The following is a 141,886-nucleotide window of genomic DNA, read 5'->3' as shown; positions in this document are numbered from 1 at the left end:
AAGGAATTGAGTCCTCTTGCTGACAGCCGTGTGAGTGGGCCATCTTGCAAGCAGATTCTGGCCTCAGATGATTACAATCCCAGCCCACATCTAGACTGCAACCACATGAGGTTTTAAGCCACTAAGCTTTGGGGAAATTTGTTACATAGCACTAGATAACTAGTATAGGTTTTCAGTTGGTTGATTGAATAAATGGCTGTGGAGTTTATTCTTACCATGTTAACAAGAGACTTCGTGTAAAGAGTAACACAGTGGACCCTCTTGGCTGCCTAGTAGTAACTGTTGCCCTTTCTTCTTTCTCAATAGAACCTTAATTTTGTTTTGGTGCCTAGGACCCATGCCACTGCTGTAACTGGGGAAAAGCTGAGCCCCTCCCTAGATATAGTAACTGGGAGAGTCCCTCAGTAACCTACCTAAGCCAGTTGTGGTAATCCTATTTCCCTTGCCAGAAGTTGGTTCAGTTTAGCCCACCAGCTCATAGCAATCACTGGGCAACTATTTCTGTTTCAGTGATGGGCATGTGACATAAATTAACATAGTCAGTCCTAAGCAAAGGGGGACTCGGGTTCCATGGTTGGAGGAGAGGTTTTCTCCTTCTCCCCTTGGAGAGGAACAAGAACGCCTGCTGCTGCTGGCAGCATCTTATGATGTGAGGGATGCCAGCTTGAGAACAAAGCCAACGCATGAAGCAGGGCAGCGCCGAGAGACTTGCAGCTAAAATGGAACCAGAGCCTCTATCGCAGCAGGACTGAAGCCTTCCCTCTCTCTGGATTTCTGGTTATTTCAGAAAATAAGTTTCTTTTTCTCATTTAAATCTTCTTGTTCAGAGTTTCTATTTCCATGTAGGTTGCTAAACTGTTTATTTCCTTCACTTAGCAAAGGTTTTTTGAGCAACTCCTCTGTGCCAGGCACCATGGTAAGCCCTGGGGCTGTGTCACTGAAGAAGACAAACTTAGGGCCTGACCTCAAGGACTTACAATCTGTTCTAATGTAATAAAGAATGAGAGACCAAACACCTGTGAAGATATCCCAAGACCAGGAACATTCACTAATTCATCCAGTAAGCATATGCAGTGTTGGGTTTGAAGGCACAAATTTAGATCAGGCCCCTGATAGCCCCAAAGGGGAAACCCACAGCTAAACAAGCAAGAGAGAGATGTACAGTGGGACTGCCGAGGCCCTGATCCTGATGTTTAGCACCAGCTTTGGAGGCAGACAGCCCTAGGTCCATTGCCAGCCCCCACCACCTACCAGTATGTAATCCCAAACAGACAACCTCATCTCACTGAGCATTGCTGAGCTGAAGCTAAGATTAGGATCTACCCCCTAGCCATGTCATGGGGAATAAATAACCACAATTTAGTTGCAAAGGAGGCTGGGAAAATGAGTATCTGATCTATAGGGATTGAATGTGGAAACTCTACCTCCCACCAAGATTTATAATGTAGGGGATTCTCCAAACGTCAGGGAAAAGCTCAGACTCTGGGCAGCCAAAAAATGACACACATCCCCAACACTGTGTGAGGACTCAGGGGTCTGGGACAAGAAGCTTGCACATTTGAAAAATACACGGAGCGCACCCACCCATGGCTAAAATTAGAAAGACAGACGATACCAAGAGTTGACTAGAAAGCAGAGTAACTGGAACAGTCACATAAGGGTGGGAATTAAAATGGCATGACCACTTTGGGGAACTGCTTGGCAGGATCTGCTGAAGTGAAACATATGCCTGCCAACAATTCCACTCCCAGGAGCGTACCCACGAGAAATGCACACAGAGGCACTCAGAGATACATACGAGGGTGCTCGCAGCAGCACTATTTGTAATTGCTAGAAACAACCCAAATGTCTGTCAACGACAGGTGGGATAAATAAATTGTAGTTTATCCCGACAATGAGATACTGTAGAGTAGGGCTTCATGACCTCGGCACTGCGGATGTTCAGGGATGGAGAATTCTTTTCTGGGAGGGCTGGGCAGTATAAGATGTTTAGCAGCATCCCTGGCCTCTACCCACTACCTGCCAGGAGCAACCCCTTCCCAGTTATGACAACCAAACATGTCTCCAGGCATTGTAAGGTGTCCCCAGAGGGCAGAATCCTCCCAGTGAGAACCACTGCTGTAGAGCAATAAGAGGAGCAAAAGAAGGAAAAAAAAAAAAGGAGGAAGGACAGGAAGGAAGGAGAGAAGGAAGAGGGAAGGAAGAAGTGAAGGAAGGGCTGGGCGCAGTGGCTCACACCTGTAATCCCGGCACTTTGGGAGGCCAAGGAGGGTGGATCAACTGAGGTCAGCAGTTTGAGACCAGCCTGGCCAACACGGTGACACCCCATCTCTACTGAAAATACTAAAAATTAGCCGGGTGTGGTGGCACACACCTGTAATCCCAGCTACTCAGGAGGCTGAGGCTGGAGAATTGCTTGAACCTGGGAGGTGGAAGTCGCAGTGAGCCGAGATCACACCACTGCACTCACCCTGGGTGACAGAGTGAAAGAAGGGAAGGAAAGAAGGAAGAAGGAAGGAAGGAAGGAGGAAAGGGATGAAGGGAGGAAGGCAGGAAGGGAGGGAGGGAAGAAGGAAGGAAAGAAGGAGGGAGGGAGGAGGGAGGGAGGCAGGAAGGAGGGAGGGAGGGAGGAAGGAAGGAAAGAGGGATGGAGGGAGGGAAAGGAGCAAGCACAGGCAGTGCTGCCATGACATGGATGAATCTCAAAAACATGACATTGAACAAAAAAAGCTAAAAACAAAAGAGTGCCCAGAGCATGGTTCCGTTTGTATGAGATTCAAGAACAGGCTAAACTCACTGATAGTGATGGGTGATTGCAGTCAGAATGGTGGTTTTCTTGGGAGGGGTCATTGCCAGGGAATGGTGGTGCAGGAGTCTCCCGGGGTTCTAGGAGATGGTTACACAGGTGTACACATATGGAAAAATTCATCAAGCTGTACAAATACGATTAATTAATTTTACTCTAGACCTCAATTAAAAAGTACTTTAAAAATAGATGCGGCAGCTCAAGCCATCTGGCTCCTGGGGCCTCCTCTTCATTCCTGAGCCCGCCCTCTGGCAAAGAGCCCTGGTATTTACCACCCGAGAACTGCTCTCTCCTGCTCCTCCTCTCCTTCACCCCCACTCTCACCTCTCAAGGCACAGCCCCCCGCAGCAGCTGAGGGCTCCCACACTGCCTGAGAGCAGCACAGAGGGAGGGGACACACCAATTCTCTCTCAGGCAGCCCCAAGCTCTGTTGAGCCCAAGTGGGCCCCCAGCTCCAGTCCACCCTCCTAGGAGCGAGGAGGAAATTTTCCCTCTTGTTCTCAACAGTGCCCAGACTGAATCACAATTGACCCAGGTGGGGCTCAGCAGTGTTGGCAGAGCTCTGGGCTGTGGCTTGGGCATCAGCAAGCAAAGCAGGCTTCTAGCTCAATCATAGAGTCGGGATAATAGGGAACAAGGCAGAGGTAAGACTCACCTGGCCTGGAATGTCAAAGGGGTCTCACTGCCTCACGAGACAGGTATGTCCACAAGGAGCCCAGCGTGGACCAGGGCAGGGGAACACAACTTGTTTATTCTCCTGTTCTTTACTCAGCAGAGCCGTCTGGAGCACTGGGTCCGTACCAGGCCCTGCAGGAGGCACCAGGAATGCAAAATCAATACGCTCTCCAAAGTCGATACACAGATAGCCAACAAGCACAGGAAGAGATGCTCAGCATCATTAGCCATTAGGGAAATGCAAATCAAAACCACCATGAGATACCACCTCACACCCGCTAGGACAGCTAGGATCTTTTTTTAGAGGACAATACCAAGTATTGGTGAGGAAATGGAGAAATTGGAATTCGCTACATTGCTGGTGGAAATAGAAAATGGTTCGGCCACTGTGGAAAACAGTTTAGTGATTCCTCAAAAAGTTAAATATAGAATCACTATATGATCTAGCAATTCCACTCCTGGGTATAGGCTCAAAAGAATGAAGGCAAGTACTCAAATATGTGCATATAAATGTTCATAGCAGCATTATTCACAGTAACCAAAAGGTGAAGGCAACCCAAACGTTCATCAGCGAATGAATAAACAAACTATGGTATATCCATATAATTAAATATTATTCACAGCCACAAAAGGAAATGTAGTATTAGCTGGACACAGTGGCTCATGCCTGTAAATCCCAGCACTTTGGGAGGCACTCTGATGTGGGTGGATCATTTGAGCCCAGAAGTTTGAGACCAGCCTGAGCAACATGGTAAAACCCCATCTCTACAAAAAACACAAAAATTAGCAGGGCATGGTGGCAAGCACCTGTGGTCCCAGCTACTCCAGAAGCTGAGGTGGGAGGATCATTTGAGCCCAGGAGGTCGGGGCTATAGGGAGCCGTGATCAGGTCACTGCACCCCAGCCTGGGTGACAGAGTGAGACCCCGTCTCAAAAAAAAAAAAAAAAAAAAAGAAGTATTAATAGATGTTACAATATGGACGAACCTCCAAACACTGTGCCAAGAGGCTGGGGGCGGTGGCTCATGCTTGTAATCCCAGCACTTTGGGAGGCCGAGGCGGGCGGATCACGAGGTCAGGAGATCGAGACCACAGTGAAACCCCGTCTCTACTAAAAATACAAAAAAAAAAAAAAAAAAAATTAGCCGGGTGTGGTGGTGGGTGCCTGTAGTCCCAGCTACTCGGAGAGGCTGAGGCAGGAGAATGGCGGGAACCCAGGAGGCGGAGCTTGCAGTGAGCTGAGATCGCGCCACTGCACTCCAACCTGGGCGACAGAACGATACTCCATCTCAAAAAAAAAAAAACAAACAAACAAACAAACAAAAAAAACATTGTGCCAAGTGAAAGAAGCCAGGCACAAAAAACCACACAATGCACGATCCCATTGATACAAAGTGTTCCTAACAGGCAAAATGGTAGAGACAGAAAGTCAATTTGCCGTTGCCAGGGGCTGGCGCAGGGGACAATGGGGAGCAACTGCTTCGTGACTACGGTTTCCTTTTAGGGGGATGCAGTGCTTTGGAACTAGATAGAGGTGGTGGTTGCACAACATTGTAAATGCACTAAATGCTACTGAGTAGCTCACTTTAAAGTGGCTAATTTTGTTATGTGAATTTCACCTCAATTTTAAAAAAATCAATAGATAATCCCTACTCTAAAGAATCACAGACAAGGCAGGCCAGTTAGTAAAGTGGACAAGGACACACTAAAGCCCGTTGATCTGATCATGCACTGCTGGGTAACAAAGTACCCAAAGCTCAGCTGCTTCAGACACTCATTTTATTTCGCTAGCAATTTTATGCATAGGAAACTCAGACAGAACACAAGCTTGTCTCTGTTTCACAGTGTTCAGGCTCTCAGCTGAGATGATTCAAACAGCCAAAGACTCTTCTGGAGGCCTCTTCACGCACACGTCTGGCGCCTGGGCTCGGGGAACCTGGTAGGCTGGCCCCCGCCAGTACTGAGGAACAGAGCACCTCCACAGAAATCCTCTGTGTGGCTTGGGCTTCCTTACAGCATGGTGAGCTCAGAGTGGCCCAGCAGACAAGGCAGAAGCTCTCTGGCCATTTGCCACCTACCAGGGAACCAGATGGACTCAGTTCCACCATGCTGTGTTAGCTGAAGCAGTCACAAGCCCACCCACACTCGAGGGAGAGAATATAGACCTTACGTTTCCAGGGGAGGAATGTCAAAGGATGTGGTGATGTGCTTGGAAATCCCCACACCCAGCACTAGGCTGTTAAATAACTTATGGCCCAACTGTACAAAGGAATACTAGGCAGCCATCAAAAAGTAGGCTGCTGTGCTTTGTATTGATGAGGAATGATCTCCCAAGATGCAGAGTTAAGTGAAAATAAGCTAGGAGCTGGGCAGCATAGATAGTATGTGCTGCTACTAACGTGCACAGAGAAAGGGGGGGTGGAGACACAACACGTGCCTGTATGTGCACAGACCAGCTCCAGGAGGATGCATGAGAAATCGGCAGCAGGCTTGCTTCTGGGGAAGAGAAATGGCAGCATTGTCAAGACACTTCATTTTCACTTTTTATCCTTTTGCACAGTTTTTTTTTTTTTTTACTGTATGTCTATACCATAGGTTTGAGGAAAATCTTTATAAAAATTAAAAATAAAACAATAAGTTATATAAGCACCAACATGAAGTGATATCAAGACATTATTTTGAAGCTCACTTGGTTTGCCTAATATGTATAGTACAATCACATGTATGCACAAAATAAAATGGCATATAAGGAGTCGTTACATATCAAACTGTTGAGAGGGGTGTAGAATGAGGGATAAGACCTCTTCATTTTATTCCTCAGGCTTCTGAAATTTTTAATTTTTTATAGTGAGAATGTGTTGGCACAATACTTGTGAAAATGTCTTAAGTAAGAAAACACACAACTTTAAATAAGAGAGAGACACTGTCCTACAGTACGATGTATGGTAAGGGGAGAGGAGGGAGCCACTGCACGGAGCTGGCTGTCAGGGAATGCTTCCTGGAGGAGAAGGCTTCTGAGCTCTCAGAGAATGTTGTATCTCTTTCAGTCAATGGAGGATCAGCCCCAGAGAAGGAACCCTCTTGGTCTCACCTGCTTCTTCTCCAAGAAGATTAAGTCCTGATAGGGCTGCCTCCCCTTCCCACGTGCAATGCCGCTGGGATTTGCTGGGCTAAGACAGAGAGGGGTAACCATTGTCTCTAAACACCATAGGGTCCTTGCCTCTGTTTTTCCTCTGTTCCCTGCTGCAGACATAAATTTGGGTGACTTCATAATCCCTGCTTTGTGCCAGATGCTGCTGAAGCCCTTTGTCTTAAGTTAAAGAGGGGCACCATTATGATAAACATGCCCATTTCACAGATAAGCAAATGGGCACACAGAGAGGTTAAGTGCCGTGACCAAGGTTACACAACTGGAAAATTCAGAGCCGGGATTTTGAACCCATTCAGGCTGGTTCCTTCAACCAGGCACTCCCCCTCTCTTCAGGCACATTTCCTTCCAGCTGCTCACTCTCTTCTGCTGTTACAGGAAAGCGGTCCCCATCCAGACCCCAAGTGAGGGTTCTTGGATCGCAATTGCGCAAGAAAGGGCGAGTCCACAGTGCAAAGTAAAAGCAAATTTACTAAGAAAGTCAAGTGGTGAAAGGACAGCTACTCCACAGACAGAGGAGGACATTCCCGAAAGTAAGAGGCGGAACGCGTCCACCCTAGGTACAATGCTTGTATATATGGGCAGATGTGCTCTGCGGCGAGGCTTTGTGATAAAGGATTAGTTTTCTTAATTACTGTATTTTACAAGAATCGATATTATTATCTTTAAAGCAAAATTAGGAATGCCTTTGTTCTCCAGATATCAGGATATCTGGACACTCCCAAGTCTGGGTCTGTTTAGTAAACATTATTAATTTGTTCCTTAACCATAAACATCTAGAGGCTCAGAATGCCTGACTTTCTGGGAACGCAGCCCAGCAGGTCTCGGCCTCATTTTCCAGCCCTCACTCAAGATGGAGTCGCTCTGGTTCCAACGCCTCTGACACTGAGACACTCCAGTACCCCCAGACCCTCCTCCTCCTCCCATCTCTCTCCCTTCACCCCTCCCTCCCTCCTCTCCTCTCTCCCTGCCTTCCTGCCCTTGCACTGCCAGGCTGGCATTGAGGAAGGTCGGCTTCCTTCCGCAGACAGCACATTTCAGCCAGCTCAGCTTCCTGAAGGCAACCCTCCTCCAAACCCTTTACAATTTATTTATCTAATTAAAAATCTCTCAGCAGCTCAACATGCTTGAAGAGTTCATATTTAACCAACACTCACGGCCACCCCAACCCATCCAGGCAGGGCAGGCCCTCCCAGGAGCCTTGCCCTCTCAGGCCCTGGGAGCTGGGCTGGGCAGAGCCTCCACTCAGCTCCCCAAGTCCACCTAGAGCAGGGGGGCCGGGCACCCCAGGCTCGCCCTGGCCCCCGCCAGCTGCGTTTCCGGCCAATGAACCTGCCGCTCAAAGCCTCCTTTTTAATTAACTCCATATCTCAGGCGGCCGGAGCACGTGGGCAAACTTCTGTCTGACTTCCCTGCGAAGCCCAAGCACACCCCAGTTTGCTTTCTAAGAATAGAAGCGGGAGATGGCGGGGAGGGAGGAGGCCGGAATCTAAAAATGAATGCGCAGCCCAGAGCGAAACAACCCAGGCCAGCAGAGGGGAAAGAACACGGCGCACGCGTGCACACACACGCGCGCGCGCACACACACACGCACACACACGCAGAGCCCAGCCCAGTGGAGCTGTCTGCTGCCATCCTGGGTGTGAGCCGCGGACCTGGCAGCCTGCCCAGCTGTCTGGCAGGGATGGGGGTGGCGGTGGCGCTGCTCATCCCGGCAGCAGGCAGCTGGGGACGCCCATGGGAGTCTGGATTTTTTTTTCTGGGCCGCTTGGTTTTCCCCAGTAGACAGAGGTGACTCACAGGCTGGCAGGCTAGGTGGCTCAGGGGATCATGAGAGCCCCGATGCTGCGGTGCAAAGTTCCAGGAATTCAGAAACCAAAATGCCTGGGGCAGGAGAAAGGGCAAGACTTAGCCCCCACCAGGAAGACCAGGGAGAAAAGGTAACTCCAGCTCCACTGTTGAGGGGACACTTTGGAAGAAATCGGGATGTCTACTTAGCTGCTAGTAATAATAACAATAAAAACAACACCACCACCAGCTGCCATTCATTGAGATTTTGCTCTGTCACGCTCCGTTCTAACTCTATACTTGGAATATCTCGTGAGCCTCACAACAGCCATGCGTGGTACCACTACTCCTGCCCCCATTTCCCTGATGAGGAAACTGAGGCCGGGGAGTTTGCTGTGTGCCCAAGCTCACATACTCAGGAAGGGCTACGCCAGGATCTGAACCCAGGCGGGCCTCCTGCACCAGCAGCAGCACGTCCCTGAAAGCCAGTCCTGCCCGTGGGTGCCTATGCTTGCAGCTGTGGCACCCAGGAGTGGCCGGCACCCCGGGCAGACGTGCCGGTAGGAGTGAGGTTATGGTTCAGTATCAGGTAACAACGAACCAAACAGAGAGAAAGTTTTCCCCTCCCAATTGTCTTTCACCCTTCCTAATTATCTGTGAAGGAGAAAGTCTCAGTTGGGTGCCAACTTGTCCTCAACACTCCCTGAGCACTTGGATTCCTTTTTTGAACCAAGAGAGCAGGCTCACGCTCACGTAGACATGGATAACACTATTTTACTTTCTCGGTGTTTATTTTTCCATCTAGTTTTGGAAAGTTACCCAGATTTCCTCTTAGGGTAGTGATACAGAGTTCACTTTTAAGACAAATTAAGTTTTGTAAGTTAGTTGAACATTTCAGAGGGAGAGAGATACTGAAATATTTGTGGATGCAAAGACATGATTTCTGGGGTATGCCTCAGAGTAATCTGCAGTGGAGGAGCGAGTGAAGACATGGAAGAAACAAGATCAGCCACGAGTGGACACTTTTTGAAGCGAAGTGATGGGTATATTACATATCATTTCAAATATTGTATCTTATATTGCAACATTTAATATGACATGTTATATATCATACATACATTATATATTATGAGTATATTGTATTAGATTAGATTACATTATATTATTCAGGCCACTTTTGTATGTATTTAAAATTTTCCATAATGAAAACATTTTTAATGCTATATAAAAACTTTTTTAACTTATCTTAAAGAAAAAAGCGAAGAAATAGTATGAGTGGCAGCCAGACATGGCAGAAAGTATGACGGTGAAGTGCAGACGACTGAGGTGTGCAGAAGGTTAACAGAGGACATGCTTCCAACATTTCCAAGTTCATGATTTCCTTTTTGGGAAGCAGGGGAAGGGGCAGGCCCTCTCTCCGGCCTCCCTCAAAGCTCTGCCCCTCTGGTCCCCGCCAACCCCTGGTGAGGAAGCCCCCTGGTGAGGTTGGGGGTCTGATGTCATCCTGACAGACCTTGAGGGGAAGGGCAGAAAGGGAAGCATTGCCATTTTCCCTTTTCCTTTCAAGGATATAAAAGTGCACGATTGCCCAAATGATTCCCATCTGGAAATCTAATGCATTAGGAGTAAACAGTCCTGGCTGGGGTGGGGGTGGGGGAGAGGTCATTCACAGGCCACTCTGCTGGCCCCTCTGGGAGTACATAGGCCTTCTGGTCCACCCAGAGCCCAGTACCAGGGAGGGTGAAACCCCTTGGTAGAACTAGAGCAGATCCCGAGGGGCTCTGGGCTTTAAGAGTTGGCCTGAGTGGTCTCGCCCAGCAGATCATGAGCCCATCAGGCAAAGGTAGGAGGAGCCCCCGAGTCCCCACCCAGCTTCAAATCTCTGCCCTTCCCAAAGGACAAGACAGCAGAATGGCTCCTTTCACATAGGTATTCATTTATTCGTACATTCATTCATTCAGTTATTTAATGATTATTAAGTGCCTACTGCATACCAGGGACAGTTCTAGGAGCTATAAATATGAAGAGATAATGATACTTCCCAGAGTCTTAGCACTGAGAGGTCAGGATGGACAGTCACTGCCTCCATGTTCAAGTGGGAGATCCAAGACATCCCCAGAGGGGGCAGGCATTACAGAGCGAAAGCAAAGCCCTGTGAACACCAGCAGCTGACTTGTGCGTATGCGATGCCCTGTCCTTTGCCCGCACGACACCCTCCCCCTGCCCGTATCTCCTTTGGTCCCCGCAGCAGCCTGTGAGGTGGTGGTTGGCAGGTGCATTCCACATCCTGAGCTGGGGAGGGGGAACGTGCCCAGGTTCACCCGGCTGGCATGCACAGGGCAGCGATTCCAATCTGGCGACAGTGATGGACTTGCCAATTACCATGCATCAAGCACGCTGTCTCAGGGAGTCTGGAATGGCCCTGCCAGACCCACCTAATGATGCGCCCTTGGCAACTAAGGAAACTGAGGCGCAGAAAGAAATGAGTTCCAAACACAGTGGTGCAATCTATCCGGATCTGTGCTGTCTGACATGGCAACAGCAAGACACGAGTAGCTATTGAGCACCCAGAATCCAGCTATTCCAAAATGACCTGTGCTGTCATTATAAAATATATGCTGGGTTTCACAAGTTTGGTATTTTTTTAAAAAGTAAAATATTTCATTGATAATTTCCTATTTGATTACATGTTGGAACTATAATATTTTGGATATATTATGTTAAACATAATTTTAAAGTTTAAATATATTATTAAGATGAATTTCGCCTGTCGCTTTTTACTTCTTTTTTTTTTTTTTTTTTGGAGACAGGCTGGAGTGCAGTGGCGCAATCTCAGCTCACTGTGCAGCCTCTGCCTCCCAGGCTCAAGCCATCCTCCTACCTCAGCATCCTGCATAGCTGGGACTACAAGCACACACCTGTACACTTGGCTAATTTTTTAATTTTTTGTAGAGACGAGGTCTCACTATATTGCCCAGACTGGTCTCGAACCCTTGGGCTCAAGTGATGCTCCCACCTTGGCCTTCCAAAATGCTGAGATTATAGGCATAAGCCACCATGCCTGGTCTCTTTTTACTTTTTTAAATGTGACTACTAAAAAATTTTAAGTTATATATGTGTCTAACTCCATTTTATAGAAGGGGAAACAGGACACAGAGAGGGATCGGCTTCGTGGGTGCAATCCATACAGTCATGCAGGGCCCCAGGCTCAGAAGGGCTCCACAATTGGTTGAAGGCTCTACTGTTATTACCTTGAAATTTTCAGTAACTTTTCAACAAAGGGCTGCACAGTTGCCTTTTGCACTGGTGCAGTGCACAGAGGGAGGCAAACTGACCACACTGACTAGGCGAAAGTGGGGTAGAGTCAGGTCTACACGCAGCAGCCAAGACGCTAAGCCTCGGTGCCATCACTGCAGTCTGGATTTTGCCACTGCGAGCAGTCACAGGTGGAGCTGTCGGGCACCAGAGCCCCTGCCCCCACCCCCTTCACCACATTCTTGGTGCCTGGATGACCATGGTCCTCTTTCTGGAAAGCCTGAAATGGGCTGTCCTTCAGAATGCACATGAACATTTCCTGGCCTTTCCATTTGACTTTCCCAAACTGGGTACAGCTCCTCCTCTGTTCCAGAAGGCTCCATCCAGCCTTCCAGTGGATTCCTGACTCATTCCTGGGGCAAAGAAAAGTAAAGAGGCCTAACTGGGAGCAGTTTATGATAGGTGGGGATATTATTAAGGTACTTAAGCGGTTATTAACACCTTTTATGAACCTCATTGTTTAAAAGCCTGCCATGCTTAATCATTTTAGCACCATTAAATCAGTATTAACAACAACTCCACGACTTGTGCTCCAAAATGTCACCATTTAATAACACTCATAAAATGCAATGTCTTGGAAAATCTCGGCAGAATAGGTGAGCTCTCAGCTCCCATGCGAATGTGTGTCCTGAGCTTGGCAGGCCTCAAATTAAAAGAGGGTGCCTGTCCTACCCCAGGGCTCAGAATCTGCCCCCACCCAGCCTCTCACCTATTATCTAGAGCAGTTCTTGCCCTGTGACCTCTCTGGCAAATCACAATGAGCCCCAACTTGGAAGAATGCCCCTAAGAGATAGGAGGGGGGTGTTGAGAGGGCTTTTGATCCGAATTATGCTAAGCAAGTCACATTTGATGTTTTTCATGCTTATCAAACAATAAAGACAAAAACAAATACGTGTTTGCCTTTCTCCCTCATAGTCTGGGATCGAAGAGGTCTGGGTTCAAATCCCAGCTTTGCTACTCAAAAGCTGTGTGACCTTGGGCAAGTGACTTTGCCTCTCTGTGCCTTCATTTTCTCACTTGTGAAAAGGGGATCAGTCCTGTAAAATTGAGAGAATCTGTGCCTTCAGCATAGTGTCTGGAATCTAGTTCATGCTCAATAAGGTATATTACCTATTAAATTCCAGAGGTAGCATGATTAGCAGATTGGGGTGTATCCTTTCAGACATTTGTTCACCTACAAGATACATCTGTGTGCATGTTTCTATTATTTTGTTGCCTTCCATTGTTGTTTACAAAACTGAAGCCACCCTATTGGCATTCCTGTCCCTCCCCTCTCCCCTTCTGGTCTTTTTCCACATAGCAGTCGGTCAAGGGGAAGCTTCCACCTTGGTGTTTATTGATGCTGTCCAAGAGTCAGCAAAACTTTTCTGAAAAGGGTCAAAAGTAAATATTTTCGGCTTTGTGGGCAATATGGTCTCTATCGCAGTTATTCATCGCTGTCATTGTACCTTGAAAGCAGACTTAGACAATGTGTAAACACATGGGTGTGACTGGGTGCCAATAAAACTTTATGTATGAACTCAGGCTGTGGGCCGGACTTGGCCTGAGGACCGTCATTAGTCAGCCCTGCTCTAGCCCTGCCCTCATGGATAGCTCCTGGGTATCCACTGTGACTTGTGTTGTCAACTACTCAGTCCGCACTAAGTGGGCATTTAGGTTTTTTCCAAAGTTTGACATTTCAAACAATGGTTGTCAATCTCTGATATGGTTTGGCTGTGTCCCCACCCAAATCTCATCTTGAATTGTAGCTTTTACAAGTCCCATGTGTTGTGGGAGGAACCTGGTGGGAGGTAATTGAATCATGGGGGTAGGTCTTTCCTATGCTATTCTCGTGATAGTGAATAAGTCTCATGAGGTCTGATGGTTTTATAAAGGGGAGTTTCCCTGCACAATCTCTCTTATCTTGTCTGCCACCGTGTGAGACCTGCCTTTCACCTTCCACCGTGATTGTGAGGCCTCCCCAGCCACGTGAAACTGGGAGTCCATTTAACCTCTTTCTTTCATAAATTTCCCAGTCTCAGGTATGTGTTTATCAGCAGTGTGAAAACGGACTAATACTATCTCTTACTCAGATCTCTGGGCATTTGTGCCAGGGAGACACATTTCTCCCATGAGGCTTGCTAGGTAATGGAGGAGGTGCCCCTGAGAGTTTTCTAGTCGGGTTTTAAACACACAAATCATAAGCTTCTGCAAAGCAGCAGCTGGGAGGGACATCAAGGGATCAATTGCTGCTACTCTGTCATTTTTGGGACAAAGGCAGAAGCCATTCTAGAAACATGAACTCGCCTAGGCTATTGCCAGAGATGGTGGGGAGTGAGGAAATAGGAACCATGTTTCATGAGTGGAACCTCAGCCTTGGGCTGACAGACACAGGCCCCCTCCTGGAGCTCTCGCTCACATAACTCTTAACAGGCTCTGGCAATCCTACAAGGTAGGGACTGGCATCGTGTGCATTGTTAGATAAAGGCACAGAGGTTGTTAGATAAAGGGACAGAGAGGTGACATCAGAACACACTAGGTCATGGCCCTTGGGTCGTATCTCCACAGGATTTATTTTACTTTATGTTTTAAGTGGTTACCAAAATTTAAACATGAGGACATTTCACACAAAAATCAGCATTTCAGCTTCTCTTGAATATTCAGAAGGCCAGTGAGCATGACTCACATGCCTCATGAAGGGCCCAGGCTCAGGCATCTGACCACCTGCGTCAAAAGCACTACTCTGTGCTTACCAGCCCCATGGACTTGGCAAACCACTTATCTCTCTGTGCCTCAGTTTCTCCTGCAATCAAGTGGGTTGCCAAGAGAACAACTTTCCTCCTTCCTCCAGTGGCCGCAGAACGGGTCTCCTTCCAGTTTCTCAAACTCACCAAGGTCTCGCCCACCCCCAGGGCCCTTGCACATGCCAGAATATTCCCCACACCCAGCTCCTCTCCAGAGGTAAGTCCTCATTTTGTCTTCCTCATCTTAGCTCAGCAGTCAGGTTCTCAGGGAGGATCGTGCAGACCTGCCAATCCTTCCTGTTACTCTCTTGTCCAAATCCTTCCCAGTAGCAGCAGGGTCTGCAGTTATCACACACGTGTTTGCTGTTTATTGCCTATCTCCTCCCCCACCTCCCCTTTCCTTCACAGAATGCTCACTCAGTCACTCAACATCTCATCCTTCTGTGAGGAGGCAGAGCCGGAATTTGAATCCCGTCTCTCTGACCCCAGCGATTCTTTCCTCTCCATCATTGTCCCCCAGCATCGTGGTAGGGATGAAGGCTCTAGAGCTTCACCACTAGGCTTGGGTCCCAGCTCCACCTCCTCCAAGCCGTGACACTGACCTCTCTGTGTTTCATCTTCTTCGTCTGTAAATGAGATGACAGTGCCTAACTCAGGGGCTTATATAAGGATGAGGTGAGTTAGCAAAGGGTTCTGAACAGTGCCTTGTGCAGGAAAAACACACAATTAGCCAACATTACATTATCCGTATTCTCCGCTTTCCAGCAGGTACCAAGGTCCCCAAGGCACCTTCCCAACTGGCTCTCTGGCTTCACCCAGGAGCCGGCTGGTGCCAGTCCTGAGCCCTGATCACTTTCCATCTCATTGGCTCCTCCCAGCAGCTCCAGGAACGACATCCAATTGTTATTCCCATTTTAGAGAGGAAGAGACTGAGGCACCAGGAGGTTAAGGAACATGCCCCAGATAAAAACAGTTGTGAAAACAGAGGGGCAGGGCCCAGACTCACCTCCAAGCCCTTGGCTCCAGAACCCACCCTTAGAATCGTTGTGAAGACAGCCACCTGTGCACAACCTTTGAAGCAGCGATTCCACACTCAAGAATTGATCCCAAGGCAAGGATCAGGCAAGTACCCAGCAGGTAAGGTACAATGGAGCATTGTCCTCAGTAGCACTGTTTACACAGTCATGAAAATCCAGAAACAGCCTAAATGTCCATCCACAGGGGATTGCTCAAATAACGTGGGCTGTATTCAAACTCAAATGCTCTGTTGCCATGAAAGATGATGATAAATCTATATTCATTAGCATGGAAAGCTGTGATAGTTAAGTGGAAAAAAAGCAATCTACTAAACAGCATTCGTAGTGTGATTCTATTTTTGCTTCAATATAAATTTAAATATATATATATATACATATACATATATATATATATATACACCCATGTGTGCAAATATGCATAGAAATGAGACTGGAAGAAAATGCATCAAAACGTTAAAAGTAGTGTTTCTGGGCAGTAACATTCTGGATTCTTTCCACTTTCTTTCTCCTTATACTTTTCTGTTTTCTCTATTTTTTGCCATGAGCATGTATTGCTTTTATAATTGGGGGCGGGTGGAGATGTAAAAAACAATTTAGCTATTTTCATTTTGAAAAATGTGCAACTTGCTTTCTGTACTTCAAGATAAATCATGGGTGCCTCTCTAGATCCACAGATAGAAACCAAACCCTTTTTTATTACTGCTGCACTATTTTCTGGAGCTTGGAGGTATTGATATTTACTCGACCATCTCCCCAGTAATGGAGCATCAAGTTGGCCAAGGTTAGATCAGAAAGGTTTCAGGGATGGTTCCCCCATTTATTGAGACAAGGGGGTGCTTTAGAGGTGAGTAGGGAGTGAGCAGGGAGAGAGAAGATAGGTGGGCAGTAAACCTGACCCAGTAGGAAGCTACTTAATGAGCGGCAGTCCTCACCCCAGGAATCTGGTGGGTTTTTTGTTGTTTTTGTTTGAGATGGAGTCTCGCTCGGTCGCCCAGGCTGGAGTGCCGTGGTGCAATCTCGGCTCACTGAAACCTCCACCTCCGAGGTTCAAGTGATTCTCCTGCCTCAGCCTCCCGAGTAGCTGGGGCTACAGGCACACACCACCATGCCCAGCTAATTTTTTATATTTTTAGTAGAGACGGGGTTCCACCATATTGGCCAGGCTGGTCTTGAACTCCTGAGCTCGTAATCTGCCTGCCTCGGCCTCCCAAAGTGCTGGGATTACAGGCGTGAGCCACCGCGCCCAGTGGGAGTCTGTGTTTTAACAAGCCCTCCAGCTGATTCCAAGGCACACTCAGGCTTAAGAACCACTGACTTCAATAACTGCTTGACTACTGTCTGTCTCTTCCATTACAACAGTTCTCTTACCCAGCTGCACATTCAGATCACTTGGTGTATTAGTTATACCCAAGACTTAGCAGCTTAAACCAATGAGCATTTGTTATCTCACAGCATCTGTGGGTCAGGAAATCAAAAGTGGCTCAGTTTGATGGAGCTGGCTCAGAGTCTCCCCTGACATTGCAGTCAAGATGGCAGCCAGGGCTGTGGCCATTGAAGACTTGACCACATGGAGGATCTGCTTCCCAGAGGACCCACTGTGTGGCTGTTGGCTGAAGGCCTCAGCTCCTCACTGGATGCTGGCAGCAGGCCTTAGGTCCTGCCATGGGCACGTTCCAAGCCTTCATTCCTTGTCTGTCCGTACGCAACTTGAGCACTCTTGCAAGATGTCATCTGGTGCCCCCAGAGCAAGTGATCCAAGAGAGAGCAAGATAGAAGCCTCAGTGCCTTTTAGGACTTAAGTCTCAGAAGAGACACACCGTCACTTCCACCATATTCTACTCTTCAGAAGTGAGCATGAAGTCCACCTCACACTCCAAGGGGTGGCAGCGGGGGGAGTCAGCTTTACCTCTTAAAGGGAGGAGTATCAAAGAACCTATGGATTTATTTCAAGACCATCACTGTTGGGGTAGCCTGATAAATATCAACGCCTCCAATTCCACTGTAACTCCCGTGGACCAATAGCACCAGGGAGTTGCTCCGAGACGCAGGACCTCAGGCCCCACCCTAGACCTGCTGAATCCGCCTGTGATTTTGCGAAAGATGCCCCTGGTGGTTCACAAGCTTGCCAAAGTTGGAAAATGGCTGCTCCAGACCAATGAAGGGCATCTATGAGGCAGGGCCTGGACCTTAGAACATCTCAGAGTTCCACAGGCCAATTCCATGGAGCAGCCACACCAGACTTAGCCCTCGACACCCAGTGTTTACTGCTGTGTCCTTGTGCTGAGGGAGGGCCTGGCACACAGGAAGCGCTTGGCATGAAGTTACTTTGACTGCCCACCTTCACCAACACCAAAAATAAAACCAAGTTCGAAATGTGTTTATTTCTGTTGTTAAGAAAAATCACCCAGCACATCATCCACCAGTGTTTCCACTTTGCATTGGTTTTGCCTGCCGCTGGGGTCTAATGACAGCCATGAAACTCACTAATGGCGTGACCCTGGGCAGTTCCTGGGCACTGCCTGGGGCAGAGCTCGTGGGGCTCTTGTGTCTACTGAGTGCTCCCTGTCCCTGAGCTGAGCATTCTTCCTGAATAGCCGCAATCAACGAACCATCTTAGGAGATGGACACTGTTACTCTCCAGCTTCCAGATGGGACAACAGAGATGCAGAGAGGCAAAACCTGCCCAAGTGAGGCAGAGAAGTCTGGCTCAGAAGCCCAAACTCTTAAGGCGGCCTTGAAGGCTAACATCTGGTGTCCACTCAGAAAAGGAAATTCTATCCCTGCCATGAGTAACTGCGTGGGCAAAAGTGAAGTGCTGGGAAACAAAACTGTGTAGGACAGACTTTGAGGTGTCCCTAGGATCCCTAGCTCCTGGTGGCCATACTCATATAATCCCCACCCCTGGATTGTGGGTGGGATTTGTGGCTTGCTGCAAACCTCCACAACACGGCAAAGCTGATGGGTGTCACTCCCATGATGACGTCATGTCATGAGACACTCCCCCCCAACCACCAGCACTCACTCTGGAATCTTACTCTCTTTATTAGCTTTGAAAAAGCAAACTACCATGAGTCCTCCAGACATAATAAATTCTGGCAACAGCCTGCAAGAGCTTAGAAGCTGATTCCTTTCCAATCCCACACCTTGATTTCAGATAAGACCACAGCCCCAGTCAATACCTTGATTTCAGTCTGGGGAGGGCCTGAAGCAGAGAGCTCAGCCACGCTGTGCCCAGATTCCTGGCCCACAGAGGCTGCAGAATAATCCACGTGTGTTGTTTTAAGCTGCTGAGTTTATGGTAATCTGTTACAGGGCAGTAGATAACTAATACAAACTCATTAGTTTGTTCATCCAACTCAGCTCCACGTGATAGAAATGCACCAGATTTAGCAAATAAAAATACAGGATGCCCAGTTAAGTTTGTTTGTTAGTTAAACAGTGAATCATCAATCAACAGTATAAGTATGTCCCATGCAATATTTGGCACATATTTATGCTAATAAATTATTCATTGTTTATTAGAAATTCAAATTTAACTTGGTGTCCTGTATTTTATCTGGCCACCCTATGTTAGACCTTATGGAAAAAATGTTCTCTGAGGTCAGAAGCCTGAGCATATCCCAACTTTCTGCTGAAAAGATCTTGGGCAGCAAACCCAGGGGGCTCCCTGGAAACAACTTTCCAGGGTCAAGTTGGTAAAGACAAAGCCAATTTCCAAGTACTTCTTTTGCAACCCCTAAGGTTCAGCACCATATCCCTGTCTCTAAATCTAAGCTTTCCTACATCTCAGGTCTCCTGGGCCAGAACGTACCCCAAATCCTCCAGGACTCCCAGCAGAGAACAGTGGAGGGCTGGACCCACTTCTCCTTGATGCTCTCCCATCGAATGGGAATAAGCCCACTCCTTTGGAAGAGCTTAGTCAAGGGCCTATGACTCTGCAGTTCTTGGCACCCCATTATAAAGGTAAGTAAGATACAGTCTTATCCCTTAAGGGGATTGTGGCCCAGTAGGGGACAAGGAGGCAGAAGATAGGCAAAAAGGAAGGAAAAGAAGGAAGGAAGAAAGCACGGAGGGAGGAAAGGAAGGAAGAAGGGAGGGAAGAAGAAAAGTGATTAGACAGAAATCATGCCATCTGCTCAGCACCACGTTAAGGTGAAGTATAAGGGTTTGCGGGAGGAGCACACACACCTAGCCTGGAAGATGGGCAGAAGCTTCCTGGAAGAAGCGGTGGGTAAACTGAGGCCTGCAGGATGAGAATGACTTAGCTAGGTTAGTTATGAGGCAATATTCCATGCAGCAGGGCAACACTAATAAAAGCTTAGAGAAGAGAAAGGGAGAAACAAGAGACAAAGGGACATTCCAGATGTCGTTCAGACATCTGTGCCAGACACCTGCTAAGTGCTGCCCACGTGGGTCAGTGTGGCCAGAGGGCTGAGAGCAAGGGCGTTTCGGCAGGATCCGAAATCACCCGGATGCCAGGACTCAGAGCCCATAGCCTGTGTGAAATTTGCTGGACAGGTCTTTGTTCCAAGAGCAGCAGGAAAACATTTTGTTGCACGCTTTGGCGCAGGTGAGAGGTGACCTGTGGTTCTGAACAGTTTAAGATGTAGAATGAATGGGAATGGACAACTAAAAATATTCCCTGGGAGTAGGGGAGAGGGGATCAGTGCAGGCGCTCAGGTTTCTGCCGCGAGCAAGCAACACCAGAGAGGGAGCTGCTGTGGGGAGGAAGACACGGCGTTCCAGGTGCCCACAGGACTTTCAAACAAATGTGGCCAGGAGGGAGTTGGAACTGTGGGTCCGGGACTCAAGGGTGGGTTTGGGCTGGAGAACAGTTTGGGGGAGTCATCAACCCACAGACATGTCAAGGCTACTGGACCTCTTGCCTACCATCATCCCTTTCCCTTCCAGTAGGAGCACCTGGATTTTCTTCTCACCCCACCCCCATCAGCATGCTCAGTCCGTGTGGTCCAGGTGGGTTTGACGGTTTATCTTGCTTTGGGGGTGCAGTGTGACCTAAGCTTGGCTCCATCCCCACAGCCACAGTGATTGGTTCAGGGATGAGCATGTGACACAAGCCAGGCCAATGAGCACCAGCTGTGGTATTTTTGCTGTAATTATTACAAAGAAAAAGGCTTTGTGTGTGTGTCCCTAAGGAGAGGGTGTAGTGGGTGTGTGTGTGTGTCCCTAAGGAGAGGGTGTAGTGAGTGTGTGTGTGTGTGTCAATAAGATGGGCTTATTTGTTTACTGCAGGAGGACAGAGCCTCACATGGCCTTGGCTAACACAGCTCTCCCACCTCCTCTCATGGTGTTCTCAGAACCTGACCTGCGGTTCCGAACAGTTTCAGAAGTAGAATGAATGAGAATAGACAACCAAAAATATTCCCTGGGAGGAGGGGAGAGGGGATGAGTGCTGGTGCCCGGGTTCACTGTAGAATATGCCACAAATCCAATGTCCTGAGATTAGAAGGAGCTGTCCAGAACAGCCCAGGCTGTATATATCCTCATTCCTCATAGATCAGGGTGTCCCTCGATGCTGGAACTCAGCAATCGCAGTGTCACCCAGGGTGTGAAACCTGAGGCAGGGTGCTTTCAGGGTCCCTAGGCTGTAGTCCAAGGTGGAGCATGCACAGATGAAACGCCTTCCGCCTTGGGCAGCTTTCCTGAGCCATGAGCAGCTGGCTTGCTAGGTCCTAGGTTTCTGCCTGTTCTTGCTGCCTATCTGTGAGTGATGTCTGCTCTGCCTGATTTCTTGTGTGAGTGTTCCGTCTCACTAGGCTCAACCTTGTGGTAAAGAACCTTTGCATTTATTTTCTGCTGCTCAAGAATACCAGCTCTTTGAAGAAAAGGACTTTGGTTGTTTCATTCCATGCCTATCGCCAGCTTCCAAAACACTGCTCAGCACACAGTAGGTACTCACCATTTGTTGGATACATAAATAAACAATGAGATCAGGCTGTGAAGCCAGGGGAATCTAGGCTGGGATTCTGCCCCCCACCCTCCTTCCAGCCACGTGACCTTGGATGACCAAGTGATATGGTTTGCTGTGTGCCCACCCAAATCTCATCTAGAATTGTAGCTCTCATAATTCCCACGTGTTGTGGGAAGGACCCGGCAGGAGATAATTGGATCATGTGGATGGTGTCCCCCATACTGTTCTCGTGGTAGTGAAGAAGTCTTACGAGATCTGATGGTTTTGTAAGGGGAAACCCCTTTTGCTTGGCTCATTTTCTCTCTTGACACCACCACGTAAGGAGTGCCTTTCACCTTCCACCATGATTGTGAGGCCTCCCCAGCCACATGGCCCTGTGAGTCCATTAAACCTCCTTTTCTTTATAAATTACCCAGTCTCGGGAATGTCTTTATCGGCAGTGTGAAAACGGACTCGTCCACCAAGTTAATGGTACTTCAACTTCGTGTTTGCATCTGACTATGGGGCAATAGGGAGACCCACCCACAGGCTATTCAGGTAACACAGGAGCCTGAGAGGGAGGGGAGGAGATCTGGTGTTCGGTTGAGTGGGAGGGGGTTGGAGGATGTGGGAGGGAGTTGAGTGGGCTGGGGAGGGGGCCCCCAGCCCAGAGCAGGCCTCCTTGTCTGATGAAAAGCTACCTTCCTGCAGGACTGCCGGGGAGGAGGAGAAGCACACCGGGCTTTAGCTGGGACCTTGAAAAGTCCATTTTAGGAGTGTCGGGTGGCTCCTTAAGAGGCCCGGGCTCACCATGGGGCAGACCCAGGGGGACTTCCCTCAGAGGAGCTTTCATTATGCGTAAGTCAAGCACAGACCCTGTTCTGGAGTGGACACATCCCAAAGGCATGACTGTCTGGGCTCAAAGGGATGAGGTTGCCTTTGCTGTGAACAGAAGAACAGCTACAAGGAGACAAAGCCCTGCCCACAAGGCGGCCCAAGACCCTCGAGCCCTCTGGAGCCCACCTGCTTGGGCATGAATCCTGGTTTTGCCACTTAAAAGCTGTGTGACCTCAAACAAGTCACTTCACCTGTTTATGCTGTGGTTTCTTCACCTGCAAATTCATGCCTGTTACTGGCACTCACAGCAGAGGGTTGCTGTTAGAGTTGACCCAGGAAGCATGAGTAGAGTGCTCGGCACTGCGGAAAGCCCTAGGCAGGCAACAAATGTGGACCTTCCATGAGTCACGAAACGCCTAGGGGCCAGAGCCACAGCGGGGAACCAAACAGCCAAGGCCTCTGCTCCAGGGACCGACGGCGGCAGGGAGGAGTAGGATGGGGATGCAGAAATGTTCGAACAGGTAACTGAACAAGGTCATGCTGGATAATGCAGTGGCAGACAAGTGACAATGCACTGGCAGACAAGTGGAAAACATGAACAGAGGGAGACCAGGTGTGCAAAAGCCAGGGCCATCTGCCAAAGCTGAAGGGGAAGAAGGCTTGTTCCTTGAGATGGGGCAGCGGGGAGGCCAGTGTATCCAGAGAAGGATGAGAGGGTGGTGGGCAGAGAGGCAGTGGCTCCCCCATGTCCACGTCCTAATCTGCAGAACCTGTGAATATGCAACTTTACAAGGCAAAGGGACCAGGCAGATGTAATGAAGTGAAGGACCTGGAGGTAGGAAATTATCCTGGACTAGCCAGGGCCCCAGTGCAAGCACAGGGGTCCTTATAAGGGAGCTGAAGGAGAGCCACAGTGAGAGAGGAGATTGGAGGATGGAAGCCACAGAGGAAGGGGCCTGCAGCTGAGGAATGCAGGTGACCTCTAGAGCCTGAAAAAGGGCAAGGACACAGATTATCTCCTAGAGCCCCTCAAAGGGATGGGTTCTGCTGCCTGTTGTAGACATCTGAGCTCCTGAACTTAGGATAATATGTGCTGCTTTAAGCCATGGAGTTCATGGCAATCTGTCACAGCAGCCAGTAGAAACTCATGCGGGCAGTCAGGGGTGGGACGAGGCAGGGCATGATGGGCTTCAGGCCCATGAGAAGACAGGGCAATGACATAACCCAAATTACCATTTTGAACGCTCATTCTGGCTTCCATGTGGAGAGTGGATTGGGGACGGGTAAACAGGGACCTGTTCAAAGGCTGTTGAAGTCACCCGGGTGCAAATGGCAGCTTCTGGGGCTAGGATGGTGGTGGACAGCTGGAGAGCGAATGGTCTTACAAGGAATTTAAGAGGAAGAATATCTAGTAAAGCTGACCCTATGCACACCCTAGGACCCAGCACCTCCTCTCCTGGGCACAGCCCAACAGAAATGAAAACACAGGCACAAAAGCTATGGCAGCAATGTCCACAGGTGCATTATCTGCAATGGACAACTACTGGAAACAGCCCAAATGTCCCGCAACAGGGGACCGGAGAAACAAACTGTGGTGTATTCACACGGTGGAATATTACTCGGCTGTAAAAAGGAACACACTACAGGTATACATAACACGGAGAATGAATCTCACAGTCATAACGTAGAGTGGAGGAAGCCAGGCACAAAAGAATAATGTATTGTGTGATCCATTCAGATGAAGTTCAAGAACCCTCAGTGTGATCTATGTGTCAGAACACAGAGGGGAACGGAAGGCAGGGACAAGGAGGGGCTCAGGGGGGATTCTGGGGTCTGGCCATGTCTTGTTTCTTAATCTGGGTGCTATAGTTACACGGATGAGGGTGTGTACTTCATGAAAATGCACTCATCTGGTCACATATCATTTTTTTCAGTACATATAATTTAATACATTTGTATCATTAGTCAAGATTAAATCAGTCTGCTTACAATATCCATCACCTTAAATATTTGTCTTTTTTTATGCTAGAAACATTCAAATTATTCTCTTCTAGCTATTTTGAAATATACAATAGAGTATTGTGAACTCCAGTCCCCTTCTGATCCATCAAACACTAGATCTTATTTTTCTGTCAAACTATCATGAATGTTTTATGCACTTTGCTGTATGCATGTTATACTCCAATGCATAATTGCATTGTAAAAAAGAGGTAGTTTATCAATAAGTGAATGGATAAACAAACCGGGGTATATCCATGCCACAGACTACTACTCAGAAATAAAAAGCTATGAACTGCTGATACACTCAACAACGTGCACACATCTCAAAATAATTATGTGAAGGAAAGAAGCCAGACCCAAAAAAGTACATACTGTATGATTCCATTTATATATAAAACTCGAGGAAATACAAAGTCATTTATAGTGACTGAGAAGATCAGTGGTTGCTTGGGGGAGAGGGGGCGGGAGAGAGAGCTCACCAGGAGTGACAGAGATATTCAGCATGTGGATGGTGTTGAGGGTTCACAGTGCATACATAGATCAAAAGTTACCAAATGGTACAGTTGATTGTACGCCAAAGATGCCTCAATAGAGCTATTTTTAAAACAGAAGTAGAGCTCCAGGATTTGCCAATGGATGAGATGTGGGGGGTGCGGGGAAGGAGGGAGGCATCAGAGGGACCAAGGAACCAGGGAGCTCGTGGAAGGCAGGGCCTGGATCTGTGTTTTAGCACCACTGTTCCCAGTTCTAAGCACAGAACTAGGCACAAGGAATTCTGTGCAGTAGATGCTGGTTCCCTGATATGGTTTGGCTCTGTGTCCCCACCCAAATCCCATGTTGACTTGTGATCCAGTGTTGGAGTGAGTGTTGGAGGCAGGACCTGGTGGGAGGTGACTGGATCATGGGGATGCCTTTCCCCTTTGCTGTTCTCATGATAGTGAGTTCTCACAAGATCTGGTTGTTTGAAAGGCTGTGGCACTGCCCCCTTCACACCCATGCTCTCTCTCCTGCTGCCATGTGAAAAAGGTGCCTGCTTCCCCTTCGCCCTTCCACCGTGATTGTAAGTTTCCTGAGGCCTCCCCAACTATGCATCCTGTACAGCCTGCAGAACTGTAAGCCAATTAAATCTCTTTTCTTCATAAATTACCCAGTCTCAGGTAGTTCTTTATAGCAATGCAAGAACGGACTAATACACTCCCCATGAGAAATGGTTTCTTTCTAAACTTGTACTTGGATTGCAGGGCCTGTCCTCTGCTGCCCATTCTTAGGGTGGTGTCTGTGTTTCCTTGGTCAAGTCACCCATGGGAGATCCAGGACAAAGAGCAGAAGAAAGTAGGGAGAAGAACAGGGAGGCTGAAAGAGGCCCAGGTGCATCACTGAGGCCCCAACAGCATGTCCTGGCCTTCGCTGAGCATGTCACATGCCTCCCATCCTGTCTCAGCTGTGTTAGAGCCTGGACACGCTGACAAGGTCGGAACTGATATCATACCCATTGTACAGGTGAGGAAACTGAGGCATTGTGGTGAAGAACCCAGGCTCTAGCCCAGTGGTTCCCAACTGGGAACAATGTTGTCCCCTAGTTAGGATTGGCAGATTTAGCAAATAAAATACAGGACATCCAGTTAAACTTGAATTTAAATAAACAATGAATTTTTTTTTAGTATAAGTATGTCCCAAATATTGCATAGGACATTCTTATGCTATACTTATGTGTATATCTGGGACATACTTATACTAAAAAATAATTCCCTGCTTATCTGAAATTCAGATTTAACTGGGTGTCCTGTATTTTATCAGGCAACTCAAACCCCAGCAGACACGTGGTGATGCCTGGAGACATTTTTGATTGTCGCAACAGGGGGTGAGGGGTAAGGTATGGGGGATGGGGGGGACAGCCACTAGGACCTAGGAGGTAGAGGCCAGAGACACTGCTGCAGGTCTGATTTTGGACAGCCCCATGGGACAGTGTTCCCTGGCTCCAAATGCCAATAGTGCCAACGTTGAGAAGCCATGACCCAGAGCTAGACCTCAGGGCTTGACATTTGGGATGTGCCACTGAAGGGTGAGAAAGAGGCAGGAGGGGGAGGCCTGGGCAGATCCTGCCTCACCCGCAAGCCCCGGGAGGCTCACCAAGGAGAGGAACAGTGAGCGCGTGCACGCAGGAACAGGCACATGGTCCAATGCCCTGCACGCGTGTGCCTGACGCTTGCATTTGTCAAGCAAGTGTGTAAAATGATACACAGGCATCTAAAAATAATTAAATAAATAACTAGAGAGGCCCAAATTAGCCGTCTGATGGTTTTAGCATGGAGATTTGGTACAGCTTGCTCCAAGCATCCTGGTTTCCTAGGATACGTTGGCCACGCATTAGCTGTCTCAGGCCAAAAATAAAAGATTTGTGAGAAAGAAGCCACAGGACGGTGCCGCCGCCACTGCTGCGGTGCTCATCACTTAAGAAACCAGACGCCCCAGCCTCCCAGGAGAGAGACAGCTTAGCTCTCTCTTCCTCCCGTTGGCAGGAGCGCACAGGGACTCAGAGAGTGGCCTCTGGAGCCTGACGGGTCTGACTTCAAACCCTGGCCTGGCAGTAACTAGGCAGCTGTGGGAATGTGATTTGCCCTCCTCAAGCCTCAGAAAAGTTCTTCAGCAAAAGGAAAGACACTCCCCCCATCGTAGGGTGGCACAGAGTTGTTGGGCACAGAGGAAGCATTCAATACCTGGGAGCTGCTTCTAACACGACCAGAATAGATGGGCATGACAGCCAGTGCTCAGCACATGGTACCAGGTGCCATGAAACATGTAGAGATGCTGCTGGCCCATAGAGGAGACGCAGCCCTGCATCTACACCCTCCTGAGCCCACCTGCCAGGAGCAAAGGGAGACAGAGAACCTGAGACAGGCCGCGCTCAGTTACCTGCCCGCTCCCCCATGTTTGTTCCTGACTGGCCCCACAAGCCTGAGAGTCTGCAAGTTTGGGCTCAGGGATCTCTGGAAGGAGCCTGGCGCTGCTCTCCCCGTGGTGCTCTGATGCCCTGTTCATGCTTGGGAGGTACTAACAACCAAAAAGAGGAGTCCTGATTAACAGCCAGCACTTAGGGAGTGTTCTCAGCCTGGGCTGCCCATTAGAATCTTCTGTCCCAACTGCACTCTTGACCAGTTAAGTCAGAATCTCTGAGGCTGAGGCCTGTGCATCGGGATTTTTAAAGCTCTCAGGTGATTCCAACGCACTGCCAAAGTTGAGACCAATTGGTCTAGATCAGGGGTTGGCAAACCTTTTCCTTTTTTATCGAGACAGGGACTTGCTCTGTTGCCCAGGCTGGAGTGCCGTGGTATAACCATAGCTCATTGCAGCCTCAAACTCTGAACTTAAGCAGTCTCCCACCTTAGCCTCCCAAGTAGTTGGGACTACAGGTGTGTACCACCACACCTGGCTAATTTATTTTATTTTATTTTTTGTAAAGATGGACTCTGGCTTTGTTGCCCAGGCTGGTCTTGAACTTCTGGCTTCAAGCGATCCTCCCATCTCGGCTTGCCAAAGCATTGAGATGACAGGTGTGAGCCACTGTGCCCAGCCACAAACTTTTTCTTAAAGGGCTAGAGAGAAAGTATCTTAGGCTGGGTGGGCTGAAAAGTCTCTGTCACAACTAGTCACCTTTACCCTTGTAGCTCAAAAGCCACTATAGACAATATGTGAACAAATGAGGCTGTTTGCATTCCCCAAAATAATTTATTTATAGGCACAGAACTTTGAATTGCATACAGTTTTCATGTACCACAGAATATTATTCTTTTGCCTTTTTCCAACCATTTAAAAATGTAAAGGCCACTCGTAACTGGCAGGTAGTACAAAGACAGGCACCAGGCTGGATGTGGCCCACAGGCTGTACTTTGCCACCCTTGAGGAGCATATTCAATTTTTGACTCAAGTTATGTTAATTAAGCATCTGCTATGCACCAGGCATAGTGCATAGTGCTGTGTATCCTGGGGATACAGCTGGAAGCATATCAAAATCTCTTGACTTACAAAGCATGTGCGTGCACTGTTGGGACTGTATTATTTCACCTCTCAACACCAGCAATTCTGTTATTTGCCTTTCCCGGAAGTGCCTGGCAGCTGCCAACCTAAGACTGAACCCAGAGGAGAACTTGGATTCTAGAAATTGCTGTCTGAAGTTCCCCTCACCTTCCAGGATGGTCCCGTCTCTCCCCACTGACTATTTGCCCAACCTTGTGCGCAGGTGCTGGGGAGGGACTCACAGGGACTGGGGGTTTGCCTCCTTCCTACAAGGGACAGCAAGCAGAGCTGAGTGGCTGCCTGGTGCCTTGCACTGCTCCGAGGGCTTTAATCCATGACAGCATTTGTATGTTTCCACCCATTTTACAGAGAAGCTAACTGAGCCCAGAGAGATGAAGTGATTTGCCCAAGGACCTCCGCTAAGTGGTCCTGGCTTTCAGGAAACCAGACCTACTGAGGCAGCTGAGATGATCAAGTTTCAAGAGTGAAGCTGTGGTCAGACACAAGGATCCTCCAAGCAACCTCCCCCAACAACTGACCTTGGCTGGACTTGCCTCTTCTACCTTTGCAAGCCACTGGATCACTTCCCCCAGCCTGGAGGTATTTTCCCTGGTGCCAATCCCAGTGTTCCCTTATATTCCTACTTACTTTCAGCATTGGGACATTCCACTGACAAACTGTGAGTGTACATCAACATTTTCTTTAGTTTTCGTTGTTGTTACCAGAAATCAAAGTCCTCTGCTTCTTCATTTATCACTGTAGCCTTCCACCCCACAGGCATTTTTTTTTCCCCACAAACATGCTTGCCTCTCCCTCTTAATTTCTCTTCTCTGGGTTGATTTATGACATTTCTAAGCCTGCCCTCAGGCATGGGGGACCCTGGGGTTGCATTAGGGCAAAACCTGCATCTACTGTGTGCCAGGAAATGGGATTGGAATCCTCACTTCATCCTGGTTTCTCAGTAATGTGCCAGGGCAGGTTCTTGTAATGCCTTGCTTTCCCGATGAGGCTAAGAAAGGCGAAACTCCCCACCTTTAGTTTATGGAGCTGATCAGGTGGCAGAGCTGTGCAATCACCCAGACCTGGGCTCACGTTCTAGGTACCTGGATGCTGTGACCTTGAGAAGTGGCTCCCACGTGTCCAGAATTCACCAACTGGCATGACTTTTCAGAAGGGGATGGCAAGAGACCACCATAGGTTAGTAATAATAACATTTTAAAGTTACTTTCTGCAATCAAAATCATTTCATAGGAGAATCTTTAACATCAACGTAACAGAAATAACACTTCTTTTTGCAAAAAGTTCACAACATCTTCCGTGTGGCCTAATTTCGCAGCTGCCTGATGGAAACGTCATCCCAGACCAGAAGTGGTCCTCAGCGCTGAGCGGGGCAGTCACCAGGCAAATTGGCTCCTTTGAATCTCAGTGCTCTCCTCTGCAAAACGCGATAAAATTAACGGCCGCCTAGAGTTGTTCAGTGATTGAGTCAACAAATATGCAAGTAACACTTCCCAAGCACCCGTGACGTGCTGGCTGTGGGAAGTTGCTGGGAGCATGGAATGAAGTACATGAAGGTCTTTAACCAGGGCCCGGCTCCGGGCCAGGCTCATAAGCAGCTGCTCCCACGGCCAGGCTATTAGCGCCGCTGGGGTTGTTACTGTGGGCATTGCTGGTGTTGCTCCAGTCAATTCTCCTCCAACCCCAGGTGGGTCTTCCGGGAAACTCCCAAATCTGGGGTCTTCCATTAATGGAGAGGAGCTTCAGTTTCAAATTCCAACAGCCTGAATTAGAATCCTGACTTCACCAAGTGAGCAACTGACAGCTGGCTGAGGTGGCTCACGCCTGTAATCCCAGCACTTTGGGAGGCCGAGGCGGGCAGATCACTTGAGGTCAGGAATTCGAGACCAGCCCGGCCAACATGGCAAAGCCCTGTCTCTACTAAAAATACAAAAATTAGCCGGATGTGGTGGCACACGCCTATAGTTCCAGCTACTCGGTAGGCTGAGGCATGAGAATCACTTGAACCTGGGAGGCGGAGGCTGCAGTGAGCAGAGCTCATGCCACTGCACTCCAGCCTGGGCAACAGAGCCAGACACTGTCTCAAAAAAAAATAAGAAAAAAGAAAAAAAAAAGGGAGCAAGTGACCCTCTCTGGGCATCCACTTCCGTGTCTGTAAAAAGGGACAGTACTGAGACCTACCTCATAAGGTTCTCATGAGAACTGTGTGAAGTAATTTAGGTGAATGCCTGAGCAGTGCTCAGCGTGTAGGAGGAATGCAAGATGAACTCAGTATTTAGTATTATTTTGAGACAGGGTCTCACTTTGTCGCCCAGGCTGGAGTGTGGTAGTACAAACACAGCTCACTGCAGCCTCCACCTCCTGGGCTCAAGCAATCCTCCTGTCTCAGCCTCCCAAGTAGCTGGGACTACAGGCACATGACAACATGCCTAGCTAATTTTTGTATTTCGTATAGAGACGGAGTTTCACCATGTTGCCCAGGCTGGTTTCAAAATCCTGGGCTCAAGCGATCTGCCCACCTCAGTCTCCCAAAGTGCTAGGATTACAGGCGGGAACCACCGTGCCTGGACTGAATTCCATATTATTGTGTTGTTGCTGCTGCTGAGATATGCCAGCCCATCAGACTGCAGATCCCATTCTCTTTCCATTCTCTGTGGCAGTCTCCATGGATGCTGTCTGCCCTTCTCTCGCTCTCCTTCCGAAGTCCACTTGACGAAATGACTTCAAGACCCGCAGAACAGAGTAACAGCCTGTCCTTAGCCATGAGCACAGGGATGCTGGCTGGCCACATGGGCCGACACAGTGCTGTTACTCCAGTGGCCAACTGAGACCTTCCCCGAAAGGAACCAGACCCTCCAGGAAGCAAAGGCAGCCCTGTCCACCCGCCCTTATGGTACCAAAAAAAGCCCTTATATATAAAACCAAGAAAGCAATTTGGCTGTTGGCTGCATCCTAAATGCTGAAACCTGGCTTCTGACGGCCGAGGCTGTTCCCTGCCGGAGAGGCACATACAGACCCCCTGACCTCAGACAGCTGTGTCCCGTCTCCCCACACTAGCTGCCTGGTCACTTTGAACCCTGGGATGCCACCAAAAGGGGCCGAAGCAAATGGCGCTATAAACCAATGGCGTAATGACCCACCCTGGCCAGAGACCACTGCACCATGGGATGCGCCTCCTTGGAGGCCAGCTTCCCTCCTCCTTGTGGGGAGGTCTGCAGTCATCTGACAGTCAGTGTCTCCATGGAGCTTTCTCTGTGCTAGGCTGGAAGCTGGGGTTACACGTCAAACAAACCAGACAGATCCCTATTGTCAAAGGGTTTACAGTTTAGTGAGGCAAAGACAATGAGATGGCTGCACACGCTCAACCCAGGTTCTTACTGGTGACCCAAGGGAAAGAAATAGGGTGATAGGGTAGGACATAATGAGATGAGGGTAAGGCTTCCAGGAGGAGGTGACATTCAGGCTGAGCCCTGAATGACGAGACCATGCCAGGCAGGGGAACAGCAAAGGCAAAGGCCCTGGCGTGGGAAGCAGTGGCCAGGTGCAAGACGGCTGCTAGGGGCACCAAGCAAGAGAACAGGAGGAAATGAGGCTGGCCAGGGAGCAGGGCCGGTCAGCCAGCCTGAGTGCCCTGGGCCAGGGGTGTGGACTCAGTGGGGAGGCCTCCAAGGGCTGCAGCTGTCTCTGGAGGGCCGATACTTGGCCTGGTTCCCCTGGAGGCACGATGTTGAAAGGAGGCCTTGTCTGTCTCCCAGACTTGGCCCGAGCCAACGCTGATCTTCTTCTCAGTGGGAGAAAGGTGATCTTGTCCAGTGGTCACAGGTTTGGAATTTCAAATTGCTTTGTTGGGCTTTGGGTGAGGAGAAAGGGATAAGATTTACAATTCAGTCCAGAGTGGGCATTTTTTGTTTCTGTCTGTTTTCCTGACAACTTTTGCTGTCAGAAGGATAAGCAAAGAGTCAGGGGGACCTCACCGTCAGTTCTTGCACCAGAACACATGCTCCCTGAGGTCAGCGATTGTGTCTGCTTTGGTCATAACCAAATCATCAGGGACGGAACACTGAATGAATGAATGAATGAATGAGTAAATGAGGTAAATGAGTGAGTGAATGAATAGTAGAATTCTGGGGGGCGCTGTGGCCATACTGGTATTGTTTGAAGAAAACTTACATAGTATTTCCTAGATTGCTGAAGCAATCAACGTGCATTGATTCAACAACTTTTCCGAGACAGGGAGCCCCAAGTGCTCGTTTCCATTGTAACGTGTGTCCCCATTTCAGAAACCAAAGAGGGTGACTCCTGCAAAAAGGGATGGTGCTGGGCCAGGCGCGCTGGCTCACGCCTGTAATCCCAGCACTTTGGGAGGCCAAGGAGGGTGGATCACGAGGTCAGGAGATCGAGACAATCTTGGCTAACATGGTGAAACCCCGTCTCTACTAAAAATACAAAAAATTAGCCAGGCGCAGTGGCGGGCGCCTGTAGTCCCAGCTACTTGGGAGGCTGAGGCAGGAGAATGGCGTGAACCTGGGAGGCAGAGGTTGCAGTGAGCCATATTTGCGCCACTGCACTCCAGCCTGGGTGACAGAGCAAGACTCTGTCTCAAAAAAAAGGGATGGTACTGGGTTGCACAGTGTCACCCAAATTTCATATCTACCTGGGACCTCAGATGTGACCATATTTGGAAAAAGGGTCTTTTCAAATGTCATGAGTTTGGATGGGTCATACTGGATTTGAGTGCACCCTAAATCCAGTGACTGGTGTCCCTGTGAGAAGCCCAAGTGAAGACACAGAGAGTCACACACGGAGAGGAAGACCATGCACAGACAGAGGCAGAGATCTGCCTGCCGATCTCTGTGACGCGTCCACATGCCACACATCGCCAGAGGAGCCAGCAGCCACCAGGCCAGGAGAGAAATGCTGGAGATTCTCCCTGGAGCCCCTAGAGGGGCCAGCCCCACTGGCATCGTGATTCTGGACTTCTGGCCTCTTGGACTGCGACAGAATGAGCTGCTGTTGTTTTAAGTCCCCCCAAAGACAGAGACCAGGTATTTTTGGCTCACCTTTGCATTTCCCTCACCATTGCCCAAGTCAACGCGGTCTGAATGTGCCACTGAGGGCAGAGAGTGTTGAAATGGGCACCAAGCACCCTAGTCATCAGAAAGACCAATCTCCAAACCTTCTGCATGTGTTTCCTGGGCTGCTGTGACAAATTCCCAGAAACTGATGGCTTCAAGCAGCATTGATCCTCCCACAGTTCTAGGGGACGAAAGTTCAAAATCAGTTATTGCAGGACCAAAATTAAAGTGTCAGCAGGGCCAGGCTCCCTCCAGAGGCCCCATTGGGGTCCCACCTGCCTCTGCCAGCTCCTGATGGCTGCCTGTGTGCCCGTGTCCCTTGGCTCATGGCTGTATCACTCCAGTCTCTGCCTCCTCTGGGTCTCTGCCTCTAGTCTCTGCCTCCTCCCAGGTTTCTTTCTCCCCCTGCCTGGTCTCTGCTTCCAGTCTCTGCCTCCCCCCTACCCCGGTCTCTACCTCTCCCTCTCCATCCTGGTCTCTGTCTCTGCCTCCCTCTGCCTGCTCTCTGCCTCTACCCCGTCTCTGCTTCTGTCTTCCCATGGCCTTCTCCTCTGTGTGTGTTTAATCTCTCTGCACATGTTGAATCTCCCTCTGCCTCCCTCTCATTTTACAGATAAGGAAACTGAGGCTTGGAGGTCGTAGCTTATCTGTAAAATGGTGTGATAACACCAACCTCCAAGGGTTGCTGAGGAGTTGACATGGAGCCGCTCCAGCTCCAAAGCCCCCAGCACAGCGCCTCCCTGTAGTGAGTGCACCACAGGGGCTGGGGTTGTTATTGTTGTGTTTCTGAGATGCATTTTTTTCATATTTTAATCTTTCAGGCAGGAGGCTGCAACCTACAATCACTGTGTAAATTTAACATGGCCAAACATCTGTTCTGCTCCCTCCTCTCCTCCCAAAAGTTGTTTTTAAATAGAGCATGTGACGCTGTGAAGAGCAGATACTTTCCTGTTCCACGCTTTTGTTGGGAGAGGACATGAGTGAAAGATGCGTTGACTGGGAGGGGCTTGTCTAAGAGGAAGCCCCGGCTTTCTCTGCAGTGGGGTCTGTCCTCTTCTGGGTGCTCGTCAGTCACTCAGATGAAGTCACAGAACCCATGCTTGTCAGATTTGCAAGTGTCTCCAAGGGTAAAGGGCACCCAGGGGCTGAGGGTGAAGGCCACGGGCTGAGAAGCTCTTGCCAGTGGTCAGTGAGGAGCAGCAAATTCGGGTCTTGGCACTCAGCCTCCTTAGGTCAGCTGCAAAATCCAAGGGTGACGCTGATCAGAATGGCTACATTAATAAGAGCAGCAAACCGAGTGCTGGGGAGGATGTGGAACACCAGGAAGTCTCCGTCCACTGCGGGTGGCAATGAATGGGCGTCAGTACAACCATCTTGGAAGACTGATCAGGAATATCTACTATAGCTAAACACAAGCCCACCCTCTGCCAGCGTTCCCACTCCTGACAAAGGACCCCAGAGAAAGGAGAATAAGTGTGCAGGGAGCAAGCCAAGAGACAATGGTAAGAGTGTCCGCAGCGGCCCCACCTGCAAGAGCCAACAGCTGGGAACAACCCATGCCCATGACAAGAGAAGGGACAAATCACAGTGTCTGCACACAAAGGAAAGCTGCAGAGCCATGAAAAAGAACAAAGCAGCACGCCTTTGTGCTTAGGGTGAACCTAGCACGCCTAACCGTGAGTGAAGAAGTCAGACCCAAAAGAATACATACCGCAGGATTCTGTTTACAGAACATCAAGCCAGGGTGCCTTGATTCATGCCTATAATCCCAGCACTTTGGAAGGACATGGTGGGAGCTTGAACCCAGGAGTTCAAGACCAGCCTGGGCAACATAGCAAGACCTCGTCTCTACAAAAAATTAAAAAATTAGTTGGGCCTGGTGGCACGCACCTGTAGTCCCAGCTACTTGAGAGGCTGGGGTGGGAGGATCACTTGAGCCCAGGGGAGATGGAGGCTGAAGTAAGCCATGATCACACCACTGCACTCCAGCCTGGGTGACAAAGTGAGACCCTGTCTCTAAAAATACAAAAATAAAAATCAAACAATAGAAAGTCAAGCATGAACTAAAGAAATCTACCGTCAAAGAAGTCAGAATCATGGTTATCTCTTCTGCAGGGACGCAGGCGGGCAGTAACTAGAAACGAGGGGGGCAGTAACTAGAAATGAGGTGGGCAGTAACTGGAAACAAGGTGGGCGGTAACCGGAAACTTTCTGGAGTGACGGGAATGCTGTCGATCTTGATCCGGGAGGTGGTGATCCAGGTATATGCAACGTGAAAAGTCATCAAACAATCGACTTTGGATCTGTGTGCTTTGCTCTCAATATATGCGCCGTCAACAACAAAAAAGCGCTACTCTGCCCAAGCATTCAACCTACATCAACGCACTTACCCCTGACCATAACCGGATGAAGAGGGAGCTGTTATCCCCATTTCGCAGAGGAGAAATCCTGAAATCTCCACGGCTCCCTGGAGGGTGGCAGGCTGGGTCCTGTGGGCCAGATTCCCACCATGAGCTGCAGAGATAGAGGCCACACCTGCAGGTGGGCTTCCCTGGGTCCAGCCAGAACCTGTCCTTGCCCTGCTCAGCTCCGGAAAGACCCCATCTTGTGGTACTGGAGGATGCTGCCATACCCATGGACCCCCAGTGAGAACAGGGCCAGCTTCAAGGGATGTAACGTGCAGCCACATGGGGCTCTGCCCTCAGAAGGGGCTCTGAGTTCTGCTGTCACCAACCTGAAGTTCTTGCTAATTTTTGAACATGGAGCCTGGCATTTTTAGTTTGCAATGGGCTCCACAAATGATGTAGGAGAGCTTGAATAGAACACCGTGATGTTTAGCATGGCCCTTAGTTACTGAAGGGCCGTTCTATGGAGAGAGAAGCATGTTTATGCTGCTAGGAAAACAAATTATGGAAGTTATAAAGCAGGCAGACCTCAGCCTGATGTATGGAAGGACTTCCTGCCAGTGACAATGGTTCTAAATGAGCTGCCTCCAAAGAAAGAGTGTTACTCTGTGCCAAGCGTTCAGCCTGCATCAATGCACTTACCCTTCACCATAACCGGATGAAGAAGGAGCTATTATCCCCATTTCGCAGAGGAGAAAAACTGAGACTCTGCAGATTTTATTAGCTTGCCCTGCGTCACTCATCTGGTTAGCAGTGATGCTGGGACTTGAAACCAAGTCTGACTTACTCGGAGTTGGCATCCACCACCAGAGTCCTCAGAGATTCAAGCTGCATGCTGCACATCTGGGGCCAGCGGAGAGGCTTGCAGCCTCGGAGCCGCTGGGCTTCAGAGCTCAAGGTGGTGATTTCGGGATTTCAAACACAGACAGGAGGCAAAGCAAAGAAAGCCAGGGCAATCACTGTGTGCCAGCCACAGAGGCCCCCCCCCAACCCCGCGGGCTGCTGGCATGGGGAGACCAGGGAACAAAGCTGCTCAGGGCATTCAGGAGCTGGTGGGACACATGAGTAAAGCTGACATCTGTGACACTAGGGAGGGGTGGGGACCGAGGCAATTCATGTTTAAAAAGTGTTTAAATACCATGCAGGCAAAATCAAAACCCCTCCTGCAGGCTGCACTCAGGTCACCATTAGTGGTAGCTGGTTTAGACTGACAGCCCCATGAGGGCAGGGAGGGTGTGTCATGCCCAGCACTGCCCCGCACTGCCCCCCACCAGCCCAGCACAGGGCCTGGCAAGCAGGTAGCCTGTTTACAGGACACGTGGCCTCAGTGGCTGTGTGTCTCACTGCCCCTCTTCCTGCCCAATGCCACCCCATAGGGCTGGGCCATGCCATAGGGGGCAGGACCCCAGCTCACCTGGCTCTGCCTCACCCACCTGATTCCTATCCCCTCCTCTCCCACTTCCCACTAGCACAGGCCTAACTTAGAACGTTCTTGGAAAAAAAAGGCTGAGTACTAGACAAGTATTGGGATAGCGCAGGGGTTAAGAACAAGGGCCCCAGGAGTAGACAGACCTGGATTTGAATCAAGCCCCACCACCTCCTAGCCACGCGACCTTAGAAAACTTACCTCGCCTCTCTCTGCCTTGGTTTCCACATCAGCAAAATAGGAATAATAATGGTGACTAATTTGTTTTTTGTGTGAATATTGTTATGTAAGACTTGTAATTTTGTTAATGTTAAATTGCATGTAATACATGTGAAATGCCCAGAACACCACTTTACACGTAATAGGCATTTCATCAGTGCTATCTGCTCTTCTTTGCTGTTGTTGCTGTTGGAGACAGGGCCTCGTTCTGTTGCCCGGGCTGGAGTGCAGTGGCACAATCATAGCTCACTGCAGCCTCAAACTCCTGGGCTCAAGCCATCCTCCTGCCTCAGCCTCCTAATTAACTGGGACTACTGGCATGCACCAAGACACCTGGCTAATATATTTCTGTCTTTCTTTTTCTTTTCTTTTTTTCTTTTTTTAAGAGATGAGGTCCCACTACCATTGCCCAGGGGTCTCAAACTCCTGGGCTCAAGCAATAATCCTGCCTCAGACTCCCAAAGTGCTAAGATTACAGGTGTGAGCCACCGCGCACCTGGCCTGCTATTGTTCTGTATTGCATGAACAATTGCCATTTATCAAACACCTCCTATGTGTTAAGCTCTGTGCTGAGAACTAGTCTTTGCAATAATTATTCAAAAAGTACCTATTGAATATAAACTGGGGCAGATCTTCCTCAAGGCACATGGGTACCTCCCCGTGGAGCTCACACCCTTTTAGAGGAGATACAATAAAAGCCAGGACGGGGCAGAGCAGTGGGGAAGAAGAGGAGGTAATGTTGAACCACCTGCCCGTGGTTACAGAGGCAGCAGGCCTGGGACTCCCGACGCTTCCCTCCTGCCTTATACCTGATCTAAGAAGGCCCTGCTGGGCACACAGTAGATGCTCAGCAAATGTTCTGTTGAAGGGCTGGAGCCTCACAAAACCCTACTGATGCAAACAGGCTCAGCGAGGCTGACTGACTTGCCCAAGATCCTAAGAGGTGGTGGAGGAATCGCCTTTCACAAAAAAGAACAAGCGCTTCGGAGCCGCCGCTGCAGCCCCGGCGGACCCAAAGCCTTTAAACACCGAGGCCCCGCGCCCCGCCCCGCAGCCACCACGTGGATTTAAAACCCACGCAGCCGCCGGGCTCCGGCCCCTCTCCCACCATTGGCCGAGGCCACCAGCACTTGTATCCAATAGATCGTGCTTCTCCCGGAATCCAAACTTGGGATTGGCCGGTTCGCTGTGTCATTTCGGGCTGCCCATGACGTCAGCCTGTCTGGCACCCCCGCCTCTTCGGTGTCTTGGCCGCTGTTAAAGGAGCCGCAGGAGGTAGGACTTGAGAGGTGCTTCAGAGGCACTATTAACTAAAAAATTTAAAAAATTTTTCTAAATGAATGCTCATCGTAGAAAATAGAGCAAACAATATGAGAAATATATTGCATTTAATCCATTGCACAAAGCTGACCACTGTTAATATTTTGGCAAATATCATTTTAATCCTTTTTCTAATAATATTTTTGTAAAAAGTTGAGATCGGTTCTGCAGCCTATTTTTAAATTTAGTTTATATGGGACTTTATATCATCAGATAATTTTTGAAAACATGGTTTTGAACAGTTTTATGATCACTGCCTTTTATTTACGCATCTTCTATTTGTTTTTAATTTCATTGCACTTTTGCTTTTACGAATGAAGATAGGATCAACGTTCTTCTCCTTAAAACTCTGTTCACTTCTCTGATTATTTCCTTAAGATATGTGGTAGACTTACCGGTTTCAGATACACATACTTTAAGGGACTAGTCCACATTGCAAATTGTTTTGCGTTCATTCATTCAGCAAATATTTATTGGGCGTGACCACATGCCAGTCACTGCTAGGGGCTGTGGACACGGAGAATAAGACAGATGTAGCCTGTGCTGCCTTCAAAGATGCAATGCCAGTTTCATTGCCTTTGAAGCCAGCTCTTGGACACCGATTCCCAAGCCCCAAACTGACGACAGATTCACCCGTCCGGAGGGCTCCCTGTGCAGATGGGACAGGACCCTGTCTCCAACCCTGGCATGGAGATGTAGGTGAAGGGCACAGAGTGTTTTCCTGGGGACTGTTGGGCACCGTCGTGCCCTGTTCCTCTGGGTTCCCACAGCGCCTTCCTGGCGTTCTAGATGCCTTGCAGACATCTCAGCATTTGTCCCTAGACCAGACACTGGGGACACACAGGACACAGTCTAGCTGGGGAGAGACACTGAATGAAGCCACTCACAAATTCACACACACAAAATTATAATTTATAATTTGAGATAAGTTATCCAAAGGGAAGAAGAGGGATTTAGTAGGGTCTGTTTGTATTTTGTCCGGGACGGGGAGCCCCTGGAATGCACAGTGCGCGGTGTTAATCAGTCTTCTCTCCTATCCATGGGGGTACGTTCTGAGACTCTCAGTGGATGCCTGAAACCTCACACAGCACCGAACCCTATATACTCTATTTTTTCATACACATGGATACTACAATAAGGTTTAATTTATAAATTAGGCCTAGTAACAGATTGACAACAACAGTTAACAATAAAATAGAACAATTATAACAATATAGTGTAATAAAAATTGTGTGGATGTGGTCCCTCCCTCTCTCTCTCTCTCACTCTCAAAATATCTTACTGTACTGTACCCACTATTTTTGGACCTCGGCTGACCATGGGTAACTGAAACCTTGGAAAGGGAAGCCATGCATGGGGTGGGCGGGGGGGGGGGGACTACTGTAATTAGCTTTTTCAAGAGCTTGCTCCAAGCCAGGCCCTGTGCTGAGTGCCCTGCATGAGTTCCCCATGTAATCTTCCACTGGCCCTATGAGTGGATGGATACCTGTCAGATCTCCACTTTTAAGATGAAGAAACTAAGGTCCGGAGTAGTTCATTCACTTTCTTCAGCAAGGTCACACAGAAGTGGTAACATATACTTGCCTGACCCCACAGTTTTCAGCATGCAGAATTCAGGTTTGGGGGAAATGGGCAGATGAGTGGGTAAGCCCATCAGAGGGGATACCGTGGAGGCAGAGCTGGCCTGCGCTAGTCACTGTGCAGCCCCACGGCTTGTTGCAGCGCCTGGCACGAGGTGTGGAATTGTCTCTGTGCCAGGTGAGGTGCCTGGCATTAGCACTGCACAGAGCCTGGCAGACACGGTCATGTCCGAGTCCTCTGTGATCAGCATGGCCTTTGCTGTCACACCCAGACCACTCTAACTGCTTCCCCTCAAACCCAGCAGCAGAACACCAAGGGCCAGCCTCCCCTAAATCGCTCTGGTGTCATTGAGAAGCACAGTTTTATATTATTAATTACTCCTAATAACAGTACAATGTGTCATTCATGACAAGAGAGACGCAGAACACTTTTGGTTGGGTATTTCTGGTCCGTGAAATCAGCTTGAGTGACTAATAGTTCTTTCTGAAAGTGTTTCAGACATGAGTTAAACATCTGGAATCTTCCATTCCCCTCTCAAGCTCAACCTGTGGTAGAAAAGTCTGTGTATTAAGCTATTTAAGGTAACCAAAGACCCTGCGGGGCCTGGGCGGCTGTCAGGCACTGGATGGATCCTAGCTCAGCTCTGCCTTTCACTGGCACCTTGAATCTTCTCCAAGTCATGGCCCTCTCTGGGCCTCAGTTTACCCATCTGTCAGAAGACAAAATTGGCTCTAATGTTCCCTTCTGTCCTCTCCTTCTGCCCACCCTTGTCTCCCTGCCTGGCTTCCAAAGCCCTCTCTTCTCGGGAAGAATTCAGTTCCCTGCTGGAATTGAAAAATTGGACAGAAGAGAATGGGATGGCACCCCGGGATGGAGGTGGGGGTGTCATCTGTGGCCAATTTAGCCGAGCATCTTTGGATTGCTGTTGGAGAACTCAACCATCTGACATTTGTCCAGCAGCAAAGCTCCTGTCTATTTGTACAGCAGCGAAGCTCCTGTATCAGCGCCTAAACACACACAACGCAACCAAGAAAATGCGCGAACACGCGCAGATGCACACACAACACACACATACCCTCATAGCACAAATACTCACATGCGTACCCCAAACATATGTACAATACAATGTGCACCCTCAAACCCTCAACACAGACGACACACACCACACACACACAAATACCCCACAGCGTGAATATGCACATGTACGTCCCGCATATACATGCAACGCACACCCACAAGCTCACAGTGGAGACCACACATGCACAACACGTCTTTCTGGCTGAGACTTCTGGTTCTGGTCGATACCATGCAAACGCTCCTTGCTCTTCTTGGTAGGTGCTAGCCCAGGTGACTGGCTTCTGGATACTCAGCTGCAAGAGGATACTTGGAGGTGGAGAGGGTGAGTGAGCGGGAAGACTTGTTAGCCAGTCATGAAGGCGGCCAAAAATGGGATTTGGATGTGTTTGTGGGTAGGTGTCCCTCCCGCATTTAGTCCACAGAGGTTTGCCAAGCACCCACTGCAGGCCAGACCCCAAGCAAGGCATGCCAGACTGGCCTGCCCCCTGGAGCAGTGGAGGGGATGGTGAACTCACAGACACCGAGTCCAGGGGCCGCTGGGCCCTGTGCTGAGGCCTCCCCACACTGCCTCTCCCTCACTGTGAAATCCCGCTCCTCCCTGTTTAGTGGCAGAGGGGACGCAGGTTCAGTGAGCTGAAGCAGCCTGCCAAGGCTGGCCACGCCAGACCCAGAGCAGGTGCTGGAGTGGCCTCTCACCAACCCAGCCGCTCCAGCCTCACTCTGCTGCAGAGTCAGCTGCCCCTCATGGTCGGAGATGAGGTTTTATGAACAGACACCACCAGCGGTGAGGCAAATGGTGGATCCCCGGGGGCCTCCGTGGAGCTGAGGGGGACGGCGCCAAGCGAGTCCAGTGGGACGGCCAGGGGGACGGTGCCAACCGAGTCCAGTGGGACGGCCAGGGGGACAGCGCCAACCGAGTCCAGTGGGACGGCCAGGGAGGACCCAGTCAAAGGCAGTGAGGAGGGAGACGGGGTGCAGAAGGCATCATTTGCCGAGGCCAGCCCATGGGCTTTAGGGCCCAAGTACCTGATTCACATCCCAGCTCCACCTCATCCTTGGGTCCCTGAGCCTCAGTGTCCCCATCTGTCAAATGGGAATAATATTAGCTTGGACCTCAGAGGGTTGTCGTGGGGATCCAGTGAGCTCATTTCTGGCTCACCGTAGGATCCCAATGCATATTTGTGGAATGACTAAGTGGGAGAATGTGAAGTGGTTAGAACAGGGCCTGGCATGGCACATGGGCAGTGCCCAATAAACATTGGCTCTTACTAGTGTTTTAAAGTAAAACAAGACAAAAAACAAATGAAATCCAAAGTTGCTAACCTGTGAAAGTTGACAGCCCCAATTAACCCCAACCTGAGGAACAAAATGACCCTGCTGGACGGTGTTTCCAAAGGTGCTAAGTTGGGAGGGGAGGTCATTAAGCTGCCTAAGGTTTCCCAAGACTAATTCTGCAGAGGCAGCTCCGTCCAGGCAGGCCAGGGGGTGGCAGGCAGACAGGGGCACGGCTGGCCCTGAGGAGGGCCTCTGCCTTGTCCCCTCAACCGGCTCCCCAAGCAGGACCTTTGTTGGCTCAGCCAGGCACTTTCCACAGTGGCCAGCCACCCTCGGCCAGCGGGCACAGTCAGAACACTGCCAGCCACCCTCGGCTGTGGCCAAAACCCACACTGACTTCCATGGGGTCCCAACTGACTGCCAGTGTGGGCCTGGCATCTGAGCAGGACTGGTTACAGATTTGCAGGCCCCCGTGTTCAGAAACTGTTAACTATTAGGAATTTCACGACGTCAACAGTAGAAAAAATTAAACTAAAAATAAAATAAAATAAAATAAAATAAAATAAAATAATACAATAAACCCCCGACCCTTCAGAGCATGGGGCCCTGGCGAGTGCAGGGGGGTCACACTCCCACGAAGCTGGCTCTGCACACAAGTCCAGCAGAGCACAGACGCGCGGCGCCGCTGGGAGCAAAGCCCCTTAACCTGCTGAAACAGGACGTTTCCTCTGGAGAATCCCCCCTGCCGCGGATTCAACCCATGGCCAGGGCGGATGGTGGCACACGCTGTCTGGAGTCCCAGAAAGGCCTGTCTCTGCAGTCACCCGTTTCACAATCCATTTGCTTCACACACCCATTTCACAACCCCATGGCCACAGCCAGGCTGAGAAATGTGTCCCAAACTCCAAACCTGCTGGGACCATGAGAGTCTCCCAGTTCCTGATGCCCCCACTGGCCTGGCATCCCCTCTCTACTGTCCCCTACATGCCCAGCCCACATCTCCCCAGAGAGGACGCCCAACCCTTTGGGCTCAAGTCGCCTCCAAACCCTCTCCTTTTATATTCTTCCCAGGTCTCGTCCCTCTCTGAAATTATCACCCGGACTCATCTTTTTACACATGTGATGTCAGCCTCACCTGTGAGCCTCAGTATGGCTGGGGCTGCACCTGTGGGTGGTTGGTAACTGCAGGTAGAATGAGATGCCACCTCCTCAGGGAGGGCTTCCTTGATCTCACCCCAACTCTGGCCTTTGGCCTGTCATCACCATGTCTGAAATGACCTCCTGACCTCATTGAGCTATGAGTTTGCATGTGTGTGTGTGTCTTTAGTCCCTTTGTCCCCCACAATGTCACACGAGGTCAGGGAGCTGGTTTTCTTCCCAGCCCTGTGCCCCATACCCAGCACAGAGCTTCACACTGAATAGGAGCAGAATGTTTGTTGAATGAGTGAACAAAACCTTTTTTTTTTTTTTTGCCTCTGACTTGTGGCATTCTTCCCAGGGACTCAGGCCTGCCCAATCGTGGTGCCCCCTCCCCACTCCCACTCCCAGCAGTGAGCCCTCCCTCCTCAGCCCATTAACACCTTGGCTCTGCCCATTTCTTCTGGGTAGAATCAGGGAGTTGTGACCTTCTCTGCCTGTGCCTGACAGTGGGCTCTGCCCTTCATGCCCAAAATGCCAGCATCACAGTCCCTGGCACATCTAGGGTTATCAGATTTCGCAAAGAAAAATACAAGCTATCCAGTTAAATTGAGATATACTTACACTAAACATTATTCATAGTTTATCTGAAATTCAAACTGAACTGGGTGTCCTGTATTTAATTCTCGCAGTCCTGGGCACACACGAAGCCTCCTATGAGTGCTGGCAGTCCAGCCTATGCTCCTTCCAAAGCAGTTCTCCTTTCCTACTGCCCCGTCAGGGGCCCTGTCTGTGCTGGAATCATCATTGTCCTCAACTGCAAAATGGAAAATAAAATGATAGTGGTTCCTCCCTCCCGGGGTTGCCAAGATGATTAAATAACATAACAACTAAGATGTATCCGGCCCCTTCTCCTCTACTTGCAAGGCATCGATCCCTTCATTCCTCGCAATCACACCACGTGAAGGTGCCATGAAGCCACCCCATTTTGCAGAAGAGGAAACTGAGGTTGGAGAGGTGAAAGCACTCAGCCGAGGTCACACAGCTATGTCCCACTCATCTTTGGGTGACCCTCAGGTTCGGACCCTGAGGTCTGAACACTGCATTAAGCTCTCCAGACAGAATCAACTTCGGAACTAGCGCCAGAGACCACTAAGTCAATCCCAGGTGACACCATCAGCACTTAATAAATGGTAGCCACTGCCGGTGTCGCAGACGGATCAATGGGAGGTCAAGCGTTGTGGGTAGGTTTGGTTTCTTTAAGCCACTGAATTAACTGGTTATTTTTGCCTGCTGGCAGTGCAGCCTCCATTGTGTAAATGCCATCTCACTTCCAAGACAATCAACGTGTGACTTCTCCCAGCCAGACTAGCCAGGTCTCCCGAGACTTCCCGGAGGGCAGGGGCTGTGTCTGGAGTGGCTGAATTCCCCGGCTCAGGGTTGCAGCTCAGCCAGAGTTTGTTGATTGAATGAATGAAGAAATGGCTGAAAGCAGGGGTGGTAATGATGACCTCCTTCACCCTAGGAAGTGAATGGGACCCAGGTCATCTCCAGGCCCAGCCAGTATTTGCAGTGGCACCCCAAGGGATGCTGGGGGACCCCTCAACTTTTCTCTTAAGTTGCAGAGGCCAAACTGCAGCAATATCTTCCCTGATAAAAGACATGCTGGTGGTATTGCCCCTTCCTCAAGGCAGGGGCTGAGGGCGCCCAGTTCACAGCAGGGTGCCATCTGGGGTAGACCCTGGGTATTGCCCCACTCCTGGGCCGGGGCCTGGGTCCTGACCTAGTGCTGGCTGTGGCTCCAAGAGTGAGCTTCTCCTCCCAAACAGAAGACGGTCAGTGCCTCTGAACCTCCCTCTGGGCTGGGCACGCTTGGACTCCTCTAAAGAGCCTGGACCAGCCTAAGCCACATCCCTGGGCTTGACTTCTCCAGAACAAGCCTCCTGGTCTTTCTGGGGGAGCTCTGGCAGCATCACTGTGCCTGTGCAGGGAGAGCGGGAACCCACTTCCTGCACCGGCTTTCTCTGAGTTCTTCAGGATGAATTCGCTCTGGTCTAGGTAAGTTCTACCCCGAGGCCACTTTCACTTCCCAAATTCCAGCTTTTCCTTCTCTATCCAAACTGTTACAAACACAGTAATTTTTAAAAGCCTTTTTTTTCTCTGAACACACTAAGTCCCTGCTAATTACTGAAACTCCAGGCATTACAGGAATATGTGGACACTTAAAGAATCAGGACTACGTGGGAGAGGGGGAGGCAGCTCCCCAGGGTCCTGGGTTGGAACACAGGCTCCACCACTGTGTGACTTTCAACAAGCGACTTCCTTGACCAGCTTCCCGCTCTGTAAAATGGGGAGAGTAATATTCGGCCACACTGAGTCGGTGTCAGGTTGAGTTAATATTTGGAGAGTTTCTGGCACAGGTAGGTGCTCCTTAAGTGCCTGTTAAATAAGTGAAGCTTTGAGAAAGTATCTAAAAGGCGACACACTAAATTCTTAAGAGGCTGGAGGTGGGCCAGGGAGGGGAGGTCTCTTATGTAATATTTTAATATCTTTTTAAACCAGAAGAATGTGTTCTTGTAGCACTCCTGTAATTAAAACTTAATGAACTAAAAGTACACCCCTCCCGCTCATACCCCTTTTGAACTCCGCAGCCGCGCCCCCCAGCCGGTGGCCCCTCGGGCAGCAGACAATGGGTGTGGATTCGCCCCAGGTCCCGCCGGCTGGGGCGGCGACAATACACCAGTCCCCGACAGCTATTTACATGACAAGGGCTTCCGGGCGTGTCTACGCGAGTTCCCGTCTTTCCTGGTCGTCCTCCTTGGGTTCGGGTGAAAGCGCTTGGGGGTTCAGTGGGCCATGATCCCCGAGCTGCTGGAGAACTGAAGGCGGACAGTCTCCTGCGAAATCAGGCAATGGGTGATCCATCTTGGGGGCTTCCTCCCCCTTTCTCCAATTTCTCTTCCCTGAGCCCCCAGGGACCTTGTGCTCCTCAGAAGATAGGCTAGCCCCAAGAGCCTGGGTCAAGGACCCCAGGGACGGGGGCGAGGGGAGGGCGCACCAGCAACCCGCCCGGGTGCGGCTGGCACCGAGTTCGGCTCCTTGGCCCCGGGCGTGCGCCGGGCAGGCGTTCCAAGCTGACCGCCGTTGGGGAGAGGGCACAGCGCCCCTCCTCCGTTGCGCGGGTGCCGGGTCTACGTGGGCCGCCTAGCTCTGGCCCTTTAAGAGCCCGCCCCGTTTCCCGTCACCCCGCCCCCCGGCTCGGGGAGGGGGTGCGGGGGAACCTCGGCGGGGATTGGCGCAGCGCGCGCCCCCTCCCCGGCCCCCGCGCGGTGGGAACCGGCAGCCCCGTCTAGCGCTGACGTCAGACCGTCTGCCTGCCTCCGACCGCGGTCTCGGAGCGAAACCCGATCTCCTTGGACTTGAATGAGGAGGAGGAGGCGGCGGCGGCGGCGGCGGCGGAGGCGCTCGGCTGGGGAAAGCTAGCGGCAGAGGCTCAGCCCCGGCGGCAGCGCGCGCCCCGCTGCCAGCCCATTTTCCGGACGCCACCCGCGGGCACTGCCGACGCCCCCGGGGCTGCCGAGGGGAGGCCGGGGGGGCGCAGCGGAGCGCGGTCCCGCGCACTGAGCCCCGCGGCGCCCCGGGAACTTGGCGGCGACCCGAGCCCGGCGAGCCGGGGCGCGACTCCCCCGCCGCGCGCCTCCTGCATGCGGGGCCCCAGCTCCGGGCGCCGGCCGGAGCCCCCCCCGGCCGCCCCCGCGCCCCCCGCGCCCCGCGCCGCGCCGCCGCGCCGTCCATGCACCGCTTGATGGGGGTCAACAGCACCGCCGCCGCCGCCGCCGGGCAGCCCAATGTCTCCTGCACGTGCAACTGCAAACGCTCTTTGTTCCAGAGCATGGAGATCAGTGAGTGACCCCACGCCCCCCTCCCCGGAGACTCCGTCGGGCTCGGACCCTATGTCGGGGCACAGCTGCGAGCGGGGGTCCCGGCCCTGCGCGCCCCCTCGGACCGAACGCCCTGCGCCCCGGCAGCGCCCGCCGCGCCCCGGGCGCGCCCTCCCGGCTCGCGGCAGCTGGCGGCCGGCCCGGCTTTGTCCCGCGGCGCTGCGAGCCTGGCACGGCCCCCGCTGTCCGCGCCCCGCCCGCCCGGACTCGGACCCGGGGCTCAGCGGCGGCGCACGGCGCGGGAGGGTTGAGGCGGGCGGATCCGTGAAGTTTCCATTTTATTTCCCTAAGGGCAGTCGCGATGGAGCATTTAGGCCGGCTCTTTACCAACTTTGGGCGGGGGTGGAGGGGCGTGTGAGACACTGTCTGGTCTGCGAGGTGTCTGGGGCTCCGGGCGTGTGTCTGGAGTGTTCGCGGCGCTGTGTCTTGGGCTCTGAGTGGATGTCCGTGCGTCTGTGGAGTGTGCGTGGCTGCGTGGCTCTGTCTGGGTCTTCGGCGTCTCTCGGGGTGTCTGGGGGTCTGAGTCGCGGTCTTGCCCAAGAGTGCGTGTCACCGAATCTCCCTGCCTCTCTCTGTGTGTCTTTCCCGTGTCCGGGCCGGGGTGCCTTTCTTGAGCGTGTGCATCTTTCTGGGGGTCTGGTCTGGTTGGGCCGGATCTGGGGACCGTGTGTGTCCAGGTGTCTGAATCCAGGGCTCAGCGCTGGCCCGTCTGGCCCAGCGTGGATCTTGAATGTGTGTGTGTCATTGTGCCAGTGTCTGTGTCCCCGACGCACCTATAAATAGCCTCTGTCTGGACAGCTTGGTTCAGTCTGGCTGAGACCATGGTTACAAAGGAGTCAAAGTTTGGGGCTGTTTGTGTTTGGGACTGCCTGGCCCTAAAAGGGATGAGTGGACCAACGGTGGGGAGTGGGGTTTTGAACCTTGTCGCTAACGCAGCCGCCTGGGCACCCAAAAGTTCAGAGAAGTAAGTCTCTACCTCCGGCACACACAGCCCACCTAGGTGGACATTTGGTTGAGTGGAGAATTGAACCACTACCTCCCGGGTTCTGGCTTCTAGCTTCTAGCCTACACCTTGTCCCCCAACCCACCTTTTCGGGGACCTTTTGCTTCCCTGAGCTTTAGTTTCCCCATCCCCACCCTGAAGAAGCACGCCAGGTGAAGGGGCACACAGCCCTTCCCTGCTGGGGGCCAGGCTGCCCCTAGCTGGGGCCCGGAGCTGAGAAGCAGCCGCTGTGGAATGAAGGCAGTGTCTGGGCGGCTCATAAGCAAGTGTCCGCAGGCGGCTGCCAGTTTGTGGCCCCTGAGCCTATACAGTGAGCTTCAAGTGGTAAAAATAACCAGGCTGGCCGGGCTTTGGTGGTGGGTCCTTCCATCCATCCACCTCTCCACACTCCCTCCCAGCCTGGAATGGAAAGCTCTCCCCCTACCCCACCCTAGCTGGCCTGTGCCAGACTAGCGAGGTGCCAGGAGGACCTGCCCAGAGCCAGCGTTTGCGGAACCGACTTGCCTTCCCAGAGGCCCTTTGTGAACTCAGGAGGCTAATGAAATGCACGAGGATGTTATTAAAATACATTCGCACACGTTTGGAGAGTCTTGCCTTAGATGGATTGCTGCTTCAGTGCCCTCCTTGCCTCACTTTTTGCCTTTCGCTCTGTAAAGCTGCCTTGAGGACCTCCTGCTCGAGGGGCACACATCCTTGTGTCACCCTTATTCCAAGGGCTGGGCACAGTGCATCATTTTGCTCTTGTCTCTCTTTATGGTTCAGGACTTAAAAAAAAAAAAGCATTGTTCTTATTTCTGTCCTTTCTTAGGCTCATCAGTCCATGATGTTTTTGACCTGACATCAAGGCCTCTTGTTAAATGCCTTGCTGCCGCCCTCTGCACTTTGCCCCGCCGCCCCCAGCAGCCTTTGAGTGATTGGGACCCTTGGGGTTAATACCTGGAACCCTAGCCTGTTCCAGCTGGCCCCTGGGTGCCCCAGTTAGTCCTGTGTTCTGTGTATACACAGCCCCCTACTTATTGGAAGAAAGCTGCAAGGCACGGAGGGAACCAACCAGTCTTTAAAATGCAGGTATACTGTAACAGTTTGTTTTCATCAGATTTCCCCGAGAGACTAGGGTGAGGAAGTGGTAAGGCCTGGTGTCTCCTGGAGTTTCTTTACACCAAAAGATAGGAAGGAAGGAGGGAAGGAAAAAAGAAAGGAAAAAAGCTGGTATTTGGTTTTTCTTTTAACTAGTAGTGGCTGCTGTTTTTCATCTAGTACATGCTGGGAGTTGTTTGCAACGAGAACTTGATGGATGGTTTGGAGTTGGGCTTTGAGGCAGTGTCCAAGTGGCTCCTATCCTGTAAGATACCTTCTTTTGGCAGAAGGAAATTGACCTTGCTAGGTCCTTAAGCCACGATGGGCCTCACTGTCTTCATCTGAAGAATGAGACCGTGATGGATGAAATCTAGAATTCTATAGTCTTTCAAGATAGGGTCTCTTCCCTGCTGAGCCTGGCTGGAGGTCTTCAGGCTGGACCGGGCTTCCCACCCACTGCTGGTTCCCCTGTGTGGTCTTCAGCTACCCCAAATTTCAGACTTGAGAGGAGCCTACGCAAGCTCGGGGTTCACATCCCTGACTTACAGATGAGGAAAGTCCACCGTGGAAAGTTCTGCCCGAGGTCCAAAACCCACACCAGCCCCAGGCCAGGGTGGTTTCTCTTGGACTGCACACCCACACCTCTTGAATTTGGTACTTGGGCCCCAGAGCAGGTCCTCCTTGAAACTGGGGGCTGGGGGAAATTGTCAGAGCCCCTTTGTACCCCGGGAGCCACGTCTGCTCTCAGGATGCTGAATGGAGTGGGCTTGACTGTAACAGGACACTCCTGGGGCCCCATTTTTTCTGAGAGTCGAGGGATGAGGCTGCTGTCTGGTGGGAATTCAGTGTTCCCAAAACATACCCGTGAGAAAACCCTTTCTTTTAAAAAGCCAAGGGTCCTGGGATTAAAAGCAGGCAGCACGAGTGACAGCCTTGCAGATGTCAGCCTGGAGCTTGACGCGGCTACTTTTGAGGAAAGGACTGCTGGCACCTGGTTTTCCTGGCTACCTCATCTACCTCATTTCAGTTCTGCTGCGTCTCAGAGATTACCCCCGGGCTTTCTCCTCTGGCTGTTGCCTCAAACTTCTGGGGCGCAGATGGATGCTAAGTTCGCTCTTGGGAAAGACTGAACCTGGGGCCATCCGGTGTCTGCTCACGCGGGAGGCGTTTCCTGAGGGTCCTGGGAGGTGCCCCTGCCCTGGGCCCATCTCTGGTGGTATCTACGGTGGCAGCTGTCTTTTTAACATCACCCGCTGGCCAGAGTCACCGAGCCTCTGATTCTTCTTCTCCAACCTTTTCCAAACAAATATGAGAAAATATCAGAAACTCACAGGACACCCAGGTTTCCCTGGGCTTGCCTGGCACATGCTGTTTGACACTTGCTTGAATCAAGTGAGGGTGTAGAGACAGTGCCTTGGCACTGTGACATTCTGAGCCCGGTAATTCTTTGTCGGGAGGCAGGAAGGGCCGTCCTGTGCTCTGTAAGGTGTTAGCAGCACCCCTGGCCTACACCCACTAGATACTAGCACCCCTCTCCCACACCCACTAGTTACCAGCACCCCTCTCCCACACCCACTAGTTACCAGCACCCCTCTCCCACACCCACTAGTTACCAGCACCCCTCTCCCACACCCACTAGTTACCAGCACCCCTCTCCCAGGTTTGACAGCCAGAAATGTCTCCAGACATGGTCAAATGCCCCCTACTGAGACCACTGTTTAATCAGTTAGTGGTTTCTCCTAAGGGGCTTGAGGGCCAGAGGGCAGCATCTGCGTTGCCAGGAGACCCTTAATTCCCGTCAGACGTTCGTCCCTGTGAAGGCCTGTGGCCACTCCGCAGCCACTCATCCACTCAGCTTTTACTGAGTGCCTGTTGTGTGCCATGAAGGAAAGATAGGGGCTTCCTCTTGTGATGAAGTTTTCCCGTTTTCATCTTGGATTTGCGTTTCTAAGGCGAGACCCTGGCGTTAGTGAAAGCCGATGTTTTGGATTGGGGTTAAAATACAGATGTCTAACACCAGCTGTTCTCCCCTGTGGGCCCGCTAAACCCTGGGACTTTTCACCCACAGGTTTTCTGACTGTCTGGGTTTTAGGTTGTGGTGCAATAGGGGAGTTATTAAGGGAGTTGAGTTCTGTGACCCGAATCTTAGGTCAGACAGTTGGCCGCAGCTTCCCAGGAGGTCTGGGTTAAGCCAGCTACACTGCCCAGTGTGACCCAGGGTTGAGGTGAGTTTAGCATTTGTCAAAGCACAAAATAACTAATTGTTCCTGTACAAACACACACGCGCCTGTGAGTGGGTGCTTGCATGCGCACACGTGCAGACACACACATGCGCACACACAGTCATACACAGGCACACACAGCTTCTACCCCATCTGTCTTTCCTGCCCTCTTCTCTTTGGGTTGGGAATGGTTAAAACTTCTGGGCATGTAAGAAGAAAAGGAGGAAGAGTGCACATTCTCCCCTGTAAGAGGTGCGAAGGTATGCACCCTCTCCATAAAAGAAGGAAGGTGGACCCCTGTGTGCCGCTGCCCAGGAGAAGGGAGGCCGTCGGGAGGTCTGTGGAGGCTGGAAGTGTCTACAGCAGAGTTGCCTCCCTCAGGAGCCCCAAGGAAGCCTCCGTGCTGCAAGATGCACCCGCCACCAAATTGCCCCAGAGCCACGGGGTCAGGTGTGCCCACATGCCTGCCCCCACCATCTCCACTCCCATCGTGGCCCAGGGCCAGGGGGTTTAAACGTTTATAGTCCGGTCAATAGTTTAAAAGCCAGAAAATGTTTGGAGGAAGGTGCTGGTGGCAGGGTCCAAACCTGAGGATCGGTGTGGCCCTCTCTCTTCAGGCGTTAGCATCCAGAGACCAAGTTTGCAGGCACCTCGGTGTCTGGGATCCTGCCCAAAGAGAAGGAACTCTTACACGGTGAATTTCGGAGGCTGTGCTGCTGCCAGCCTGGGGTTCTGTACGGTGCACATGCTGAGAGAAGGAGATTGAAGCCGAGGGCCCATTTTTTGCTTTTTACAAAGTGTTGCGTAACGCACGCATGGTTGGGGCACGTGCGGGAGCTGTGCGGGAGGCGGACCTACTCTTCATGCACCCTCTGGAGTGACAAGGATGGTACCATGCTGTGCCAGGGGCTCCCCGAGGCTGGGGGAGCGTGGTTCAGGGAAGCAAACTCAGTTGTCTTTGGGGTGGGCTCCAGGGAACCAGGGGCAAGAGTCCAGTTTAAAGGCACTGTGGCCACTGCTCAGCCCACCATTGCCACATGGGCCCTGAGTGGCCAGATCTTTCCGTTCCAGGGCAACCGAATGGTTAGATTTTGACATAAAACTCCTGGGTTTTAGGTGCTGGCAGTTCCTTTGGTCTCCCCTGTCACCAAGAAGCCCCACAGAACCTGCTGGCAGACCCCATCTGTCCCATCAAGTCACCTGCCCTGCTGTGGGTGGGTTGGGAGTGAGACCGAGGGCCAGAGGGATGGAGGCGTCAAAACTTGCTGGCTGTGTACCCTTTGTGCCCCCCTTCACTGTCATCTGATGGGTCTGTAAAGTGGGGTGATCATAGTCCCTGTGCTGGGGGTGCAGAGAGATTCTGGCTGTGTGTGGCCTAGTGTCTGGAGCAGCTGTGTGTTCGTAGAGGTGAGCGATGATGGTGGGGCGGATTGGACTCGATGGTCCATTCTGCCTGGTTCCCTAGCGGTCACTCTGCAACAGAGTGCCTAGTGATGAGAAGGCCTTCACCAGAAAAAGGTTGCCCATTCTCGGACTGGCTGGTAAGGTTGGAATCAACAGGCCCATCTGGGGCCCATGGCCTTGAACATGGAGGTGATTGACTATCTGTGTAATACTCCTTGTCCTTGCCAGGCCCACCGCAGACCTGGCTGGCAACGACCCCAGCATGCCCGTTGCTGGCCCAAGAGGCCCCAGACGGTCTCTTCGGGTCTGCCAGCAGGGTTCCCTTAATCCACTGCCAGGCTTGGTGGACAGAGGCTGGAAGAGGGGGTACAAGGCAAGGCACAAAACTGGGGCCGTGAGGTCAACACCGCCCTGAAGTCCAGATGCCCCACTGGCTGCAGTTCCTAAGACAGCCTAACCTGGGAGCAGAAAGCCCAGAAGCTTCTGATGGTTTGGGGCTCCCCTTTGTGAGAATCAATTGAAATTTTTAACAGGTGAGCGTATGTGGGGGCAAACCATTAAAAGAAAGGCCCTGATGTCCCCCACCCCCATCAACAGGTGCAGCGGAGGGAGGGCCGGGGAGGGGCCGGTCTTCAGTTTCACTTCTGCTCCAAGCACTCCTTCCTGCCTTCTCCCCAGGGTGGGCTGCACCCCTCTGTGAAGCTGTGACAGTGCCGAGTACTGACAGTCAACCTCATTTTCCCGTTGGATGACACTACAAAGCCAAACCTTGACACCTCAGGGGTCTCGTCAGGGTCTTGTCAGGCAGGCACTGGCAGAACTGTTTGTCACCAAACCGGGAAAAATCCCAGAATGACTTACCAGCCAGGCAGGGGCTTCAGCACCCTGGGGTGAGCCTGGAAGAGCTTGGGGCATCCCCAGACTATCCGAGAGCCACAGAATGGCTTCTCTTTTCTGTTCCTGGGTTACTGATGGATTTTTTTGCTTCTGCTCTTTTTCCTAGTTGAATGTGAAGAGATTATTATGTGCCAGGTATTAGTGACGCATTTTTCTCAGTGTTCAAAACAACCCTGAGAGAGCTATTGCACCAATTTGCGGATACAAAAATGGGATCAGAGAGTGTAAGATACTTGCTCGAGGTCACACAGCCAGGAACTGATGCTCCATTGGGATTCAAACGCAAGCTCCCTGACCTTGCAGTCCACACTCCCAGGCTTTCTTTTCCACTACACCGACCTCCTGAGCTCCAGGGCTTTCTTTGCAAGATTGGCCATTGCAGTGCTATTTTAGGCTCCCAAGACTGCAAGCCCATATTGGACCATTTGTTAGGGAAGAACACGTACGAATTGGCCACCTCTCAGAGCAATTGGGTCCATTCTACTCTGGCAAGACACTGGCTGACATTCATTGGAAATGTCTCCCCAAAACACACGTGCCTTGTCAGGCTGCATGAGGAGCTGGTGTCTCTGTCTCCAGCTCTCTGTGCATCTCTGACATACCAGCACCAACAGATGTCGTGGCAGGGGTTTGGGGAGTAGCTGGGGAATGTTCCCAGGGAATCAAATGTAGACTTGATAGGGGACATCACTAGACACAGCCTCTGCAGGGGCTCAGCGTTCAGCACCATTTGCCACACACCTCTGACCTCCTGTGCTGTTCCCAGGGCCGCAGAACATCAGGGAACGACACAGACAAATTCCTACCCTCTACGAGCTGCTGCTCTTGTAGGGAGACAGGTGAAAGAACACGAGTCATTTCAGAAGGGAAGCTGAGAGGCCGCACTCAGAGGCACCTTCAGGGCCTCGCCTAGGGAGACCCCCAGCCTGGTGTCCTGTTTGTGGCCCAGGAGCACCCTGGCCTTCCTCCTGTCACACCTGTCATGGCAGTAATCGAATCTTTGTGTCATTAGCTGTGCCATGTCTGCTTTCCCTCCAGGCACCAAGCACTGAGGGGTTGTTGTTGGTTGTGTCCCTGAACCTGGTAGGAGTCTCATGTGCGTTGGATGAAGGGAGGAAGTGGGCAGGTGAACTTTCAAGAGATTCCAGATTCTTGTGGTCAAGATACAGGCTTTGAAGGCCTTCATTCTGGGGGTGAGTGTGGTATCCTCCCGAGTCTCCAGTTGACTCTCTGTGAAGTGGAAGGAAGAATGACATCTGTTCTATGGGGTTGTCAGGACCGTTACCTGAAAAGCACCTCTGGCACAAAATGTGATTTTTAATGCTCCAAAGTTTCCACTATTTGGGGCAGGAAACTGTGCCCGAGTTTCATACCTGCCCTCTCTTCTAGAGCTAAGGGGCAGGTACAGAAGTCAATGCAGACCCACCTCCCCTGCACCCGCTCCAGTTGCCCTGGGTGGTCGAGGTTTCACAGTGATGGCTTTAGTCCTACAAAGGCCATCAAATGGCAAAAATGCATTGCCAGGGCTTGCTGCAGGCCCCCAGAAGGAGAATTCCTAGGGTGATTCTTCTTGGCACACACTTGCTGCAGACTGGGAGTGTTTTGGGGTTATTGTCCTCATGGAGGAAGGTGGAGTTTGCTCAGAGGTGAAGTTGAGATGCCACATGCTGGACCGAGCTAAGCAGCTATTGTGACTCAACTTCGGCGGTATCAGGTGGTGATCAGCTATTCCTAATGCTCCAGCACATTCTAATATGTACCTGTTGTTAATGGGAATGGGGGTAGGAAGAAGGGTGGCTTGGAATCAGTGCCTGCCATAAACTAATAAGGATGTCAGAAAGATTCGAACTATAGTCTGATTTTCTTCTTCTTTTTTTTTTTTTTTGATGTCTTCTTTTTTCTTTTCTTTTCTTTTTTTTTGAAATGGAGTCTTGCTCTGTCACCCAGGCTGGAGTGCAGTGGTGCGATCTCAGCTCACTGCAACCTCTACCTCCTGGGTTCAAGTGATTCTCCTGCCTCAGTCTCCCAAGTAGCTGGGACTACAGGCATGAGTCATCACACCTGGCTAGTTTTTTTGTATTTTTAGTAGAGACAGGGTTTTGCCATGTTGGCCAGGCTGGTCTCGAACTCCTGACCTCCGGTGATCTGCCCGCCTCAGCCTCCCAAAGTGCTGAGATTACAGGTGTGAGCCACCATGCCCGGCTCCTTTTTTGATGTCTTTTAACTAAAATCATTTGTTATTGTTTCAGTGGGCTTGGGAAATGGCTCTACTGGCAGAAAAGAGAATTTTATTTAGTAACAAGTTGAAAATCCCCAGTGGCTCCGGGATCTGGATGGTGGATAAAGGTTGATTGTGACCTCCACGAACCAACTCTTCACCATCAGCAAGAAACACCTCGCAATCCTCCTTAGCAGTGGTGCTAGCCTCCCCTTGGGCTGGACGGCCACAGCTAGAACCACCTAACAGCCATGCAGGTTCGAGATGCCACTTTGCCTTTTAAGTCTTAAGAAACTGTCCTATATCATTTGCCCCCACTATAGGCTTCTGGGGCTTCAGGGGAGGTGGCTGTGCCAAGTGCTTATTTGTGTTGATAAAAGTTGCACGATCTTGGCACCAAATAGATCAATAAACATTTTGACAGTTGGTGGAAGTGGAGTTATTGTGTGCCTCAGTTTCCCTGTTCCCCCGAACATGTTCGGTAAAGCATGGGCCTGTGGAGGGGTCTGTCAGTGGCAGCTGTCAGCCTCTATTGTCATTGACAGGTTGTCATGGATTCTCAGTATGCAAGTCGCATCAGCATCAGGAGTGGAAGAGTCTCTGCTGGTCCTTAAGGTCTCCAGGAGGGGCCACTTCCATCACTGGCTTTGGGAGCATGAAAGTGACAAATCCAGCCATGAATTTGCCTGAGTGTCAGTGGTTAAGAATACAAAAAGGTGTGTTTTTATATTTAGAGCCACGTATCTTCAAGTATATACAATATACATTTGTATTTTATGTATGATATATGTAAAACATGGACTGTCGAAACATGTGCGTTCCAACCGCCGAGGCCGGGAGGCTTCTCTGAGGTCCCTTGTTGGAGTCCACCATGGACATCCCACCTCCCACAGGTGTGTCACAGGGTGAGCTCAGGTGAGCCTGACCTTCTCCCAGCCTTGCCCTGGGTTCCCCCAGGCAGGTGAAATCAGATTTTCCAGGCCGTGTCCTCGGCAGCAAGAGAAGTAGGAAGCTGAATCAGTTTTTCAGAAATTTTGAGCAATGCAAACTGCTCTTTCCCCCAGGAGGTTTTCAGCACCAGTGGTCTCAGTTGCCTAGTTACCTAGTTACCCCTCTGCTCATCTAGACCAAATCCCGAGAGACTGCCCTGCACCCCACACGCCTTGCTTGGCCTGTGGGGCAGTCCTGGCACCTGGTAGTTGCACAGGGAGAGAGACTGTGGCGGGGTCCTGGGGCTCTTTAACATAGCTCAGCCGCTTTCTAGATGTGGAGTCTTTGGTCAGCTCCTTACTCTCCCTGATCTTGGCTGACTGATTTATAAACTAGGATTTATAATTACTGCACGGAGGTGATTAAATAAATTGTCTTTTAAGCACCTATCACAGGGCTAATTCCTAGTAGATGCTCAATAAATGGCCACGAGAGTGTTGGTGCCGATGGTAAGTAGGGATTGGTGGTAAGCAGGACGGCTGCCCGAGAGTGTGAGCTGGGCGGAGCTCAGGTTGGCTCCTTCTTGCGTCAAGCTGCCCACTAGGCTTGCACATCCTTGATGTGGGCAACACCCACAGACTGCACAAGCTGTCCCATAAGGTTCAGATGCCCAGACAACAAGATTCGGTTCGAGCCCTGTGGGGTGATGCATTCCAGAGACCACACTTCCTTTAGGGAGGCTCAGAATTTGCATGGGGCCACAGCAAACGCCTTTCTTCATTCCCCTGAGTTATACAGCAGGTAGCAGAGCTTCAATCTGAAACACCTCGTGGATGTCAGTTGAGAGATGGCGTGAGAGTTTGGTTGTGGTCAGTGATGTGCTTCAGACTCCCAGAGAAGGGAGACTTTCAATGTCCTCTTATGGCTGCTACATTTAAGGAATAAAAAATAAAAGTTAATACAGAGACTTGCCAAGTCTGTGTGTGTGTGTGTGTCTCTATGTGTACGTGCTGACTTCTTAGGATTTCTGCAAGGTCCGGAACAGCTTTCTAGAAGACGGTGGAAAGTGAAGCCGGGGAGCTTTGCACAGGTCTGGGAACCCTGCAGGAACTTGGTGCCCGCCCCGCCAGTTCCGCAGATTCCCCTCACCGGGCTGAGCTGGTGTCTGTAGCTGGCCAGGGCTCTAATTGCCTTCCTAAAAACAATTTAGTTGGTAATAATTCTGTAAACGTCTGAATCAACTTTGCGCAAACACCCTGAGTAATTTCTTTGTTCTTTTCTTTCTACTTTGTAATTGGTGTCTGTAAAAGCCAAAGGTTTGGTCTTGCGGAAGGCATGATTCATTTATTGGTGTCTATGCCTCCTCGTTATTGAGTCATTTCAGATGCCATCACGGTGAGCCAGGGCTGATTCATATGGGGCTGAGCTTAGAAGCCAATAGGGTCACGGCCATAGGAGGAAACTGGTTTTCTAATCTGTTTATGATATGGGAAAAAGAGGCGGGTGTGTTGAGATGAGGGAGAGGGTGTCAATTACATGGGTGAATATAACCAATGAGATAACACCAACCAGCCTTTAAACACCACTCCATTTGCTGCTGTTGATCATTAGGATAGATCGCAGCTCAATGCACTCCTATCTCGGGTGTATCTCTCCCTGTGTTTATGGATCTTGATCTCTGAGCAGGCTGACACGGGAGGGATGCCCCCACCCCAGACCTGGAGAGACTTTTCAAGTCATAAGCCACAGATGCAGAGAATGTTGCCTCTTTAAAAAATATATCAGCTGGACCTACCATGAAACAAATGTTTAAATGTTTAGGCTCACGTGTAAGGGAGCCTCTGCCCCATTCCCCACTCATTTCTCTAACAATGACAATTATTAGATGTTTGTGGTTGTTCATTCTTTGCATTATTCTCCAAACTGTGTGAACTTACACATGGTGCCACTTATTTTGCCTAATTTTATTAGTTGCTTTGGCCCTAAATTGTCACTGTCCTCCCGTCTAGAGGGTAATCAGAGTTGTTTGCCACATGGCCCAGAGGTGTAATTATGAGTCCAAATTCCAACTGTCCGTATAAATCTAGGCTCTGCCTGCAAGGGGAATATTTCTTCCTGCAGTGCTTTCCTCTGGTTGGTTCCCCATCTGCATAGCTGCACGGCATCCTCCACTCTGCATCGGGGAACAAGGGTTTCTCTCAGGTCGTTTTCAATATCCAGCTCCTAGCTTAGGGCCAAGTGCAAAGCATGTCATTGGTGTCTGTCTAGCTGCTGGTTGGATGGCTATGAGAAAGTTCACTGGAGGAGAAATTTGCCAGTAACCCTGTGGAATCCAGCCAGTATTTATTGAGCTGCCTAGTGACTTTCAAAGTATAGATGAGGGATGTTGAGTGCATGGCATTCCATCCAGTGTCCCCTACTTGCTGCCTATAACAGACATTGCTAATCAATTGCACCCTCCATCCTTGCTGCGCTCAGATCCTCACCGAGGTGGTACTCCCAGTGTCTGCTCCCAGTCGGGGTTCAGAGAGGGCTTGAGTGATGACACTTGTTGACCATCGGGTTGTGGATGATCCTTATGGGGAAAACTGGAAGTTGTGCAGACAAATGGCTGACTGAAAGACTAGTGGGGCTGCAGAAATCCTGGTGCATGCAGCCACCAGGACCAACTCCCATCTGCTCCTCCTTGTCACCCTGTGTGAGTCCCAAGGCAGTTCCTTCCATGAGTTCTAAGGACGTTCCCCATCTGTGGATGGCCCAGCCCCACACTTCAGCTACCATGTAGCGGGAACTCCCACACTTCAGTGAAGCAGCATCCAAGGGTGACTCCAAGAGCAAGCCTCCCCGAAGAGCATGGCTGCCCGGAGTAAGCATTACTCCTTGGTTCCTTGACAATATGTCATTTTCCTTTTTTAAAAATCAGGGGTGTAAACGGAAATGTGCACAGAGGCCTCCATTTTCTCTTGCCAGCCTCTCTCCACAGAAGTCTTGAGCTCTGCTCTGAGCGCTTCGCGGCATTCCCTTTCACTCTAGTGAGAATGAGCTCTGGATCCTTTTCCCAGAATAGACTCAGAGCAGAGTTGAGGGTGGGGTTCAGGAACAAAGACAAGAAAGGGGAGAATCTGGGAGGCAGTCAGTATTTAGGGAATGAACCCAACACCCAACAGCTTTGTCTCCTTGTTTTTCTGGGTTCTTGCCAGTGACGTCGCGGCTTTTTGAACCCTAGCAATTCCTACTGACAGTGGCAGGTGCTCACTGAGCACTTTGCACACCCTGTCTCATTAATCCTCATGGCAACCCCATCGCGTGGAGGAGGTGGAGCTAAGTCACCTGCCAGGGATTGCCCAGCACACTGCAGAGCAGGATTTGAACTTGGGCTGCAGTGTCTTGGCACAGGGTGGGAGGGAGAGTCACAGAGAAGCAGGACCCTTTGCCAGCCCATGGTTGAAGGGGAAAGTTCTAGACACAAGGTTTTCCTGGCATTCCTGGAGCCCCAGGGGCGCCCAGGCTCATACCTCTTTCTTCCTGAAGCCTGTGCCTCCTTTGTCTAGGCAGGGACGAGCCCACCTTCCCCTGAGCCTCAGAACTGCCTGTCACTTGGTTTAAGGGGTGGGCTGGTTGGGGGCCTCTGCTCCTTCCTCCTCCTCCCATCCTCCACACACTTCCCTCCTTGGAAGGGTGCCAGCAGCGATCCCTGGGGCTCAGAGCAGGAGGGAGCAGAAATTGTCGGTAACAGGTTGCAGCTGAAGGGAGAAAGTGGTCCCTGTGACCAGTGAGGTGCTTGGGCAGGATCTGAGCTCCCCAGGAGGGGTGAGGAGAGAGTCCAGAGAACATCTGGACTGGAGGGACCCTCTCCAGCCTTCTTCAAAATGCAGTGGTTCTCAGTCCTGGCCACACATTAACACCACCTGAGGGGCTGTGGCAGCACCCCAGACCCACTACCTCTGGGATGGGGCCGGGCCATCTGGGTTTCCTAAAACTCCCCAGGTAATTCCAGGGTGTGGCAGAGTTAAGCCCGCTAAGCTGCCCTCAGCCCCAAGCTTGCAGATGGGTAAGTTGAGGTCTGGTGAGGGGGAGGAGGAAACTCAGGCCACTTTTCAGCCACAAAATCCTTCTGGTGCTAATCAGAGGAGTACTGCTAGGCCAGGCACAGTGGCTCACACCTGTAATTCTAGTAGTTTGGGAGATGGGTTTTCACCATGTTGGCCAGGCTGGTCTCGAACTTCTGATCTCAATTGATCTTCCCGCTTCAGCCTCCCAAAGATTACAGGCGTGAGCCTCTGCGCCCGGCCAGGCCTGCAGTTTTAAGCAGGGCAGACAGATTGTGAAAGGGCCAAGCCGGGCTGGAGGTCCGATTCTCTAGCGGTGAAATGCCAGGTGCTTCAGCGGGGAAAACATTTTGTAACCTGAATCTGGGCCCGTAACGGGTACCAGAGACCTGGGTGTCTGTCCCAGCCCCAGCCAGGGGGCCCAGGATAGTGGCAGAGCCTTGGAGACTGGACAGACTCCAGCAGCTCTGGGGCTGGGTTGGCCCATCAGCCGCTGATGCCAGCCCCGCTGGGCTCCAGCCCAGAGCCACCGCCTGCCCGCCTCACCTGGCCTGCATTCCTTTGCAGGGAATGAGGATGTGGGTGACCCCAGACAGGTATGAATCATGTCTTGGGGAGGTGGTTACTCAGAGGCGGCAAACGCCGAGGCTGCCTTCCTCCCAGACAGCGTGGACCTCAGTGTGGAGCTTCGTGTCCTGGGTTTGGGACATGGCTGCTGAGGTGGGTGTTTGAAGGGCCTCATTGGAGTGAGATGGGCTGACAGGCAGTGGTCCCTCTCCCCTTGACTCTAGCATGCTCTGAAGAAGAAGAAGAAAAGAGCAGTGTGGCTGTGGCACCGGGATACCAGGTCACAGTCACGGCAGCCTCACTTACCGGCTTTGTGGCTCTCAGGCCTATTTTTCATCTAGAGATAGAAGTGCTGGGAAGCAGTCCTGACTTCCTCCTGGTGTGAGGGCAACATGGACCCCCCTCCCCTTATTTCCTGAGTGCCTACCATGTGCCAGGCACAGCACCACATGCAACCCTGCGAGAGCTACTAGACTTGTCTTACATGGCACTACATGCAACCCTCCAAGAGCTACTAGACCTGTTTTACAGATAAAGAGACTGAGGCTCAGAGGGCAGAAGTCAATTGCCCAAGGGTGCATGACTCGTAATTGGCCCCGCTGGATGTCCAGCCCATTGCACCCATCTGTGTCCTAGCCACCCTCCCCTGTCAGTTCCAAGAAATCTATAAACCCGAAGCAAACGGTAGCACATGAGAAAACTGGAGATGGCACGTGGATGCTCATTTAAAATTTCATAGTTCCGTACTCACGTGAATGTATGTTAGGAAAAATATAACAAGCACATTGTCGATTTCATGAGTAGTATTGCTTAAGATCGGGTTAAGTAATAAGTAAACCAATTGAATATTTTATTTCAGTTGAAAAGAAAAATACTGAAGAATTTTAATTCCTTTAATGGGGTACTTGAGTATGGCAAAAATTGGGAAGGCTGAGAGTGTCATTTGGGAGCTGTGTCCCAAGCCCCTCATGGGCCTTTAATCAGCAGTTACAGATCTGCAGCTCCTCCTGTAGGATGGAAGCACTTTGCTCTTTGGCCTTTTGAGGTCACCCAGCTATTTGAAGGTCAGGGTCAACTCGATTCTAATGAGATCAAGGTCACAGGGTCATGTTGCCCTCAGGAAAGCGGGAGATGGAGTTCTGTGGTCCAGGCTGTGGCCCTGCTGCAGGGCTGGGAGGTGGAGAGGTGTGGACAGGGAAGGACCTCCCGTCCTCACCTGCAGAGAAAGCTCAGAGATGCTCCCAGCTGGTGATGAGGCTCCAGCCTGAATCTCAGCCTGCTGCTGATGATGGAGAAGCCAGCACTTCACCGAGTACTTCCTTGGTGCCCCGTCACCACCCAACACCTCCTCACAAGGCTTGCAGAAGAGCCTGCTGAGACTCAGAGTGTCTGTATCCTGCCCCAGGTCGCAGCTGTGTGGCATCCTGATCTCTGTGTATTTTAACCAAGATCTCGATGTTCCCTTTTTGTAATGGAAAAAAAAAATCTCCTTAATTTAATTGTTCTGTGATGTCTGAAATGGGTGGATATTCTGCAGAATAGGCCTGTGACTTATTATTTAGCCTCCTCATGTACCTTTTTAGCTCTGGGGAGAAAGACAATTGGAAGCAAGTGAAGAAAAGGGCTCAGGTGTGTCCCAGCCCCAGGCCTTGCAGTTACACCTGCCACCTGCTGGCCGCCACCGTCTGCTGGCCCCCACCTTCGACTTTTACTGCTAGGAAAAGTCCCGGGGCGGGGAGGTGTTGGGGAGGTTCTGCCGCCTGTCTGGCTTGCGGTTTGGCAGACCTTCCTGGACGCAGGTCTCGGATCCTGGGCTTGAGTCTCATCCTACAAGAACTAGGGGGAAAGGTCGAGGAGGCAGCTCCTGAGCCCACTGGCTCTGACTTGTGTGGGGCAGGGAGGGCACTTGGCACTCTGGGCCTGGTCTCTCTGCTCATCCTGTGGGCCTGCCTCCTACCTGACTACCTGTCTAGGAATTTTTATGGCAGCCCGCAGAGGTACTGCAGGTCGGCTGGAATGTGAGATCCTGGCCCTGGGAGGCGTGGGGTAGGCGGGCTTCAGACACAGCTCCTGGCTGCTGGGCAGGAACGCCAAGCGAGGCGGCCACTCCCGGCCTGCTCACAACATAAGCGTGAACATCGTGGTTTTGCCACATCGGGACTTGGCTGAGTTTTGCCACGTTTCCTTATGCCCTGATTCTGCCAGGTTAATTCTGATTAGGTTTCGGTTTGACCACTGCCTGGGACACCTTGACCCACAGCAGGGATTGAGATAAACAGTTGATTATCATGAGTCGTGAAAGATGGAAAATAGTCCTATTACCAGCAGCACTTAGGCGGCCCCCTGCTCCCTGAGACATTGCTGAGTGCTGTCCTGTAGAACAGAACCCTCCCACTTAGCCTGGCCTGGATCTCTGCCTTTTCTTTCCACAATGAAGAGTATCCAGGCAAGAGGAGGTGGACGGAGGTTCCTCAGGCTCCAGGTGACCATGGCTTCCACAAGCCGCCCTGCCAGTGGCACCCGGCTGGCATGGGGTGGGACAGCCACTTGGCCTCCTCTGCATCTGGCAGCCTCAGCCCTCGAGGAATTGAATCCTCCTGGGGCCAAAAGTGGCCGTGCTCGTGACCCGCCAGCTGCAGGCCAGGTACAGACCTGGGCCCTTGGAAGGAGCAGTGGCCTGGCAGGGAGGGGCTTCAGGGGGACCGGGCTCAGGAGTACTGGGCATCCTGGTCATGAGGTGGGAGCTTCACTCCCCTGTCTGGGCTGCCCTGTGAGTTCCTGCCACCAGCCCTGACAGACCATTGCTCACCTGCCCCCATGGCTCTTCCCACACCTGGTGGGCTGTGCCTTGGTGCTTGCAGCTGCCCAAGTCCAGGGGAGGCCACACCCCGTCCATAGGGAGTGAGTGGTCACCACATAAGAGTGTCCTCGGGGTTGCGTCTCCTCTATGAGACTCTGTTTCTTCATCTGTAAAATGGGGATTGTAATAAGCACCCACTACACAGGGGGCATCGTAAGAATTAAATGAGACAGTTTGTGGCAAGGGCTCAGCTCAGTCCTGGGTGCTTTGTAAATGCTCGAGAAACGAAGCCTGTTCTGTTTGTAAGACGTAGCCAGTATTGGAGGAGTGGTGGCTCCGTAAGCCCCGGGACCTACCCGTGAAAAGGGAGAAGAGGGTGGTGGGATGTGAAAAGTTGGGAGGCTCGTCGGGGAAGGAGATGTGAGAATGAGGCCTGCAGTGTGAGTAGGAGTTCTGCCCAGGGGGAGGTTTCAGGAAGCAGCCCGTCCCAGGCACACCCAGGGTTCTGTTCCCCCTCTCTGCAGATGGAGGTAGTTGTTCAAGACCACACAGCGGGGGTGGCTTTGGAACGAGGGCTGCGGGCACCAGTGAGGTGGGTCTGAGCTCCTCTGTGAGCATGAAATGGACAGTCTGGACCGGGAGATGGTGCACCCAGCCTTAGCTCGCAGCTTCTTCCTCCGAGAGGGGTGAGAGTGAGGGTGAGGGTCCTGCCTCCCCTGTCCTATTCCCACCTCTGCTGCAACCTGTGTAACCCTCAACAGCAGAGTAATGATTTTCTTCGGGGGAAAACGTTCTCCCTACCCCATCCCTGAGGAAGCAGGAAAGGAGTTTTGGGGAGTAGGAGCTGGCATCAGCTCAGGGGAGAGGAGTGGTGCCAGTGGTGCCTGTCCCTGGGGCTGCTGTAGCCTGGACACCTTCGCCCTCCTAGACCAGCCCAGAGACTGTGATTCGACTCTCAGTCAGTCTGGGGCCTTGACTGGTCCTCGGTCTGTTCCTCCTCCTTCAGAGCCTGCACAAGAACCCCTAGCGCAGCCCCTCTGCTGGAGAGACCTTCGGAAGAGTTGGGGAGAAGGAGGCTCCCCTCATGCCATGTTAATGGGAGGGGACACCAGAAGGCTGGGTGGCATTTGCCATTTTGCACAATTAGGAACCTCGCTAATGGGTAATTTTACTCAATATTTCACTCCATTCATGAACTCATCTGACACATTCATTGAGCACCTACTGTGTGGTGGGCCTAGTGTTTTGGACACACACAACCGTGAAAAAGACAGGCCAGCTCCTAGCGTGGCAGACTGGAAATCGGCCAGAAAACCAATGACTGTAGAACAGCTTTTCAGAAGTCCTGTAGGAAAAGACCGAGGGGCCGGTAGGGACGAGGAGGAGGCACCAGGACCAGCTTTCTCTAACCCCGCTTCTCTGGTAGCCTTGTAAGCGGGATCCCCAGGCCTCGGGGTGTAGAGGCATCAGCGTTTATCAGGCGCAGTAGTTCTTTCCTCGGATGTGAGCTGAAATGGGGCGAGTGCAGGAACCTGCATGCTCACACATTTTCTCCCAGGAGGTGCAAGTTCCAGAACCCCCGGCTCCTGGATCCTCACCAACTGGTGGGTGAGGAGTAGACGGCCAGGCTCCACCCCAGACTTCCGGCAGGTGGGGGTCGGCTGGGCGTGTCACTTACAAAACTCAGAAGAAGCCAGATCTTCATCCGCACCGAGTGTTTCCCAGGACAGAGCCCAAGCAGGAGAAGCGCAGGCTGGGGTGCGCGCCTGCTCTCCAGGCCCCGCCACCTGTTTGCACATGACCCTCTACACCCGACATAGCAATGGAGACCCCGCCTCCTGCTACAGTTAATTAATCCTTCTTTTTTGCTTCACAATAAAAATAGCATGGCTCTTCTGATTGTAAAAAGTGATATACACTCCTTATTTAACGAAAAATTCAAAGAGTTTGATAAATGACAGGCGAAAAGTCAAAATGCCTGCAATTCCAGCACATGGAGGTAAGTTTCTTCTCTGGGGATATTCTCAGGAGCATTTGCATGTGTAGCACTGATGCAGGGCGGGTGGCAGTGGTGGGGGTGGGTGCAGGCACTGGGCCCGGCCCCCCTGGGTGGTCTGTGCCCCAAGCCGCTGCCCAGCGTCTCTTCGCTAAGAGGTGAGGTCAGAGGCTTGCTTGGGAACCTCTCTGGCCTCTCTGTCAGCCCAGCTGGCAAAGGCAGGGAGGGTTCCACATGGAGGCCCCCAGGCTGAAAGCCAGGCAGGTGGGAAGGTTAGATCTGGCTGGCTCTGCCTTCACCCAAGAGCCTCGTCCTCCTAATCCATAAAATGGGGTGACACCGACAGTTCCTAGCTCGTGGAGCTGAGGTGAGGAGTGCATCGGGTGTTGGGAGAAGCTCAGCAAATGCCTCGCACACAGTAAGTGCCCCATGGACCTCGGCTGCTACCGGGCGATGCAGCCACTGGCCCCTGGGACCCACGTCAGCCCGAGCAGCGCCGTGTCTGCGTCCCTCCGATATATAGAGCTGCTGAATCAGACTTTGATTCACAATCAAAGGCTTCTGTGGTCAAACACGTCTGAAAGGCCACAGCCTCTCTTTTTACGACAGGTGTCTGAGACCCAGAGAGGGTGAGTAGGAGGCAGGAGCATCTCGCCATGGCCCTGGGAGGCAGATTCAGGGCGGCCCCTGGGTCCCCTTGTCCCCCGAGCTGGGAATGTACTTGAAGCTTCTAAGCTGATCATCATGAGAAACAGCTATTTATGTGGGCACAGTTGTGAGGACTCTCCTTGAACTAGTTCCTTTAGCGACGGGCAAAGAGGATTCCCCGAGTTTCATTTGGAGACTGTCCCATCTTGGCACTGACCTAGGTCCAATTCCCGGTGCTGGGTCCGATGCTGGACTCCCCAGGAGGAACGGGGTGGTGTCTGTTGCCACAGAGGTGGACCAGGCCAGAGTCACCCCTCACCTTGCCCCACTCCCCAGCCGACCTTTCTGCCTGGGAAGGCCAGGCCTCTGTCCTGGTCACACAATACCCCCTTCTCACGTTCAGACTGGCGGTCTAGACACTCATGCTCCCTTTGTTCCGAAGGGTCAGGGGTTGGGGGAGGGCCCCAGAAAGTGGGATTTGGGCCGAGATAGAAGAGAGGGGGTGGGTAGTGGGTGAGGGGAAACTGGCTTCAGAGGAGGCGGCCAGTTCTTCCTCCGCCTGCCCAGCGAGTGACCAGCCCTACCAACAAAACGTGCACCAATTTCTAATGATAGAGGCAGCTCCCAAACAGAAACGCATTTTGAAACCAAATCAAGCTGACGCCCACTCGGGCCCATGCGCCCAGAGCTGTTTAGCTGACACCGTCTAAATAAAACCCCACAGCCTGTGCCAATAAGTCTGGGGCGGGCTGCCAGCAGGGATCGAAGGCCCAGAGGCAGCGCTCAGCCAGGTCTGAGCCAAAGAAACCCCTGGGGAAAGATGCAGAATTCCCACCCCCACCCACTCAGGGCATGCTCACCATGCCTGGGTGCCTTGTAAAGGGGAGGACAGGCGGGAACATCCCCGAAGCCACCTTGTCCTCATGGCCGTTAGTGACAAGAAGCTCCAAGTACTGACCCAGGAGAGAGGCAGAATCTCCAGTTTGATTCCCTGGCTCTAGGCTTAGTGTTTGCCTATCCAAGGCCTGTACCTCTTTTAGCCTCAGTCGCCTCATCTGTCAAATGGGAATGTGAGCATTTGCCGTGATTCCTTAGGGAGAATGAATGTGAGGCTCTGCCTGGCACAAAGTTCCCTGCCTGGCAGAGTGAGGTCGACCACTGGGTGCTGAGGATGATGATGTGGTCGTCATTCACCCCTTGCTGCCTGCCGTTCTTTGTGGCTTCCTGATACTGTAACTCTGGGGTTCTCAACTGCCCCCTAGGGACATTGGCAGTGTCTGGAGACTTTTTGGTTGTCACAACCTGGGGCATGGAGGAAGTGCCTACCCCGTAGGCGTCTAGTAGGTAGAGGCCAGGGATGCAACTCAACAGCCTGCCATGCCCAGAACAGCCCACCCCACTCCACCCCACGAAGAAGTGTCTCCTTCCTAAGGTCAGGCAGGTGGAGGTTGAGGAACCCTGATTTAACTCAATCCAGGCCCCAGACACCCTCCTCTCCAACTTGCTCCCTGCATAATTACTCACATGAGGCTAAATAGAAAGTAGTTGCACTGACCTGAGGAGGAAAACGGAGAAATCTTGGAATGGGGAGAAACACCCAGGTGCCTGCTCCCCTGGGGAATTCAAAGCTGGTGGAGGCTGAGCTGAGGCCGTCCCGAGGCGGGGGCTGAGCTGAGGCCGTCCCGAGGCGGGGGCTGAGCTGAGGCCGTCCCGAGGCGGGGGCTCAGCTGAGGCCGTCCCGAGGCGGGGGCTGAGCTGAGGCCGTCCCGAGGCGGGGGCTCAGCTGAGGCCGTCCCGAGATGAGGGCAGAGGTAGCAGAGAGGCCTGAACCACCCGGCCTGACCTTATGGTGCTCACAGTGAGAGGGGAAGAGGGAAAGACACTGAACCCAGGGTGGATCCAATGTCAGGACCCGATCTAGATGCAGGTTCAGACTTACTTCCCTGGACAGGGAACCCATAGACTGGAGAGAGCTCACGGCTCAGGAGCCCTGCTGGGGGCCCTTGTGGGCTGGAAATGAGTTTGGGCAAGCTTGAGTCAGCTTGGAGTTGAGAAGGACAGGCTGAGCAGGGCCCTGTAGCACAGGTGCAGAGGCCGGACATTGCTGTGGATATTTCTGGTGACTCCTGGAGCCCAGCTGTGTCAGTTGCTCCCCAAATGCCCCTGATCTTGTCCTGCTGGATTTCTCATCTTTCTTCTGAGTATTTTATCCTTTCTTTTCAGGTCAACCACCCCATGACTATGTTTGGGGAAGAGTTGGCCAAAAAAGTTGTATTTGCCTGATGGATAGAGCCTTCCTGGTGCAGTGGGGAGAGGAAGCTCCTGGAGGCAGGGCTGGGCTCTTTGAGAAGGAGTGTGGCAATTGATTAGTAATGTCTGTCGTGGTTGCCAGACCAGGGAGTGGCTGTAGGTATGTGTAGGGGAAGTCACACATGCAAAAAGCACCTGGGTTCTTTCCTGACCTGGTTGGGTTGCTCTGGGCAAGTCATGTCCCCTCTGGCTTTGGGGTCCCTCTGTTAAATGGCAGGGCTGAGTCAGTGGCTTCTGGGTCACTTCACTGATGTGCTATCTTGCGGAGCCTTGGACCAGCCCCAGGCACAGGTGCCCCAGGCACAGGAGATCACCTGGAGAAGAAGGAAGTCGCTCAGTTGCACCCCTTAACGGAAAAAGAACATTGCTCCACGTCTTGAACTCATTCCTCCGCGTTGGCAGAATCGGTTCTAGAACCTACACATCCACGTCTGGGGCAGAACCAGAGGCTGTGCCCACAGACGGCAGAGCTTGTGGGCTGCTTGCTGCAAGAGGAGCGAAGATTAGGAGCAGTCGTTTAAAAGCAATTATTAAAAATGAGAGTGCGGAAACCAAAAACAGAAATGGGGGAAAACTCTGCAGTCCTCTGACATAGCCCATCACCCTTTTGGGAGGCTGCTGTAAGGAGCAGCTGGAGAGGTCCTCTGGGTGTATCTCCCTGGTGCACTGTCCTCCCCACGGGATTAGTGTAGACAGCTGTTTTGGGTGGGGATCCTAAGCCTGACCGTGGTTTTGTTTGTGGGGTGTTCACTGCGGGTCCAGCACTGAGCTCCACTCTTTGGTGTGCACTGTCATCTCCTCCTCATTGCATGGGATTGAGGCAGGTACTTCTGGTCACTCCACCTCACAGGTGAGGGCCTCGAGGCCCAGAGAGGGGGAAGGGGCCTGCCCAGGGCCTCGCTGTTGAAAGAGGCCGGTGGATGCCGTGTTAGTGGCTGGTTAGTGGGTTTAATGCACAAGGGCATTTAATCCTCACAACAGCTCTTTAGGACAGGTGGTTGAGACCCCATTTCACAGCTGGGTAAACTGAGGCTCAGGGAGGTGACTTCCCTTGGACCACACAGCCTGAAGGTGGTGGAGATGGGCTTTGTCTGGTTCCAGCGTCTGGGCTTTACAACATTTGAGAGAGAAGAAGGAAGGAAGGGAGGACAGGAAGGAAAGACAGAGGAAGGAGAGCAGACCAGTCTCATATAGAAGCTGCCATGAGCAGGGCAGGCATGGAAAGGAAGTGACCGCTTGGCCGGCACCCCATCAGAGAAAGGTCGCTGGAGTGAATGAGCCCTCACTGGGCATCTGGCAGGCAGCAGGTCTTTCTCTAGATTGGAAGCTGACAGTCCCAGGGGAAGAAACTAGTTCCCCCATTTAGGAGAGCCACCCCTGTCCGGCTGCCCCGGAGTGTAACCTGAAGGAGAGGTCAGCGCACGGCTTGTGTTGAGGCTCTGGGAGCTCCCGGATGCTGTTCTTCCTCCCTTGGAACCTTGGCTGCATGGAGGCCCACTCCCCAGTTTAGAGGGTGTTTGGGTGTCACCCTGTGTCCCCAGGCCACACCCTTGCAGCCGCCCACCTCCAAGCCTGTCTTTCTTTCCTGGGAAGGGAGGGTGACTCATTTTACAGCGACCCTTTGTATAACAAGGGCTAAAATGCAAAGTTGGAGGTGAGACCAGATTCCTCTCCTCTTGGTTCTGGTCCACCCGGAGCAGGTGAAAACAAGTTCTCCCCCATGCATTTTCATGTAACCTTTTTTTGCCACACGCCCCCCTTTAAGTGAACAGTGCTACAACAAAATTGCTGCTACTAGGTGTTAGAGATATCTTAGCAGGCGCCTTCCTAGAACAAGAAGAGCCAGAATTATTTGCTGGGCGGCCACGTACAGTCCTATTTTAAGAGCGACCTGGAGGGCAGCCCAATCACAGATGATGGTTTCTAGTTCTCTGGAGCAGCCAGCCCCCTCCCCCCAGCCAGTCCACCAGCAGACCCCAAACCAGACCGATAACTTAGCATTTTCATTTAAGTCCATCTGACAAATCGTTTTAGGCCGAGAAAGCAATACTGCATCTTTAAATGGCTACTTTGTCAGCGCGTCTCTGTGCGCTGTAAAAAGTCCTTTGTTATCTGTGTCTAGACAGCACGCCAGCGGAATATTTGGTCTGCGTGAGGGGAGAGAGATCTGACAAGGTTGAATTCATTTACCAGCTTATTTAAAGCGGGATTTCAAAACACGTGCTCATAAACTGTTTTCGGCCCAGACTCCCCAGCCTCCTCCTAGCCCACACTGGCTTTTCTTGCTTTTATAATTTTTCACCTGCTCGGGCAGTTAGCTGGAGGTTGCAGCCGGGTGGGTACCCTGGCGAGGAGAGTGACTGCGGCTTGCAGCTTTTTTCTTTTTTTAATTGTCCTCTTTATGACTGTCTAGACGTTCTGCAGATGCACGTTCTCGGGGGAAATGGCTTTTCCCTCTGGTTACAGTACTTGGGAGGGTTGCAGACGGCACCCCCTCCAACCGTTTGACCACCCAGCCCCCTTTCTAAAACCCCTCAGCCATTCTTCCTCTCCTTAAATGAAGGCACTTTGCCTCCTGGCAGCATCTTTGTGTTTATAACACATTTACTTGACTGTGCTAATTTTATACCATCATCGAAAAAGGAAAAGTGACATTCCAGGTTTTCTTCTCTCTGAGGGGTGGGCAGAGACCCCCCTCCCAACTCCTCCCCACAACTTCCCCCATTTCTCCTTACAGCTCCTCCTTTTGTGGCAATGTTTTGTTTTGTGGCATGCCTGCATGCCTAGACAAATAAAACACCCGAGGTTGGCTTCTTAAGGATGAAAATATCAGGGCTACTTGAATGCGTCCGAGGTTTTAGTTCTGCCAAATAGATGCATTAATTAACCTCATTGCCATAGCGACTAGGTCATTGTTACCGCAGTGAAAAACGGGCAAGCTATGGGGGTGGAGGGTCTCCTGGGCCCCCCAATCACCCATCACCCGCCCCACAGGAACCGGTGCAGAGGCCAAATAGGCATTGTCCTGCCAGCAACCAGAAAGTGGTCCCACTTTGGCTCCTTCAGACTCTGCAGTGGGTGGTGGGGGCGGTTCTCAGAGCCCCCCTCCTTCTTAGGCAGCTACACAGCCCAGTGGACTTGGGAAATTCAGTTGACTTCCAGGCCCGCTACATGTTCAGGTCAGGAGGGAAGCAGGCTTCCGAGTCCCCTTCTGGAGCGAGGGCTGCAGGGTGGAGAGAAGTCACCCTGCCCCCCTCCCAGCTAGACCCCTAACTCCCCGACCCCCACCTGTGAAAACTATTGTCATTACCATTGACCTGCTGCAAAGCCATAAATTTCCACCCGCCTCCCCTCCCACAGTCATCAATCTGCCCTCCAGTTTTTACTTGGTAGGGGGCACAAAAGCTGGGGAGGGGGAGTCAGGCGTGGGCAGCTGACCAGATGTCTCCTGGGATCCCTAAACTGCATCTCATTTCTGCCAGATGAAGCGAGTCTGACCTATCAGCCTACTTGACTGCGGTGTTGCGGGGCGGGGGGTGGGGCGTGGTGGGACATTTCGTCTGCAGGAGATAGAGAAGGACATCCCATAACACTCCAGGTTTCTTGGCCAGATCTTTTTATTTCTACCCCCAAAACAGACAGCCCACCGGCAGGAGTGGTCTGTTGAGCAGCTACTCCCATTGTGCCCCGCATGGGTTTATGATGGGCTTTGTGCAGGTGGCTGGACAGTGTGCTTCGGAGGCCGAGAACTCCAAGAACTCTGAGAGCTGCTGGGCTCTAGTCCTTCACTCTTGGTGGCAGCCTGGAAGCCTGTAAATTTCCCCGCGGAGTGGGGAAGTGGGGTGACTGTGCTTGTAATATTTCAAGTTATACAGTCATTCAGGGGGTTCTTTCTGCTCTCTCATAATTACAGCATCTTTAAGAAGAAATATCAACATGAAGTATTTTCAGGGGAAGAGACTTTTAAAAGAAACACACACACACACACACACACACACACACACACACACACACACACACACAGGCCAGAACACCACCACCGAGTTAGTATAGTAATGCAAGTTCGTAATGCATGCAGGGCTGCTCGCTCCAGGAAGCTCCCAAGCAGGAATGTTCCTGAAGGATGGGCTATTAAATATTGGATCCTCAGGCTGGCAGATGGGTCTGCGCTGTAATTGGGTCTGTCCTGGAGTAATTAAAGGAAAATGATGATATTAACCCAGTCACCAGGCCAGCATGGCATAGAGAACTGAATGGCAGCAGTATTGATGTTTCCCTCCAAAAACTGGCCTTTCTCAGCACATCAAAAACGCACCCTTGGCTTGAGTTTAGGGAGCTTTCCTTTCTTTGCACTTTTTATAATTGATCGCGTGTCTCCTGGCCTTCTTTTTCTTTTTAAAAAGCAGTGGAGGATATCCGTGCCCTCTAAGGTGAGCAGCCTCTACCTGCTCAGGGAGGTCTGAGCTTAAGGACAAGCGTGGCGTAAATGCCCCCGGAGACGGCGGCGTGAGAGATGACATTGAAAAAGGTCTGGCTTTTAGAGCTCAAACCTGGGAGGCTTGGACTCTTTTTTCTTCTTCTTCTCCTTTTCTGAAGAGTTGGAGAAGCCGGAGTTTCAAGACCGTCTTGGTGTGCTGCCTTATTTAGGAGGCGAGCTGCTGCTCATTTGTCAGGCAAAACAGATGTGGTGGGGAGACAACATCTATTTTCATAATTCGAAACAAATCTGGCGAGCCGCCTTCCTTTTCAGCGGGGCCTGCTCATGCAGAAAGCCCAGCTCCCAGGCAGCATCTAGCAGAAATATTTATAGCTCATCCATTGAACTTTCCTCCCTCCAGGAGGAGTTGGTTTCTGCTGGCGATGGGGACACAGACTTGATAGGGAGTGGGTGCTGTTTCAGGGATTTTTTTTTTAAATCAAAAACTGGAGGAGTGTGGGTCACAGCCAGCGACGCAGCTGTGCCTCTCCTTCTCGTGTCCTTTCGTCTTCCAGGTGTGGGGCGGTGGCCACGGGAGCCTGCTCTGTAGCATTCAGCAGCCTCTTTACTGGGAGGGCAGTTAAAGGCTGACTTTGAAACTCCTCTGGGCCGGCGCCTAGGACCCCGACACTCCAGGGAGACCCAGAACCTGGGCCCCTAGTTACCAGTGACTTTGTGCTTAGGTATGCAAGGGCAGCGGGCTGTCATTTCCCCATTTTATGGATGAAACCACCGAGGCTCAGAGAACAGCTTGCCCAAGGTCACACAGGGAACCGCTGGTGGAGCTGGTCCCCCTCTCTGAGCACCATTCACACTCAGCTCAAGCCTTCATTCCCACTGGCAGCCTTTGCTACACCGTCACCTCCCATCGAAGGTAGCTGTGTCTGTCTGTGTGTAACAGTGACCTAAGGAAGGAGGACAGACCCGGTATTTGGGCGAATCACCCATCTTCTGTTCATTTATCCAGTAGGTGAGCTCCTTCCCTGTGCCACTGGAGATGGGAGGACCTGGTGAATGGAACAGGCCTGAGCCTGCCCTCAGGGAGCTACTAGTCTGGTGCAGATGGGAAACAGAGTCAGATACTGAACGGAGGAGGAGATTTGACAGTGTCACATGACTGTGCCTGGGGGCTGCTTTATTGGTCTGAGAGGGTCTCTCAGCCGGGCTGACCTTGTGCTGAGAATTGAGGGATGAGAAGGAGTCAGCGGTGGGAAGACCTTGGGGGGAGTACCTCAGGCAGAGAGGAGAAGCCGAGAGGGTGGGGTCTGCTGAGCTAGGTGTGGTGGCCGTGTCCAGTTCCCAGCTGGCCGTGTCACCTTGAGGGGGGACTGACCAGGTTGCAGTTCCTTCTTCTGTAAAATGAGGGGGTGACTAAAGAGTACACAAGTTCTGATTCTGGGAAAACCACAGAGAATCAAGTTTTGTAAGGTGCTGCCAGCAGGGGAAGAGGTGGAGCGTACGTGGAGAGCTCTATTATTGCTTACAGAATTGAACGTGAAACGACAATGGTTGCTAAATTAAAAAGTTGGTTATTTTAAGCAGTGAAAGGTCTGGGAGGGCCGTTCCCTTCTCGATGCTGGGACCACCCTTGTAAGAGGCAGCGCCACACCATCCTCACGGTCGTCTCAGGCAGGGGACACCCTAGAGGTCTCTCGCTGTCCCCTGCAGATGGCAGAAGTGGGACTGGCTTCGGGGCAACCCCTGGTTGCCTCACACAGGGCTCCCTCCCTGGCAGGAAGGAGGCCCATGCAGGGTGAGGAGCTCAGGCAGGCGGCAGGTTTGGAGGGACGGGGGTTCCCAGTGGCAGTGATGGAGGGTGTTTCTCATTCTCCACTGCCGTGATTCCACGCAAGTGGATGGAGCGTGCTGGAGAGGTCAGGAAGGAGCATGGGCGCCTGCCTCACCCCTGCCCCACCAGCACTCAGGCAGGCCTCACGAATCACAATGGGCCCTGTCCCTGGTAGCACCCAGGGTTGATGAATGGGGACTCCCAGGCCCTGGGGCACCTGGAAATCCCATCACCTGAACAACCAGCAATAGAGATCACTGTTGGGAGCTTCCAGCCAGTCAGAGCAGAGCTCTGCAATTCGGAGGCCGCCCAGGGCCATTCCAGGTCTTTATAAAGACTGAATGAAGGCCCTTGGTTTCTTAGAGGCCCTTTAGCTTAGGGTTTCGTGTGCATTTGGGTAAAAAGACGCTCAGTGACTGCCGTTCATGCAAAAGGTGGAAACTAGAAGTTGTCCTGCAGGTTGACATTCTCAGAACTCCTTCCCTCCCTTCCTCACTGACCCGGCCCCGACCCGTGGGATGATTTTCATTCTCCTGCCTCCAGTGAAGGACCTGTGCTTACGTCCTCAGGCAGACTGCTCTCCGCCACTTTCCCTCACCCATGTATTCATTTCACAAGCATTTACGAAGTGCCTCCTGTGTGTCTGGCATGGTGGTTGGTGCCAGTGTGTGTTGATCGGTGATCAAGGTAGTTGCGACTCCAGCCTACAGAAATGTACAATCCAAGTGTGAAATGAACAAGTGCCCTTTCCTAAGCGTTTGCTTTCAAAGCAGATGTTTTTAGACTAAGTTGTTGTTATTCTTCAAACCGGTTGTGTGTGGTTTCAGTCCCTGCTTCTGTCTTCACATTGAGGCCTAATTAGGAATCAGCTGTTGCCTAGCTAATGTTTATTGAGCAAGCACTATGCACCCGGCACTGTGCCTTAGATATTCACTATCATCTGATTTAATCCAGAGTTTCTCGATCTTGGTGCTGACGTTTGGGCTCAATAATTCTTTTCTGTGGGGGACTTTCCTGTGTGTGGCAGGGTGGATGTTTAGCTACTTCCCCTAACCCACTGGATGCCAGTAACACCCCCTCCCAGTTGTGGCAACCACAAATGTTTCCAGACATGGCCAGATGTCCCCTGGGGCAAAATCATCTCCGGTATAAGAACCACACCTCAGCCCTAGCAGCTGCCCTTGACGTCCCAGTCCCTTCATCTGCGGAATGCGGGTGATGACGGGACTCCCCAAAGCGGCTCCTTGGGAGCTTTGAATGATATAATGCACTTAAAGCTCTTAGCACAACCCAGCTAAAGCTGGAGTGGCTGCAGCTCTCCCCGCTGGTGTGTCTGAGTGTCTGACGGGCAGAAGTCGTTTTTACCATCCACTCATCCCCCCACGGTTCCCTGGGGCTTGCAGTGCAAGCCAGACTCCATGCCACAAGCTAGGCTCACCTTGCAAAGATGGTCAAGGTCACAGCCATTGTGACCCTCACTCCCACCAGGGATGCCTGCGTGGACAGCCTGTACCCAAGGAACTGGAAGGCGCAGGCTCTGGCTCTAGCCAGCTTTGCACAGTTGCTCTGTGTCTCTGGGCAACTCCCTCCCGCTCTCTGGCCCTGTCCTTTTCTCATCTGACCCATTTTAGGGGCTTCTAAGCCACTCTCCTCCCCTAGAAACTCAGTATCTAAGAGGGTGAGTTTTTTCCCAAGGTTTTCCCCTGGGTCGTTTACAATTCTGATCACTTAGGGATCTCTGAGCCACTCACAGTGCCAGGTGACCACCCGCTTCCAGCATAACAAATTCACCTATGTGGCTCCAGCAGTTGCTTTCACATCCTGGGCTTCATAATTGAACAAGTGGTTCCTTCACTAAGGAAGCGAGCGCCTGGTTGGAATCTGTTCATCCATAGCGGGCGCTTGTAAGTCCATTCCCTGCAGGTCCCGGAACCCGCCACTGAACAATGTCAATTTCAGCCTGTTGGACACGGCTCCCGCATTGTCTGAAAGGAGCTTCCCCAGCAGGTCTGATGTGTGCCATGTTTGGAGAGTCACACTGGAAAATGATACCTGAATCGTTTCAAGTTCACGTTGTCTATGCTGCCTTTGCCCCAATACACACCCACGGCCACCTGCAGGAAGTCTCAGTGCAGCTTTGCCAAGCCCCAAAGCAGCTAGCTCCTCATTGCATCTTCATGCTATGCCCCAGGAGGTAGGGTTTCTTGCCCTTGAATGAGACAAAGGTTTCCTACCTCAGGGCATTTGCACTTGCCGTTGTTCGGCCAGGAGTGTTTTTTCCCCAACTCTCCTCATATTTAAGGTCTCTGCTGAAAGGCCACCTCCTCCAAAAGGCTGTCCCTAACCAGACCATTTAAGGAGGTCCCCCCTCCTAGGTGCTCATTATCACAAACCTGCTTTAGTTCTGTTCCATGTTCTGGAGAAGACAGAGGAGGACTCTTCTTCAAAAACACTCGTGTTGTTCAGAGATCCCTGCAGTTCCTGGCTCTTCGGTACCTGAAGTGCTCACTGGCAGAGAAGTTCGCAGTTCTTCCTGAACAATACGTTGATACTTTACAGTGATGCTTTCTCTTGGGGATACAGTGGTAGTTTGGGACATCCTTTTGGGAGTATTTGATTATATTGGGGAGGCAGTGATACTTTACATCAGGGAATCCCAAGCTGCCCTCCCTCCCCTGGCTCTTGTCACCTTTAAGACAGAGGTTGGAGGTTCCATGCTTATTACTTGGGGCAGACAATAGGAGCCAGTGCTTCCAGATTACTTAAAATCTCCTTTCCTCGTTTCTAAATTTTAAATGACGTGTTTAGAATTTAATCTTCAAACCTGGGAGCCAGACCTGCAAGTGGAGAGATGACAGCCGAGAGATGGTTTCGTGTGGCTGCAGCAGCCAGATGGCAGATGCTGTGAGCGGGAGGCGAGGGAGGCTGCGAGAGAGGGAAGCGGCTTCTGTTTCGGCTCTTACCCTCCCTTTGCAGGAAACTAACCCCCTCCCCCAGTGCCAGGCCTGGGCCAGGCCCTAAGGACCGCTTAAGGCTGCTGGCCTCAGCCTCTGCCAGGGCGATTCTAGTGATGCCAAGGGACAGGGCACTCCCAGACCGTTCACTTGTTTTCAGAAAACTTTTTATTTTGAGACAATTGTTTGTTAGCATGCGGGTGTAAAAAATAATACAGAGAGGTTCTATGTAGATATCCTCCAGCTTCCCCCAATGGTACCGTCTTACATAACTGTAGTACAGTGCCAAAGCCAGCAGTTGACATTTGTCACAAACCATCAACCTTACATTTCCCCAGTTTTACACACACTCATTCGAGTGTGTGTGTCTGTGTGTGTGTTTCGTTCAATGCAGTTTTATTGTATGCGTAGATTTGTGTAACCACCAGTCAAGACACAACAGTCCCATCACAAGAACATCTCATTCTACCCTTTTCTAACTGTATCCACCCCCTTACCCATGAAACCACTAATCTCTTCTCCATTTCTATAATATTGTTATTTTAAGCATGTTATAGAAATGGAGTCATACACTATGTAGCCTTTTGAAATTGGCTTTTTTCACTTAACGTAATTCTCTGAAGACGTCTCCACGTTGCTGTAGGTGTCAGTAGTTCATTCCTTCTTGTTGCTGCATAGTGTTCCAAGGTATGAATGCACCATGGTTAGTTTAACCATTCACCTGTTGAGGGACATCTGGATTGCTTCCAGTTTTTTTTTGTTGTTGTTGTTTTTTGCTATGAAAAGCAAAGCTGCCGTGAACACTCATGCACAGGTTTTTGTGTGAACATTAAGTCTTCATTTCTCTGGGATAAATGCCCAGGAGTGCAATTGCTGGGTCGGATGGGAGTTGCAGGTTTAGTTTTTGAAAGACCCTTCAGTTTCCATTCACATCCATGCCCTCCTCTGGTCTCTGGCTTTGGTGGAAAGATGCGAGTGCTGGGGAATGGACATTTTGCAGAGATTCCTTCCTCTTTCACATGTTAATCGAGGGCCACTTCTTGTGTCAGGTGTGGTGTTAGCCCTCACGGATACAGCGCCAGGGTAAATAAGGGTCATCGAGGCGCTTTCTTGCTGGTGAGGTGCACTTGACAATGAACAAGCAAGCACTTAGAAAGAAGATGGTTTCTCATAGCAGCCAACACGTACTCAGTGCTTCCTACACACCAGGTGCTTTCTGGGTTCTTTACGATCCTCAAACAACCCAGTGAGACGGGGCCATAGTTCACTCCATGGTACAGACAAGGAAGCGGAGACACACAGCTGCTCCCACAGCCAGAATAATCCATGCTCCTGACCATACCCTTCACTGCCCCTCGTGACCAAGACAGGCCACCAGGCGATGCAGAGTAAGAGAAGAGGTGAGAGCGCATGTGGGATGACAGACCCAGGGCAAGTCTTCCCACAGACAAAACTGCATGTGCAAAGGCCTTGGGGTGGGAGCAGATGAAAGGCCAGGCTGGCTGGCGCATGGTGGGCGAGGAAGGAGATGGGAAGTGCAGTGGTGAGGTGGGGTGGGCCTCGCAGGGTTTTAACCTGAGCATAGTGTGGGAAGTCAGAGACTTGATTTTTTTTAAAGATTGTTCTGGCTGCAGGGTGCAGAATAGACGGGGGGTGTGTTTGCAAGAGAGGAAGTCGGGAGACAAGGAAGCCACGTGGACAAACCTTCTGCTCTTGAGGGATGAACGCCAAGGTTCTCTCTCCTCCTCCTTGGACCACAGGGTCTCTGTGTGGGTGCTCAGCAGTGCAAGGAGGCCTCTCGTCATGGGGGGTCCAGCTCCCAGTGGCTCTCCCACAGCTCCGCCCCTCGAGGGCAGGAGAGCTGATCCCCAGCCAGTCGGCCCCTTGAGCCTCTGCAGCTGGACCATGAGCTCCCATCTAGGTCTGTCTTCTGATGGATGTTTCTGGTTTCTTGAGTTTTCTCACCATTTCTCTTCCTCTTTTCGTACCAGTTGTGATTCTATAAATTGAATTTACCTGCTCAATATCAGCCACTCCAGATCGTTAATAAACTTGTGCCTGACATCCTTGACGCATTCACCATGCTTGCCCGGTCAGCATGCATGCTTTGCCATGTCATGATGCCTGCTTTGCCATGTCATGATGATCACCATTTATTATGCACTTGCTGTGTACCAGCTAGCGTTCAGAGAGCTAGTACCTATGTCCCTGTTGAGTTCACCCTTAAGCAGTCCTGTGAGGCAGGTACTGTTGTTGATTCGTGCCTTACTGTGAAAAAGCTGAGGCAAGGGGCCAGGTCACCACAGACACCACACATACAGCAGGTGGCTGCATCTGGATTCGAATCCAGAGCCAGGCTGCCTGCCTTCCACAGCTTTGCTGTGTCCCCATCTCGACGCTCAGAGAAAAGACACCTCCGGAAGCTTCCCCTGCTCCCTTCGCAGAACAGTTGGTCAGAACCTCGTCTTCCCAGAATTTGGGATTTTCTGCTTCTGGAAGATGCTCCTTCGGAAGGAAGTGATAGCAAGGGCTGGAATAGCCTCGCCTGTGGGGCGGGGACAGGGAGAGGCGGCTGATGTCTGGGAGGCTTAGAACTTCCTTCTTGGAATCTGTTTTTCATGTTGCCTGAAAAAGAAAGAGGAAGAGACTCATACAGATGGAGACACAGGGAAAGACTCAACGGATTTAGACCCCAGACAGTCACACACCGGAGACAGACAGACAGACAGATGCCCCAGAGGAAAGGACACACCCCCAAACAATCAAAGGTGGGAGGCAGACACACAGACACCCTTGGACACGTTTGCTGCCCTGGAGCCCCCTCTCTAGTGAGGTCGCCCTTCCCATCTGAGCTCCTTCCCTCCTCGAGCTGCCCCTGGGCCCAGCAATCCATTCAGGGGCCGACTGTCAGTGTGGCCAACAGCATTTCCTAGACCCTCCTCCCCCAAACCGGAAAACACTCGTAGCAAGGAATGCCCCGCCTGTGGGCCAGGGGTCTTCCTGGGCCTCTGAGCCCCACATGAAGGTGATGAGCCAAGCGCCAGGCCAGGGTCAGCAAGTTGGCATGGTCGGGGGACACGTGGGTCATGATGGCAGTGACCTTCCAGCTCAGTCGGGCTCCTGACGGACTCAGGCCTTTGCCTTTTGCTGCTTCCAAGAGGTCGGAGGAGGTGAAGGCATGGCTGCCGGTGGAGGGGTCGGGGCTGCTGGAGGCTGCTTTTCGGGGTGGGTACTTTGTTTTGAGTTTGTTGTCCACTCTTGTGACTAGTGAGGACAGATATCACAGCACCGGGCTCTGTGTCCCAGGTACAGGGAAAGTCTGGCCCTTGCCACCTGAACTTCTGTGACTTTTCTGGGCGGGACGGGTGGAGGGTGGGCGGTGACATTGTTGCACCTCTCCGAGCCTCAGATTCCTTATCTCAAAAATGGGATGATAATAAGACAAGCGTACTTCCTGGGAAGCTGCTGAGAAAATTAAATGAGATGACAGAAACCCCTCCATATGGGGCATGAAACACAGCAGGAGCTCACTGTACCTACTGCACGTTCACTGTGGTCAGAACGGCTTTAGAAGATTCCAGGCTATTCCTCGTATGTCCACATTCATCTGTCCAGATATAAGTCCAGCCTGATTTCTGGGGTACAGTATCAAATTGCTGTGCTCCAGAGAGGACAGATCACAGTAGAATTTGCGTGCCCTCGCTCCTGAGGCCTGGCCTCAATCATCGTGAATTCTCAGTGCTCATGCAGGGCCTGGCATACAGCAGGGGCACGATAAATATATGTGCTGCCGCAGTGAGGGAATAGGAAGGGAAAGGGCCTGAGGATAGATTTAGATGACAGAAGAAAATGTTTTTCATGGAAAATAAAATAAGACATCCCCCTGGGCGTCCCTGCATGGAGACAGAGGGCAGGTTGCTAATATTCTGTCCCAAAGGGGTGCAGCTGGGATTCTGCAAGTCTATCATCCAGGGCAGGGGTCCTGCCTCCTCACCTTGCAGCTCATTTCCCTCTGTTCAGCCCTCTCTGTCTGTCTAAACAAGGTGTATTATTCTGCTCAGGCCGCTGTAATAAAATAACCCCGGACTGTGTGGCTTAGACAGTAGACATTTGTTTTCCTGCAGTTCTGGAGGTTGGGAAGTCCAAGATCAAGGGGCCAGCAAGTTTGGGTTCTGGTGAGAACTGCTTTGTGGCTTGTAGATGGCCACCTCCTGGCTGCGTCCTCACATGGCCGTTCCTTGGTGCCAGCACATGGAAGGAGGGGGGAGAGAATGAGCTCTATGCTGTCTCTTCTTATCAGGTCACTAATCCTGTTGGATCAGGTCCCCACCCTTATGACCTCTTTTAACCTTAATTACTTCCCTAGAGGCTCCGTCTTTACATGCAGCCACACCAGGGGTCAGGGCTTCAACATATGTTGGAGGGGCACAGAGGTCTATAACACGAGGTCCTTTGCTTTCTGCTCCAAACAGAGGGTTTGGGAAGGGAGGTGGGAATGGCCACCTCTATAATGTTACTATTAGCAACAACCCAATAGTGGCCACCACTTGTCAGGCTTTGGGAGAGGCATTTACTATGGAGCTCCCATGTTGGTTGCATGAGTGAGGCCCCATTTGCTCTTTGGGTCTGAAGGTGGGAAAACAAGCCCAGAGAGGGGAGGGTAGCACTCAGGTGGCAGGTAGCAGGGTCCGGACTAGGGTGCAGGTGTGTGCCACATCCAGGTTCACACCGTGAGCCTCTGTACTGCTCTGGAGGTAGTAGCTTGGCTGATCATGTGTTGACTGGCTGTGGGTCTCTTTGCTGGCTGTGGACCAGGTGCCAGGGACACTGGTAAAGGGACACTCATGATGGGACACTCTTTTCCTTGTAACTGGGAGTCCCACGTGGTGGTGGCCTGCGCTTGACACCACAGTAGTTACTACTACTATGCAGGATGTGGCAGTTCTCAGGCGACCAGCCCTGGGCTTTGAGGGTTAAAGAGGAGTCTACCAGTTAGAGACTGGACTCCTGCATGCCGGGCTCATGCCGGCTTTGAGGAGGCTGCAGGACGAGGCGATTGCATCTGACAGAGTGGCCAGACCAACAATGGCAGCAAGACGTAGACCGAGGAAAGGCTAAGTCATGACTTAGACATTTTCTTAGAAGTCATAGCAGATGTCTTGGGTGGTATTTACAAAATTAACCACCACATGGGAGAGTTTAAAACTGCCAGAGACAGCCAGGGAAGGAAGTGGCTGCAGGGGCTGGGCCATTGGAAATGGGGTAGACGCAGGCCACCGAGAATGGGCAGCAGGAGGAGGGCAGGCACCCCAGGCAGGTGGGCCAGCCCGGGCAAAGGTGTGGCCCCAAGAAGGCAGGCCTTCTGCTCCCAGGGCGGCCAGGGTGCTGGCGGCCGAGAGGCTTGGACCACAGTCAGGGGCAATTGGTGATGAAGTCGGGGCGGGGGCCCAGGAGAACCGGCATGTTGGGCCCAGGAAGCAGCCCTCTTACTGGCGGCTGATACTTACTGCGCACCTAAGTATGCACCAGGTGCCGTTCATTGTACTTAATGGCTCTTCACTCCACTGCATCCACACAGCAACCGATGCGTGGGTGCTAGTGGTATTCCGCTTTTCCAGATGTGGAAACCGAGGCACAGAGAGTGAACGAATCACTTCCTGATGCCCTGTGTTTGGCCATGGGGAGAGCTGGGGGTTGGATCCAGGCAGGACAGCGCCGGGATTCCTTTTAACCGCTAAGCTACTCCGCTGAGTGTTTACTGAATTGGATTCGACTCCTGGGAGCCCGATGGTGCAAGGGGCCTGCCCAGACCCTCACTGCTTCCTCCAGCCTCTCTGACGCCCGACCTTGCCCATCCGCCCACCTCCCTGCCTCTGCCCCAGGGGAGACCGAGAATAGCTGGGCCCCTCTTGCTCCCGAAAGACAGAGCCACCCCGGGTTAGCGGCGAGACCCCTCCAGACGGTGCCCGTCGCCGACTGACCCTCAGAGGCTCTCCAGCACGCGGCGGGCATCAATGAGGCCCCGGGGATTGAATGAGGCACTATTGAGAAGCGGCTAAATACCAGCCGCATTGTGCTTCCTGATCCAGGGCTTCGCTTTTTGTCCAAGAGCCTTGGAAACGGAGCCCCGGTTCACTTCCCCTCCCCTGGGCGCCGCCCGCCATCCTGCCTCATGTCAGGAAACACCAGGCTCTTGAAAATCAGTAATTGAGAGAAACATCTGCTGGTTACCAAGGAGCACGAGGTGCTTGCCGAGTGGCGAGCGCATACGTGCGTCACTGTCGGCCAGTTGGAAACACACATGTGAGTGCATGCAGGCACACACGTGCGCGTGCGAGAGTCTTTCTGGTATGTTATTAAGATTTAAAAAATTAAAAGTGTTATGCCTGTTATAAAAATGCAAACAATTTACGAATACAAAAAAGTAAAAGGGATAGCCCCTTCATCTAGAAGAAGTCATCATGAACAATTTAATTTTTTATCCTCATTTTTGCTATAAAAATGGATCCATACTTTATTTACCATTCCAGTTTCATTATTTCTGCCCCACAATAATTGCCAGCATCCATCCATTATCAGACTGAATTGGATTCAATTCCTGGGAGCCAGACAGTGGACCAGCAGTTCTTAGCCAGGGGTGACTTGCCCCACAGGGGGCGTTTGGCAATCCCTGAGACATTTTTGAGTGTCGCAGTGGGGATTGATGGTGCTTCTAGCCTCTAGTGGGTAGAGCCCAGGTTGCTGCTGAACACCCTGCTGCTTAGGACGGCCCCACAATAGAGATGATCCAGCTCCAAGCTCAGTTTCCCCTGCTCAGAGCTCAGCGTAGATTTATGTCATCAGTTTTAATGGCCTCATCCCATAATGTGATGTACCAAGGTGTGTTTGGTGGCATTTAGATGGTCTCTGGTTGATCATTTGAAAAACACCCCATGCAATATATATATACGAACAGGGATATATATGTGTGTGTATATACATACTTGTTTTGTGTATATCTATATATACGTTTTGGGCCCTTCTGTGAATTTTTCCACTGGATATGATTCTGGAAGTTGAACTTGCAGGGTTGAAAGGTGAAGTGCTTGTGTAATGTTGACAGGCACTGCTGAATATCCTCCAAGAAGACTGTGGCCGTCAACACCACCACGGACTCACTCACCCACGCCCACCCGTTCCCCATTTGTCGTCCACTCTCCTCAATTAACAAACACATTTGGTTTATTTTAAATAACTTTCGGATGTTATGCACCTCCGACATGTCCACTGACTGCTCGCTCACTGTGAGTTCACTCCGTTCTGCCAATAATTCAAACGGTGACTGATATTTTGCTGACAGTGGATGTTTAAAGATGTTCGATGTCAGTGACAATAGAAACAAAAATCCCATTAGTTCTTTCCATTTGGATAATAGCAAGAAGGATAAAAGGCACAGCTTTGTCTTTTCTTATTGGAGGAGTATTCTAAAATCATCAGGTTCTAAAATGATTCTAGAGACCGTTTACTTTCCTGTTCCCTGAATGCACGTTCAGACGCAGGGCTCACCCACGGCCGTGCTGCATCCTCCTCCAGGTCCACCTCCTGTGTGATGACTCGGGACACTGGTTGGGGGTTGGGGGGGCGGTGGGGAAGAAGGTGTTTCTCTGTGTTGCTCAGAAACTCCCGAAGCTTCAGAAATGAATGGGGTTCTGCACAATTCTCTCTGGGTGGTATAAAAAGGCAGCCCGCCCCTAACCTGAGTGGCCCTTTGCAAACTAGAACAGGGTACCAGTGAAAAGAGAAGCACACAGAGGCCAGGTATGTGCTGTTCATTGATCTCTGAAATCTCTTGGGTCTCTGCTGGCTGGGGACGGAATACAGCACGGAGTCAGGCACACCCAGCCTGACAGGCTCAGACCATAGGGCAGGGGGCCGAGTGGGAGTTAGTGTGGGAGCCTGGAAGGGGAAGACCAAGGCCAACGGGGCATTGCAGGTGTGCATGCGACCTGAGGGTGGAGGCTTGTCAGGCGTGTCAGCCTTGATCCTGGCACCTAGGAGGGAGGGAGGTTGGAAGGAGGGAGGAAAGATTGTGGTGAGTCGGCCAGGTGAAGAAAAGGTGGAAGTGGTCTCTAGACAGCGGGCATGAGTGCGGATCCTGGGGCTTGAGGCCGGGTGGTGAGACAGCACACTCAGAACCATCATCTGCCAGCCCATTAGCTGTGCTGCACCACGGAGGCCCAGAGAAGACACCTTCCTCCCTGGAGCGGCCCAGTGAAGGAGAGACAGTGGACCAGTGGGTGCCACAGGGCAGCCTGCATGCCTGGCTCCATGTACTACCCCCCCCCACCCCACCCCTACCTCCAGGCCAGGAGAGGGAAGGCCCAGGAAGCGAGATGTCTGGTGCCTGGATGCCACCTTGGGGCCCTCAGCCAGGGCATGTGGAGGGGTGGTCAGGTGCCCCTCCCTGCCCCACCCATTCCCAGTGCAGTATCTGTGCTCCTAGGGTCAGGCAGAGACTGTCCGGCCTTCCCACCCTAATTCCGAGCCCCTCCCGCAGCAGCCCTTGTCAGCCCAGGGTGACAGCACCTCCGCGGAGACCACCTGGGAAGCCTCATTATGGGAGCAGCTGTCTGTTTTGGATACTGACAGATGCTTCTCAAATCTTTTTTTTTTTCCCTCTTTTACTATAAATATAATTATATGTGCCCCAAAATGCTGAGATTGCAGAAATGTATTACACGGAAGGGATGTCCCCTGCTGTCTGTGATCCCTCCTCGGGGGACCCACAGCTGGCAGTTTCATGCGTGCCCTGCTGGTCCCTGGTCTGTGCAGACGTGGACAGTCACTCATAAATATAGGTGTGTATCAGAAGGTTTCACCTGTATTTTTAAAAACATATTTGTTGTTCTTTTCTAACCCAGTTTGGGCTCATCCCGTGAGGATACAGACTGACCGGTGGCTGTGCTTCCCAGGGTGGTGTCATCCCTGCCAGGGACATTTCAGTGGTTCCCAGTTGATTGTGACCTTTTGTGCAAACCTGCAGGGGGCCTTCTTGCACACTCATCTGTGTACACCAGAATAAATGCGCTTCAGTTGGGTGCGGCGGCTCACGCCTGTAATCCCAGCACTTTTGGAGGCCGAGGTGGGCGGATCCCTTGAGGTCAGGAGTTCGAGACCAGACTGTCCAACATGGTGAAACCCCGTCTGTACTCAAAATACAAAAATTAGCTGGGCGTGCTGGCGGGTGCCTGTAGTCCCAGCTACTTGGGAGGCTGAGGCACAAGAATTGCCTGACCAGGAGGTGGAGGTTGCAGTGAGTCGAGATTGCACCACTGCACTCCAGCCTGGGCGACAGAGTGAGACTCTGTCTCAAAAATAAATAAATAAATAAATGTGCTTTTTTATTCAATGTAGTCATTACGTGCCTGCCTTGGGGAAGGCACCATTCTAGGTGCTGAGGACACCATGGAGAATGAGTTCGCTCTGAGCCACTGATATTCCAGAGGGGAGAGGCAGAGAGTGCAGTGTTGGGTGGTCATATACAGCTTCCAGATCAGGGCTGCAGAGATCAGTAAAGCAGGCACAGGGATGGGGGTCCTGGAGGCTGGAGGGCAGAGGGCTGTTTTAGTCCGAGGCAGGGACCTGGGGGCTGAGATCAAGGCAATGAAGATATTGAGGAAAAATCATTCCAGGCAGGAGGAATGGCACGTGCCAGGGTCCTGAGGTGGGTCATGCATGGTGCTTTTATAGAACAGAAAACAAGTGGCTGGAACAGAGCACATGGGGGAGGAGCCCAGGGGAACTGGAAATGGGTGATCAGCACCCAGCTGTCTATATGCTGGAGCAAAGGTTCACACCCGAAAATGTCCAGAGTTTGCTGTTTCACTCTGCAGAGGTGCTCCAGCCTACACTGCACATAAGTGATGGCGCTGGACCGGGGCCTGCTTAAGGGAACCTTCTCCACCCACTGTGAGTTTGGATGCCTGCAGCTCATGTCTTGTGGGGAGAGGGGACAGGCGTAGGAGGAGCCTAGCCCAGAGCTTGGAGTTCTTGACTCAAGAGGTTCCATCCAGGAAGTTAACTTTGGTAGTTCTTGCTACAACCTTGTGTACAGGGGACTTAGTTATCTCTCCGTTTTCTTCTCAGATGAGGGTACCAGGAGATTTACTGAAGGTCACAGCAAATGGCAATGCGAGGACTTGAGCCCAGGACCACTGGGTGCTAGCTGCATGCTGTTAGCCTCTATCCCAAGATTCTACCAAGAACAGCAGGGCAGGGAGCCAGCACAGGCCCTGATGTGGGCCCCAGTCCCCACCCTTGCTGACCACGTGACTTGTCCCCTCTCAGCGTCCCTCCCCAACATGGGACAGTGTCCCAGGTTCACCTGACCAGGTGCCAGGTGCTCAGCCGTGTGCTTGCCACAAAGCAAGCACTCTGAAAGCAGTACAGTCTGGTTTTAAAAACGAGAAAACCGGCCTAGATTTGCCGCCCGCCCCCCAAACCTCAAGAGAAAGACAGAGCAAATTTTTTTACCCATAAAAGGTCTTACCCTAAGAAATAGACATGCCGTCGGGGGTGTTTGAAATGGCACCAGGAGCGATCAGAAAGTTAATCCTTTGACGGCTGGTTTGATTGTACTTAAAATTCGGGGGGCTGGGGTGGGGGGGCAGGGAGCTGGGTTCCTATTCAAATGTAGTGGGGGTGGGTAGGGGAGGGGGCAGTAAATGAAGTGGCTGGAACCCCAGGGCCGCTGGGGCTCTGCAGAATGACAATGAGGCCCCGCCAGGCGGGTCTCATCCAGGCAGGCCTAACAAGATTAGATTTTCATAAATTTCAGACAGCGCCAATTCCTAATTCCTCGGTGTGCGGCCAGGAGGCCAGACAGGGCCCCATGCACTGGCTGCTTGTTAACCAGGAAGGACGCCAGCTGCCCCTCCCCTGGGACAGACTGTTGGGGTGGCGGTGGAGGGGGGTCGTCTGGTCTGGAAACCTCCATGGGGCCGGCAGGAGCCGGGTGGACTCTGCTCCCAGCTCCCCAGCTGAAGAGAGAGAAATGAGCCCCAGCACCCCATTGTTGCCCCCGTTATTTCTGAGAAACTCAGTCGCCGCCGCACCTGCCCGCCCAGTGCCCCCGTGGGCTGGGTGGGTTCTTCTTGCACATTAACAAATTTTCCCCGTTTACAGCCATGAATCGTCCGAACAGGGATCCAAACCCTGAGGCCCCCGCTCTGCCCTCAGTTCAGGTCCAGGCTCTGCCCCCAAGAACAGAGGTCCAGAAACTTGGATGGGAAAGAATCGTGTCTTTGCCTTACCTGAGCTCTAACTGAAAGGTGGGGTCCCCTTGGATCCCAAATGCAGGCACCTGACCATCGTCTCCTTGACTGCACCAAAGACACAGCTGGAGGTGGGAGCCACCATCTTCACTCCACAGGCCCGTGTCCCTTACAGGCCTTCCGGCTCTGGATGCTGTGGGTGTCCACTGCGAGGTCATTTAATGCAATTATATTTCTGTATCGCACACGTGCCATCGTGTGTATCATTCCCGTGTCACAAATCTGCTTCGGAGTTTGGAAACTATTTCCAGGCCCGTCCCCTCGCCTGTGATTGGGGCAATGCTGCCCCTCGGGGCTTGTCATGAAAAACTCAGAGACAGGGTGAAGTCTTTCGTGGTGAGGGGCTTGGCACACAGGAAGAGGCAGAGGAGAGGGCAGCTGTCAGCGTCTGTGTTATGCCATGGCAGGTGCCCATAACTCCTGGCACCCGCTTCTTTCCTCACCGTCCGGATTTTGCTCTGCGCTGGCTCAGAGGTGGGTACCACAGGCCATGAATACCAGCTTCATGGACTGCATTGGGGGCGACACGCCAGGCACTTGTTACTGACCCCAAGATCAGTCATATTCAACACAAGCCCTTGGCTTGATCTCCCGCTGTTTCTGGCATTTTGGGATAATCACACTCAGGACTGCTGGGGGTCGGGCAAACGGTCAGGCTTTGGGGTCAGAGGAACTCATTTCTGAGCCTTGGACTGTGCTGTCTTTGGCGGTCGCCTCACCTCTCCCAGCCTCAGTCTCCTCATCTGCAAAGTGGGGGTCCCATAAGTACGGACCTCACAGAATGACGGTGAGAATTCAATCAGATGATGTGCATAAAGGGTTCGGCCCCCCTGCGTGGCATCTAGGGAGCGGCCTGCTCACGGTTCCTCTCCTGCCAGTGTAGGATGAACAGGACGGGGCAGAGCTGTGCCCGCACCTCCCAGAGGGACTGTGCCTGTCTCTGGAGGAGACCATGAAGAGGAGGATGGGGCCTCTCCAACGAGGCACACGAACCTGTTAATGTGAAATTATTCACAAGGAAAGAGGACACTAAATTAAATTAGAGTGACCTTATTTTGTGTTTGGAAGATGGGCTTGGTCACCCCCGAGAGCCTGCTGCATTCATCACCCTCCCCAAGGGAAAAATTACGAAGAAAAATGGCAGGAGCCCCCGGGCCCTCCAAGTGATGAGCACAGGCTTGATGCCCAGAATGAAATGAGAGCGAGATGTTTCTCCTTCCCAGCGGCTTGTGTTGCCACAGCGGGCCCTTGGGGGAGAGAAAGGTGCCTCCCCGCAAGGGCCTCAGAGTCAAGTTCAAAACATGATGTGTGTATGAAGCGGCACCAATATAAACATGGGATCCAGCGCATGTTAGCCCCTGGGGGGCCTTGGGTCCAGCCACCATCCTGGGTGACCTTTGGGACTGACTTGAGCTCAAATCTCCCACCTTGGGGACAGAAGCCAGTCAGGGAACACCTGGCTAAGCAGGCTTGTACTCTGCAGCCCAGCAAACCTCAGCATTTCCAGGGAGCATCAGGGGAACGAGGGATGCTTTTTGTCCCCAAAGGAGTGTCAGTAATTGTGACAATGGTGACCGTTGAGTGTGCTACGTTCTGTCCCGTTCTGAGCTCTCGCATCCATTATTTCACCCCTGCCCCGGTTGGTTCTTTTTTTTTTTTTTTTTTTTTTTGACAGATGAGGTCACTTCCTCTCAAGGAGGTAGATGCGCACAGCATCACACAGACAATGGATGCACGAGGACTGGACCAGAACGTCAGAACCACATCCTCAGATTCCCGGGGCAGGGGGCGGGCGGACTAACGCCGTGGGCGAGCTAGGAACATTTAGCAGGAGAATGAAACCCTTCCCCCTTTTGAGTTCCTATATGGCGGCTCTGGGCTCAAGTCTCAACCCTGCTCCTAGTTGCATCTTCTAGGGCTACTTCTCCCTAAGCCTCAGTTTCTTCATCTGCAAAATGGGCATGGTGATGTTACCTAAATTAGGGAGGCTCAGCTCAGTGGCCCCAGGTCATGTGTTAGAATCATGATAATACTTACAGTGACTACAGTGAGTTTGGGTGTGCCCTCTCCTGCTCTGTCCCCTGTGGCCTATGACTGCTTGGCAATGTGTCCTGTGGTCACAGCAGAGTTGAGCCTAGGTCAGGGACAGTGGTAGGACCCACCCCTGCAGGTGTCATACTGGGCATTTGATCTGGGATGTCTTTGTCCATGCCTTGGTAAAGGGGCAGTCTGTCAGATTAGGGAAACTGAGGCAGGATTGGTGTGGCTCCATATCTGCCAGTAGTCACTAAGTGACCTGGGGCCCAACTCTTGGCCAGAAGTCCTGAAGCAGCCTGCCCTGCAGATGCCTTGGGTGTGGCCTGCTTGGCCCTTTTAAAACTCTTAAATGAGGTTCCAGCCTTAAAGGACCACAGCTTCACAGCCGGCTCCAGGGTCCTCTGGAGAGAGGGAGGGATGCGGCCGCGCTGGGCCTTCTCTCCTTCCGCCTCGCGTTGGCAGTCCTGCTGGGGTTCCTTCCCTTGCCCGCGAGACATCTGATCCTGAGAGTCCGGCTCTCAAGCTGCGACTGGGAATGGGCCCCAGCAGCCTCCCTGCGCTCCTCGGAACAAATGCAGGCGCGAAGAGGATTCTGCGAGCTGCCGCGGGTGGAGAGCCGTGTTTATATTGGTGCCGCTTCATACACACATCGTGTTTTGAACTTGACTCCGAGGCCTTTGCGGGGAGGCACCTTTCTCTCCCCCAAGGGGTCTTTGCTGGTGGATTCACGGTGCCTGCCCAGAGGGATGTGTGGGTCTTAGTGTGGGGAGGGAGCCCATGCTTGATGAACTCGGCCTGAGTGGGCCCTGATCAGTGCGTCGTAGAGGCCCGCATGCTGAGTCTCAGGCATCCCTGGGGTGGTGTGGGGTGGGGACCGACAGTGTCAGGGCGTGGCTGTCCCAGGCCAGGTGAGTCCCGGGACCAGGCCTGTGGAGAGGGTGGCTGCCCACAGCCCTGCTGCCGTGATGCCAGCTGGGAACACGGCTGGGGCCAGGGACGGTCGGTGCACGTGCCCTTGGGTCTCTGGTTTGCGACCGACCTCGCCAGCAGGCACTGCATGGTCCACTCCCCAGAGAATGCATTCCTGTCCCCTAAAGCTGAGCATCTCCTGGAAGCAGCAACATGGGTGTGAAAGTGCGTGGAAGGTGCCTCCTCACCCCATGCCCAACGGTGGTCTTCGTTGGACCTGTTTGTGGGCCCCAATGCTGCTGTGCCTGACCAGCCTTCCTCCCGCACAGCATCCGCGCCGGTGGGTCTTGACTGGAGCTGGATGGAGATTTCGGGGCCTCCTTGGCCCAGGGTGTTGCCTTCCTGATGGGTGGGGGTGACCCGGCTGCTGGCTGGGGCACCTCTCTTGCCCCCCTCAACACCTCCAGGTCTGGGCATGTCCAGGGGCATCCAGGAGGGTCTGGCTTCCGGCCTCTGCTCACCTATACCCTCTGCCTGTGCCCCACTCTGCTCCTCCCTCCATGCCCTGCACCAAAAGCCTCAGTGCCCACCTTACAGGGAGCCCTCCAGGGTCTTCCATTAGATGCTCCCTCTGCGATTCCAGAGCAGGTCATGTCTCTTTGAGGGTGGATGGGTTTGGGCTACCCTTGTTCTGGTGGAGCCAGGATGGAAGTGAGCATCCCGTGTCTGGGTCCACCTCCAGGGAGCACTACATGCTGAGCACATGTCCCCCGCACATCCTGCTGCCCACTGTCCCCCTGCTGCCCACCGTCCCCCCGCTGACACAGGGAGACTGCGATGGACTCAGAGAGGGCCCCCAAGAGCCAGGCTGGGACCCGGGCCCTCTGAGAGAGCCACTGTGCTTCCCTGCCACCACCCTGCCCCTCTCCAGGGTGCTCCTGAGCTGTAGTCTCGGCAACCCTTGCAAATCTCCGTCTCCCTAAGCCTGGACCCAGGCCCTTGGCTCACCAAGTCTAGCCAGCAGTCAGTTGTAGTTTCTCTTTTCTAGAGAGTTTTTCCCTCTCCTCCCCCATGTGAATTTTCCTGGGCCAGTGACCCAATGGGGGTTGGTGGCCCAGGGACCAGGGTGACGCTCTTATGCGCTACTGAGCCCGGTGCTCATTTCTGGGAGCGTTTTTCTCACTCTGTGGATACAGACGTCCAAAAGTCAGATCCTCCTGCCCCTGGGGCCGAGCCTGGCGGGGCCAGGAGAGCCGTGAGGGTTTGTCCACACCCATTCAGTCTGCAGGGGCCTCCTCCATTGCCCCTGCATCCCACCGGCCCTGCAGCCCCAGCTACCGTCTCGCTGCTGTCTGGGTCCTGCGGGCTGCCAGGGCCCGGGACAGGGACAAAAACAGCCACACACCTCCCTCCCTCCAGTGCTGATGTGGGCTGGGCCCCTGGAGACAGCTGGGGAGGGGGGGACTGGGGTGAAGAGTGCACAGGGTTGGGGGGCAGGGAATTGCAGGCCCCGGGGGTGGGGGGGGCGTGGGTGTTACACAAAGCCAGCCCTGTGTGTACCCTGAATGCGGCTTTATCCTGAGTGCTAACAGACGGACCTGGGCCCTACAGAATCAGGCCAGGCTGCCCCGGCCCTGGACCTGCCTGTCTGGGGAGACAGGAGGTGTGGCCACAGCGACCTGGGTCTGAAGCCTGATCTCTCCTGGCCAGGAACATGCGGGTGTCCCACAGGCGGCCCAGGGCTTGGGGCCTGAGTTCCCAGCAGGCAGGGCCGCAGCATTCTCGGGGCTTGGGAAAGCCCCACCAAGCCTAGTGGGAGGACCCGCCAGCTCTAGGGTCTTGGACTTCTCGAGGCAATCACTTTCCCTCTGAGCCCATGTCTCCTCACCCGTGAAATGGGGATAATAATAAAAACGCCCATTCTTAGGTGTGCTCAGCCCACAGCATGACCGACTGGATTGGATCATTCTTTGTCATGGGGGACAGTCCTGTCGGTGCAGGACGGTTACCACAGCCCCTGGCCTCCACCCACTCCATGCCAGGAGTACCCCCCAGTTGTGACAACCAAAAATGGCTCCAGACATCGCCACATGTTCCCTGGGTGCAGACGCGGCCCCAGCTGAGAAACACTGGCTCAATAGCAGTGTAGACAGTGGTGCGCTGAGCCCTGGGTGCAGACGCGGCCCCAGCTGAGAAACACTGGCTCAGTAGCAGTGTAGACAGTGGCGTGCTGAGCCCTGGGTGCAGACGCGGCCCCAGCTGAGAAACACGGGCTCAGTAGCAGTGTAGACAGTGGCGCGCTGAGCCCTGGGTGCAGACGCGGCCCCAGCTGAGAAACACGGGCTCAGTAGCAGTGTAGACAGTGGCGCGCTGAGCCCTGGGTGCAGACGCGGCCCCAGCTGAGAAACACTGGCTCAGTAGCAGTGTAGACAGTGGCGCGCTGAGCCCTGGGTGCAGACGCAGCCCCAGCTGAGAAACACTGGCTCAGTAGCAGTGTAGACAGTGGCGCGCTGAGCCCTGGGTGCAGACGCGGCCCCAGCTGAGAAACACTGGCTCAGTAGCAGTGTAGACAGTGGCGCGCTGAGCCCTGGGTGCAGACGCGGCCCCAGCTGAGAAACACTGGCTCAGTAGCAGTGTAGACAGTGGCGCGCTGAGCCCTGGGTGCAGACGCGGCCCCAGCTGAGAAACACTGGCTCAGTAGCAGTGTAGACAGTGGCGCGCTGAGCCCTGGGTGCAGACGCGGCCCCAGCTGAGAAACACTGGCTCAGTAGCAGTGTAGACAGTGGCGCGCTGAGCCCTGGGTGCAGACGCGGCCCCAGCTGAGAAACACTGGCTCAGTAGCAGTGTAGACAGTGGCGCGCTGAGCCCTGGGTGCAGACGCGGCCCCAGCTGAGAAACACTGGCTCAGTAGCAGTGTAGACAGTGGCGCGCTGAGCCCTGGGTGCAGACGCGGCCCCAGCTGAGAAACACTGGCTCAATAGTGTAGACAATGGCGCGCTGAGCGGTTGCGCAGGTGCATAAAGTGCCCGAGACGGGGAAGTTCTGGGAAACCTGTTGGGGGAGAAGGAGTGGCAGTGGACACAGGTGTGGGAGTGCTTCTGTGTGGAGAGGCGTCTGCCACTTCACAGACAGTGACATTCCCACCTAGGATGGGCTGCTTTCCTGCCTTGGGGAGAGCGAGGCTGGTGGCAGGAGATGGCTGGGCCCCCCGGGTTTGGAGTGTGCTTGCCTGGGCCGTCTGATGGCCCGAGCGCCTGGCATCGGCTCTGCACGGCCTGTTTTTTCTCCAGTTGCCACCTGACACCTGCCCACCCCGATCCCCCTCCCCCGGCTTTGGTTCCTCGGTCCTGGGAAGAGGAGGAACTGAGTCAGTGGCACTGGGCTTGAACTGGGGCCCCCAGGGAGCCTGGCTAATTGCTTGTTAGTGCCAGGGAGCCCTGGGGAGTCCTCCTTGCCCCCATGCCAGCCGGGGTCTGGGGAGTCACATTCCTGCACACCTTGGGCAGGGTGTCCTGGGCAGGGCGAAGCTGGAGGAGCTTTGGCCCCGGACGCTGCCGGCTGGTGCCCACTCTGCCGTGTCACCTCCAAGGGACCCGGCGTCTTGCCCATTGCTGGGGGCTCTGCTGGCACCGTGCTCGGCCAGCTGCCGAGGCCGCTTCGGCACAGACCCGCTTGAGTCAGCAGAAACTGCCCGGCTCAGGCAGGATCAAAATAACCTTCTTCCTATTCCAGCACTTGAGGGTTTTTCCGCCTTCTAGGGGAAAAACAAATCAAAAACCAAAAAAAAAAAAACAAAAAAACCCAACCTTAGAAAATGCGAATGGCAACATCCGCAGCCATCTGGAATGTGGGTTTTCTGAGGCCTTTTCACCAAGAGGAGGGTCCTGACACCCCCGTCCTGTTGAGCGTGGCGTGTGTTTGTGAGTCCTGGGATGGATGTGTGTGTGTGGGTACGTGTGGTGTGCTGTGTCTGTGTGTGTTTGTGTCTGTTGGGAAGTGTGTGTTGGGATGTTGACTTGGGTGTGGGACTGTTGAGGGGTGTGTGTTGGGGTGTTGATATGTGTGTAGGAGTGTTGGGTCATGTGTTGGTGTTGATGTGTGTGTAGGAGTGTTGGAGTATGTAGTGTTGTTGACGTGTGTGTAGGAGTGTTGGGGTGTTGTGTGTGTAGGAGTGTTGGGGTGTTGTGTGTGTAGGAGTGTTAGGGGTATGTGTTGGGGTGTTATTTGTGTAGGAGTGTTGGGTCATGTGTTGGTGTTGATGTGTGTGTAGGAGTGTTGGAGTATGTAGTGTTGGGGTGTTGTGTGTGTAGGAGTGTTAGGGGTACGTGTTGGGGTGTTATTTGTGTAGGAGTGTTGGGTCATGTGTTGGTGTTGACGTGTGTGTAGGAGTGTTGGAGTATGTAGTGTTGTTGACGTGTGTGTAGGAGCGTTGGGGTGTTGTGTGTGTAGGAGTGTTAGGGGTATGTGTTGGGGTGTTATTTGTGTAGGAGTGTTGGGTGTGTGTTGGTGTTGACGTGTACTTAGGAGCGTTGTGTGTGTAGGAGTGTTGGGGCATTTGTGTTGGTGTTGTGTGTGTAGGAGTGTTGGGGCATTTGTGTTGGTGTTGTGTGTGTAGGAGTGTTGGGGCATTTGTGTTGGTGTTGTGTGTGTAGGAGTGTTGGGGCATTTGTGTTGGTGTTGTGTGTGTAGGAGTGTTGGGGCATTTGTGTTGGCGTTGTGTGTGTAGGAGTGTTGGGGCATTTGTGTTGGTGTTGTGTGTGTAGGAGTGTTGGGGCATTTGTGTTGGTGTTGTGTGTGTAGGAGTGTTGGGGCATTTGTGTTGGTGTTGTGTGTGTAGGAGTGTTGGGGCATTTGTGTTGGTGTTGTGTGTGTAGGAGTGTTGGGGCATTTGTGTTGGCGTTGTGTGTGTAGGAGTGTTGGGGCATTTGTGTTGGTGTTGTGTGTGTAGGAGTGTTGGGGCATTTGTGTTGGTGTTGTGTGTGTAGGAGTGTTGGGGCATTTGTGTTGGTGTTGTGTGTGTAGGAGTGTTGGGGCATTTGTGTTGGTGTTGTGTGTGTAGGAGTGTTGGGGCATTTGTGTTGGTGTTGTGTGTGTAGGAGTGTTGGTGTGTTGACATATGTGTAGGGGTGTCAGGTGTGCATAGGTTTGTGTATACACGTTCACATGTAGCTCCTCTTTGTTTAATTCCACAAAGCTTCACTCCCAAACTCAGTGCCAACTTCCTCTCTCTGCACTCAGGGGTCCCTTTCTCCTCCCAACTGCTCCCTCCCTGGGCCCCTAAGAAGGGTCTGTGACCGTCTGCCCGAGCCTTTGCCCAGCGACAGGAGCCAGTGCGCAGGGCTCCCTTTCTGCCAGTCAGATCACGCTGTGCATCCGCAGAACGGCTCCAGGAGGCTCTGAGAGCAGAGAGCAGGGCCTTCCTCCTGCCTGTCCCGTTACCTCCTTCCGGTCAGTCCCTACAGAGGGGGTGTCTGGGTCCCAGGACACCTTTGAGGTGCTCTCCCAGCCAGCAGTACCCCCTCCTCCCCCATGAGAGCAGCTTCCCTGCACGTACCCCAGCCCCAGGCATCGCCTATGACCTTGCCGGGAGAGTGGCGGGGGCTTTCCTGAGTCTGGGTTGCACTCTCGTCCCCCTAGGCGGGTGAAAAAGCTCAAAAGGGCTGAGCCCTGAGCACAGCGACCTGCAGGTGTCCAGGGTCTCACTTGTCCCTCTTTGTCTCCACAGCGGAGCTGGAGTTTGTTCAGATCATCATCATCGTGGTGGTGATGATGGTGATGGTGGTGGTGATCACGTGCCTGCTGAGCCACTACAAGCTGTCTGCACGGTCCTTCATCAGCCGGCACAGCCAGGGGCGGAGGAGAGAAGATGCCCTGTCCTCAGTAAGTGCCCCGCCATCCCATCTGTGGCCTGAGGGTGCCGCAGTGGGACGCCCCTTGTAAAAACTCAGACGGGATCCAATGGCAGCATTTGCAGGAAACAGATTCAGGGCAGGAAGACAGGGGCTGGGGAGCCCACCTGACAGCAGCTTCCTCCCCTGAAATGGGAGGAAAGCACCCGCCAGGCGGGCCTCAGAGATGCTGGAGGAACGTGGGGAATGAAGAGCTGGGCTGGGAAGAGGCTTCATGATCCACTCACGCACTCAGCTGACTCTCGAGCAGCCTCGGGTCGCAGGCTCTGTGCAGGGCCTGGGGAGAGGGCAGCACACAGGCCCTTGCTGTCATGGAGTTGACGTTACAGGAGGGAGATGAGGAGACGCCCGGTGGTGATAGCGCCATGCAGGAGATGCGACCACTGGGTCCTGGGGGAGCCTCTGCAAGGAACCCTCGGCTAGGGAGGCAGGGCTGGGCTCACAAGCAGCGCAAGCTGACCCCCGTCTTGACCCACATCTCTCGAGGCTGAGTGGAGACAGACCTAGAGAGATGAGGCTGAAAGCAGGGAGGCACCTGGGGCAGGCAGCACAGGAGGGCATTCTGGGTCCACACAGAGGCCTGATGCAACAGGATGGTGGAGACGAGGGGCCAGCATTTGGCTCTTACCCACCAGGGTAGTGGTGGGAAAGGTGCCTGCAGTCCTGCAGCCCTGACCCAGACGGAAGGGAGGTGGCGGCCCTGCCCTCGTGCCCGTGCTATGCTGACATCTGGTCATGTGGTCACAATGCCGTGGAGAGCCATAGAGGCAACAGGACACCAGGTCCCGGGGCCTAAGTTTAATCCCATCTCCACCAGTACTGGCCACGTGCCCTCAGACCTGTGCCTGATCTCCAAAATGGGGCTTCAGATCCCCCATTTGTAAAATGGGCTGACAGTCGCATCCACCTCCCCAGAGATTCAGGGCTTTAGCACAGAGCACGGGTCTGGCCACTACTGGCTATAAAAGCACTTCCATCCATCCATCCATCCACCTGACAGATCTCTACCCAGCACACACACGGGGTATGCAAAATTCCCCCCACGTTTGGGAAGTGGCTGTGAGCCAGTCCCAGGGGGTGCTGCTGGTGAGTTGGATGGGCGCAGACAGGAGCAGGTGCACGGATGAAGGAAGCCGAGGGCCGTGGCCGGGAAGTTGGGGCGAGCTGCTCTTGAGGCCGTCCTGTGCAGGACCAGGTGAAGTGGGCGCGGGAGTGTGAGGAGGACAGAGCCCTGCAGGAGGGACCCTGCTCTCCATTACAGTCCTGGGTGTTGATCTCTCAGAGTTGTGAGCATTGGTGGGTGTTCTGGAAACCCCAAGAATTTCCCTTTCGAGTCTCCACAAAGTCAGGGGCAAACAGGGCAGATCTGGGTCGGTGGGAACTTGCCCGCCTCTGACGGTGAACTCCCGGCTCCATGTCGGCCGCCTGAAGCCCGGCTGTTCGGTATCCTTCAGCAGGTGGACCAAAGGGCGGCACAGAGTTTATCTCTTAATGGCTTCCGTCTCTGCACCCAGGATGTGTAACTCAACCACGTGGGGCAGGAAGCGGCTGTTTAAAGAGCAGGCTGGGAACTGTGGGGAGGAGGTGGCACATGGCCAGCCCTGGGGCTGCGGCGCGTCTCTGAGCCGGGGCTCACCAGGTGTGGGGACGACTCACAGAACAGGCAGCACTGGGTGTGGCCTCCCCACTTCTGGGGACGCCTGGGGTTGGTGGTGGTGCCCAGAGTCCCTGGGCTGAGCCAAGTCAGCTGAGAAGCCTGTTGGCCACGGTCCCTAGCCGGCAGGCCTGTCCCTGGCAGGTCTGGACACCTCTGCTTGCGTCAGGCCCCAGCCTCAGTGCGTCACCAGGTTGCCAGGGCAAGGAGCATCAGCCCTGGGACCTCTGATGGGAATGCCTGGTTCCCCAGACCCGGGGCCCACTGTGCGTCCCAGCACGCTGTCTGGAGGGCGTGCTGCAGACCTGCTGCTCTCAAGCCCCGACGTGTTTATTTGCTGTTGCTACCACTCCAGCAACAAGCACTGGTTACGTCTGCCCAGGGATGCCATCAGGGACTTCAGGGGTTCACCCCACTTTCCAGAGGAGAAACTGGGGATGAGAGAGGTGGAACATTTGCCGGAGGCCACACTGCTTGTCACTGCCGGTGTGAAGAGCCCACAGCCTATTCCGTCCTCCCTCAAGTGCTGGGGAGAGTGACGGTGCCTGGACATTCCAGAAGGCACCAGCCCTGGAGGGGCACTAACTCCAGGCTGGACTCACCTTGCCCCTCGGAGCCTCAGTGTGTGCATCTCCACAGTGGGTTGAAGCTAGGCCTGTGCGGCTCGTGGTCATGGGGAGGATGCAGTTAGTGGAGAGTGTACCGTACCCAGAGGCCGACTGCAGGGCCTTCACTGTTGTGGAGCAGGAGACGGCACCTGGGATCCTGCTGCCAGGAAGGGGTAGGATTCCGTCACACCTGCGGCCAATAGAAAGTCTCCTCCCACTGTCTACCCAGCCGCCTGCACAGCCGCCCGGGATGCCTGGCTGGGTAAACGTGGAGCCTCACTAGGCCTAAAGCAGAATGTGGCAGCTCCCCTGGGGACCCCCTGCCAGACAGGAGTCCCTGGGCCCCGCGGCCTTCCATAGAGATCCACATACAGCTCTTATCTGTCCCGGGCCCAGTCTGCATCCCCCCAGCCCACCCATGCTCTGCCCCTGGCATGGCTATCCGACCATGGCCCCTTTTCAGGGTGACCCTGGGGGGTCCCCTCTTGCCTGTGTGGAGACAAGAGCTCGTGCCTCACCCACCTGCCTCACCATCTCAGGTAAGACCCTGAGCTCTGAGGTCTGGTCTTGGCCTTGTCACCTCCTTATTGTGTGACACTGGGCAAGGATCTGCCCTCTGAGGGTGAGGCTCCAGTGCAGGCAAGCCCCTCGGCCAGGGATGGCACTTCCACCCTGGCGCTGCTCCGAGGGTATTCGGGACATGATGCAGAACGTCACTGCAGTGACCGCCCAGCCACGGAGTGGCACAGACTTCAGGTTTACCCAGAAAGGCAATCCCAGTCTTTGTGCCCAAGGCTTGCTCAGACTAGGAACTCAGGCCTTGGATGGGGTGACCCTTTGTCCTCTTTATCCCCAAATCAGTCCTCAGTGGGGGTCTCCTGCTCCCGAGAGAACCCAGCCCACCAAGGGCCCATTTCCCAGGGGCAGGGACAAGACTGTGGCCAGGCCAATGTGCGACAATCTGCCAGCAGCGGGAGCCAAAGACCTAGCGTCCACTCCCATGGCCTCAGGAGACACCAAATTCCCCCAGGCCCCTTGTGCTGGGCCGTGTCCTGGCCAGAATCATCTTTTATTCTTTAGAAACAACTCTGAGTCCTCGAAGTTTGATAGAAGGCCATCCCGTCCCCTTGGATGGGAAGATTGTGCCTGGGGACTCCAGGGGAAGAATGGGCAGCTGCGTTCTGGCCTCGTGGTGTTAAGACTCTGGAGGGGTCTGGGAGGAGCTGCCTGAGCGTCACCTCACTGCGGCTGCCTGGTTTTGTCAATGAGGTCTTCTCTGAGTGTGAATGAAGTGTTTTCGAGTGCGTTTTGCCCATAGCTGCGCTTGGCTGTAGCAGCAGGGTTCAGTGGTATGACAGAGACCCGCCAGCCCACAAACCAGAAAATATTTTACTCTCTGGCTCTTTATGGAAACAGTTTTCAGACCCTTGGTCTAGAAGCATCTAAATGGGGAAGGCGCAGGTGGACTGGGTGTGCCCACTTCAAAGAAGAGGAGTCCACCCCGAGCCCTGGGAGCCTGGGAGTGGCTGGAGGCTGCTGGGAGCAGGGGGCTCGTCAGCAGTGGCTGTAGGATTGGAACCTGTCCTTGTCCTCCACCTGGGGGTGACTGGCAGACATAGCCAGAGGCTGGGGAAGGTTCCAGACAATTCTGAAGCTGGGCCCCCCTCCCCCCACTTCTCAAGTCACTTTGGGACCTAATTCCACAAAGATGACTTGCACGGGTCACCCAGCAACTTTCACACTTGAGTAGCAACCTGAGCACTCCCTGACTGCATAGCACACCGGCGCCCGGCACTGGGGAAACGGTAGCAGCTCCTGCAGGGCGAGTGAGACCCCTGAATAGGCCACCGGGGGCAGAGGGACAAAGGCTGTGGTGCAGGAGGGGACTGGAGGAGATGGGAGGATGTGCCTGACCTGCCTGGGGTGCTAACGGAGAGCTCCGGGGTTAGCACGCCTTGGCAGAGGCTTAAGGGGCTGGTCAAAGTTCTTCAGGAAAGGGAGGAAAAAGGGGCCATTGGTCCAGACCCAGGATGGCCTCAGATCCAAAGGCAAGACGTGAGAGTCTGTGTTCACTGGGCACCTTGCAGAACACACTGTATGGTGCATTGCAGGCGCTGTCATCAGCCCACTATACAGATAGGAAAACTCGTTAAAGGAAACAGCTATACTACGGCCGTGGACATCTACGGGGGCATGGGCCTCGGTAAGGGGTTGGAACTTTCTCTCCTGGAGGCAGCGGGGGGCCCAGACGGTTTAAGCAGAGGAGTGGCAGGGTGTGGGGTGGGGGGCATGAGGGAGATGTTCCCACTTCTGTGAGGAGGAAGGGCCCTGGGGAAGGTCAAGAGTGGAGGAGACCCTGGGAGACCCCTCAAGGACCTCAAAGACCAGCGGCACTCTCAGCCTCTGGGAGATGGTGAGACACGCAGGCTCGCCAGCCCTCCTGCTACAGAATCTGCATTTTTGCAGGCTGCAGATGGACTGTCTGCACATGGAGGCCCTGGTTCCATAGGACTTTGCTGTCCACTAGGCACAGATGCTGGGGAGAGAGGTGGTTAGAACTGTCTAATAGAGGGAGAAGTGAGAGGGGATCAAGGGTGGGTGGAACAAGGGTGGTGGGGAGAGGAGCTGTCAGGAATGATCCTGTGGATCTGTCTTTGCAACTTGAAGAATATCAGAGCCATTCGCCAAATCAGGAGACGAGGCAGTTAAGACCTCCTTAAGGGGTAGGAGCGGTCCTGATGGGACAGTTTTGAGGGCCACAGAGCCTCCTAGTGGCCATATGGGAAATTACCACCCTCTGGCCATTCCTACCCAGGCTGCAGGTGAGCGGTATCCTACCTGGGAACCCTCAAAAAACCTGCCCCAAGGGAACTTTTGAGGTGATGGACATACTCATTATCTTGATTGTGGTGAGAGGTTCTTGGTATAAATATATGCCCGAACTTACCAAATTGTATGCTTTGAATATGTCCATTTATTTGCATATCAGTTATATTTCAATGAAGCTATAAAAGTAACAGACATCCCTTTCCCCGGGCCCAGGGCTCACCATCATGGCATTTGGGGAAACTCAGAGGAACTGGTCCTGGCATGGGGTCTCATTTTCCTCAGAGCAGATGGCATAAGCTTCATGAAGTGGCAGCTGTGCCCCAGACCACAGCTTGGCGCCGCAGTGGAACCGCACAGCTCCTTTGCCAGAGGCTGAATCACTGTTTTATGGCAGAGCAGCCGCCTTGGGCACTTTCCTCAACTCTCCTGTTTTTCACCTGTGAACTGGGACATCAGTAATGATGGGCTCACTAGATCAAGGGAGAGAAAGACTGTAAAGAAATAAATGCATAGAAGCAATGATTAAGGTGGGACAGGTGCTGGAAAGGGAATCAACAGATGACAAGGTTCACGGGAGAGGCCCTTCAGATGCTGGTCTCCAAGGGTCTGCAGGGGACGCTGGAACTGAAAGTGGACAGGAGCAGGCCGTGCAGCCTGGCCTGCCGTGTAAAGGACCTGGGGCTCGAGCTGAGCTTGTTGAGGCCCCATGGGGCCGGTCAGCGTGGCTGGTGGGAGTGTGGAGGTGACACCCAGCACATTCACATGCTACCTGAGTGCCACGTGGGCTCCGGGTGGTTTTTACATTCAAATTCAGCAAGTGCTTGAGCAACTATGAGGCAAGTACTGTAATCGCAAGAACTATAATTCAGGTACAGAAACTGCAGCATTGAAATTAAGTAACTTGCCGCAGGTCACACAGCCAGCAGGGGGCCCAGGCCCAGGGGAGTGGGGCCAGGGGTGAGGGGCTGAGGCCATGTTCAGCCTGGTGAGAAGCCACTGAGGCCCACGGGGAGCTACAGGCAGCTTTGAGAAGGGGCCCCACAAGTGGGTGTATGTTTTGGAAGGTGTCAGGCTGGATTTTCAGGGGACAGCAGTGGGCACCTCAGGGATCAGTGAGGAGGTGATTGTGGTCACGTCCTGGAAAAGCGTCCAGGGCCAGGGGCTGGGGAAGCTGGTTCGGATGCAGAGAGGTGGGTGGGTTCAAGAGCTGATTCCAGGGTAAAGGCCTAAGAGTCGAATCTGGGTTGAGCCTTTGCTGTTCCTCCTGCCCACCCCACTGACCCTGCTTGTACGTTTCTTCCTGTGCAGGAAGGATGCCTGTGGCCCTCGGAGAGCACAGTGTCAGGCAACGGAATCCCAGAGGTGAGACCTCCCTCGGCCTCCCCTCCAACACCCCCATCACACCCTGGGCTGCTCCCGCTGCGGCTGGAAGAGTGTGGGCTGCTAAAGGCTCACCCCTCCGCCCTCCTCTGCAGTGCCCTTGCTGCTGGGATCCTCCCTGCCGGAGATCATCTGCTCCCGGGCCTGAGGGAGCAGCCCAGGTCTCTGCTCTCTGCACACGGGAGCACGGACGCTGCCACTGTTTGGAGGAGGGCGGTGCAGCTCTGCACTGCTGCCCCCCAGGCCAGGGCCCCCGCGGGATCAGGCTCTGGGCTCCTGCCCCCGCCAGCCCTGCCGCCCTCTCCCTTTCCCCAGAGAGCCAAGTCCCATGCAGCAGAACTCCAGTCTCAGGATCTCTTCTGGACAACCCACCTGAGACAGCCGCCCTCCCTCACTCCCGCTCTGCTTCCTCCAGCCGCAGGTCTACGCCCCGCCTCGGCCCACCGACCGCCTGGCCGTGCCGCCCTTCGCCCAGCGGGACCGCTTCCACCGCTTCCAGCCCACCTATCCGTACCTGCAGCACGAGATCGACCTGCCGCCCACCATCTCGCTGTCGGACGGGGAGGAGCCCCCACCCTACCAGGGCCCCTGCACCCTCCAGCTTCGGGACCCCGAGCAGCAGCTGGAACTGAACCGGGAGTCGGTGCGCGCACCCCCAAACAGAACCATCTTCGACAGTGACCTGATGGATAGTGCCAGGCTGGGCGGCCCCTGCCCCCCCAGCAGTAACTCGGGCATCAGCGCCACGTGCTACGGCAGCGGCGGGCGCATGGAGGGGCCGCCACCCACCTACAGCGAGGTCATCGGCCACTACCCGGGGTCCTCCTTCCAGCACCAGCAGAGCAGTGGGCCGCCCTCCTTGCTGGAGGGGACCCGGCTCCACCACACACACATCGCGCCCCTAGACAGCGCAGCCATCTGGAGCAAAGAGAAGGATAAACAGAAAGGACACCCTCTCTAGGGTCCCCGGGGGGCCGGGCTGGGGCTGCGTAGGTGAAAAGGCAGAACACTCCGCGCTTCTTAGAAGAGGAGTGAGAGGAAGGCGGGGGGCGCAGCAACGCATCGTGTGGCCCTCCCCTCCCACCTCCCTGTGTATAAATATTTACATGTGATGTCTGGTCTGAATGCACAAGCTAAGAGAGCTTGCAAAAAGAAAAAGAAAAAAGAAAAAAAAAAAAACACGTTTCTTTGTTGAGCTGTGTCTTGAAGGCAAAAGAAAAAAAATTTCTACAGTAGTCTTTCTTGTTTCTAGTTGAGCTGCGTGCGTGAATGCTTATTTTCTTTTGTTTATGATAATTTCACTTAACTTTAAAGACATATTTGCACAAAACCTTTGTTTAAAGATCTGCAATATTATATATATAAATATATATAAGATAAGAGAAGCTGTATGTGCGAGGGCAGGAGTATTTTTGTATTAGAAGAGGCCTATTAAAAAAAAAAAAGTTGTTTTCTGAACTAGAAGAGGAAAAAAATGGCAATTTTTGAGTGCCAAGTCAGAAAGTGTGTATTACCTTGTAAAGAAAAAAATTACAAAGCAGGGGTTTAGAGTTATTTATATAAATGTTGAGATTTTGCACTATTTTTTAATATAAATATGTCAGTGCTTGCTTGATGGAAACTTCTCTTGTGTCTGTTGAGACTTTAAGGGAGAAATGTCGGAATTTCAGAGTCGCCTGACGGCAGAGGGTGAGCCCCCGTGGAGTCTGCAGAGAGGCCTTGGCCAGGAGCGGCGGGCTTTCCTGAGGGGCCACTGTCCCTGCAGAGTGGATGCTTCTGCCTAGTGACAGGTTATCACCACGTTAAACATTCCCTACCGAAGGAGACACCTTTTACCCCCATGACCCAGAACAGCCTTTAAATCACAAGCAAAATAGGAAAGTTAACCACGGAGGCACCGAGTTCCAGGTAGTGGTTTTGCCTTTCCCAAAAATGAAAATAAACTGTTACCGAAGGAATTAGTTTTTCCTCTTCTTTTTTCCAACTGTGAAGGTCCCCGTGGGGTGGAGCATGGTGCCCCTCACAAGCCGCAGCGGCTGGTGCCCGGGCTACCAGGGACATGCCAGAGGGCTCGATGACTTGTCTCTGCAGGGCGCTTTGGTGGTTGTTCAGCTGGCTAAAGGTTCACCGGTGAAGGCAGGTGCGGTAACTGCCGCACTGGACCCTAGGAAGGCCCAGGTATTCGCAATCTGACCTCCTCCTGTCTGTTTCCCTTCACGGATCAATTCTCACTTAAGAGGCCAATAAACAAACAACCCAACATGAAAAGGTGACAAGCCTGGGTTTCTCCCAGGATAGGTGAAAGGGTTAAAATGAGTAAAGCAGTTGAGCAAACACCAACCCGAGCTTCGGGCGCAGAATTCTTCACCTTCTCTGTTCCCCTTTCCATCTCCTTTCCCCACGGAAACAATGCTTCACTTCTGGTGTGTCTGTTGATCTGTGTTTTCATTTACATCTCTGTTAGACTCCGCTCTTGTTCTCCAGGTTTTCACCAGATAGATTTGGGGTTGGCGGGACCTGCTGGTGACGTGCAGGTGAAGGACAGGAAGGGGCATGTGAGCGTAAACAGAGGTGACCAGAGGAGAGCATGAGGGGTGGGGCTTTGGGACCCACCGGGGCCAGTGGCTGGAGCTTGACGTGTTTCCTCCCCATGGGGGTGGGAGGGCCCCCAGCTGGAAGAGCAGACTCCCAGCTGCTACCCCCTCCCTTCCCATGGGAGTGGCTTTCCATTTTGGGCAGAATGCTGACTAGTAGACTAACATAAAAGAAAGATATAAAAGGCAATAACTATTGTTTGTGAGCAACTTTTTTATAACTTCCAAAACAAAAACCTGAGCACAGTTTTGAAGTTCTAGCCACTCGAGCTCCATGCATGTGAAACGTGTGCTTTACGAAGGTGGCAGCTGACAGACGTGGGCTCTGCATGCCGCCAGCCTAGTAGAAAGTTCTCGTTCATTGGCAACAGCAGAACCTGCCTCTCCGTGAAGTCGTCAGCCTAAAATTTGTTTCTCTCTTGAAGAGGATTCTTTGAAAAGGTCCTGCAGAGAAATCAGTACAGGTTATTCTGAAAGGTACAAGGACGCACTTGTAAAGATGATTAAAACGTATCTTTCCTTTATGTGACGCGTCTCTAGTGCCTTACTGAAGAAGCAGTGACACTCCCGTTGCTCGGTGAGGACGTTCCCGGACAGTGCCTCACTCACCTGGGACTGGTATCCCCTCCCAGGGTCCACCAAGGGCTCCTGCTTTTCAGACACCCCATCATCCTCGCGCGTCCTCACCCTGTCTCTACCAGGGAGGTGCCTAGCTTGGTGAGGTTACTCCTGCTCCTCCAACCTTTTTTTGCCAAGGTTTGTGCACGACTCCCATCTAGGCTGAAAACCTAGAAGTGGACCTTGTGTGTGTGCATGGTGTCAGCCCAAAGCCAGGCTGAGACAGTCCTCATATCCTCTTGAGCCAAACTGTTTGGGTCTTGTTGCTTCATGGTATGGTCTGGATTTGTGGGAATGGCTTTGCGTGAGAAAGGGGAGGAGAGTGGTTGCTGCCCTCAGCCGGCTTGAGGACAGAGCCTGTCCCTCTCATGACAACTCAGTGTTGAAGCCCAGTGTCTTCAGCTTCATGCCCAGTGGATGGCAGAAGTTCATGGGGTAGTGGCCTCTCAAAGGCTGGGCGCATCCCAAGACAGCCAGCAGGTTGTCTCTGGAAACGACCAGAGTTAAGCTCTCGGCTTCTCTGCTGAGGGTGCACCCTTTCCTCTAGATGGTAGTTGTCACGTTATCTTTGAAAACTCTTGGACTGCTCCTGAGGAGGCCCTCTTTTCCAGTAGGAAGTTAGATGGGGGTTCTCAGAAGTGGCTGGTTGGAGGGGGACAAGCTTCGTTTCAGGGGTCTGCCGTTCCATCCCGGTTCAGAGAAGGCCGAGCACGGCTTTCTCTAGCCTTGTCACTGTCTCCCTGCCTGTCAATCACCACCTTTCCTCCAGAGGAGGAAAATTATCTCCCCTGCAAAGCCCAGTTCTACACAGATTTCACGAATTGTGCTAAGAACCATCCGTGTTCTCAGAAAGCCCAGTGTTTTTGCAAAGAATGAAAAGGGACCCCATATGTAGCAAAAATCAGGGCTGGGGGAGAGCCGGGTTCATTCCCTGTCCTCATTGGTCGTCCCTATGAATTGTACGTTTCAGAGAAATTTTTTTTCCTATGTGCAACACGAAGCTTCCAGAACCATAAAATATCCCGTCGATAAGGAAAGAAAATGTCGTTGTTGTTGTTTTTCTGGAAACTGCTTGAAATCTTGCTGTACTATAGAGCTCAGAAGGACACAGCCCGTCCTCCCCTGCCTGCCTGATTCCATGGCTGTTGTGCTGATTCCAATGCTTTCACGTTGGTTCCTGGCGTGGGAACTGCTCTCCTTTGCAGCCCCATTTCCCAAGCTCTGTTCAAGTTAAACTTATGTAAGCTTTCCGTGGCATGCGGGGCGCGCACCCACGTCCCCGCTGCGTAAGACTCTGTATTTGGATGCCAATCCACAGGCCTGAAGAAACTGCTTGTTGTATATCAGTAATCATTAGTGGCAATGATGACATTCTGAAAAGCTGCAATACTTATACAATAAATTTTACAATTCTTTGGAACGAGGCTTTTTCACTTCTTTGGCCAAATGTAGCTCTTCTCACTTCCCACCCCTTTCTACAACAACCCCGGGTGCATTCAAGGGAGGCGAAGCGATCCCTCGGAGCTGCTGGGCAACCTTGAACAATTCGTTCAACCTTTCTGTTTTATTAGTTCAGGCAGCATTCAGAGAGCCCAGTGAAAACACTAGCTCAGGCAGGTTCTGGTAAAGGGGGTGGTCGTTGTTAAACAGTTTTGCAAAACACTGCACACTTTTCCTCCGTCGGGAAATCATTATTCACCATAGCATGACGAAAGCTCTGATAAGGTCTGCAAGAAAAAAAAAACTGTCTTAGGTAGGGTTCTTCCAGAAGTAACCCCAAGACGTGGCCTTGTGTGCAAGGGATTAAGGACGTTTTAAGGATGTGCTCCCAGGGGGCTTCTGCTAAGGGAGTCAGGGAAGAGGATCAAGGAGGGGGAGAACCTGAGCAAGGGAGACACTTGTGGACAGAGTTCCAGCCTCAACTTGATCCCAAGAGGACCTGTGGGGGCTCTGGACCCTGGAAAGGTAGAGTCCCAGACCCCTCTGGCTCCTGGTGCACAAGATGGAGGAGTGAGTCTCAGAAGCTGCAGAACTGTCCTCCCAGAAGCCAGCCACTAGCAGTGCTCGTGGAGACAGGGGGAGGGCTGTACAGACTCCCTAAAGGGTTCCAGTGGGACCTGGGGGCACCTGCAGCACCCACTACAGACACTGTCTCATTTATTTTACTACACTTGGCCCTTGAACAACGAGGGGTTCAAGGCACACTGAACCCCCTTGCTGTCTAAAATCCATGCGTTACTTATCAATAAAATTTTTTTAGAGATGGGGATCTCACCTTGTCACCTAGGCTGGAGTACAGTGGTATGATCATAGCTCACTGCAGCCTTGACCTCCCTCGAGGCTCACAAGGCCCTGCAGAGCCTTCCCATTCTCTCTGGCATCTCCCAGATGTTCCAGCAACATGCACTGGTTTCTCCCCACACACACCCCATTTTCTCCCTGTGGCTGTGCTCACTGCTGCCCCTTCTGCCTGGGATCCCCTTCTCTCAAACCCCACATTGCCCTGACATCATTCAGACCCAGATCCAGTTCTGATAGCACCTTCTCCAGAAAGCCTGCCAGGATGCCCCCAGCTTCTCTGTGCCGGCTCTACTGAGGCAGTCACTGCACTGCTTGTGGCGTTCATGGCTCCTCCCCAAGGTCACTGCACTGCCTGAGGTCAGGGCCAGACTCACGCCCATTGTCCATGGGGGACCAGGCCTGCACTCCACAACTGCTTCCATTCTCACAACACCCCATTCTTCAGACATGGAAACCGAGGCAGAGAAGTCAGCCGGCCTTCTGTGTCACTGGCTTGGAAGAGTTGGGATGCTCTATCCCACCCACGCTGTTTCCTCCTCCAATTTCCTCAAAATCTTCCCATGGACAGACAGACATGAGCAGACAGATGTGCACCATCCAGCTGCCTGTCCACCCCTGGCCTCCACCACTTACCCCAGTGCAGCCAGTAGGAAACAGGGGAGGAGTGGGCACAGGAGCTGGCACACTTGTATCTATCTGGGGGCTTCTGGCTGCAAGTAACAAAAAATAAGCAAACAGGGATTTCAGTGACTAGGAAATGCATTATTTTGATAGCAAGATGCTCTGAGGAGTGTCAGGGCCCTGCTGGGCTCCTGGGCTGTTTGTGTCGTCTCTCTAGACCAGGGGTCACCAAACATTGGCCCATATACCAAATCCCCAGCTGCCTGTTTTTGTAAATAAAGCTTTATTGGAAAACAGCCACACCAGTTTAGTTACAGGTCACCTATGGCTGCTTTTGTGCTGCAATGGTAGAGTTGAGTAATTGCCACAAAGGCCATACGATGTACAAAGCCTGAAATATTTAGAATCTGACCCTTTGCCAAAGTTTTCTGATCTCTGCTGTATTTGTTTGTTTTCACACTGCTGATAAAGACATACCAGAGACTGGGCAATTTACCAAAGAAAGAGGTTTATTGGACTTACAGTTCCAGGTGGCTGGGGAGGCCTCACAATCATGGCAGAAGCTGAAAGGCACATCTCACATGGCAGCAGACAAGGGAAGAGAGCTTGTGCAGCAAAACTTCCATTTTTAAAACCATCAGATCTTGTAAGACTTATTCACTATCACAAGAACAGCGTGGGAAAGATGCATCCCCATGATTCAATTTCCTCCCACCAGATTCCTCCCATGACATGTAGTAATTGTGGGAGATACAATTCAAGAGGAGATTTGGGTGGGTACACAGCCAAACCATACCATTCCACCCCTGAACCCTCCCAAATCTCATATCCATTTTTACATTTCAAAACAAAACATGCCTTCCCAACAGTCTCCCAAATTCTTAACTCATTTCAGCATTAACTCAAAAGTCCACAGTCCAAAGTCTCATCAAAGACAAGGCAAGCCCCTTCTGCCTATGAGCCTATAACATCAAAAGCAAGTTAGTTACTTCCTAGATACAATGGGGGTACAGGCATTAGATAAATACAGCTGTTCCAAATGGGAGAAATTGATCTAAACAAAGGGGCTACAGGCCTCATGCAAGTACAAAATCCAGCAGAGCAGTCAAATCCTAAAGCTCCAAAATGATCTCCTTTGACTCCATGTCTCACATCCAGGTCATGCTGATGCAAGAGGTGGGCTCCCACCACCTTGGGCAGCTCCACCCCTGTGGCTTTGCAGGGTACAGCCTCCTTCCCAGCTGCTTTCATGGGCAGGCTGGTGTTGAGTGGCTTTTCTAGGTGCACAGTGCAAGCTGTCAGTGGATCGACCATTCTCAGTTCTGGAGGATGGTGGCCCTCTTCTCGCAGCTCCACTAGGCAGTACCCTAATAGGGACTCTGTGTGAGGGCTCTGACCCCACATTTCCCTTCTGCACTGCCCTAGCAGAGGCTCTCCATAAGTGCCCCACCCCTGCAGCAAACTTCTGCCTGGACATCCAGGCATTTCCATAGATCCTCTGAAATCTCAATTCTTGACTTCTGTACACCCACAGGCTCAACACCCTGTGGAAGCTGCCAAAGCCTGGGACTTCCACCCTCTGAAGCAACAGCCCGACCTGTACTTTGTCCCCTTTTAGTCACGGCTGGAGCAGCTGGGATGCAGGGCACCAAGTCCCTAGACTGCACCCAACAGAGGGACCCTGGGGCTGGCCCACTAAACTATTTTTTCCTCTTAAGCCTCTGGGCCTATAATGGGAAGTGCTGCCATCACCATTGCCTTGGTGATTAACATTCAGCTCCTCATTACTTATGCCAATTCTGTGGCCAGCTTGAATTTGTCCTCAGAAAATGGGATTTTCCTTTATATCGCATTGTCAGGCTGCAAATTTTCCAAACTTTTATGCTTTGTTTCCCTTTTAAAACTGAATGCCTTTAACAGCACCCAAGTCACCTCTTGACTGCTTTGCTGCTTAGAAATTTCTTCTGCCAGATACCCTAAATCATCTCTCTCAAGTTCAAAGTTCCACAAATCTCTAGGGCAGGGGCAAAATGCTGCTAGTCTCTTTGCTAAAACATAACAAGAGTCACCTTTGCTTCACCTCCCAGCAGGTTCCTTATCTCCATCTGTGACCACCTCAGCCTGGACTTTATTGTCCATATCACTATCAGCATTTTGGACAAAGCCATTCAACAAGTCTCTAGGACATTCCAAACTCTAGGTGTTCATGCTATTATGGGTTCCATTGTTTCTAGACCCTTTCAGCTGACTTAGCAAGGAAATATATGTGTGTATAGTAGCCCATATTTATACATATATTTATCAATATTTTATATTTATAAATATTTATATTTATATATACATATACATATATTATTTGTATATGTAACCATCTGTATATAAATTAAACTAAACATGAATTCATACTGCTATCTCCAATCCTAATCTGTCACCGCATGAATTATTCTAGCCTTCTCCCCTTACTTATCTGCAATCTCTCACCCCAGCAGTGAGAAACATGGGTCCCATCACTCATCATCCATTTATTTAATTATCCAGTTCCTATGTACTTAGGTAGCAGTATCAGAATTGTTAACTGGTATCCTCATAGGAAATAATTTTATCAACTAGCATCCAGTTTTTATGTACAGTTCCTTTTGTCTTTAGTCTTACAGACTCCACTCATTTCCAAAGTTACTTGGGTTAGCACCCTTTCCCTTTCGGTGAGGTTGTTCCCTACATTTGTAATGCAGTTAGATTGTTCAGTCACATTCTGCATTTCACCCTGAGATTCCCTCAACCTCCTAATCTTTAAAAAAATTACATACATTAAGGTTCATTCTTTGTTCTGCAAAGTTCTATGGATTTTGACAAGTGCATAGTGTCATAAATCTACCATTAAGGTATCATTGATGTAGGGCAGGCAAACCCCAAAGTGGGGCTTAGCCTGCAAGGGTTCTTGGCTTCACCCAGGAAAGAATCCAAAGGTGAGTCAGTGGTAGGGTAGATGAAAACAGCTTTTTTGAAGCAGCATTGTTAGAGTTCTAAAAGTGTTACAGCGCTGTGACTGCTCCTGCAGAGCAGGGCCACCCTGTAGGCAGTGTGCGAAAGTAGCAGCTCAGGGCAGTTCTGCAATCGTACTTATACCTACTTTTAGTTACGTGTAGACTAAGGGGTGGTTTACACAGAAATCTCTAGGAAAAGGGTGGTAACTTTTGGGTTGTTAGGTCATTGTCATGGAAAGGGGCAGTAACTCCCAGGTGTTGCCACGGTAATGGCAAACTGACATGGCACACTGGTGGTGTGTCTCATGGAAAGCTGCTTCCACCCCATCCCTGTTTTAGCTAGTCCTCAGGTTGGCCTAGTGTCTGAGCCCCACTTCTGGAGTCAAGTCCTGCCTCCTACCTCATCATTATGGAATAGTTTCACTGGCCTAAACATCTCCCATTTTTCACCTAATGAATCTCTTCTCCCCTTTACCATCCCCCAATCCCCTGGCAACCATTTATCTTTGTACTATTACTATAATTTTGCCTTTTACAGAATGTCAAGTAATTGAAGCATACAATATGTAACATTTTCAGACTAGCTTCTTTCACTTAGCAGTATTCATTTACAATTCATCCATGTCTTTTTGTGCCTTGGTAGCTCATTTGCTTTCATTGCTGATAGTATTCTATTGTATCAATATACCATGTTCTGTTTATCTGTTCCCCTACTGAAGGACTTTTTTATTGTTTCATAATCACTAGTTTGCAATTCCAAACAGAGTTGCTAAAATGTTCATATGCAGGCTTTTTTTGTGGTCACAAGTTTCAGATCCTCTGGGTAATACCTAGTACCACAATTGCTGGATTACATAGTAAGACTATGTTTGCCTTGTCTGAAGCTACCAAACCATCTTCCAAAGTAGCTGTACCATTTTGCATTCTCACCAGCAAGAATGAGAATGCCTGTTGCTCCATATTTTTGCCAGCATTGGTATAGTCAGGTTTTCTTTTTATTTTAGTTATTTTAATAGATGTGTGATGGTAACTTATTGTTGTTTTAATTTGAAATTCCCTAGTGGCAAATGATTTTGAGCATCTTTTCATATGCTTATTTGCCATCTGTATATCTTCTGTGTTGAGGTATCTGTTCAGATCTTTGGCCCATTTTTAAATGGGGTGGTTTGTTTCCTTATTGTTGAGTTTCACAAGTTCTTTGTATATTTTTGATACAAGTCCTTTATCTGATGTGTGTTTTGCAAATATTTTCTCCCAATCTGTGGCTTGTCTTTTTATTCTCTTAACATTGTCTTTCACAGATCAGGATTTTTTATCCTAATAAAGTCCAATTTATCAATAATTATCAATTTTTTCTTTCATGGATCATGCTTTTCGGGTTATATCTGATAGCTCACCACCAAGCCAAAGGTCACCTAGATTTTCTACTCATATTTCTTTCTCAAGGTTTTATGGTTTTGTGTTTTAGGTCCAGGATCCATTTTGAGTGAATTTTTGGGAAAGCCTAAGCATTGCGTCTAGGTTGATGTTTTTGCACATGATATCCAAGTGTTCCAATTGTTAAAATTGTTAAAAGGACCAATTGTTAAAGAAGACTTTCCTCTCTACATTGAATTTCCTTTGCTCCTTCATCAAAGATCAATTGACTATATTTGTGTAGTCTCTTTCTGGACCTCTATTCTGTTCCACTAATCAATTTGTCCACTTTTTGGCCAATACCATGCTATCTTGATGGATACAGCTTTATTGTAAGTCTTCAGATAAGTTAGTGTGAGCCCTCCGACTTTTTTCTTTTCTTCATTATTGTCTTGGCTATTTTAGATATTTTGCCTTTCAATATAAAATTTTGAATCAGTTTGTCAATATCTACAAAATAGTTTGCTAGGATTTTTATTGGGATTGTATTGACTCTATGAATCAGGTTGGGAAAAATTGACTCATTAATAATATTGAATCTTCCAATTCATGAGCACAGACTATCCATTTATTTAGATCTGCTATTTCTTTTATTAGGATTTTGTAGTTTTAGACATATAGATCTTATATATTGCTAGATTTATACCTAAGTATTTCATTTTTGGTTGGTGCTGTTTTGAGTGATATTTTTAACTTCAAATTTTAATTGTTCATTGCTGGTATATAGGAAAGTAATTAGCTTTTGTATTAACCTGATACCCGAAGACATTGTTATTATTACTTATTAGTTGCAGGTACTTTTTGTTGTTGTTGTTGTTGATTCTTTAGGATTTTCTATGTAGACAATAATGTCATCTATGAACAAAAACAGTTTTATTTATTTCTTCTGTATCTGTACACATTTTATTTCCTTTTATTGTCTTATTGTCCTAGGTAGTTACCGAGGCCTTTCAGTACAATGTTGAACAATACTGAACAGAACTAGTGAGAAGGTTATCCTTGCCTTCTTCCTAATTTTAGTAGGGAAGTTATCCAGCTTCTCACCATTAAGTATACTGTTAATGGTAAGTTCTTTGTATAGCTGCTCTTTATTAAGCTGAAGCAGTTCTCCTCTTGTCTCAGTTGACTTGGGCTGCTATGACATTAATGCCATAGACTAGGTGGCTTAAAAACAACACAACTGTATTTCTTACAGTTCTGGAGGCTGGAAAGCCCAAGATCAAAGCCATGGTAGATTCAGTGTCTGGGGAGGGCTTCCCGGTACATAGTCAGCTGTCGTTTTGCTGGGAATTCATATGGTGGAAGGAGTGAGAGATCTCTCTGAAATCTTTTTTTATAAGGGCACTAATCCCAATCATGAAAGCTCTTTCCTCCTGCGCCCATCTTATGCCATCACCTTAAGAGTTAAGATTTCTACATATACATTTGGGGATACACAGTCCGTCTATTGCATCTTTATTCCTACTACCTTTTATCAAGAATGGATAATGGATTTTGTCGAATACTTTTTCTGTATCGCTAATATGATCATATGATTTTTCCTCTTTAGCCTGTTAGTGTGGATGATGTTGGGTTTTCTGAGTGTTAAACCAGTCTTGCATACCACTGGGTCATGGTGTATAATTCTTTTTATACATGGTTGGATTCAATTTGCCATTATTTAGTTAAGGATTTTTGCTCTATGTTCAAAAAAGATATTGTTTCATAGTTTTTATTTCTTGTGAAGTTTTTATAAACTTTTGTTAATAGAGTAATTCTAGCCTCATAGAATGATTTACATAATGTTTCCTCTGTTTCTATTTTCTGGAAGAGACTGTAGAAAATTTGTGTCATATCTTCCTTAAATGTTTGGCAAAATTCACCAAAGAAAACCATCTGAGCCTGATGCTTTCTTTATTGGAAGGTTATTAATTATAAATTAGTTTGTTTGTTGACATAGGTATTCAGATTATTTATTCTTGTGTGAGTTTTTTGCAGCTTCTATCTTTCAAGGAATTGGTCTGTTTCACCTAAGTCACCAAATTTGTAGGTTTAGAATTTGTTTTTTGTTGGTTTTTTTTTTACTTTGTTTGTTTGTTTGTCTGAGACAGAGTCTTGCTCTGTTGCCCAGGCTGGAGTAGAGTGGCACAATCTCAGCTCACTGCAACCTCCACTTCCCGGGTTCAAGCGAGTCTTGGGCCTCAGCCTCCCTCTTAGCTGGGACTACAGGCATGCACCACCATAGCCAGCTAATTTTTGTATTTTTAGTAAAGATGGGGTTTCATCATGTTGGCCAGGCTGGTTTCAAAACCCTGGCTTCAAGTGATCCACCTGTCTCAGCCTCTCAAAGTGCTGAGATTGCAGGTGTAAGCCACCACGCCAGGCAATTTTTGATATTTTTTATTATCCTTTCAATGTCCATGGAATCAGTAATGATGACTCCTCTTTTATTTCAGATACTGGTAGTTTATGTCTTTTCTCTTTTTTCTTGATTAGCCTAGCTAGAGGTTTATTAACTTTATTGATTTTTTTAATGAACCAGGGTTTGGTTTTGTTGATTTTTTAAAAATTGTTTTACGATTTTTATTTTCACATCTATTTGCTTTAGGCTTAAATTATTCTCCTTTTTCTAGTTTCTTCAGGTGTTGACTTGGGTTGTTCATTTGAGATCTTTCTTCTCTGCTGATCTTTACATTTTAGTGCTAAAAGTTTTCTCTAAGTGCTGCTTTAGCTGCATCTTATAAGTTTTGGTATGTTTCATGCTTTCATTTATCTCAAAGTATATTCTAATTTTCCTTGTCATTTCTTCTTTGACTCATTGGTTATTTAGGAATGTGTTGTTTGAGAGCCAATCATAATCCCAAAGACACAGTCCCGAATGTTGAAATCTTAAAAGATAAAAGTCACCCAAGTCTGAAATCCCAAAATTTACAATCCCAAAAGATCAAAATTTCAAAAATATAATTCTGAAAAAAAATTTATTTAAAAGACATTTTAAAGAAGAAATTTTAAAGAGGAAATTATTTGAGAAACATAAAAACATAACAGAACACTTCAGAGGCCACTTTACACAATAAAATAGGCAATAATAACACATATTTTTGCAAGCAGGTATACTAAAGACAGCCACATGGGTATAACAGTTATGAGCAGACAAACTGCGAAAAGAAATAGGTTAAAAAGGGAACGTATAAACTTGTATCACTATGGTTGGTAATTGTACGCAACCAGCTTTCTAACTGTGGTTGTCTGCAATATTGTGACAAACAATCTAAGTCTGATGAGATTGTTAAAAACCCACAATTGATTACCACTGCATATAGTTTCACAAAGAGCCAAGATCTCAAGAAATGTTATCTTTCACAAATGCAGATGTACGAAAAGGACATCTCTTCGTTTATTGAGACAGTTTCAACATTTTTCCATACACGCACAATGCTTACACACAAAGTCAACATTGCGATAGTGCACTTTCATGGAGTCAAATTTGTAAAAAATGCATAAAATGAATTACAGCTCCCTAAAAGTCTCTATACAATTTATATTTTCAGTATTGGAAATGATTCAAACATGAAATATATAGCATAATGAATTGTAAAATCGAATGCTGACAATTTAAAATAATGAAAAAAAACAAACTTGAAAAAAGAAAGTGCTGGGCACAGTGACTCATGCCTGTAATCTCAGCACTTTAAGAAGTGGAGGTGGGAGGAGTGCTTGAGCCCAGGAGGTCAAGACCAGCCTGAGCAACACAGGGAGACTCCATCTCTACAAAAAAAAATTTAAAAATTAACCAGGCATAGTGGTGTGTGGCTGTATTCCCAGCTGCTCTGGAGGCTGACGTAGGTGAATTGCTTGAGCCAGAGAGGTCAAGGCTGCAGTGGAGTCACACCACTGCACTCCAGCCTGGGTGGCAGAGTGAGACCCTATCTCAAAAAAAAAAAAAGAAAAAAGAAAAAAAAAAAGGAGAAAAACCTAAAAATCTTTAAAAAATTGATGTAAGTAAAAGGTATCTCAGGTATAGATTATGGGTAATTCCTCAGGAATAGTCCATAAGAGCTGGCTGGCTTTCATGGTCATTAACTATGTTTTGCAGTCTTGCATCAGGACAAATAGCGCTTTTTTCCCTTTAGCACATGACTATCCTCAGAAAGATGTTCACATTCACTTTCTGTATGGCCACTTTTTTTGAAATTCTGTGACTTAATAGACACTGACATGAGCATTCCCGATTATATTTTCCTATCTTCTGTGCCATACTTCTGTGTTGTTTTGGGCATGCAAAAACCCGTTTCACACGCACTTACATACAGACCCCAGATGTGGCAGAAAAAATACTGGCAATCAAACAGCAACACCCAAAATAATGCTTTACTAGGATTCTAGTAAATCTACTATTTCTCAATCCAGTCAAATCAACACCTAAAATTAAGTCTAAAAGTTCACCCCGGTCAATTTGGCTCCCATATACACATCTCTTTAAGCCATACTTAATTTTTAAATAATGACAATAACAAGGTCATAGTTCTGCCTGACATGATGCAACCATCCCGTGATTGTGATTTTTGGGATTTGAGACTTTAGAGATTTAGACTTTAGAGATTTTTATCTTTGAGGATTTCAACATTTGGGATTATGGCATTCAGCATTGTGTCTTTTGGAGTTATGATCCAAATCTATGTTGTTTACATCCAGACATTGATAACTATTGATATAGTTTAAATCCGTTGTGGTCTGAGAACATACTACGTATGATTCCTATATCATTTTAAATGTGTTAAGATGTGTTTTATGGCCCAGAATTTGGTCCATTTTGGTGAAAGTTTTATGTAAGCTTGAGAAGAATGTTGTAATTTGCTGTCAGACGGAGTATTCTATAAATGTCAATTACATCTTGTTGATTGACACTGCTGTTCAGATCAATTCTATTCCTACCGATTTTCTGCCTTCTTGATCTATCAATTACTAAAGAGAGGTGTTGAAGAGTCCAACTGCAGGAGTAGGTTTTTCTACTTCTTATTGCATTTCTATCAGTTTTTGTCCTGAATATTTTTATGTTCTGTGTTGGGTTCATACATGTTTAGGATTGTTGTATCTCCTTGGAAAACTACCCCTTTTATTATTATGTAACGTCCCTCTTTATTCCTGATAACTTTCCTTGTTTTGAAGTCTGCCTTTGTGAAATTAACATAGCTACTCCAACTTTCTTTTGATTTGTGTTAGTATAGTATATCTCTGTCTATTCTTTTAGTCTTAACCTGTTCAAGTTTTTTATTTAAAGTGGGTTTCTGTAGACAATATATAAAAGGATATTGTTTTTTAAAAATCTATTCTGGCACTCTGTCTTTTAACTGGTATATTTAGCCCATTCACCTTTAAAGTGATTATTGATATATCTGGACTAATATCTGCCATGTTTGTAGCTGTTTCTCTTTGTTGTACTTATTCCTTATTTCATTTTTTATCTTCCTGTTTTTCTGATGTCTGATGTCTTTGGCTTTAGTGGAGCATTATATGATTCCATTTTTCTCCCCTCTCTTAACAAATCAATATTTCATTTTTAAAAATTTAGTGGTTGCTCTAGAGTTTTCAATATACATTTACAATTATTCTTAGTCCAATTTCTAAAAATGGACTGCTTCATGTAGAGTGCATGTATTTTGTAACAGAGTGTCTTGATAACAGTCTGCTCAGACTGCCATAACAAAATGCCATAGACTCGCTGGCTTAAGCAACAGAAATTTATTTTCTCACAGTTCTGGAAGTTAGGAAGTTTAAGATCAAAATGCCAGCTGATTAGGCTCCTGGTGAGGGCTTTCTCTTTGGGTTGCAGATACTTACCTTCTTGCTGTCGCCTCACATGGACTTCTCTCAGTGCATGTGTGTGGGGAGGTAGGGAGTGACAGAGGGACGAAGAAAGACAGAGAGAGAGAGCAGTGAGAGAGAGAGAGAGAAAGAGAGAGAGATCTTCCTCTTTTTATAAGGCCACTAATCCCATTATGAGAGTCCCACCCTCGTGACCTAGTCTAACTCTTAATTACCTCCCAAAGGTCTCATCTTTAAATATTATCACATTATGAATTAGTAGTTCAGCATAAGAATTTTAGGGGAACATAAACATTCGGTCCACAGCGCAGAGTTCCAATTCCTCCCTCCTGTTCTTTACAACATTTCTGTAAAGTTATTGTCAATGAATACATTGTTTCTATTGTTATTTCGAACAATTACCTGTTAAATCATCAAAATAAGAAACATAAAATTTAATTTTATCTCCACTTATACTTTATTGAGTGCCCTTCCATTTTTTTATGTAAATCTGAGTTTCTGACCTACATCATTTTTCTTCTCCCTGAAGAACTTAATATTTCTTGCAAAGTAGGTCTATTGGCAATAATTTATCCAGTTTTTGTTTATATGGGAATGTCTTTATTTCTCTTAATTTTGAGGGATATTTTAACTGAACATAGAATTCTAAGTTGGTAGTTGTTTTCTTTTGACACTTTAACTATTTTAGTCTGCTCATTTTTTTGTTTTTGTTTTTGTTTTTTGTTTTGTTTTTGTTTTTGTTTTTGCTTGAATGGTTTCTGGAAAGAAGTCTGATGTAATTATTTTTCTTGTTCCTGTATAGGTAAGATAGGGCTTTTTTCCTTTCTGGCCTCTTTCATTGTTTTCTCTTTATCTTTGTTTTTTGTCACTTTGAATATATCTAGGTAGATGTTTTGGTGATCATCCTGCTTGATGTTCTGTGAACTCCCAAGATCAAATAGTTGGTGTCTGTCATTAATTTTGGAGAATTCCCAGCCATTATTGCTTCAAGTATCTCCTCTGGTCTGTTTTCTCTTTCATCTCCTTCTGGTATTCCAGTTACCCATATATTAAATCTTTTGAAATTGTCCCACAGTTATTGGATTTTCTATTCTGTTTTCTTCCATTCGTTTTGCTCTTTGCCTTTCCAATTGGGAAGTTTCTCTTGATGTACTTTCAAGCTCTTCCTTTCCTTTGCTGGATTTATTCTATTGATGAGCCCATCAAAGATATTCATTATTTCAGTTAATGGTGTTTTTTATTTCCAGTATTTCCTTTTGCATCTTTCTTAGCATTTTTATTCTCTGCTTACATTGCCTAACTACTTTTTTTTTCCCATTAGAACCCTTACCATATTAATCATAGTTATTTCAATTTTCTGCCTGATAATTCCAAAATCTGTGTCATTGCTAAGTCTGGTTCTGATGCTTGTTTTGTCTCTTCAGATTATGTTTTTTCTTGCATTTCAGCATGTGTGGTAATTTTTTATTGAAAACCAGACATCAAGTATTGGGTAATAAGAATTGAGGTATAGAGGCCTTAAGTGTGAGGTTTTATGTTATTCTGTCCAGGAGTTGGGCTGTATTTAATGCTTTCTGTAGCTGTAGTGCCAGAGACTTCAAATTCCTCTAGTGTCCTTGTTTTCATTATCCCTGTTCACTTGGGGCTCTCCTAAGTATTCCTCCTCAAAGACAGCCTGTGTCTTCCTGCTCTTCCGGGTGAAATCTCCTATTTTCCTGAAGCCCTATTGGTGTGGTGGTATAGTATGGGGAAGATAAGTATTTTATAATCTTATGATTGAATCTGAGTTACTTCGTGTGCTGCTGTTCCTGGGCTGTGACCTTCACAAGTGTTGCTTAGCTTTTTCTCTCCCTGCTTAGGTAAGACAGGAAGGCTGAGGGCTCCGGTGGAGTCTTTTTCCCTGGAGAGCAGGACATTTTTGTGGAGGACACTCTGGGTGAATTGCAATGGCTACTCTTTCCCTTCCATTGCCAGCCCAGCTGGGGATCTTCTCACTTCTTTACTCTAAAAACCTGGAGGGATTCCTAGAGGTAAAACCCATGAAAATGTGGGGGCCCCCTAAGACTGCAGCTGCCAGGATTAATTTTCATGCTAGTACACACTCATCCTCTGACAATTCACCAAAATTACCAGTTAAGTGTTTCTACGAATTTATTCCAAAAACTTCTTCCCCAGGTAAACAGATATCAGTGGGGAGTCACTGGATTCAGTCATCTCTGCATATTTTAGGGTGGCTGTTTGCCCTCTGACTTCAGTTCTCTGAGGAGTCAAAGAAAAGTTATTGATGTTCAGTGTGTTCAGATTTTCTTGTTGTAAGGGTTAAGAGTGATGACTTCTAAGTTGTCAGCATGTCAGAGCTGAAAATGGAAGTTCTCCTGCAACACTTTCTTTCTTCTCCCTTTCTTTCTTTTTGGAGACAGGATCTGCAGGTGTAGTGGTAATCCACTGTGGTTTTTGAACAACCTCATCAAAGACTTCAGTTGTTTGTCACAGTATTTCAGATGACCACAGTTATGAAGCTGGGTGCACACAATTACCGGGTTGCCCATGCTGGATTGCAGTGGTGTGATCATAGCTCACTGCAGCCTCAACTCCTGGGCACAAGCAATCTTCCCACCTCCACCTCCCAAGTAGCTGGGACTACAGGCACGCACCACCACACCTGCCTATATTTTAGTTTTTATTTTTAGTAAAGACAGGGTCTCATTATGTTGCCCAGGATAGTCCTGAACTCCTGACCTCAAGTGATCCTCCTGCCTTGGCCTCCTAATGTGCTGGGATTACAAGCATGAGCCAGCATGCCTGGCCATCTTTCTTTTTTTTTTTTTTAATTTAAAAAATTGAGACACAATTCACATTCCATAACATTTACCTTTGTGAAATGTACAATTCAGAGTTCTTTTAGCATATTTACAAAATTGTGCAACCATTATCATTATCTAATTCCAGAACATTTTCATTGCTCCAAAGTGAAATCCTATTCCCATTAGTAGTTGTTCCCTCATTTCCCTCTTTTGCCATCCCCTAGAAACCCCTAATCGATATTCCATCTCCATAGATTTGCCTGTTTGGACAGTTCATCTAAGTGGCGTCGTATGATATGTGGTCTTTTGTGTTTGGCTTCACTCACTCAGCATATTTTCAAGGTTCATCCATGTTGTAGCATGAATCAGTGCTTCATCCCTTTTTGTTGTTATTAAATAATATTCCATCGTATAGATGTACCATATTTTGTTTATCCACCAGTTGATTGACATTTGGGTAGTTTCTACTTTTTGGCTGCTACAAATCATACCACTATGAATATTCTTGTGCAAGTTTTTGTGTGGACATATGTTTTCATTCCTCTTGGATACAGACCTGGGAGTGGTATTAATTGCTGGGTCATACAGTAGTTTTATGTTTAACTCTTGGAGGAAGAAACAAACTGTTTTCCTCAGTGGATGCACCATTTTATATCCCACTGGCAATTTATAAAGGTTGCAATTTCTCCAGTTCCTCACCAATATTTGTTATTTTCCTTTTTCTTTCTTAATGGCCACCTTAGTGGGTACAGAGTGGTGTCTCACTGAGGTTTTGATTTGTATTTCCCTAACGATGAATGATATTCTGAATCCTTTTGTGTGCTTATTTATCATTTGTACATCTTCTTTGGAGAAATGTCTTTTCAATGCTTTGCCCGTGTTTTACTTGGGCAATTTGTCTTCTCAGTGTTAAGTTGTAATACTTATTTATATACTCTAGATAGTGTATCTCTATCCGATATATGGTTTGCAAAATTTTTCTCCCATTCCTTATGTTGTTTTTCATCTTTTTGATAATGTTCTTTAAAAGTACAAAAGTTTTTCATTTTCATGAAGTCCAATTTAGCTATTTTTTTCCGTTGGTTCCTTTTAAAATTTCAGTGTCATGTTAAAGAAATAATTGCCATATATGGTCTATCTTGAAGAATTTTTCACTTGCCCTGGAGAAGGATGAGTATTTCTTGTTGCTAGATTGGGTTTCCTAAACATGCCTGTTATTAAAGGAAACCAAAAATATTTCACCCCAAAATATATCTATCTGACATATTTCTAGATGGCTATTCAGAGGTCCTGTGAACCTAAGGCTAGCCCTGCAAAGATGTCTCTTGTAGGGGAGATCTGCATCTGCAGAGGAAATATAGTGAAGTAAACAACAGATGTGAACAGGCTCTGTCTAAGCCCATCTTGTCCAGATCTAAAAAAAAAATTAACTGAGAGTTTGACACCTTTAAAGTTCTGACAGAGAAACATTCCTACCGGCTGCCATCTATTCTTTCTGAGGTGAAGTTTCATCTGCAAAACAAGATTGTCTTTGCTCCATGCATTTCCTCCCCTTCTCTCCTTCTCATAACCTGCATTGCCACCATAACATGTGTTCCATGCGCCAAACTATTCTTTCTGTAAGCTCACGATGCTATAAAAGCATCAGCCATCTGGACATTTCTTTGAGTTTTCATATTTTGTACGACTCCTGTGCACACAGTGCACCTAACACATTTGTATTCCTTTTTTCCAGTTAATCTGTGTACTCTCAGTTTGTTTTATAGTCTCAATTTTCCAAAACTTCAGGGGAAAATTTCACTTCCCTGCCTCATCTAGACTCTATTTCTTGTTCCACATAAGGGGATGCGGCTCTACACTCCCCATGGTGCCAGTGCAGAATCCGGAATCCCACCCTGGCCTCCAGCTCACTGCCTCCTCTGGCCTCTTCATTGTTATGTCCAACTCTTCAACACCAATGACATCTGGATTCTGCCCTGCGGCATAATGAAATCATCTGTGCTTTATCCGTGAGATGTTTCTAAATCTGAAACTCAGTAAATGGCGTTTACATTGTGACTATGCTGATATTGTTCATTGCATTGCAAAGTCCCATGCAATGTAAATAATTGATTTTTGCTACTATTTTTATTACACAGTGCTATGGACTGAGTTGTGTACTCTCCAAATTGGTAAGTAGATGCCCTAGCGCCAGTGGGATGGTAGCTGGACATAAGGCCTTCGGAAGGTGATTAGGTTTAGATATGATTATAAGGATGTGGCCATCATGTGCCCTGAGGTCAGTGCCCTGAGAAAAGACACCAGAGAGCTTAGTTGGTCTCTCTCTCTCTCTCTCTCAATGACACAATGAGAAGGCAGCCATTTGCAAGCCAGGAAGAGAGCTCTCACCGGAACCTGACCATGGTGACTCCCTGCTCCTGAATTTCTAGCCTTCAGAACTGTGAGAAAAGAAACTTCTACTGTTGAAACCACTCCGGCCATGGTATTTTGTTATGACAGTCCAAGCTGACTAAGAAACACAGGTAATCCATTTTTATTATAGAAAGAAAGAAAATCTAGAATACACATCACCTATGTATCTCGGAGACATACTCCATACTCTCAGTATTTTTCTGGGTTATGGATAATCACAGACATTTTAAAATGGAATCATACAATTTATAAACATTTTTTCCCAATATACTGTGAACACTTTTCCGTATCAATAAATACAATTCTAGATCCCATTTTTCATAGCTTCAGAGCATTTCACTGTACAGACTTCCTAATTCATTGACCTGATCCTTTTTGTTTGGATATCTAGGCTGTTTGTGCCTCCTTCACCTTTGTAACCAATCCTGTGATGAACATCTCATGCGTACATCTTTGAACAATGTAATATTATCTCTAGGATAAAAGAAAGGAACTCTGATTATTAGCACTGCTACACACACAGCGAATGGCCCATCACTGACGATGAACAAGCAGAGACCACACGGCAAGGTTGGGACACAGGCATTCTCTGGACTGACTACACTCTCTCAAAAATGCTTTTCATCCCTAGACCTTCACCCACTGATCTTGAACCAGTTGATTCAACATTTTGGTTTTCTGTTAAAACAAAATTAAAATAAGTTTATGTATCAGTTAAATCTTTCTATAGTAAGTGACCTACACCTAAACGAGACCTATTAGCAGAAAAGGACATTGTTGGCGCATATAATTGAAAAGCCAGAGTCTAGAGCTGGGCTAAATTATACGCTACTGGATCTAGACATGCTCACGGTGGTGTTAGGGTAGAGTTTGTCTCCACCATCAAATTGCTGTTCTCTCTACTGATTTCTGTTCAAATTCTCCCTTCCTGGCACTATCTTTTCTCTAGGCTCATTTCCTTACACTTCTAAATCCACTCTGAAGAAATTAGTCCCCAGTCCTTCCTGCAGAAGTCTCAGAATTGAAGCTCATTGGCTTGGCTTAGGTCACATGCCCACCTCTTGACCAGTCACTGAAGCCATAAAAATGGAAGGCTGTAATTGGCCAAGCTTGAGTCCCACGCCCTGCCCTGAACCTTGGAGACCGAGTCAGCTCCACATGGATTGAGAAGGGGTGAGGAGGTTTTCAAAGGAAAATTGAGGGGATTTTACCAGAAGAAGGGGTTGGGTGCTGGGCAGCTAGCAAGAACAGATTTCACTACACTGGACAAGTAAATGGATTAATCATGAAAAACAGGAAGACTTTTCTAGCTATGGCAATGTGTCCGGAATTGGTGGGTTCTTGGCCTCACTGACTTCAAGAATGAAGCCGCGGACCCTCGCGGTGAGCGTTACAGCTCTTAAGGTGGCGCGTCTGGAGTTTGTTCCTTCTGATGTTCGGATGTGTTCGGGGTTTCTTCCTTCTAGTGGGTTCATAGTCTCACTGGCTCAGGAGTGACGCTTTAGACCTTCGCGGTGAGTGTTACAGCTCTTAAGGCGGCGCATCTGGAGTTGTTTGTTTCTCCCTGTGGGCTCGTGGTCTCACTGGCTTCAGGAGTGAAGCTGCAGACCTTCGTGGTGAGTGTTACAGCTCATAAAAGCAGTGTGGACCCAAAGAGTGCGCAGTAGCAAGATTTATTGCAAAGAGTGAAAGAACAAAGCTTCCAAACTGTGGAAGGGAACCCCAGCGGGTTGCCACTGCTGGCTCCGGCAGCCTGCTTTTATTCTCTTATCTGGCCTCATCCACATCCTGCTGATTGATAGAGCGAGTGGTCTGTTTTGACAGGGTGCTGATTGGTGCATTTACAATCCCTGAGCTAGACATAAAGGTTCTCCAAGGCCCCACCAGAGTAGCCAGATACAGAGTGTCCATTGGTGCATTCACAAACCCTGAGCTAGACACAGGGTGCTCATTGGTGTATTTACAATCCCTGAGCTAGACATAAAGGTTCTCCAGGGTCCCACCAGAGTAGCTAGATGCAGAGTGTCCATTGGTGCATTCACAAACTCTGAGCTAGACACAGGGTGCTGATTGGTGTATTTACAAACCTTGAGCTAGATACAGAGTGCTGATTGGTGTATTTACAAACCCTAAGCTAGACATAAAGGTTTTCCACGTCCCCACCAGACTTAGGAGCCCAGCTGGCTTCACCCAGTGGATCCTGCCCCAGGGCTGCAGGTGGAGCTGCTTGCCAGTCCTGTACCATGCGCTCGCACTCCTCAGCCCTTGGGTGGTCGATGGGACTGGGCGCCATGGAGCAGGGGGCGGCGCTCGTCAGGGAGGCTTGGGCTGCACAGGAACCCACGGAGGCAGGGGAAGGCTCAGGCATGGCGGGCTGCAGTCCCGAGGCCTGCCCCGCGGGAAGGCAGCTAAGGCCCGGCGAGAAATCGAGCGCAGCGCTGGTGGGCTGGCACTGCTGGGGGACCCAGTACACCCTCCGCAGCCACTGGCCCGGGTGCTAAGTCCCTCATTGCCCGGGGCCAGCAGGGCCGGCCGGCTGCTCCGAGTGCGGGGCCCGCCAAGCCCACGCCCACCCGGAACTCCAGCTGGCCCGCAAGCGCCGCTCGCAGCCTTGGTTCCCACTCGCACCTCTCCCTCCACACCTCCCTGCAAGCTGAGGGAGCCGGCTCCGGCCTTGGCCAGCCCAGAAAGGGGCTCCCACAGTGCAGCGGTGGGCTGAAGGGCTCCACAAGTGCCGCCAAAGTGGGAGCGCAGGCAGGGGAGGCGCAGAGAGCGAGCAAGGGCTGTGAGGACTGCCAGCACGCTGTCATCTCTCAGCAACACTCTTGCATTGTGTAGACAGTGCAGTTTCCTGTGCATGAAGCTGGGGAAGGCAGCCGTGTCTGAACCAGTCCGTCCATTTCCAATGACTTCAGGTTAGTTTTAAGTTGATATTTGTTGAAATTAGTTCAGCATGTGTGTCTGGCTTCCTGTCTCAGTCGCAGGCCTAGACGGAACGTTCAGTGTGAGGAAGCATGTGTGAGCCAGCGAGGAGACAGAACACACAGCAAACCCGTGCCAAGTCAGCAATGCATTTTCTTTAGCACTTTGTACAGTTGTTCTGAAGTAAAAGAACTGTTTCTAAAAATAAAACAAAATATTATAAAAGCTTCACAATCAAACAATTTGAAACAAACCATCGATTTAAATGTGCAAATAAATTTTAAAAAGAAAGATACATCTGTGTGTCTGTTTGTGTGTGTTAGCCCACTTCCTCTAACTTCCCCTTCTCACCCTCACCCCCCACTTCCCTTCCTGCCCCCTCCCCCTCACCATCTTGCCTAATAGTTCTGTGAGCAGAGGGCTGAAATCATGACGTTCAACTTATTAAAAGGCTTTTATTGAGTTCAAACTTATTACATTTGTCTTTAAAAGCTTCTAACTTGATTGAGTGAGTGAGTGAGTTTAAAAATGAATTTTTTTAATTCACAGAGTTAGAGTCCTGCCTGCCCTTCATAGGAGTCGGCAAAGGCAGAGGAATCTGCAAAGCCTGAGGTCAGGGCCTCCAGCTCTGTGGTCATACAATCTGAATTCAAATCCTCTCCACTGCCCCTTTCCAGCTATTCAACCCCCGCATGCTACTTAACCACTCCAGGCCTCAGCAGCCATAAGGAATAACTTACGCAGAAATCTGTCACAGGCGTGGTTGGTATCCCACCCACACCCACTTGGCCCTTTGCATTTCTGTCCACATGGGTCCAGCTTCCAGCTGAAGGCATCTGTGCCTTGCCTGGAGTTTCTTCTGGCCCCCATGTAGCAGGCCAAGAGTGCCAGGGAATTAACACCCCCTGCCAGGGGCAACCTCACTGAGTGATGATGGGAGTGGGTGGATCAATACCCCAGTTCCCTTGTCCTATGGGTAGATCACCCTGAGGCACGTGCTCTCCCAGCATTGTCCAGCAGGATTGAGCTCCAGCTGCCCGCAGAAGTCATCAGCAGATGGCACATCCTTGACTGCTCTCCATCCTTCCTGGGCTCACCTCCACACCCACCTCCCAGAATTTCCTGAGACCACCTCTCAGATAACCAACTTGCACTCAAAGCTCTCCTTTGGAGTGTGCTTCTGGGAGTGCTCAGCCTCAGACAAACTAGAAAGCAGTGGTCAGTAAAGTGAGAAAGTCAGAGAACCTTGGAGGAGAAGGGCTCAGGGAGGAGAAAGCACAGAGAGGCTATGTGTGTGTCTGGGGCTGCGTATATGAGATCAGTGTGCACATATAGTCACCTTGTTCTATTTTTAAAATTTTTAATGATTTTTTAACCCAATATATCAAATATTGTTTCAACATGTAGTCAATATTTTAAAAATCATAATGAGGAAAAAATCTTAAATATTAGACTCTCTTCTTCTAGCTAGTCAGCTTTCTGTGCCCCTGAGTAGTTGGCACAATGTCCTGTTCCCTTGGGTGCATTCAGTCAAAGAAACCTTAGGAAGCAATGACATTGCAACTTACTTTTTCTGACAGGCCTCAAAAGCCATGCTAGATAGCAGAGTTGTCTGACGTAGAAAGCATTTCTTCTTATCTTTGCAGAATTATAACAATAGATTTGTTCCTAGCAATATTAGAATTGCTAAGAGCTTGGATTCTAGGGTCTCATAGCAATCCCATCTTTAATGCTCACTAGCTCTATGATCTTGGCCAGTCAACTTGGTAATTTCTCCATGTCTCAGTTTCCTTGTCTGTGAAATGCAGATTTAATCTTAATTATCTACCAAATAGCATTGCTATAAGAAGTCAATGAAATAGTGTAAGGCACTGGAAATTGAGTACACAATAAGCTCCAAATAAGTGTAAGTTGCTATTGGGTTACCAAGTCTTTGGGTCAAATTTCAAAGGAGGATACCCATTTTAAATGAAAAGAAGTTACACATTAACATGTAAACGCATCTCCCCTTGCCCTGTCTTCTGTCCCGCCCTCAGCAACACCCAATGCCACCATCAATTCACACCCTGTCCACTATTCTGGGAGGCCAGGGCCCTGTCCCTTGGATGTGTGTCCCTCCATTTCCCCATCTTACCTTTTAGGTGTGAAAGTCTTAGAACATCAGGCCGACAGACGTTTCAAGAGCCTCTGAAAATGTTTGTGCCCAAAAATATGGAAGAAAAAAAAACCCACTGCAAAATTAAAATCAATAGATGCTTAATTAAACATCTAGAAAACTAACATTATGGCGAGTTCATTAATTGTTCCATTTAGTTCTCATAAAAATTTCATGACACTGCATTATTTTTGAAAAGAATTTATAGGTGGTGAAATTTTCCTCCTTTTGCAAGAATTCCCAAGAATAATGCTTGGTAAATTGTGGCCAATTGTAATTAAGTGAATTTTTTGTAGGCAAATAATTTTGGAAGCAAAATGATTTTTAAAATCTTTTGATTATAATAAAAGTTAAATATGAAGTGGCCTCCTTCCCTCTCCCCTTGCCCACTTCCTGTCACCTGTTCTCCCAGCAACCAGGGCCACCTTTCCAAATCTTCCACTTGCCTTCGATGAAAATCTTCCCCTGGCCCTTCCCTTACCTCCTTGGTAAAAATCTCAGTTTTCTACCAGGACTGTCCATGCCCACTTCCCTGACCTCTTACGCACTTGAGAGCAGGTGCTGTTGCCCCCCGCTCAGGTCGCCTTTACCAGTCAGTGCTGGGGCCCTAGGACTTGGTCTGAGTCACCCCATTCATCCCAGGACCAGGCAGTGTGGCCTATTCTGCAGCCAGAGTGGGAAATGGAGGCAGGAATCAGCAAATGGAACTGCTATTGTTAGAATGTCCCTTGCAAAACTCATGTGGAAATTTAATTGCCATTGTGATGGTATTAAAAAGGTAAGACCTTTAAGAAGTGATTAGGTCAGGAGGGCTCTGCCCTCATGAATGGACAAATGCTACTTTTTGCCATTGTAGTTTGGTTATCTTGGGAGTTCAGCTCCTTTCCTCTCTGTCTCATATGCTTGTATGCCCTTCTGCCTTCCACCATGAGATAATACATCATGAAGTCCCTTGCCAGAGGCTGGTGTCATGCTCTTGGACTTCCCAGCCTCCAGAACATGAGCCAAATAAAATCCTATTGTTTATAAATTATCTAGGCTGTGATGTTCTGTTATAGCAGCAGAAAACAGACGAAGACAGAGACGTTTCTCCCATGCCCTGCAGAGCCCAGCATAAAAGGAAGGCATGAGAAAGTATTTGGCAAATGATCAGGTGAGTGAATAGGATTTCTTTATTACCAGAGAGAGGGACAGCTGAGCATCACATGGTGATAACATGACTAGCTCCTGTTTATTGAGCACATACTGTGTGCCCAGTGCTCTACTAGGACTTACAGGTACACAATCCCATTTAACCTGTGCAACAATCCCACAAGGTAAGTACTTCTATGACCCCCTTTACAAAGACATAAACTGAGCCTCAGACAGAGCAGTAACTTGCTCAAGGCACAGAGTTAAAAAGCTGGGTGCCAGGACCAGAACCCCAGGTCTCTTCAACTCCAATGGACACAGATAAACAATGGAGGCCCCATCAACAGCTCTGCCTTGAAGAGCAGAGAACAGGGCCAGGGCAGACTCCTCTAGGGACTGCAATGAAAACCTGCTTTCCTGGACACACCAGTTTTACTCAGTCTTCATTCCACCCCAGGAGGATGACTTTGTGACCTTGTGCAATCTCCATTCCCCTCTTCAGCCACCCCTGGTTCTCTGACCCTTGTCCCTGACCAAAGACATGTTATTATTCACATTCAGTACCTTTCCACCTCCTCCCCCTGCATGAATTCACAGAGGAAATCTGAAAATAAAATCCAGGCTGCCTGGTAGAAAGGAGACTTGGGTTTTGTCAACACAATGTGCAGTAAAAATATCTCTCTTTTAAAAGAGAGAGAGAAAAATTTAAAGACTCAAGATCAGTAACATGTAATTATCATCTGGTTTGGGCGGAGAGCTCTAATAGTTTCCAGAAAAACACAAGCCATGAACAGGGAGTGCGCCTTCCAAGGCAAAAGGAGATGTGGACTCCAGCAGGCAGTGGTGCCATCTTGGAAGTCTTGCGGCCTTTGAGGCCCTTTCCAGGCAGAGTAAGGAGGCACAGCAACTGCTGAATAAATAAACCCCGTGAATGGACACACCTGAAGGCACAGAGGAGGTATCTTTGCTCCTTTCTTGGGGACACCATGGAACCTTGAAATGGCAGAGATAGCTAGGTCTCTGCCAATATTTACTGTCCCCCATTTTAAAGTCATAGAACCCCAATTTTAGCTGAGCACATGGTGACCCACAATACAGACCATCTTTCCAGGCCTCCCTTACAGATAAGAGCCACAAGACTGACCAATGGGGTATTAGTGGAATGTGTGTGCAACTTGTAAGATGCGTGCTTAAAGGGAGATATCTGCCCTTGTTCCCTTTCCTACTTCCTGCTGGAAGGAATGCAGATGTAATGGCTGGAGCTTTGCAGCCATTCTAAAATGTAAGGCAAACTTGAGAATGAAGGCCACAAATGGCAGACCAAAAATGTAGAAGGACCCCAGGTCACCACACTAAACCTGGAATGCCTACAACTCTTTCAAGAAAAAGACACAACTCTATTGTTTTAGCCACTGGTATTTAGGCTTAAAGATAATCCTTAGGGTCAAACTCAACTTAAACAGCTCTTAAATAGAGAAGAGAAATAAAGGCAATCTAAGTATTTAAAAGTAAGACTCCCACTCAGTGGGTGACAAGCACATAGCAGATTCCTGGCTTCATCTCCAGATGTGCCATGGAATGCAAAGAAAGGTGGAACCTACCCACGTGAAATGTTTTCTTCTTTCTCTTTGTCTATTGCTCTCTTTTGCTTGTTTGCTGTCTAAAGAGATATTGTGGAGATGCATCACATTTTCTAACTTATGCAAATGTTGTGAGCACATACTAAGTGTCAAAAATGCTTTTTCTTAGTATCTCTGCTTTATAGTTAAAGAAACCGCGGCTCAGAGAGGTAGCGCCACACAGCTGGGAAGGAGAACCTGCCCTGGAGAAGAGACAAGACAGAATCCTTGTCCAGGGAACTTCCCGAGGCGCTTGGTCTCCGCTGGCATGGTGGTCCCTGCTACAGACTCCTAAAAATGGCTCAGGCCCGGAGGGGCTCCATGTGCCTTCAGGATGTGGCCACGGGGACAGAAAGGGGTCATCCAAGCACAGTCTGGATGGAGACCAGCCGTGAGGGGCACCAGCCTCCTCCCTGCAGCAGAAGCCATCTTCCTAGAAGTAAGGCTGGCACCCAAGACCAAGCTAACATCCCTCAACCTGACCTGCAAGCCCACCAGGGACCTGGGGTCAAGGCCTGAGCTGCAGAGGCCAGGGAAGGAAGGGGAGAAGCTAGCATGGGCCCTGGAGACGGGGGGAGAGACGGTTTCCCCACAGGGGAGTGGTGGGCTGTGTCAAGACCAACACTGGGAGGCCAGGCCGGAGGAGCACAAAGAACTGCCTGGAGGCTTCACAGAGAAACAGCTAGAATCTGACTCCTTCCAGGAAAGATGAGTGAAGAAACCACGATGAGTGACTGAAGAGACAGGAAGAATAAAGGATGATGCAGGACAAGGCAGTGGGAGGGGTGGGCACGTCTTGGAGCCGTGATTCGTCAAGTCTGGAGTCCAACCATGGGTTGGGGTAGGAGCAGATCAGAGGGAACTTGAAGCCAAGGTGCGCCCAAGCCCAGGTTGGTGAGCGGCATCACCTGGTGGCCAGTTGGGGCATGGCACCCCAGACACCCAAGGGACTCAGCCTTGCAGGGCTCAGCTGGAGCCCCTTCCGGAGGGCACCTTCATCATCTCCCTCAGCACCCCACCTACCCCCCATTTAAAGACCACTATTGTTATTTCAAAGGGTGATACCTGCAGTTTTCGCTTTCACATAAAAGGAAAATAAAAGCATCCTGCAGTTTGCTGTTATTGATTTGCCCCAGACTTACTGGTTCTCCACCTGGAAGCAGGAAAAGTCACCCAGGAGCATAAAAAATCTCACCCTCGGGCCCCAGCCGCAGAGGTTGGAGTTGATTAGTCTGGGCCGGCCTGGGCGTTGAGACTTTTTTTTCTTCAAACCCTTAACATGCAGGCAGGGCCGAAGACCTGGGCTCCAGGTGCTCGCTCTGCAAAGACAGATAGCTTCAGGATAAACCTCCGGACCCCCTTTCCATTTGTATTTGCTGCTAAGCTGCTCCTTATGCATAAATGGGGTCTGCAAGGAGTGCAGACGTCTCTAGCCCTCCCAGCCCTCTGCAGATGAGACACAGACCCCAAGTCCAGGGACTTTCAGGGCTGAGCTCTCAACCCCCTTGGCTGCCAAAAGCTGGGGGGCCTTGTACACAGCATTCACCTCTGTGGGCCTCAGTTCCTCCTTCTGTGATCTGGAAGAGAACAGTGGCTCTGAGTTTTTCTGAGGTCACTGGCCCTTTTGAGAATGATGTAAGCAATGGGTCCTCTCCCAGAAGCATTCCTGTGAGGTGACCACGGTGCCCGTGACTACGGATGGCTCTGGGGCTCTAGCCCGACAGCTGGGCTATATCAGCCCCTTAGGTCCTCACCTTGACCCCATGCGCTAGGTCCTTTGATTAAGTCCTTTTACACATGGGGAAACTGAGGCACAGAGGGGTTAAATAATTTGTCCGAGGTCACACAGCCGGTAAATGGCGGAGCCAGGTTTGGACCCAAGCATGCTGACCCAGGCTTGCATTCCGAACCACTCGGCTGCTGACCCCAGGCATCTGACTCTGGAATTAATAAACAAGTTTTATGATGAGGCGGGGAACTCCACGCCATCTGTGCACTAAGGGTGATTCACCAGTGACTTCTGGGTGTTACAGATCAGGAAACACAATTGGGGAATGGACAGGACAAGCTCTGTCATGGACTCTTTGTGGCCTTGGACAAGTGATCTTGCCTTTCTAGCCTCAGTTTCCCCCCGAGAAGAAGACAGAACTGGCCCCTACCCTGTAGATGGGTTGGAGGAGCACTTGAGATTGGAAAACGCATAATAGGTGTTCATTAAAGAGGCTCACATGGATACACACAAGAACAATCTCAGGGCATTCACCCACCTAAATGTTCTGCCCCTAGTGTGGGCAAGGGAAATAAACTGGAAGAAGACAAGAAAAGCCACTGAGAGCTGGGGACGGTGCCTCTGTAGCACCTGTGAGTCCCCGAGGAGGAAGTACTACAGGAACCACCGGGGCTGGGCGTGGGGGCTTGCAGCTGGAATCCCAGCACTGTGGGAGGCCAAGGCAGGCAGATCGCTTGAGCCCAGGAGTTTGAGACCAGCCTGGGCAACACGATGAAACCCCATCTCTACAGAAAATACAAAAATTAGCCGGGCATTGTGGTCTAGGCCTGTGGTCCCAGCTACTAGTGAGGCTGAGAGGTGGGAGGATCGCTGGAGTCCGGAAGGTCGAGGCTGCCGTGAGCCATGATCACACCACTGCACTCCAGCCTGGGTGACAGAAACCCTGTCTCAAAAACAAACAAAAACACAGAAACCAGATAACCAGCCCCAGCTCCTGACATCATCAGAGTGATGCCACGCCCTGGCATCCCCCTCCACGTGGCGCATGCTCTTTTTTTTTATTTTTATTTTCTTCAGTTCTCTGATGCTGATTCAGAAAATAAAAATGTAGAGGTCCAGGTGGGCTGTGCCTGGAACGGGGAAGGTGAGGGAAGTCCTCTGTCTCAAAGGCCTCTTCGGAGGACGCTCTGGTCTTGCCAAGTTTACAGCTCCTCCCTGTCAACATCAAGTCAGGTCCCCAACTCTGTCTTGCTCATCCACCCGGCTTCCACTTTTTTTTCTTTCAAAAGACAAACAGAGAAGTTTCATTTTCTTTTTCTCCTGAAACCGAATCTGGCCGGCCTGGCTAGGCATCTATTTCCAGGCTGTAAGCAGCTGACACCTGCCCGGTGGAAGCTGGCATTCCTCCCCTTGTGGGTTCAGAGCTGCAAGAAGCACCAGGCTCAGCCACTTCAGAAGCCCCAGCCTCGACCTAGCCCACCCTCTCAAGGCCACAGTGCAGAAGCCTGCACACCTGCCAAGTCTCTCCGGCTCCTTGCAGCTGCTGTCAGCATGGCCCAGGCTCCTGCTGACCCGGGCAGAGAAGGTATAGTACTTCTTCCTTCCAAGGACCAGCGGTAGCTCCTGGGGTGAGATTTCTACTTCTCTTTCCTCCTGTTTTGCTTGGTCCAGATCATGATGACAATAGCAGTATCCTAAAGAATAGTAGACCAGCTGGGCATGGTGGCTCACGCCTGTAATCCCAGCACTTTGGGAGGCAAGGTAGGTGGACTGTTTGAGCTCAGGAGTTTGACACTAGCCTGGCCAACATGGCGAAACCCCATCTCTACTAAAATTACAAAAATTAACCGGGCATGGTGGTGCATGCCTGTGATCCCAGCTACTCAGGATGCTGAGGCTGGAGAATCGCTTGAACCCGGGAGGTGGAAGTTGTAGTGAGCTGAGATGTCGCCATTGCACTCCAAACTGGGTGACAGAGTGAGATTCCGTCTCAGAAAAAAAAAAAAAAAAAGAAAGGGACAGCATAGCCATCCTCCTTCGACAGCTGACTATGCCCCAGGCACCTCGAAACATGCTTTCCAAGCATTTCCTGATGGCCTGCAGGGACAAGTGCCATGTCATTCCCATTTTATAGATAACTGAGGCCCTGAGAGGTGAAATGACCCTCTCGGGGTAACACAGCTGGCGAACGCGGGTGCTAGCGTCTGAACACCCATGTCACAGTCATATCGAGAACAAAGCGGTTTGCTTTGATGAGATACATGTGTGCCTTTGTTCCCCCTTGTTGCATTCTTTCCTCAACTAACATTTCATTCATTTTATTCCTGCAAGAGTCGCAATGAAAGCCAATAGTGTATCAAGTAATTGCTGTTCTCTAGGGTCTCCACTAAGCGCTGTGGACTGTAGGTGAAGTGTGGTTTTGCGGTTTGGGGGATGTGTTTGTTTTGTTTTTAATCCTCACCAAAATCTTTGAAGTAGTTCTTACTGTCTCCATTTCACAGAAGGGGAACCTGAAGCCGGAGGGGAGGTCACACAGCTAGTAGTTGGCAGGGCTAGGAGCTCAAACCCAGGAAATCAGCCATCAGAATTTTAAAAAACCAACACAGAGTGTGCCTCGGGAGGGCTAATGTCAGGGTGTGGCCCAGGAGCCGGGCTGGCCGCCGAGGTCCTGTGGAGCTTCCTCTTCGGGGACTCACGGGTGCTGACGCAGGTTCCGGACTCAGCCCTCGCTGGCTTTTCTTGTCTTCCTCCCCAGTTGATTTTCCTTTTGTGACCAAATTATTGCCTACACCTGCTCCATTTTACAATTTCCCATTTTCAGACACAGTAGCCTGGGACTCAGCGGTCGAGGCCAGCCCAGGGCCCGTGCTTGTCCTGCATCTACACCTCTGACCCCCATCTCTTCTGGGGTCCGTGGAGCCGAGGCAGTGGCTCCCTAAGGTCAGCCTTCCAGAATCAAAACTGCGGCCAGGTGCAGTGGCTCACGCCTGCAATCCCAGCACTTTGGGAGGCTGAGTTGCGGGGATCACCCAAGGTCAGGAGTTCGACACCAGCCTGGCCAAAAAGGGGAAACCCTGTCTCTACTAAAAATACAAAAATCAGCCGGGTGTAGTGGTGCGTGCCTGTAATCTCAGCTACTTGAGAGACTGAGGCAAGAGAATTGCTTGAACCCAGGAGGTGGAGGTTGCAGTGAGCCGAGATCACACCACTGCAGCCACAGACTAGGCAACAAGAACGAAATTCCGTCTCAAAACCAAAAAACAAAAAACTCTGCGAGACAAGGTGAAGCCAGGTGTGAAGTCAGGTGCATGGAGGTGCTGCTGGCTGCCGGTGGGGGAGTTTGGTGGGCGCAGGAGTGGGAATTCCCAGGTCTTCTAATTGCTCTTCACCTGCACACGGCAAGCCGGTCAGCGTTGTAACCATCAGGGTGAGGCACAAACTGATTCTTCCCTCCCCTACAAGTGCTGTGACCAAGGAACCCTGGGCAAACCTGGAGAATCCTCTGAACAGGAAAGAAAGCCCAGATGACAAAGGACTGAGTCACTGTCCTGGAAGGGGAACTCAGGTCTTTCCAAGAAGGGCTCTCCCACGCACTGCCCTCAGGTTCCTTGAAGCAGAAGCTTCCTGGTGACAGGTGGGGCCCCCGCCCACAGTGGCTCTCCCAGGCTGCTGGCTGCCAGGTGCTGCCCATACCCTGTGTCTGCCCCAGCCTCATCTCTGGGCAGAGCAGCTGGCTTTGATCTTTTAATCATTGTGTGAGCTAATGGTTTTGATTTTTAAGAGCTGCCTCAGGAGGAGCAGGGGCCATTTGGAGAATTCCTCCTTGAACCTCTTGGGGTCCTGCTTAGTCCTCATTAAACTCAGGCCAGGAAACAGCAGCACATTGCCAACTGGCCAAGGAGAAGCTACCCGGGCCCTGCCCAGGGTCTATTGGGTAAACATCTGTCCCTAGAGACAGACACTCACTCATTCAGTCCTTTTTTTTTTTTTTTTCCAGAGATGGGGTCTTGTCCAGGCTGGAGTGCAGTGGTGCATTCATAGCTCACTGCAACTGCTACCTCCTAGATTCAAGCGATCCTCCCACTTTTAGCCTCTTGAGCATCTGGGGCTACAGGCATGTGCCATCGTACCTACCTGATTTTTTTCTTTTTTTGTAGAGATGGGGGTCTCACTATGTTGCCCAGGCTGGTCTAGAACTCCTGGCCTCTAGGGGTCCTCCCAGCTCAGCCTTCTGATGTGCTAGGATTACAAGTGTGACCCACCACTCCTGGCCCCATTCATTCATTCATTCATTCACTCACTCACTTATACATTCAACTGCCATTTCCTGAGCACCTACTGTGTGCCCAGCACTGTGCTAGATGCTGAAGGTACAACAGTGAACCATGCAAGCACAGCAGGGGACACTAGGGGACGTTCTGCAGGGGACCCACACACAAGCAGCATCCCAGCCACTCTGGGACACAGAGACAGGCTTTCCCTAGGAAGTGGCATCTGAGGAGGCCTGGAGTTTGAGTAGACATCATACAGGTTGGGGCGTGAGGGAAGGGTGCTCCTGGCAGCAGGAACAGTGTGCACAAAGGGGCTGGGGAGAGTGGGGCTGAAGGGAGCACAGACAGGCCAGCACTTGGAGGGAAGTTGGGGGCAGGTGCAGGCCAAGCTGGGTGGTTGGCAGAACCAGATCTGGAGGGTACCTGACTGGAGCTGGCGGGCCAACGGGGAGCCTATCACTGCACCTAGGAGATGGTGAAGAGGAAGGGGGTGGTGCTGGCAGAAAAGAGAGGAGTGGGGGGATTCCAGAGAATCCAGGAATGGCATTTCCAGGGCTCCACGACTGGGCACTGGGGGAAAGGTCTGTTTCTGATGTCTGGTCGGTCTCTGGCTTGGATGGATAGTGGCGCCATGGATGGATGGTGAGCTGAGAGGAGGGCACTCCCGGGGAGGATGGCGATGGGCATCAGGTAAACCCAGGCAGGCGTCCCAGGCAGGACTTGCCTTTGCGCTCTCAGGTCCCCCTGCCTCCCTCTGGCTCCGTCCTTCTGCCCTCTACTCCCCTCTGCCCTGAGGA

The 141,886-nt window shown here is 50.7% G+C and overlaps 2 protein-coding genes and 1 long non-coding RNA gene across 14 annotated transcripts in view; 2 read left to right on the top strand and 1 right to left on the bottom strand.

The window, feature by feature from the left end:
* Positions 1-31,481: 31,481 nt before the first annotated feature.
* Positions 31,482-38,813, bottom strand: LOC104003631 (uncharacterized). Its single transcript, XR_001712316.4, has 5 exons — positions 36,540-38,813; positions 35,738-35,836; positions 32,443-34,584; positions 32,247-32,332; positions 31,482-32,122 (listed from the first exon to the last, which is right to left on the bottom strand). It is a non-coding gene; the product is annotated as an uncharacterized LOC104003631 (long non-coding RNA).
* Positions 38,814-46,582: 7,769 nt separating this feature from the next.
* PMEPA1 (prostate transmembrane protein, androgen induced 1) lies at positions 46,583-110,339 on the top strand. Of its 3 annotated transcripts, none has more exons than XM_016938171.4 (4): positions 46,583-46,703; positions 99,053-99,207; positions 105,636-105,689; positions 106,123-110,339. In XM_016938171.4, exons 1-4 carry the CDS (start codon positions 46,700-46,702, stop codon positions 106,666-106,668), a joined length of 759 nt encoding a protein of 252 aa, XP_016793660.1. In that variant the 5' UTR covers positions 46,583-46,699; the 3' UTR covers positions 106,669-110,339. The 3 variants fall into 3 exon arrangements, with proteins under 3 accessions (XP_016793660.1, XP_016793659.1, XP_054530745.1); XM_016938170.4 differs by lacking the exon at positions 46,583-46,703 and adding an exon at positions 47,148-47,689; XM_054674770.2 differs by lacking the exon at positions 46,583-46,703 and adding an exon at positions 98,629-98,775.
* A 27,788-nt stretch (positions 110,340-138,127) lies between these two features.
* Positions 138,128-141,886, top strand: part of ZBP1 (Z-DNA binding protein 1) — a 16,976-nt gene continuing 13,217 nt past the window's right edge. For 6 of the 10 annotated variants that reach the window (XR_002940887.3, XR_002940888.3, XR_002940886.3 and 3 more), the window contains exon 1: positions 138,145-138,403. Coding sequence is in view for 5 of the 10 variants with exons in the window: in XM_001170447.5 (XP_001170447.2) it covers positions 138,370-138,403 (34 nt within the window). In the remaining 5 variants the exon portion in view is untranslated. Of the gene's footprint in view, positions 138,404-141,886 lie in introns of all 10 variants that reach the window. The other 4 variants (XR_002940889.3, XM_003317003.4, XM_063802666.1 and 1 more) reach the window with 3 other exon arrangements.

This window comes from Pan troglodytes, chromosome 21 (assembly GCF_028858775.2).
Source record: "Pan troglodytes isolate AG18354 chromosome 21, NHGRI_mPanTro3-v2.0_pri, whole genome shotgun sequence".
NCBI classification, from domain to species: Eukaryota; Metazoa; Chordata; class Mammalia; order Primates; family Hominidae; genus Pan; species Pan troglodytes.
Note: the sequence above shows the minus strand (reverse complement) of the source record. Positions and strands in the feature narration are given on the sequence as shown.

Excerpts from the sequence above, each read along its gene's own strand:
- PMEPA1 (XM_016938170.4), top strand. The coding sequence starts at position 47,581 with ATGCACCGCTTGATGGGGGTCAACAGCACCGCCGCCGCCGCCGCCGGG. Across the intron at positions 99,208-105,635 it reads GAGAAGATGCCCTGTCCTCA|GAAGGATGCCTGTGGCCCTC; the intron begins GTAAGTGCCCCG and ends CTTCCTGTGCAG. Across the intron at positions 105,690-106,122 it reads CAGGCAACGGAATCCCAGAG|CCGCAGGTCTACGCCCCGCC; the intron begins GTGAGACCTCCC and ends TGCTTCCTCCAG.